Source organism: Durio zibethinus, chromosome 12 (assembly GCF_047325235.1).
Source record: "Durio zibethinus cultivar Kanyao isolate XHJ-2024 chromosome 12, ASM4732523v1, whole genome shotgun sequence".
NCBI classification, from domain to species: Eukaryota; Viridiplantae; Streptophyta; class Magnoliopsida; order Malvales; family Malvaceae; genus Durio; species Durio zibethinus.
In genome coordinates this window covers 2,186,183-2,326,100 of record NC_143173.1, presented here as the reverse complement: position 1 = coordinate 2,326,100, position 139,918 = coordinate 2,186,183, and the positions used below count along the sequence as shown (strand labels likewise).

General features: G+C 32.7%; 17 protein-coding genes and 9 pseudogenes across 27 annotated transcripts; 9 read left to right on the top strand and 17 right to left on the bottom strand.

Annotated features, from left to right (window-relative positions):
* Positions 1–971: 971 nt before the first annotated feature.
* Positions 972–4,142, bottom strand: LOC111297086 (aquaporin SIP1-2-like; annotated as a pseudogene). The gene is made up of 3 exons (XR_016346812.1): positions 3,517–4,142; positions 2,408–2,680; positions 972–1,308 (listed from the first exon to the last, which is right to left on the bottom strand). The product of XR_016346812.1 is annotated as an aquaporin SIP1-2-like (transcript).
* Positions 3,812–9,217, top strand: LOC111297400 (uncharacterized). Its single transcript, XM_022892152.2, has 14 exons — positions 3,812–3,820; positions 3,874–3,941; positions 5,001–5,058; positions 5,153–5,157; positions 5,206–5,313; positions 6,068–6,166; positions 6,420–6,472; positions 6,636–7,232; positions 7,340–7,363; positions 7,508–7,963; positions 8,147–8,262; positions 8,373–8,633; positions 8,713–8,913; positions 9,021–9,217. The coding sequence occupies exons 1-14, from the start codon at positions 3,812–3,814 to the stop codon at positions 9,087–9,089; spliced, it is 2,124 nt and encodes a 707-aa protein (XP_022747887.2). The 3' UTR covers positions 9,090–9,217.
* Positions 9,218–10,161: 944 nt separating this feature from the next.
* Positions 10,162–11,937, bottom strand: LOC111297399 (bidirectional sugar transporter NEC1-like). The gene is made up of 6 exons (XM_022892151.2): positions 11,808–11,937; positions 11,516–11,552; positions 11,215–11,425; positions 10,968–11,129; positions 10,639–10,758; positions 10,162–10,551 (listed from the first exon to the last, which is right to left on the bottom strand). Exons 1-6 carry the CDS (start codon positions 11,857–11,859, stop codon positions 10,363–10,365), a joined length of 771 nt encoding a protein of 256 aa, XP_022747886.1. The 5' UTR covers positions 11,860–11,937; the 3' UTR covers positions 10,162–10,362.
* Positions 11,938–19,498: 7,561 nt separating this feature from the next.
* On the top strand, positions 19,499–21,331 carry LOC111297134 (phenylacetaldehyde synthase-like). The gene has a single exon (XM_022891758.2). It carries the CDS (start codon positions 19,554–19,556, stop codon positions 21,024–21,026), a length of 1,473 nt encoding a protein of 490 aa, XP_022747493.1. The 5' UTR covers positions 19,499–19,553; the 3' UTR covers positions 21,027–21,331.
* Positions 21,332–29,241: 7,910 nt separating this feature from the next.
* LOC111297989 (transcription factor MYB1-like) lies at positions 29,242–30,289 on the bottom strand (annotated as a pseudogene).
* Positions 30,290–37,069: 6,780 nt separating this feature from the next.
* LOC111297182 (uncharacterized) lies at positions 37,070–39,605 on the top strand. Of its 2 annotated transcripts, none has more exons than XM_022891818.2 (4): positions 37,070–37,413; positions 37,513–37,722; positions 38,482–38,745; positions 39,313–39,605. In XM_022891818.2, the coding sequence occupies exons 1-4, from the start codon at positions 37,408–37,410 to the stop codon at positions 39,361–39,363; spliced, it is 531 nt and encodes a 176-aa protein (XP_022747553.2). In that variant the 5' UTR covers positions 37,070–37,407; the 3' UTR covers positions 39,364–39,605. The 2 variants fall into 2 exon arrangements, with proteins under 2 accessions (XP_022747553.2, XP_089597720.1); XM_089741594.1 differs by having other exon boundaries at positions 37,104–37,413; positions 38,479–38,745.
* A 14,567-nt stretch (positions 39,606–54,172) lies between these two features.
* Positions 54,173–56,172, top strand: LOC111296513 (anaphase-promoting complex subunit 13-like). 2 transcript variants are annotated; one of them, XM_022890863.2, is made up of 4 exons: positions 54,173–54,331; positions 54,712–54,814; positions 55,547–55,600; positions 55,855–56,172. In XM_022890863.2, the coding sequence occupies exons 2-4, from the start codon at positions 54,739–54,741 to the stop codon at positions 55,914–55,916; spliced, it is 192 nt and encodes a 63-aa protein (XP_022746598.1). In that variant the 5' UTR covers positions 54,173–54,331; positions 54,712–54,738; the 3' UTR covers positions 55,917–56,172. The 2 variants fall into 2 exon arrangements, with proteins under 2 accessions (XP_022746598.1, XP_089625100.1); XM_089768974.1 differs by having other exon boundaries at positions 54,178–54,415.
* Positions 56,173–58,628: 2,456 nt separating this feature from the next.
* LOC111296443 (U-box domain-containing protein 9-like) lies at positions 58,629–63,595 on the bottom strand. Of its 2 annotated transcripts, none has more exons than XM_089768973.1 (2): positions 63,461–63,595; positions 58,629–59,866 (listed from the first exon to the last, which is right to left on the bottom strand). In XM_089768973.1, exons 1-2 carry the CDS (start codon positions 63,494–63,496, stop codon positions 58,781–58,783), a joined length of 1,122 nt encoding a protein of 373 aa, XP_089625099.1. In that variant the 5' UTR covers positions 63,497–63,595; the 3' UTR covers positions 58,629–58,780. The 2 variants fall into 2 exon arrangements, with proteins under 2 accessions (XP_089625099.1, XP_022746481.2); XM_022890746.2 differs by lacking the exon at positions 63,461–63,595 and adding an exon at positions 60,780–62,064.
* LOC111296559 (U11/U12 small nuclear ribonucleoprotein) lies at positions 62,207–66,949 on the bottom strand. 5 transcript variants are annotated; one of them, XR_002690968.2, is made up of 6 exons: positions 65,567–66,949; positions 65,155–65,269; positions 64,656–64,763; positions 63,461–64,257; positions 62,932–62,998; positions 62,207–62,408 (listed from the first exon to the last, which is right to left on the bottom strand). XR_002690968.2 is itself a non-coding variant. In XM_022890926.2 (4 exons), exons 1-4 carry the CDS (start codon positions 66,874–66,876, stop codon positions 63,547–63,549), a joined length of 2,244 nt encoding a protein of 747 aa, XP_022746661.1. In that variant the 5' UTR covers positions 66,877–66,949; the 3' UTR covers positions 62,803–63,546. The 5 variants fall into 5 exon arrangements, 1 of the variants encoding a protein (XP_022746661.1); XR_002690967.2 differs by lacking the exon at positions 62,932–62,998; XR_002690969.2 differs by lacking the exon at positions 62,207–62,408 and having other exon boundaries at positions 62,803–63,357.
* Positions 66,950–69,828: 2,879 nt separating this feature from the next.
* Positions 69,829–71,216, bottom strand: LOC111296359 (uncharacterized). Its single transcript, XM_089741593.1, has 3 exons — positions 70,595–71,216; positions 70,316–70,414; positions 69,829–70,133 (listed from the first exon to the last, which is right to left on the bottom strand). The coding sequence occupies exons 1-3, from the start codon at positions 71,126–71,128 to the stop codon at positions 69,993–69,995; spliced, it is 774 nt and encodes a 257-aa protein (XP_089597719.1). The 5' UTR covers positions 71,129–71,216; the 3' UTR covers positions 69,829–69,992.
* Positions 71,217–71,422: 206 nt separating this feature from the next.
* Positions 71,423–72,562, bottom strand: LOC111296358 (germin-like protein subfamily 1 member 13). Its single transcript, XM_022890621.2, has 2 exons — positions 72,401–72,562; positions 71,423–72,120 (listed from the first exon to the last, which is right to left on the bottom strand). Exons 1-2 carry the CDS (start codon positions 72,522–72,524, stop codon positions 71,570–71,572), a joined length of 675 nt encoding a protein of 224 aa, XP_022746356.2. The 5' UTR covers positions 72,525–72,562; the 3' UTR covers positions 71,423–71,569.
* A 947-nt stretch (positions 72,563–73,509) lies between these two features.
* LOC111296598 (germin-like protein subfamily 1 member 13) lies at positions 73,510–75,279 on the bottom strand. The gene is made up of 2 exons (XM_022890990.2): positions 75,112–75,279; positions 73,510–74,833 (listed from the first exon to the last, which is right to left on the bottom strand). Exons 1-2 carry the CDS (start codon positions 75,233–75,235, stop codon positions 74,283–74,285), a joined length of 675 nt encoding a protein of 224 aa, XP_022746725.2. The 5' UTR covers positions 75,236–75,279; the 3' UTR covers positions 73,510–74,282.
* Positions 75,280–77,123: 1,844 nt separating this feature from the next.
* On the top strand, positions 77,124–77,681 carry LOC111297974 (germin-like protein subfamily 1 member 13 pseudogene; annotated as a pseudogene).
* Positions 77,682–78,748: 1,067 nt separating this feature from the next.
* On the top strand, positions 78,749–79,774 carry LOC149515557 (uncharacterized). Its single transcript, XM_089741716.1, has 2 exons — positions 78,749–79,338; positions 79,492–79,774. The coding sequence occupies exons 1-2, from the start codon at positions 78,749–78,751 to the stop codon at positions 79,772–79,774; spliced, it is 873 nt and encodes a 290-aa protein (XP_089597842.1).
* Positions 79,775–83,751: 3,977 nt separating this feature from the next.
* LOC149515556 (germin-like protein subfamily 1 member 7) lies at positions 83,752–84,597 on the bottom strand. The gene is made up of 2 exons (XM_089741592.1): positions 84,521–84,597; positions 83,752–84,302 (listed from the first exon to the last, which is right to left on the bottom strand). The coding sequence occupies exons 1-2, from the start codon at positions 84,555–84,557 to the stop codon at positions 83,752–83,754; spliced, it is 588 nt and encodes a 195-aa protein (XP_089597718.1). The 5' UTR covers positions 84,558–84,597.
* Positions 84,598–84,681: 84 nt separating this feature from the next.
* LOC111296423 (germin-like protein subfamily 1 member 13) lies at positions 84,682–86,037 on the bottom strand. The gene is made up of 2 exons (XM_022890718.2): positions 85,694–86,037; positions 84,682–85,415 (listed from the first exon to the last, which is right to left on the bottom strand). Exons 1-2 carry the CDS (start codon positions 85,815–85,817, stop codon positions 84,865–84,867), a joined length of 675 nt encoding a protein of 224 aa, XP_022746453.2. The 5' UTR covers positions 85,818–86,037; the 3' UTR covers positions 84,682–84,864.
* An 8,630-nt stretch (positions 86,038–94,667) lies between these two features.
* Positions 94,668–95,618, bottom strand: LOC111296965 (germin-like protein subfamily 1 member 13 pseudogene; annotated as a pseudogene).
* Positions 95,619–104,920: 9,302 nt separating this feature from the next.
* Positions 104,921–105,700, top strand: LOC149515555 (secreted RxLR effector protein 161-like). The gene is made up of 3 exons (XM_089741714.1): positions 104,921–105,245; positions 105,298–105,539; positions 105,644–105,700. Exons 1-3 carry the CDS (start codon positions 104,921–104,923, stop codon positions 105,698–105,700), a joined length of 624 nt encoding a protein of 207 aa, XP_089597840.1.
* Positions 105,701–106,066: 366 nt separating this feature from the next.
* Positions 106,067–107,653, top strand: LOC149515554 (uncharacterized; annotated as a pseudogene).
* Positions 107,654–107,696: 43 nt separating this feature from the next.
* LOC149515553 (uncharacterized) lies at positions 107,697–118,286 on the bottom strand (annotated as a pseudogene).
* A 1,232-nt stretch (positions 118,287–119,518) lies between these two features.
* On the bottom strand, positions 119,519–120,964 carry LOC149515552 (uncharacterized; annotated as a pseudogene). Its single transcript, XR_016346809.1, has 3 exons — positions 120,292–120,964; positions 120,012–120,110; positions 119,519–119,828 (listed from the first exon to the last, which is right to left on the bottom strand). The product of XR_016346809.1 is annotated as an uncharacterized LOC149515552 (transcript).
* A 121-nt stretch (positions 120,965–121,085) lies between these two features.
* LOC149515551 (germin-like protein subfamily 1 member 13) lies at positions 121,086–122,272 on the bottom strand. The gene is made up of 2 exons (XM_089768972.1): positions 122,098–122,272; positions 121,086–121,819 (listed from the first exon to the last, which is right to left on the bottom strand). The coding sequence occupies exons 1-2, from the start codon at positions 122,219–122,221 to the stop codon at positions 121,269–121,271; spliced, it is 675 nt and encodes a 224-aa protein (XP_089625098.1). The 5' UTR covers positions 122,222–122,272; the 3' UTR covers positions 121,086–121,268.
* Positions 122,273–129,729: 7,457 nt separating this feature from the next.
* LOC149515550 (germin-like protein subfamily 1 member 7 pseudogene) lies at positions 129,730–130,326 on the bottom strand (annotated as a pseudogene).
* A 493-nt stretch (positions 130,327–130,819) lies between these two features.
* On the bottom strand, positions 130,820–132,085 carry LOC149515549 (uncharacterized; annotated as a pseudogene). The gene is made up of 3 exons (XR_016346808.1): positions 131,549–132,085; positions 131,271–131,369; positions 130,820–131,087 (listed from the first exon to the last, which is right to left on the bottom strand). The product of XR_016346808.1 is annotated as an uncharacterized LOC149515549 (transcript).
* Positions 132,086–132,341: 256 nt separating this feature from the next.
* Positions 132,342–133,544, bottom strand: LOC149515548 (germin-like protein subfamily 1 member 13). Its single transcript, XM_089768971.1, has 2 exons — positions 133,357–133,544; positions 132,342–133,076 (listed from the first exon to the last, which is right to left on the bottom strand). Exons 1-2 carry the CDS (start codon positions 133,478–133,480, stop codon positions 132,526–132,528), a joined length of 675 nt encoding a protein of 224 aa, XP_089625097.1. The 5' UTR covers positions 133,481–133,544; the 3' UTR covers positions 132,342–132,525.
* A 3,937-nt stretch (positions 133,545–137,481) lies between these two features.
* On the top strand, positions 137,482–138,390 carry LOC149515547 (uncharacterized). The gene is made up of 3 exons (XM_089741713.1): positions 137,482–137,612; positions 137,696–137,771; positions 137,938–138,390. Exons 1-3 carry the CDS (start codon positions 137,482–137,484, stop codon positions 138,388–138,390), a joined length of 660 nt encoding a protein of 219 aa, XP_089597839.1.
* Positions 138,391–139,918: the final 1,528 nt, after the last annotated feature.

Here is a 139,918-nt window from a genome sequence, read left to right as displayed (position 1 = left end):
TTGAAAAAAATTTAAATATGTATTTAGTTTTTAATGTGTTCAATAATGTTATACGATAATTTTATCTTTTATATATTTTATATTTTTCGTATATCGACGGGATACAAATATGAATCGATAAATTTAATTAAAATTTTATTTTATAATTAATAAACTATATATTTAAATAAATTTTCTTTCAAAATAAAAAAATAAAACCAGAAACAAAACGGAGAGTCTGACTTAATGTACTCTTGCAAATTTGGTTCTATTGAATCATTTGCAGTACTAACTGAAAACACTACAATATATATATATATATATATATATATATTGCTTAGGTCTTGACAAAGTCAGCTGACTTAAATTTAGATTTGTGATTGGGATATTTATATTGAATAAAATATTAAAATTTATGTATTTATATTGTATTTTATATTAAAATTATATATTATTATTAATGATAATATAAAAATATAAAATATATTTTTTTAAAATTTTTTAATTTATATATAATTATTATTAAAATTTTAATTTGTATCATTTTTATATTTTATTTTTATGTTATATTTATATTATATTATTATTTTATGTTTTAAATTGTTGGGTCAACGCTAATTCAACATTCAAAGGCTACACTAATTCAGAAAAAGTCATGCTTTTAACCCTTCAAACTTACGTTTCTTCAAACTTACTTAAAAGATTAAATTTTCCACGAATTCATGCATTCTAATTTGGCAAATTTTGTAAATGCCGTTTTTACCACCTTTTTCTTGTATTTTATGTCACTAAAATGAAAAGTGTCAAATACGAATATGTGTTCCATATGAATATATTTAAATCTTTTCAAAATCTTCCCGATAAATGTCTCTAACATGGGTATATTTAAAAAAAATTAGAGTCAAGCAACATAGGATTATTCATCCTGGAAAAGTTCAACCAGATCACTAAACAAGAAAAGAAAGGAGGATTGGTCAGATTTCGACAATATATGCAGCCAACCAAACAAAAGAATGCATTAAAGGGCATTACACAGCCAGAATGCTTCATTCATATTATCCACAAATGATAAAGAGAAATGGATAGTCGACTAGTAAAATTGAAAAAAGAAGTGCTTATTACATGCACATTCAGCTTATCTATTGTTGTTGATGGCCACCGGAACCTTATCGAGCCACCTTAGGCTTTCTTCACCTTCACCGGTGGTGGGGGGAAGAACAGGCGGAAGACCCACGCTGCCAGTATAGCTCCAATGAACGGACAGATCCAATAAACATAAAAATGATCCCATGTGGTGTGCCAGTTGTTTACATATGCCCAACCAAAGGCCTGAAACAGGATTCTCTGTTAGTAATGCAATTACTTATGCTTTAAATAATGTCTTCCCCAGTAAAAAGTGGGAAAATGACCGGTTATAAACTCCTAAAATTTAAAGAAAGAGTGAAAAGTCGGCAAATACATGCTTAATAGAATATATAATTGAATTACGGAATAACTTTATCGGATAGGAAGTTTAATCAGGAGTCAAGGAAAGATTCAACAAGAAGAAAATGAGTAAAGTCACCAAAATGGATGAACGTGAAAGGAAGCAACAAAAACAGTCTTAAGCTATTTGCTTATTCGTAAATTCACCATACACAATTGCATCCAATAGACCAGCATCCGTTAATCATTATGCTTGAAAAAGCATATCAATGGCAACTGCTTATACTTAAAGCAAATAACAATGACATAAAGACTTTAAATCATTGTGATCGAGAAAATAGCATAAACTAAGTCTACATACAAAACAAGACTAGAAATCATCTCTGATCCTTCACTAATTATCAAAAACATGTTTATAATATGGTGCAGAAGACTAACAGAGACCAGCTTTCCAAAATTGAATTACAAGCACATGTTCGGAAGAGGCACCTTGATATGCAGATCTCAGAAAAAGCAATACAGATAGCTTAGATGGGATCCTTCTTAACCCCACCTACATCAATAACCACCCAAGGAATAACTATTACCATGACTACCTGGATTTACAAAGAATCTCTGGTTCAACCAGGCTGTGCCTAATTACAAAGAAACAAAGGGAACTAATCCCATCTTAGCTCATAAGGCCAAATTTCAGAGACAACCATCTTGACTAATATTATAAAAGCATCACAACAAGATGGAGGGGCAGAGTACAATCATATTCCAACGAATCCAAACCAATGAAGTAGTAACAAGCAAGTAAGAGATATCTCTAGTTGAGACAGTTGTTAAACAACTGCTTATACTCAAGATGCTTCAAAAGGGAATAAACGTATAGCAATTTATAGTACACGAAGGAAACAATGAGACAAAAAAGTGTAAACAGTGGGTATTATCACAGCACTATGTAGGTTAGACACAATTCATAGCAGAACAGCCTAAGGAAATGGAAAAGGCAACTTACATTGGCAGGATTCATGGAAGGTCCAGTATAAGCAGTGCCAGACATGACTAATGCTACAGTAGCAATGGCGACCAACCATGTCTTGAATATTGCATTTTGCGGACCTCTAAGAATGATTAAGAGAACAGCAAAGGTAATTACAAAAGTCAATACCCCCTCAGCAATAGCTCCAGTGTGTGTATCCACTTTCAAAGATGGTCCCCCTATCATGTGCTTGTACTGTTCTGGCATTACCTCCATGATCGCCAGTGCACCTCCCACAGCACCAGCCGCCTGCCAGTGAGACATTCTATTTTCAGTAATGCATCTTAACATTTTATCTAATTGTTTAATATTGTTGTTAAACAGCTTAAGATGCCATTACTCTCACATGCTAAAAAGGAAAAAACATCGCAAATATCTTAACATGATTTGTTCTTCACAATGCATCATTCTGTTCACTAACCACTTTTGGAGCAATCATGCATTGTTCATTTTAAATTTCCATTAGCACACTCAAATTTCCTTTATAAAGGGGAAGAAACCTTTAAGAATAAAGGAAATAAACAGGACAACATCTCAGATTTACAGCTTAGTAGAGTACCTATAAAGTTTAAAAGGAAATTAACAAAGCAAATCAAATATCAAACCCATGTAGGCAAAAAGAACACGGATCAAAAAAGACTGGCAACAGAGTAATAAAAATTATGAATATTTGACAGTAAAACAAAGAAAATAAGTAACTAAAGCTTAAAAAAAGGACATAAACTATTTGACTCCTTGACCAGACAATGGCATATTGTTAAAGGATTTACGGATGAATTTACAAATTTTTATAAATAATTTTTATCATTTGAACCGGTAAATTACTGATGTATAAGGTAAACCAAAAAAAAACTTTTTTAACGCATATTCTTCATGCACAATTAAGAATTTCTAAGGAATTTAATGCTGACCCAAAAAAAATTTACAGTTAAAATATCAATAAGATTAAACCCAAAAATTCATATGATTTGATTAACAAAGATAAAGAAAAAAAGCAGAATCCAGATCAAATCCAAATAAAACTCCATCATAAAATAAAAAACCCATAAAGGAAAACACAAAAAGATAACAAATTTATGTTTTACCTGAGCAGGGAAGCGGAGGGCCATGGATATAAGCGTATCGTCACCGACCCCGGCAGCGTAGAAGGCGGCAGTTCCGGTAGGATTAAAGCTAGCACCGCCAAGAAATTCACAAATAATACTAAAGATGAAAAAGAAAACGAAAACGATGACAGTGATGATAACAATAGGAGCCCATGCTACGGTTTGGACACCAAAGGCGGTGGCTATCAACGAAGATAATAAACCAAACGTTGAAGCACAAAAAACCCACATGAAAGTAATCACCATGTCCCCGATTGCAATCTTTATTGGACCCATGGTCGAGGTTTTTCGTTTGCTTTGCTGGGTTTTTTTCTCTTTTTTCAGAGAATTTCCTAGCAACAAACAGATGAAGCACAGGGGAGCGCTTTGAGAGGAGAGATTTGGCGAAGTGTGGAGGGGAAGAAGTAGAGCTTGAGATAAGAATCAGATAATAATTTTCTTTTGCTAATACCAGCAGATGTTTCAGAATCATACGCAGTTGGCCAGTTGTTGCGGTTTTTTTTCTTCTTTATTTTTTTACTGCTCTTTCTCCATCATTGCTTCACCGGCGAATCAGCTTCAGTGTTTTGTCTTTTTCCTAATCAATTATTCATTTCCTAGATCTCAGCATCTTACCTAATCTTTCAACAATTTTATTAAAAAATTTTCAGTAATGAATTTTTTAAAATAGTAATTCAATTAATTAAATAAACAAAAGCTACCTGTGCATTTACGTCGCGTCAATTATTTATATATTTTTTATTTTTAAAATTTATATAATTTTTATCAAAATTCGTGTATTATGTCTAAAATTATTAGATTTAATTATATATATGTAAAATTTTATTAAGGTTGAGTTTTAAATAAGGTTTAATATTTATTTGATCTTTATATTATATAATTTTTATTAATTTTATATTTAAAAAATAAAATTCTTAATTAGACATTTAAGCATTTGGCTTTTAGAACTATAAGTATTAATTAAGTTAGTGATGAGTTTGAAATTTTCTTTTAATGTTATATTAATAATGACACCTGTTATGATTTTATTAATTATTTATGTCATATTAATAACTTAATTAATGATGTTAATATGAAGCACTAAAGTATTGACTAATTTTATATTTATTCCTTTTAAATAATTTTTTTCAATCTCAGCTCTTCTCTCAAAATTTGTATCTAGAATTAAAAATTCGTATTCTAAAATTTAATAAATATTTTAAATAATAATATGAATATTATTTATACATTTACGAAAGATTTTTTAATTTCGTTAGAAAAATTTATAAAATTATCATGCATTTTTATTAAGGAATTGTATCAAAATTTATAATATGAACAAGTTTGATCAGAAATTTTGTTTGAAAGTATATGTATAAATCATATTAATCTTAAATATTTAAATTAGAAAATTAAAGCAATTGAATGTCTGTATATGAACTCCATTCTTGTTTAATCTTCAATGCTGCATGTTTGCTTCACAGCTTACCGATTAACATTCACTTGGCTGAGGATTTTGAGCTGAAGAATTATCTATGCCTTGTGAAAGAGCTGCTTTGACATCTTAACCCTGCTTTTTTATATTGAACTCTAATATACTTTTATCATACCTCAATGTCTTGACATTGAAATGCAGTTGGAGTATGATTGTTACTATGATCAGTTTGTTTTCTGTTTATGTGCTTGAAGTTTGAGCAATCAATTCATGGAGGACTCAAACATTAATATCATATTTGGGTTCTTTCTGCTGGATTCTCATCATTGGGACATCCATTTGTTGATGTCAAAGAAAGAAAGGTTATAAAGTAGGTGCAGGAAGGAATACATGGTTTGAAGATACTGCAACATATACAAAATAAGACAGAAGCTGGGGTTTATGGAATGTAGGAGGGCTAGTTTTCATTATATATTCTAAGATCGTATGTATGAAAAAAAATTCGGGTTTATAGGCTGGTGTCCATGTATTTTCTGGTTGAATGGCTTCAAAGCTTGTTGGAGAGTTGGCTAGACTTCTGATTTGGCATATCACAGAAAGAAATGTCAGGGGGTGTCGGAGATAGTACTCTGGACACGTTCAGACAAAGTACAGTAAGGAAGGAATTGAAGGGCTAGATTGATTTCAAGTTGTTAACCTGATGGTCAAGGTACAACCACAGACTTGCCGTTTCTTTTTACCAGGAAATTCTTAAATATATATACTTAAATTGGTATATAATCAACAAATGTTTTGAGATGTGCAGGAGCTGAATTTATACATATTCTGAATTGTCCTTATTAAAAGAAAAAAAGATAAAGTGAAAATGTGATCCCTTTAACCAGCTTTGAATTCTAAAAATGCCAACTTTTTGCTGCAACGTTTGAAACATCAGGCTCAATCATTAATGTGGGAGAAAATTACTACACTATGTCATGTTGACTAAGGAACCTTCTTTCTTGGATTTCAACAAGAAGATGGTGATAAAGTACTACCACAACTGTTATGCTTTTTCTTGATCAATGAATGCTGCAATCTGATTCTATGATTGGATTAACTGTGTATTGCATTCATTAGAATCTTCATATGGGAGTTAAGATCAAGAAAAATTTTGTTATCATTTCACCTTAAACCCTATGTATATGTAAAAAACACCAATGTGGTGATGATTTCAAGGTTTGTATAATTTGCTGTAAGAATCTACCTGCCATACAAGAATATCCTGTTTTTTAAACGATAGTCACTAGGAAAACCATGTTCTATAAATAAACTGTTGGGAGTTTCTCCTATTGAAAATGTTGGCTTTTCGCTTTCGCTTTAGTAGTTATCACTTTTTTCTTCATGGCATGATCTTTCTAGGTATAGCATAGCAGGAAAAGGACATGAAAAAACTTCATCCTTGGTTGAACCTTGCCTACTTCTGCATTAGCAGCTTCTTTTTCTATGCCTTTGCTTTTGGTTCACCTTCACCGGATGCTGCAGGTTCCTTTTCTTTTCTGTTTTGTTTAGTCCATGCCCTTTCTTGTTTCAAATGAATTTTCACTGATAACAGATATTTTACTAAGGTGGTTTCGGATCCTGAGGACTAAATTGCTTAGTGTTTTAAATTCTGCATGGTACATGAAAGCCATTTTTTCGATCTAAGCTTTGACAAAGTTCCTATGGTTTGCAGACTGTGTCTTGAATTTCACTTCATATCCTTACCAACCAAGTGGTAACTGCCTCGGTGGAAATGGGAAGGTCAAGTTATGGGGCAGTATCTCCTCAACTCTTTGCTGTCGAAACGCCCTCAACACCTTCTCCCAAGTTCTTGCAGTTCGGGCCAATGACACAAAAGATGGTATCATCTTCATTGAACAAGATTCTTGGAGAAATTGTAATTCTCCTTTTTTAAGCCAAGAATCAGTTTCCATTCAATCTTGTGGATTTGACAATTTCTACTCTGGCAGTAGCAAATGCTCAAGCCTATCTCTACCCCAAATTCAGGGCAATCCATTTTATCCTCAAGCAGTAGAGTTATGTTCTAACTTAAGCTCTTCATTTGAGCATTCCTGCAAAAATTGCATTGAAGCCATGGGACAGGGGGTGGGGAATCTATTGCAACTATTAAATGGGCAAAATGATGATACTGAAAGAACAATATGTAATTTAGCGGTAGTTATTTCAGTTGCAGCTGCATATGCTTCTGATAGCTCATTTGGTGCAGATTTGTTTAGCTGTATGTCTTCTTTAGATGATTATGGTAAGGACCAGAACTTAAGTAGAACCTCCTCTGCCTTATGTTCAAATTCCCTATCCTGACTTTGAGCTTTTGTTTTGTTTTGTTTTTTTTTTTTAATGGCCTAACAGATCCAGGCTACATCAGACTCAAAAGTAAGTTGAATTGCTTGCTTATCTCTATCTGTTGCTGCTGATTTGATTCTGTTTGAGCCATGGTACCATTGAAAATTATAGGTTTTTTTTTTTTTTTCCTCTTTGCCTTTATCACATCAAGTGCTCACAGAAATCCTTTATCAGGGTCCTCGGCAAAAGCACTACTTGCAGTCTTTATAGCGATCATCATACTAATTCTGATCGTCGTGTTTGCAAAATTCGTGACCTTAAGGAAGAACACAAGCAGAAGAAAACTTACTAAACTTGTTCCATCAAAGGACACAACTACATGGTCTGGCCTCTACAGGTTCTCCAAGGCTGAGATTGAGAATGCCATCAGAAATAACAATAAAAGAAAGTGTTTAGGCAGAGGGAGTGCTGGTGAAGTTTATGAAGGCATTCTGCCTAGTGGACAAGTTGTGGCCATCAAGCAGATAAATAAAGAAAACTCCTCTGATTCTTTTACTAGAGAAGTTGCCTGTCTTTCCAGGATTCGACATCCAAACCTTGTTTCTCTTCTTGGTTGCTGTATTGAAGATGATGAGCAGTATTTGGTCTTGGAATATTGTCCTGCTGGGAATCTTGCTCAGCATCTTCTAAGTAATTTTTCCTGAACCATTATATGTTGCTTTTTTTTTTCAGATATGTGCTATTTGTCTTTTCACCCCAAATTGCAGTGGTCAAGCTTGAAAGAATGTGTTCTGGCCATATGGGGCATGAAAATAGCACCCCTCATCTTCTTTTATATTTGCTTTAACCTACATGTAATTGTTTCCTTTTCAGGGAAAGACCACGTCTTGTCATGGGAAAGAAGAGTTAAGATCCTAAGAGACTGTGCACTTGGGCTGAGGTATCTTCACAATTTTATTGATGGATGCATTGTTCATAGGCATATTAAGGTAACATGAAGATATGCTGCAGATCTGTCACTATAAAAGCAACTGATTGTTCATATTCATATAATTAATTCTTGTTTAATTTGTTTCCTATGCTGAATGTTTGTCCATAGCTCACAAATATCCTCTTGACTGAAAACTTGGAACCCAAGCTCTCGGATTTTGGGTTGGCAAAGATGCTGGGGATGGAGGAGAGCAAAGTATTCACAGATGTTAGAGGAACTATAGGCTATTTGGATCCAGAATACATGAGCAATGCAAATCTGACCAGTGCCAGTGATATCTACAGCTTTGGAATTGTGGCCTTGCAGCTTCTGTCTGGACAGAAAGTTATTGAGTTGGATCTTGATGCCAGTGAACAGCTGATACGAAAAGTACTTATTTCCCTCAATCCCTCACATCTGATCAGTAAGAAATGCAAAACATTGTGTAACCAATTTGAATTTCCTGTAGGCAAAGGATGTGAGCATGGGAAAACGTCCATTAACAGATTTTGAAGACCCGAGGCTACATGGGAATCTCAATAGGACAGATTTCGAAGCCATCCTGCAAATTGCAGTCCTCTGTGTTGCCAAATCGAGTCGAGGCAGGCCTCCAATTGATGTTGTTTTTGATGAGCTAGAGAAAGCTTGGAAAAACACAGTGGTTGACATGGTTTGATTGCTTTTATATTTATGCCATCATTTCTTTTGCCGCTTTCATAAATTCTATCTGTTGAAGCATGATGGAAGATAACTTATAACGACATTCTTCATATGCAGAAAATGAGGAAGGAAATTGGTCCATCAGCAACACCACAGTCAAGGTCCATGGAAGTGATTTCAGTTTGACATGTAAAACTTCAGGTCAATGTTGGTTTTGGAAGGGTTGTAAGATACAAAATAAAGAACCCTTATTGATACTTAATCATGATGGATAGGAGGCAAAAAGATGATAGTAGTGAATCTGTTGAGCTTTATCTTTGTTTCTTTCATGTCCATCACTCATAAAACAACAAAATACAGCTTGCATCTCAATTATAATATCTAACAATTATCGACATTAGTTCCACTGCAATTGCAGCTTGTCAAAATTGGGAAAGTATAAGATATTTATCAAGTTGAGATTAGGAAATAAAAATTAGCTGAAATAAACATTGCCCTCAACTTTGTATTAAGTTAGACATCTTTAAAAGGAAGTCTTGGGGATGCATTACAGTAAAACAATCTTTGGCTACACCAGCTAGCACAAAAACCAGCAACAAAACTGGTTTCACATTGGACTGAGGATGATAAAGGTTCAAATCAGATTAAATTTGGTTTAGTTTTTTTGAATAATATACAATATTAAAAAATTTTAAAATTCAATTCAAATTTGAATCAAAATTTTCTTGACATCGATCTGATCTGAATCAAATTCTATTTGTTCGATTTATTAATTTTTAAAATTTAAAATTTAATTTTTTATATTTTATTTTAATAATATTTTTAATATATTTAAATAAGCTTTTATATAAAATAATTATTTTATTTTATAATAATTTAAAATATATATAAAAACTAATCAAAATATATGATTGAATCAATTTTTAAAAATTTTTCACATCTCGATCTAAAATTCAATCCGAACTTAATATATACATTTAATATCTAAATTAGATTTTTAAAAAAATGATCCAAACCAAACCAAATACTATATTTTCAAATTGATTTTCGATTTTTTCAGTTTTTTTCTCACCCCTAATTGGACTAACAGCACAATTCACCAAGCAAAACTGGTCTTTCCGGTTGTTCTCGAGCAAATACTTTCATTTTAATCTGGGACATGATTCATCCTTGTTTTCATTTTTTCATGTTAATCTGGTTATTTATCAGTCTGTATAAATTGTTAAACTCTGGAGTTTTCCAAATTGAATGTCCCTAATTCAAAGAAAAGAGAAGACCATTCATAGACATTCTGCATATTTTCCATCTTTTCATTATTACAAACATTAATTCCACATATCTATGGTGCTGCCTGACAAGGAAGCCTTTAGGTTTATATGAGTTGTTTCCACATCAATGGGACTCAATTTTACAGTACCTTATTTGTACTTAATCTATCTTGCATCGACGCGATCATGCATTATTCTTTTCTGATTTCCAGTTGATTTTCTGACAAACATGGATTTACATCCGCCACTGAGCTCAGCTTTAACTCTATGTCTCCATTCTGCTGCTTTTCTGTTATTTCGACATCCTTACTTGCATTCTTGTATATGACATAAAGGATCATTTGTGCAATTCCAAGCAAAAAACCCAACACATTTGGCAACTGAAACATGCAAAAACCATAATGTTCTTTCAAGTCAGTCTCAAAAAGAAATCCTGCTTGTAAGAACTAAATATATGAATGACTTACAGCGATGTAGAAATCCTTTACGAAAATTCCATAGAAGAACCACATTGTGGCGCATAATGTGAGGAAACAGGAAAGAAAAAATGGCATGTGTTCCACACTTTTAGTCCTTATGACATGCCTCTGTAACAAAATATGATACTTTGTCAACTGCAAAGCTAAAGAAAAGAAATTTCAAGTACTGAGAATTAGATCATCATAGAAATCGACTAACAGACTCATCAACCGCGTATCTTTAGCGCGATTCATGTCAGGATTTAACCAGACAAGTGAGATTCCTTATATTTTAAGTTTCAAAACAAAGAATGAAATTTGTTCTTGCAGCTACAAACCATGATGCCTAAAGGAGAAGCAAATACTGCAACGTTATAAACAGCACAGATCCATCCTACGACAGTTACACGTTTGGACCCTTCGGTAAATAAATTGGCGAGTCCCATGATCAAGCAATAACCTCCAAGGTTGAACAGGATTATCCATTTCACTGTAAGAACCTGCAATTTAAAAAAAAAAAAAAACCATTCATGTCAATTTTTTTTTCTTTAAATGATTCTTTTCATTTAAATAAACAAATGTTACCTTTTCCCTCTTAGGTGCATATATAATGTATAATACTAGATAGATAACTTCTATAGCACATCCTATGCCATTGATGCTGATGATCAGGCTCGCGTTCGTCTTAAGCATACCATAGTACAGTAACATCATTGCACTGGAAAGTCCAACCACATAAGGAATTGGTTGGTATCCCTCAGCAGTTTTTTTCTTGCAAATTATATAAAAGGTTGGCCTGATAGAGAGAGGAGACAGATATTAGCACTGTGCCATTGAATCATAAGCAAATATATACAAGGCTGTTCAGAAACAGAAAGGCTCTTACACTGGTGCCAAGAACACCAAGAATGAAACAATGTTACCTACACAAAACAAGATACAAATGAACATCATATACAATGTATAGGAGCAAACTTAATCATTTAGGTGGTTAGAAGGGATTTTGATGGAGATTTTAGATTCAAGTTGCAATGCCGATACAAGTGAAGTTGGCTTGACAGCCAAGAAACCTAACGAAAGTTGGTAGAGTGCTGCATTCTTAATTTTAATGATCTAAATTCAAACTCTGACAATCTAAACTAATTAAGCATTTGAAAGGACAAGAATAGAGCTAATACCCAAGACACCAAATATGAAAGCCAGCTGAGGATGAGGTGTGAAGAATCCCATTCTAGTATTGAAATTGCTATAAGTTTGAAGCTTTTCACTGTGATTAACTCTCTTTCTCACTAATGAAGAACTTATGTCTTAACACTCCTCAATCTCATTATTTATATATTCATAATAAGAGTTAGGCACTGAATTTTTTTATTTTTATTATTGTAGTTTGGCCTTCCCCTAATCATATCGATTAGTCAAGCTCAAGTACCAGCTGACATTAAGCAAATCATACAATTCATGGCTGTAAACATGCTAGGGAAATAGTTGGCCTACGTTTTCTTCTTGCCCCTGATACCTTGGTGGTGGATTCATGATTTCCTATGAAGTTCATGATGAGATTTGCACTCAACTTTTAAGGTATTGTCTATTTTGATTTGGATATCTTACAATTTTTTTTTAACAAAAGGCATTTCCAAATATGGGTTTAAGTCTCTTATATGTATTATTATAGATTCGTATAATATCCCGGTACAAGATTAGATAGTTAATTCTCAATCTTAGTAAATCTTTACAATTTCAAGATTAGATAGTTAATTCTCAATCTTAGTAAATCTTTACAATTTCCAGCAAGTAGGTAGCTGTTAAATAAAGGAAATTTGATTGGAAATGCAAAGTATATCAGCCACTCATATGTGCATATAAGATCAAGGCTTTTGTCTTCTATACCAAAAAAAGAGCATATCTAAAGCTCACAGCCACTAATTAAATACAACTTTCATGTCATGGTTTACTACTCAATTGTTCATTTCGGTTTGTGATAGAAACAGCTCGAGTTTTATTTGCTCTATCTTATATACAATTTAGACAAAAGCTTCAAGCTGTCGTTTCCCAACTTTTTTTTTTTTTCAATTTGTGCAAACATTTATCTAAATTCAAGTTTTTAATATTAAACTTCGAAATAATTAGCATATCATTGGAGCTGACACATAATAGATTTTGAGTTAAAAAGAGCTTATTCATGTAATGTGTTCTTTTGCAAGTAAGTATAAGGGTAGGAGAGATTAAAAGCAAATTAAAATTAAAAAAATTGACTTGATTAAAATATTAATCCTTAATTAGTGTTAATTTGATGATTAGTACCACTAATTCATAATTCCAAGGTTTACAATTCAAGTCTATTTTCAGCAAATTGATTAGCAATGCAAAGCATTATCAACCACTCAAATGCAGATAATGTCAAGCTTTTTGCCTTGAATACCTAAATAGGAAGAACTAAAGCTCAAATGTCAATTATTCAAATCATATGGCTCGTGATAGAAACAGTTTAACATCTATTTGCTCAATAAGATGGCAGAGTCTATGTTAAATCTTCATCTTATATATCTAATTTAGAATTTAGCTTTTTTAACGTTCCAATCCTACATCCAAATATTAAATATTGTGAGGATTCATTTTACTATTATATTTAAAGATTTAAATTTATTTATGAAATATTTTTTGTGAAAAAATTATGAAAATTTTGAATTGAAATGAATAATGTGTTGATATTTGTAGACATCCCAATTTGTCCGGGGCTCTACTTAATTTGATTTTTGTTAATAAATGAAAAAACAAAAAAAAAATGGTAGTTGAATTGGTTTAAAACTGGGTCGAAGAGTTTGAGTAGGATTAGAAGAAGTTGGGTGGGATTAAAGTTTAAAGGAAATTAGACTTCCTTTCTAATTTAGGGTTCTTGGATCAGAATTATATAAATAGATATACATAGAGGCAGAAAGTACACACAAAAAAAAAAAAAAAAACGGAAGCAAGAAATAAAAAGACAACAAATAGAGAGAAAAAAAAATTTTAGAGTTTTTTTTTTTAATTTTTGAAAATTTTTTGAAAAAATTTCAGATTTCGATTAAATTTTCTAGCGTCGATTGAATTTTTCAATAAGTTTTTCAACTTTGGTTGAACTTTTCGATAGGTTTCCCAAAATCTGGCATAGATTTCAGCATCGATTAAATTTTTTGATAAACTTTTGGCGAACCAACCCAAATTTCAATGACGTTTTTCAAAATCTGACGGAGATTCAATCGGAGTTCATCTAGTTCTAAAGAGAGGGAGAAAAAAGAAAGGGGAAGAGAGAGAAAGGGAAGGAGAGATCTAAAGCAAAGGGCTGAAATTTGGGCTTTTATAACCTCTTTAAAACGATGTCGTTTTGGTGGTTAAAAGAGTTCAGGATTCGCGCGTTTCCACGTGGGTGACCCGACCCGTAGTGCAACCCGCTTCAATCTGCAGACCTTGCTGCTAAGCCGAGCTGAGCCGATTTTTTTCCCTGAGCCATTTCTTTAAGCTGTTTTCTATGTCTAGAGCCAAGCTACGCCAACCTTCCAGCCGAGCTTTTTCGATTCTTTTGGTATTTTTTCATATTTTTTTATTTTTTTATTTATATGTTTGTTTATTTTTAAGAGTATTTTTACATGAATAAATTTTTAAAAAATAAAAAAAATAAAATAATAAATTTTAGGAATAAATATTAATTATCCAATAATGAAATTTATAAAAATTTCAAATGGTAAATTTCTATAAAATTTCTAGGTGAGAAAATTTGTCTAAATTTATCCCAAATAATGTAATAATTTAGATAAAGTTTTAATAACAATGATTAATATTTATTTTCAAAACAAAAAAAAGAAGAAAAAATAAAAAAATAAAAATTTTGATAAAAATTTTCGAATTAAGTACAAATTATCAAAGGATGAGATTCTTAAAAATTTCAAATGGTAAATTTCTAAAAAATTTCTAGGTGAGAAATTTTCTCTAAATTTGTCCCAAATGATAGAATAATTTAGATAAAATTTCAATAAAAGTAATTGTATTCTTTTTCAAATTTGGTTGAAAATATTTGATAATTATCCAATAATAAGATTTTTAGAAATTTCAAATGCTAAATTCTTAAGAAATCTCTAAGTGAGAAATTTCTTTAAATTTATCTCAAATAGTGAAAGAATTTAAAAGAAATTTCAATAAAAAATAATTGTCATATTATTTTTCTTCCGAAGACAAAAAAATAAATAAAGAGAAAATATTTCTAAATGACCCAAATGATGAAAATTTTAAAAATTTTGAAAAAAAATATTTTTAAATTGATCAAATGGTGAAAAATTTAGAAATCTAACAAAAAAAAGAGAATTTCTAAATAAGCCCAAATAATAAAAACTTTAAAAATTCAAAAAAAGAAAATATTTTTAATTTGACCCAAATGATAGAATAATTAGATATATTTTTAATAAAAATAATAATAAATAAATATTTTTTCGATGATAGAGTCTCTTCAATGAAACAAATGAGATCTTTAAATACTCTTGATATAAAAAAATATTTTTAAAAATTTTACTAGATTAATGGATCTTACTCTTGAAAACCAAGCAGGGCAATGCCCTGAATTTGTATTCAATTTATTAATTATAAATAATTTAATTGAGATGTTTCAAAAAAAAATTTAGATATAAAATTTTGATAAAATCTGAACAACTTGTTCAACCCTCAAGCTCGATGGGCTCACTCATAATTGGTAAAAAAAAAAAAATTTACACCCTAAACTTAATTAATCAAATTGTAATGACTTGAAACTTGAAAAATGCTTTGAAATGTAATGACTTGGAATTAAAAAAAAAAAAAAAAAAATCCCTCGAGGAGACTTGAGTCACTCGACACAAAACTTGAAAGTAAGTTAGAAGATAAAGGTCTATTTCTTTTCTTTATCTAAAATTTAATTTGATCAAACAGAAATTATTAACGAAAAACAGATTAAGGTGTTAATTTTTTTTATATAAAATAGGTGCAGTTTGGAATAAAAAAAAGATTACACATATTAGGATTTGAATCATAAATTTGTATATATCACATTTTAAAAATGATTGTATAAATTAATTAAGTTAAATTTAGATTTAAATTAAAGTGTTAATATGTGAGGAATTTCCATTTAGAGGTTGCTAGGCCAAACCTTAATAAATAATCATTCAAGCAACCAAAAGGAAAATCAAAATCGAATACTATATCATTTACATTAAAATAATAATTTAATATAATTTGATACTCAATTTGTTTATGTCAACAAATAAAAGAAATTCATTAATTATAAAGAATCATAATTATATCAACACATTAACATTCCAATCAAACGTTTAATTCGCAATCCAATTTCAAACAAACGTAATCAATTAAACTATAAACTTTTACTAAAATTCGTTTGTTTTAAACTTTAAGGGCTGCAATTAAACGAATGAAAAGTGAAAACTTCTAATTCTAACCTTTGAAGAATTATAGATAATGTTTTTTTTTTTTTTAAATTCAAATCCAAGCCCTTAACCATACAATTAAAACCAAAGAATTAAAAGAAAAGAAATAATATGATATGAAATTAAAATATAAAAACCAATTTTCACAAAATATAATGCCCACTAACTTACTCTTAAAATAAACTTCATCATGGAACTATATTTTAAGTGAATCTAAAAATATAAAACATCAATTTTTTAAAAATTTGAGTCATTATTAAAAAAAAAAAGAAATAATTTAAGGTGCGTTTGAATGAGGGATTTCAAAGAAAGATTTTATTTGTACAAAGATTTTTAAAATTCTAAAATAGAATTATCTTATTTGATAAAATAAAAATAAAAATTATCAAAATTCTTGGAATTTGAATTAACATTTTTAAAAGGCTCAAATTCTCTTTTCAAATTCCACCAAAGTAGAATTGTGAAATTCCAAGTTTTTATGGCGAGAAATCAATATTTATTATGTTGCTTTTTTAGGCAACTTTTGTAATTTTCAATTTTAATTACAAAAATTCATTATAATTTTTTTAAAATTTTTTTTGTTGTTAGTAATATCTATATATTTTTACAAATCTAATGATTAGTTTTTTTAGTATTTTACTTTTTCTATCTTTAATATCATTAATTATCTATGATAATTAGTTTTCTTTAATATCATTATTTATCTATTATAATTACTTTTATCTTATTAAATTCCAAATTTTAAACTTTCTTTCAAAAAAATAATTATCCAAACAATAATTACAAATTATGTTATTTTGAATTGATACATTTTAAAATGTGAATATTTCAAAATTTTTTAAAATTTCAAAATTTCTTATCTAAAGTGACCCTTGGTGAAAATAAGTTATAAACATTTGATAATTAATGATATTAACTAACCAAGGAAAGAATAAAAACACATGACTAAATTAACCTATGCAATTATCAATATGTTTTTTTTTTTTTTTTTTTACTTTTGGTTTAGAATGAGATAGGTCGATAAATAAAGTATAGGAAATGTAGAGCATTCCTCTTTCTCATCTTCAAAATCTTATATTATACTCATCCACGTACTTATATTCATATTCAATGTGTATTTTAATTTTGTCTACATTCCCATTTTTGTAGGTATCTAATGGGTATGGGATTCTCTGTACCCATAGCTTTTAAAAAGAATAAAAATAAAAAAATAATTTTTTAATTTTTTAATTTTTTTTAATTTTTATCTTGTATATTTAGATAATTTTTAATAAATATATATTAATATATTTAACAAAATATATTAATTTTAATTAATCTAAAACAATAATTTATATTATTTAATAAAAAATTTATTTACTAAATATATATAAATATATGTGTAAGGTATGGGTATGGGTATGGGTATGGGGTGAGTATTATATTACTCGTCTTCATCCTTGTATCTAATAAAATTTTTAAAATCATATTTATTTTCATCATTATATTTATAATATAATATTTATTTTCATTACCATTAGAATAAAAAATCAAATTTTTTATTAAATATAAATAAAATTAACATCCCTATGTAAAAAAAAATCGAGTAAATTTTTTGTTTACGTGACTTTGGAGTACGTACAGTATGAAACTATTGTGCACGCGACTCTTTCACATCCCATGAATGTCGCATGTATTTAAATTTCAAAATTTTTATAATTTTTAATATTTTCAAAATGAAATCTCAAATTTTAATTAAGTTAACCTCTCTCTCTCTCTCTCTCTCTCTCTCTCTCTCTCTCTCTCTCTCTCTCTAATCTATACTAAAAGTATAAAAATGTACTAACTTTGTCTTTTCCTCTTTTTGATTTTTTTTTGTTTTAATTTTATTTTTTAAGACCTTTTTATAATTATAAAATATTTCATTTATATAATTATATAATAAAATTATTAATAAATAAATAGATAAAAATAATAAATATACAAACAAATAATCCATTTTTATAATCAAATAAATTCCTAGTAAATATTAAAAAATATTTTTTAAAATTAATTAATTAAAATAAATAACTAAATAAATAATAAAATAAATTAATATTACTAACTTTTATTTTAAGATCTGTAAATGTATTATGATTGTTTTGAATAATAATAATTTCTTCTTTATACTTGAATTTGTTTATTTTGTTATATATTTTTATTTTAATATTATGTTTATAATTGTTATAAGTATTATTTTTTGAAATATTAAATATTTCAAATAATTTTTAATACTTAAAATTTTTTTATTATTTTAATATAATTTAATATTTTTAAATATTTGGTTGAATAAATTTCTAATATTTTAAATGTTATATAATATTAAAATATAAATATAAAACGAATTTTTATTACACTTTTAAATTAATGTCTTTAATAATAATTTTTTTTATTAAAATTCATCTCACTGCCAAAGTTATTCAAACAAATATCTCATCATTTATTTTAATTTTATTGCTATAGTAACTAACATTATAGTAATTACTCTCACTTCTACTGCTCTTTTTAATTTTATCGATATTAATCTCACGTTTCATCTAAATAGATACTTAATCTTTAACTAGGGTATAAGTTGATCACTAAATCAAAAGTTTGCGATCATTTGCTAATCCAAAGGAAAAAATCTAGAAATCTTAGATTTAAATTTCCTTTTCAATTATTTTTTAATGACTTTTTTTATTTTGGATGTAATAATTATGTACAAATTAATATTACAAAATTTTATTATTTATATTTTAAATTCTAATCTTTAAAAATTATTTTTATGTTATACATAATTAGTATTTAAAATTTAAATAAAAAAAATTCATTTGCAATGAACATAACAAGAAACGCTAATATATAAAAAATAAAAATATATTCCTTTTCATTATTTTTCTGTCCACTATTTTTTAAATTTAATCATATTTGACAAGTATAAATTTTTTTTTAATTAATGAGTAAATCCTACGCATATAAATAGTGATTATTAATATATTGAAATGTAAATTTGATAATTTTAAATACAATATTATAATATAATACGAAAATAATATAAAAAATATAAAAATGATATAATTTAAAATTTTAACAAAAATTATATATAAATTTGACAAAAAAATTGTATTTGATATATCCATACAAATTTAACACAATAATTTTTCATATTTTACACATATTTAGCATGAAAAAAAATAATAAAAATACACAAATTATCATATCTTTATCATACCTATTAATCATGTATCTGACAAATAGCCTAACGAACCTACCCTGAGCCAACAGTCCACCACCCTAAGGATTATTGGCCTCGTTTTCCACTTCTTTTCTTGTACGTCTATGATATGATGATTGTCAGGCGATGATATTTTGGCAAGTTGAATGGCTTTAAAGCCCTCTCATTTTGCTATAAATTTGATACCCCCTTGGCCTGCTGGGTCACAATTCCATTGAAAGAAAGAAGCGTTTCTGCATTTTAATAAAATGGCTAGTGAGTCAAGAAAACCATTCCTCCCCCTTGATCCAATGAGCTTCACAAAAGAGTCCAAAGCGGTGATTGATTTCATTGCCGACTACTACAAAAATATTGAGGAATACCCAGTTCAAAGCAGAGTTGAGCCTGGTTATTTGTCAGCCAGCTTGCCTGAATCCGCCCCTTATTGCCCTGAATCACTTGAAGATATACTCAAAGATGTCAATGATTGCATCATACCAGGCCTTACTCATTGGCAAAGTCCCAACTTCTTTGCCTACTTCCATGCAAATGCTAGCACAGCTGGCTTTCTAGGAGAGATGCTATGCTCAGGATTTAATGTGGTTGGTTTCAATTGGATTTCCTCACCAGCTGCAACTGAACTCGAATCCATTGTCCTGGATTGGATGGGCAAAATGCTTAAGCTACCATCTTCATTTTTGTTCTCTGAAACTGGTGGTGGAGTCTTGCATGGTAGTACATGTGAGGCTGCAGTCTGCACTTTGGCTGCTGCAAGAGACAAAGCCTTGAAAGAACTTGATGGTAATTGGGAGAATATAACAAAATTGGTGGTTTATGCATTGGATCAAACCCATTTTACTTTCCAAAAGGCTGCAAAATTAGTAGGCATTCCCCCATCGAATTTTCGAATAGTTGAAACATCTTTTTCAACAGGGTTTTCAATTTCACCTGAAAAAGCCCGTTTTGCTATTGAAGCTGATATCAGATCGGGTTTGGTACCATTGTTCCTATGTGCAACCATTGGGACAACGCCCTCAGGAGCTGTTGATCCTATTGCAGAATTGGGCAAAGTTGCCAGGGAATACAAGCTTTGGCTCCACATTGATGCAGCTTATGCAGGAAGTGCCTGCATTTGCCCTGAGCTCAGGCATTACCTTGATGGAGTTGAACTTGCCAACTCCATCAGCATGAATCCACATAAATGGTTTCTCATTAACATGGATTGTTGTTGCTTGTGGATTAAGGAACCAAAGTTGTTAGTGGACTCATTGTCAACTGATCCTGAAATTTTAAGAAACAATGCAAGTAAGTTCAAAGCTGTGGTGGACTACAAGGATTGGCAGGTTGTACTGAGTAGACGATTCCGGGCTTTGAAGCTTTGGATCGTGATTCGCAGGCATGGCCTGGCTAACCTGATGCATCACATTCGCAGCGATATTGGCATGGCTAAGCGGTTTGAAGCATTCGTGGCTAAAGATGACAGATTTGAGATCGTAGTTCCAAGAAAATTTGCATTGGTTTGCTTCAGGCTGAAGCCCAAGAAAGAGGCTGAAGGCACAGAATTGAACTGTAAACTTTTGGATGCTATAAATTCAAGTGGGAGAGCTTTCATGACTCATGCAATTGTGGGTAGGATTTATGTCATTCGCTGTGCAATTGGAACAACTCTGACTGAAGAGCATCATGTGGATGCCTTGTGGAAACTCATTCAAGAAAAAGCTCAAAATTTATTAATGGAGTAAATGTATTAATTAATAAAGAAAAAATGGTCCTGAATAATCAAGTCTTGAGTTCTTATGAACCTGGCTTTTATTTCTTGTACTAAAGTTGTACATGTTAATTTTAGTTTGTCAGATATTTTCAAAAAATAAAAAATAAAAAAGGATTGGACTAAGTTGAATGATCAGATGTGAGCTTGGATTTCGAAGCTTTGGCTTGTCTTAAATTATTGAATATATATTATTATTTGATGGCACTTGCCCTTGAGATGCATGGCATGTGAAGTGTAATACATTTAATTAAATAATAAATTATTATTTTATTTCAAGATTAATTTTTGAATTAAATAGAAGTTAATTAATTGATATGTCTGGATGATCATATTTGTTCAAAACAAACATTTTGGTTTGGAAAAACAGTTTTACATGTAATCCTTATTTTAAATTTTGCTCGTTTGGATGCTACGTGGCATTAAATGAATTTTTTATTTTTATTTTTTAAAATTTTTTATATATTTAATAAAAATTTTTATTTTTAATTTTTTAAAAGATTTTGAGTGGAGTCTATTTGATATTTTTATTTTAAAAAACTTTTTCAGTTTTTTTTTTTTTAAATGAGATAATTTTGCTTAGATAGAAATGCCAATAGAGGCATTCACGTGACATTCCAAATTTTTTTCCTTTATTAGTCTTTTATTTTTTTAATTTTATTTTTAAAAAATTTATGCATTAAATTTTATACGAAAAGTAAGCCAATAAAGATGTCGCATGACATCTATTTTTTTTTAATTAGATAAATTTTATAATAAAAAAAATATATATATATATTTTAATTCACCTCAATCCAATATGTGCTTTTTGTTTTTAATTCGAAATCGGATGAAATTTTATCCTTTTAAAAATAAGGGTATGTTAATTAGAAGCAGATTTTAGGTGTCCCATTACTTTAATTATATATATTATATTATATTAATAATTATTATTTAATATCTTAATTTAATAAAAATAATATATTTTTATATCATTAAAACATAATTTATATTAAAAATTTTATAAATATTTTTTTAAATTTAAATCACCTAATTAATTTTAAATTAATGCGAGTCGGATGTAAATTACAAATTTATGTGTTACGTTATAATTAATTATAAAAATTAATAGTTCAATGTCAAATTAAAATCAAAGTCGAATTAATTTATTAAAATAAAGTGATCGGAGTTTATATAAGGAGAAATTTGTCAGAACCATACCTCTCACCATCCTTAAATGGATGTGTTCATGTGAACCCTCATTTGATTTTTTTTTCTTTCATTTTTGCGTGGGCACTTTTTTTTTGGGTTTGATTTTTTTAATTTTTTTTATCTATTTTTGGAAAGATAAGTAGGTAATTGAAGTGTCAACATGGTATCTAGCTCTGTTAGCTTTTTTTTTTTTAGTTCTTCTTTTTAATGAGATAATTTTATAAGAAATATGATAAGTGAAAGTAATAATAATAAAATAATCTATATTCAATAAATTTTTATCCGTTGATTCAATATGAATTTTTTAAAAAATTAGAATATAATCGATACAAGAGATTTTTTCACTTTTTGAAAATCTGGAGATAAATTTGTAGTGTTCCGTCTAGTTTTTCCTCATGTATATATAAAATATATATTTTATTATTTATTTAATTTTATATTTATATATGTTATATTTTATTAGTATCTTAATTTAATAAAACACTATATTTATATAATTAGGATGTAATTTATTATTACAAAATAATTTTTTTTAAATATTATACTATTAATTTATTTTATCAAATCAAATCTGATACAATTTATACATTTATACATATCAGGTTGAAATCAAATGTAAAAAATAATAATTTGATGTCGAGTTGGAGTTGAGACGAACATAAATATATACTTGCCTAGTTTGTTGCTATTCTTAAGTGGAAGTGTTCACGTAACACTTTTATTTAATTGTTTTTCTTTTTCCTTGGATTTTTTTTAGTTTTAATTGTCTACTTTTATTTTTTTAACTATGTTTGTAAAAATAAATTTGAAAAAGTAGATTTGAATTTAGTTTGTTATATAAGTTATAAGAATGAAATGTATACATTATGCCTTATGAATCAAGAAGTGCATGTATTATTCAAAAATTAATTGCTAAATTTTCACTAATTTATCAAAAAATATTAATGAAATTATACGTACTGATTTATTAAATTTATCTTAAACATTATTAATTACAAATAAAAAATTTAGACCTATAGCAATGCGTAAATGTCACGGACCTAAAGGGGAGTCCTGAATCCCACATCGAATATAATAGGAAGGTCACTAGGGTATAAAAAGGTTCACACCATCTCCGCCTTGTGAAACGCCTTTTGTAGGACAAAACCGTGAGGCCAGGGGGCCAGAGCGGACAATACCTCACAAGGGTGTGAACCGTGGCAGGAAGGCTGATCTGGGACGCCGGAAGGGTGAATGCCCGGGTCCCGGAGCCGCGCGGGTTCGGAGCTTAAGTCTCGACCCGTGACAAGTGGTATCAGAGCCAGCCCTAAACTGTTCGATCCACGCCAAGCACCTCAAGGAAGGCAGGGTGGTCAGCCTCCGTGACGAGGGTGTCACGAGGTTGGGTGCGACAGAATGTCACGGACCTAAGGGGGAGTCCTGAATCCCACATCGAACATAATAGGAAGGTCACTGGGGTATAAAAGGGTTCATACCATCTCCGCCTTGTGAGACGCCTTTTGTAGGACAAAACCGTGAGGCCAGGGGGCCAGAGCGGACAATACCTCACAAGGGTGTGAACCGTGGCGGAAGGCTGATCTGGGACGTCGGAAGGATGAATGCCCGGGTCCCGGAGCCGCGCGGGTTCGGAGCTTAAGTCTCGACCCGTGACAAGTGGTATCAGAGCAAGTTCGATTCTGCGTGTTTGTGTTGTGCAGGTTAGATCGTGATTAAGGAGATGGCATCCCAAAGCGACGTTGCTAGCCAACAACCAGAGGCCCAGGAGCATGGCCGGGGAAGAGGCAAGAAAGCCAATTCTAGAGATATCTGGTCTACCATGGACGGTAGGTTGGCCAAGGTGGAGGTGACCATTGGCGACATGGGGGAGAAGCTTGAGGAAGTCGAGACTCACATTGTATCGCTAGACTCCATGGGGGAGGAGATCCAAAGTGGGCTGGAAGCTACCCTCAACAGAAGCCTGGATGCGATCACCCAGAAGAGCCAGCCATTGGAGTAGTGTGGGGAGTGGAGTTGCAGCTTGGAGATTGGAAAGGCAAGGAGACCATTGAAGTAATACCCCTTGACGACTATGAGTTTGTGATTGGGTTGGATTTCCTTGTTCGGATTAACGCCCTCTTTGTGCCTTTTGCTGATTGTGTTTGCATCTTGGATGCACGGTGCCAATGCCTAGTGCCATTGAGGAGAGGGTCTGGAGTTAGGTCACGGGTGGTGTCAGCCATCCAATTTGCCAAGGCGGTAAGCAGACAGGAAGACACCTTCTTGGCAGCCCTGAAATATGATGAGCCAAGGGAGAAGGAGACCGAGTCACCCTTGGAGGTGCTAAAGGTGCTGAAGACTTTTAGTGATGTGATGCCCGCAAAGCTGCCTAGCAAGCTGCCACCTAAGAGGGAGGTGGACCACAAGATCGAGCTGGTGTCCGAGGTCAAGCCACCAGCCAGAGCCCCTTACCGAATGTCTCCACCAGAGTTGGAAGAGTTAAGGAAGCAGCTCAAAGAGTTAGTTGATGCTGGCTTCATCAAGCCATCGAAAACACCCTATGGTGCACCGGTTCTATTCCAGCGCAAGCATGATGGGTCGTTGCGACTGTGCATAGACTACCGAACTTTGAACAAGCTGACCATCAAGAACAAGTACCCCATCCTACTCATTGCGGACTTGTTCGATCATCTTGGAAGCGTAAGGTGGTTCACCAAGTTGGATTTGAGGTCGGGCTACTATCAAGTCAGGATCGCGGAGGGAGATGAGCCAAAGACAGCATGTGTCACTCGGTATGGTTCGTATGAGTTCTTGGTGATGCCTTTCGGACTCACGAATGCCCCAGCAACATTCTGCACCCTTATGAACAAGGTACTTCAGTCATTCCTTGATCGATTTATTATGGTTTATTTGGATGACATTGTGATATACAGCCAGACTTTGGGAGAGCATGTAGACCACTCGAGACAGGCATTCGAGGTGTTACGGGCGCACAAGCTATTTGTCAAGAGGGAGAAGTGCTCATTCGCCCAACAGGAGATCCCGTTCCTTGGCCACATAGTGGGAGGTGGCAAGATACGCATGGATGAAGGCAAGATACAAGCCATCATGGAGTGGCAACCGCCAGCCAAGGTCACTGAGTTGAGATCGTTCCTTGGGCTGGTTAACTACTACAGGCGCTTCATCAAGGGTCACTCAGCAATAGCCACGCCATTGACTGACTTGCTCAAGAAAGGGAGAGCATGGAAGTGGAGCGAAGGGTGCCAGGAAGCCTTTGACAGGTTGAAGTGGGCTGTGACAGAGGAGCCAGTCTTGGCCTTGCCAGACCATGCCAAGCCGTATGAGGTGCATACGGATGCATCAGACTTTGCCATAGGGGGCGTGTTGATGCAAGAGGGACGTCCAGTCGCGTTTGAGAGTAGGAAGCTGAATGAGACTGAACGCAAGTACACGGTCCAAGAGAAAGAGATGACTGCAGTGGTGCACTGCTTGCGCACTTGGCGCCATTACCTGTTGGGGTCGAGGTTCGTGGTGAGGACGGATAATGTGGCAACCAGCTACTTCCAGACGCAGAAGAAGCTGTCCCTCAAGCAGGCGAGATGGCAAGATTTTCTTGCGGAATTTGATTTTCAGATGGAGTACAAGCCATGGCGGGCGAACCTAGTGGCAGATGCCCTGAGCAGGAAGGCTAACATTGCTGCCATTAGCCAACCAGAGGGGTCATTGGTGTCGCGCATCAAGGAGGGACTTACGCATGATCCTACAGCCAAGGCTCTGATGGAGTATGCCCAGCAAGGTAAGACTAGGCGGTTTTGGTTGCAGGATGGTTTGCTGTACACCAGGGGTAGTAGGCTATTTGTGTCGCAGCATGGGAAGCTTCGCAAAGAAGTTTTGCAAGAATGTCATGATTCAAGGTGGGCTGGACACCTAGGAGTGAGCCGCACCTTGGCGCTGATCGAGGACTAGTACTACTGGCCGCACACGAGGGACGATGTGGAGGCCTATGTGAAGACTTATCTTGTGTGCCAACAGGACAAGGTGGAGCTCAAGAAACCATGGGGTCTCTTGGAGCCATTGCCAGTGCCAGAGCGACCATGGGAGAGTGTTTCTCTAGACTTTATAGTCGGTCTACCCAAAGCAGACGGGTTTGAAAGCATCATGGTAGTGGTGGACAGGTTTTCCAAGTATGGAATTTTCATTCCAGCAACCAAGGAGTGCCCAGCCGAGGAGGCAGCTCGATTGTTCCTGAAGAACATAGTGAAGTACTGAGGAGTGCCGAGGACCATTGTTAGTGATCGGGACAGGCGTTTCACGGGCAGGTTCTGGACTGAGTTGTTCAAGCTGTTGGGGTCAGATTTGAACTTTTCCACCAGCATGCATCCGCAGACAGAACGCGTGAATGGACTATTGGAGGTCTACCTCAGGCACTATGTGAGTGCCACATAAAAGGACTGGCCAAAGCTGCTAGATATTGCGTAGTTTTCCTACAACTTGCAAAGGAGCGAGGCAACGAACCACAGCCCATTTGAGGTTGTGACAGGGCAACAACCACTAACACCTAGTTCGATTGCTGCAGGTTATACAGGGCCGAATCTAGTAGCATACAAGTTTGCCAAGGCATGGCAGGAGCAAACTGACTTGGCCAGAGTTTGTCTACATAAGGCGGCCAAGAGGTCGAAGAAGTGGGCAGACCAGCATAGGCGGGATGTGCAGTTTCAGGTTGGAGACTTGGTATTGGTGAAGCTGCATCCCATTGTGCGCCATAGGGGGCTACACAAAGGCCTAGTCCGGAGGTATGAGAGACCTTTCCAAGTAGTCAAGAGAGTAGGCAAGGTTGCCTACAAGCTGGATATGCCACCCAAGCCGAAGGTACACTCGGTGTTCTATGTGAGCATGCTCAAGCCGTTCCATAAGGATGAGGGAGATCCAGGACGGGCAGAGTCGAAGCGTGCGCCATTGGGAGCAAAGGCCTCATATGAGAAGGAGGTCCACAGCATCATAGCTGACCGGAAGGTGAGACGGAAGAACTATCAACCAAGACATAAGTACTTAGTGCGCTGGAAGGGACTTCCAGATAGTGAGGCAAGCTGGGAACCAGCAGAGGACTTATGGCAGTTCGGGGACCAGATCAGGCTGTACCATGCAGAAGACGCAACGAGGGTGTTACGCAATCAGGTGGGGGAGAATGTCACTCCCTGGACGGGCGCTCCAGGCACATCAGGCAGACCAGCAGGCGAGCCAGAGGTTCAGGCCCACAGACCAAGCGTGCTGGCGGGTATTTGTGTGCAAAGCCTAGCAAACGAGCTCAGAACGCCCGCCCGACTTGCAGGCCAGCCCATGAGACCAAGGCCTGTCATACAAGCTGCCTGCACCACATCCAGAAGGGCCCAAGGTGCTGGACACGCAAGGGAAGCTTCTGGAACCAGGCAGGATCAGCATCAGTATCCTGGCAGATTTGGTTGACCCTGAAAATCAGGAGCCAGCATCTTGATTGATTGTATTCCCATGATTTTAACCTTTATTCTAGGGATATGCCATTAAGTTGTAGCTGGAGCCTCAACTATAAATAGAGGGCTGCTCCACCCTCATTTGTACACCATCAAACACTTCTGTTTCAGTGAATACAAGAGCATTTCCAGAATTCTGTCTTCTTGTCCTGTTTCTCTTTAACTTGCGTAATCAGCCATTCCCATTGTTCTAGTGCCCGCACACTTGTGTTTTAGGCTGACTTAGGCACAAAGGAGGAGATTCCAAGCCTAAGGCCGCACGGATTCTGAGTCTAAGGTCGGAGCCCGTGACAAGTGGTATCAGAGCCAGCCATAAACCGTTCGATCCACGCCGAGCACCTCGAGGGAGGTAGGCAAGGTGGCCAGCCTCCGTGACGAGGGCGTCACGAGGTTGGGTGCGGAAGAATGTCACGGACTTAAGGGGGAGTCCTAAATCCCACATCGAACATAATAGGAAGGTCATTGGGGTATCAAAGGGTTCACACCATCTCCGCCTTGTGAGGCGCCTTTTGTAGGACAAAACCGTGAGGCCAGGAGGGCCAGAGCGGACAATACCTCACAAGGGTGTGAACCGTGGCGGAAGGCTGATCTGAGACGCCGGAAGGGTGAATGCCCGGGTCCCAGAGCCGTGCAAGTTCGGAGCTTAAGTCTCGACCCGTGACACAAGCCTACTGCTAGTTATTATTTTAAAAACATCTCTAATTTTTTTTATAGAAACAACTTGCATTGAACTCTATCTTCTACTCCAAATAACTTTTAAATTTTTTATAATGTTTTTACTACAAATTTTTTTTTATAAATAAAAATATGATAATCTTGTTATACGCTAATGAATACTCAGTAAATTAATTTTTTAATGTAAAACGCAATCACTATATGATTTTATTATATCCTTGAAGTTTTTTATGCAATAATAATTGAATTTTTTAATAATATAATTAAATAAAATAGACATATATATATATATATATATATATGTATGTATGTATGTTGATGTAGAGTAATCCTCTCATCTAATCCTTTACGATCCAAGTACGGGATAGTAGAGTCCCATGTGGATGCTAGTTGTCATACCAAAGAAAGATGCTAGCACCAGCACCAGCACCAACAATGAGCCTTCTGTTGAGGCCTTACCCACTTGCCTTGAGTTGAAGAAGTTTACTCCATCCCATTAAACAATCAAAAGGAATGATTTTGAAGCATTAGGCTTACCTTTATTCGGAGAATTAGAAATTGTCTGTGAAGAATTTGAACTTGATGGTGAAATGACTTATATCAGATAGATAGTATACATTTGCCACTTCCTTTTCCTTTTTATTTCCTTTGTGTATACCAATTGGGATGAAACTACAAGAACTCTGTTTATGTCTGAAAATGAACTTATTTTTTCATATCTATGCAGCTTTTTTATTTATTTATCTTTTCCTAATATTCATGCAGCTAACTGTTAAACAAGATCCAGTACTACAAACATACATATATATATATATATTGTTGCATTAAACAAGAATTTAAACTTAATCACTGTCACCATTAATCAGTCCATAAATCCATATCTGAGATCAGATCATCCCAATCCCATTTGCTGCAGCCTTCATCAGTACTCAATACATTAACTTCATCAAACTAGCCAAAGTGTGTAGCCAAAACTCCTAGGCTGCTTTCTTCTTCTTTCGCAGGCTCCTGGCCTCGTTGATCAACTTCAACATATTGCAAAGGCATCGACATGCTGCTTTCTTCTATTATTGGCTGCCTACTTGGTGGAATTCGATCCGGGGTTCTTGGTTTTATTGAGCCTGTTGTTGTAATAGCATTTTGATCTCCCTTTGCAGTTTCTTGAGCATTGAGCTTTTTACGCAGGTGGCAATTCCAATAATTCTTTACATCAATTGCTGTTCTACCTGGGAGTCTCCCAGCAATCAGTGACCACCTGATCAGGAACATAAACCACATTTCATTGTACCAGTAAGCTTTGTTTACTTAATCTGAAATCTTACTATCTTCTGTCATAAAAGAAGGAAATTAAAGATTCTTACACAAACTAATCCCCTACATTCCTACATGACTTTATTTCATGAGTTTGTCAATATAGCTCAATCCATTCATTTCTGACAATATATTTTTATATGCTTAATAATGAGGTGACATTATATTAATCACAAACACAGTATCAGTGCATCAAATATAACCAAGAAATAATTAACACACACACATACACACACACACACACACACATATATATATAATTAAGTACTCTATATATTCTGCATGCAAGAAGTAGTTGAAATGATCATTTAAGCAAAGAGAGAGAGACTGAAAGAGATCAGAGAGGGAGGGGAAAGCGATGGATTTAAGCAAAAGGAGTAAATAACTTGCCTGTTTCCCAGGAGCTCGTGAAGTTTAATGATGAGCTGAACGTCCTCTTCTACAAAATAATTCATATAATTACCAGCCAAAAGAGGTACTGGATGCCATTTCCCTTCTCCATATCGCTCTACATATTTCTTGAGCAAGTGATCTTCTTTGTCCAAGCAACGCCACCCATTTTTTTTTCCCTCACCTGTTGATCATACAATCATTGTTCAACTCACCCTGATTGTTGTTGACCTTCAGCTTCCCCTATTTATCCATTTGTGATTGTACTTTCAAGCTCTGTTGTCTAACACCAATCCGATTACTAACCGGCCTAAAACATTTGAAAAACGTTCCCTCCCACTTTCCAGGATTGTCCTATTGTTTCTATGTATCTATTATGAGGAATCTTGGTTATGTCTGTGGGCTCTAAATAACAAATTTTCTCACCTTTATTTTGTTTGTTTCTCGAGACTAAAATTTTCATTTGCTCTAAACCAACACACAGCTTGTGCTTTTGAAATATGGTATAAAATTGATTTTATGTCATATATGCTATAATTTCAGAGTCTTGAACAATATAAGCTGGGGGTTACTTCTGAAACGGATCACAAAGGTGGACCCAAGGTTTTTCTGAAGAAAATGTTTCATTGCATGGACCGCAACATCTATTACCACATTCAGAGTTTTCAAGACTTTATAATATGAGACGATCCTAAACAAGATGATGGCATCGTTTGATTGATTGCTTGGGCAGATTGGAACCTTGCGGTCCTGATGATGAATAGACAACACAATCATCCGAAGAACAATGGACCTTAATTTTGAATCTAGTTTTTGGTCTACAGTATTTTAAATTAAATGAAAATTTTGGTGATCATCTTTATCAGTTGGCTTACATTGATTCCATGACAGAATCATAACAGTGAATTCAATTCCATTTGATTGTTCTTTCTATGCTGTTATTGATCCCCATACCAATCTGTTACAGTCACTGCTACATTGTTTTCATTTGGTTCATTCTGAGGCAAACAGATTTTAAATCTGGTTGATGATCAACTTTCATTTACTTAAAATGCCTTTAGTCTGAGATTTGTCTAGAGTCTATATACAATTAAAAGGTGATCTGAAAGCTGACAAATGATTCCCGTAAGAAACAGCTTGGTGTGCTATTTACTTCTGGACAGCTACCATTCACATGCATACCAGACTGATAAAGATCAAACCCTTTTTTTGGCTTTAACATTGCAGCAGATTATGAGCAGCCAAACTAATTGCTTAAGCAATCACTATGATGTTTTTTTGCTTTTTTTTCTTCTTTTAGGTAAACGAGAGATAACTGTTAGTGTGTTTAATTAGGTTTGAACCATGTTATTTTAACAGCAGAATCAATGTTCTAAAAATATTCTGTGGCTTTGCATATTGTTCACATCTGATAAAATTTGATGATTATGATGTTGATACACCTAATAACATAGCAGCTACGGTGACGAAAGTATAAACCTGAACCAGGAGTTTAGCTCAATTGATTTATATAATTATTTTAAGAAATAGTGATATATATATATATATATATATATATAAATATTAGCTATGGTAACGGAAGTATAAATTTGAAGCTGAAATTTGTTTTAATTGATTTATTTAATCACCCTTAAAAAAATAACATTTAATAAATTTAAAATTTAAATTTTAATATCTATAATTTCCTTTTTTAGCCCAAGTAGCTTAATTAAAAAGCTATGCACTCCATAAGAACCTGTATAGAGAAACTAAAGCATTTCATGCTGAGGTCAAGAAGATGACGCAAATTCTAGAAATCAACCAGTACCTAACTAGAAACTTGATAACTCTACAAAATAAAATTATTTAAATTTGTTTTTTTATACTTAAATAAGTTAATTTTCCTTATTTTTTGATTAAATAAGTTTTTTTTTATTCTTAATATACTTAATTTGCTGTTTGTAAAAAATTTTGAAAAAAAAATTAAATCTCGGTGAATCTTGAAGAACTTTGGGAGTTTTTTGAATCTTGATAAAATTTTGATACATTTGAAATAATCTTGGAATATTCTTATTTAATTTTAAAAATTTTGGAGTGGGAGTATTGAATTTATCCAAGATTTATTAAGTCGACCTATGCAAATTAAAAATTGTTCAATTTTAATGAAAAATTGAAAAAATTCATTCAAAAATGGTAGAATAGATATTCGGTTATTATAAAAAATAATTACTCATAAGTAACAGAAAAAAAAAAAAAAAAAAAAAAAACTTGGCTTTGTTATTAGTTGTACCAAGATTAAAAAGGCTTTTAAAGGCTCACCTCAGTTCATCCAATTATGCTTCAGAGCAAGGCCTAATTAACAAGTTGGGTTAAGCTGGTTTCTTCTATTCTAGGCCTTGGATATGGTTTAAGCTCAACTCAAGCAATGAGCCAATAACCCAAGATGTGGGCCTGATCATGTGCATTATTATTATTATTATTATTATTTTGGATAACATATTTTTTTCGTTTTATGCGGATAAGATAATTTTTTAATTTTATAAGGGAGATTAAAAAATTAATGTTTATTTTATTTTTTAATCTCCATCGTAGAATCACTAATAGTGAATAAAATATTTTTTCTATATATAATTCATAAATAAAAAAAATACAAATAATTGATTAAAACCGAATTAACTATACTAATTTAAATATAAAAATTATAAAATATTTACCTATTTAAGCAACAAGTCATAACTTTTATTGTTAATTTTTAATTTTTTAATTTTTATTTTTAATCCAAACATTGCTTTTTTACTTTTAAAAATAAAAGATAATTTTTTTAAAAAAATATTTTTATAAAAAAGTTCCTGCTTTTAACTTCTTAGACAGTCACTTTATTTTCTTTCACTTGGTTTAATCATTGGACTATAATTCCATATTAAAGTCTCTTTTAAATCTCTTTTTTATTGACTTTTAACTTTTTTTTTATCATAAAAAAATTTAAATTTTATCAGTTTGAGTTAAATTGAAAATTCTTTCTAATTTTAACCATTAAAGTCTTTGACATGTAATTAAGTGTTTAGCACAATAATAACTACATATTTTATTTGAATTGAAAGCATTGGATTCATAGTATGTCTATCACTCTATTCCTCAAAATTCATGTTTGGAAAAAAGTTTTTAACATCTCAAGTGAGAGTTGAATTCACTACAAACCCAACTCACATTCCTAAAAGAATGTTTTATGACTAAAGATTTGTTGATTCCATCATTAGGATGGAAGAAATTTGAAACAAAAAATTTTTGTTCTGTGAGAAAATTTACATAAAATTTGTGAATTTTTTTTAAATAATATAATAAAAACTTTAATAAAAAATTCAAACTGATAAATTAATAAAATTTAATGTAAAAATTAATATTATATAAAAAATTATTAAAAATATTATTTATAATTTAAATTTAATTGACACTTATTTAATGATAAAATTTTTGTCAATATTTTTATTAAAAAAGTTTATCTAAAAATATATATATATTTATTAATTTTTTTTAAAAATTTTACACACTTAATTTATATAATAAAATTTTTTAATTTATTGATTTTAATTTTTATTTAATTATTTTTAATTAAAAACTTTACAAATTTTATCTAAATCTCGCAATGAATTTATAATGAATTCTAGCAGATTGTGTGCGGGTTGCCCTCTTCATTGATAGATTTGAAGAACATGTTTTTCTTTTTCTATCTTCTCCTTCCTTTGAGGTTCACGTGAACAAATTTTCCATTCCCAACCCGTGTTCTGATTTCCATGGTCGGTCCCCCACCGCCATTTTTCTTCAAGCTAAACAACAAGATAGGTTAGCTACACGTCTGATTTTATACCATATTTTTCCACCAAGTTTTTTGACTTCATGAAGCCCTGTCAAAGTTTGCCTTTGTTTTTTCACTAGGTAGTTTTCAGTTGTCACGCCATGCTGCGGCAGATTTGGTGGCACTTTCAGACCCTTCGTGGCACGTGGCATTTGGTCCTTGCTCAAGCCCCAAAGTGGGTTTTCTTTTGCTTCTCCAAGTCAAATAGTAGTAGGTAACCTTGTGTCACTCCACGCAGCTAGGCTGCTGCAGCTTGAGTCAAGAAAAAGACTCGCCTTTTCTTTGTCTTCCCATTTTTCCATGAAAAAAAAATGAAGTCCTCATCTCTCATGTCAAGACCCTGAGAAAGAAAAAAAAGTGAGAAGAAAATCTCATGTCCAAGAAAATTTTCTTGTTCTTGGGAGTTAGAACTTTGGGTTGTGAGTTTAAAAGGGTTATTTTCAGTTACTTATATAGAACAAAAATGAAATGAGAGAACAATTTTAGAAATGAATGACAAGAGCTGATCGGCAAATGCTTATATTCACTTTAGATTTAGGCATTGTCATCTTCTAACATTGTGTATTGGATGAAAAGAAAGTTGGTGAATAGGAAAAATTAATCCAAATTTTTTTTTGAAATTACAATAGATGTCTGTTGGCTGTGAGTTGTGGTTGGATATTGAGTAATTACAATAAATGTAGTGCTTAGATAATTAGGAAAGATATTAAAAAAAATTTAAGATGTCTAAAAATTTTTTTTTAATGTTTAAAGGAAAATTTTTCTTTAAATTTTTTGTTTTCTCAAATCTTACTATTACAGAGGGATAATACCAGTTCATATTATATTGGAATCGATTTGATTTTTTTAGGTAATATATATTATATAAAATTTTAAAATATAATCCGAACTCAAGTTGATTTTTTATTGAAATTGATTCGATTTAAATCGAATTTGATTTAATTTATCAATTTTTAAAATTTTAAATTTTAATATATTATTTTAATAAAAATTTTAATATATTTAAATTGATTTATATATAAAATAATTATTTTATTTTATAAAAGTTTAAAATATATATAAATTAATAAAAATATATAATTCAATTAAGTTCAATTTTTTTAATTTTTTACATCTTGATTCAAAATTTATTCTAAATTTAATATGCATATTTAATACCCAAACTTGATTCTTATCAAATTAAATATTATAATTTTAAAATTTTAAATTTTTTTTCTCATCCCTACTTTTTACATTGTAATGTCACAGGCTGAAAGCCATTTTGTTCTTCTTTTTGGATTGTTTTAAATGCAAACTATGTACTAATCACCTTATCTCTGATCACCCAATAAATTATGTACCTTTCGAGATGCCTTTATGAATTGGGCTTTTCTATAACTTTGTAAACATACGTTTTTTACCCCTATGATTTTACCACAAGACATGATTGAGACTTGAGAGTTGCAGAAACACTTTCTGGCAAAACGTTATTTTAAGCAGATATCCCACTTATCACAGTTTTAAATTCTAAACCCTAAAATTTTATGAACTTTCAAATGACGCTTACTTTAGCCGAGGAAGGGTGGAAATATCAGTTTCTTATGTCATGATCTGGCCAGTTGGGTGAGTAGCTTTGGCATTTATCATGAGTAGAGATGTAATCGAGTTGAGTTGAGTCGATATAGTAAAAAATTTAAGTTTGAGTTCGACTCTCAATTCGCAATTTGATATTCGGCTCGAACTTAATCGAATTTTATTTTTTTAATTCGAGCTCGATTCGTGATCGAATCAAACTCTTTGAACTCACTCAATTAAGCTCTAAAATATGTAAAAATAAGTTCGATTCTTATACTCAATAAAAGTTCGATTATTTGTGTTTGAGTTCGAGCTCGAATTCGAAATATTTTATTAATTACAATAATAAAAAAAAATTAAATATAAAAGTTCGATTAGACTCATGAGCTACTCGAACTGAGTATAAAAATATTCGAACTTAACTCGATCGATGAGTCGAACTACTCGAGCTCGACTCGATAATAATCGAACCGAATTCGAATTTTATTTGAATTGAACCCGAGTAACTTGCGAGTATTAATGTATCATTTACACCCCTAATCATTAGTAGAGAGGGCAATAAATCGAGTTAAGGCAAATTTTTAGTCGTTCGATTTTGATTCAATTTTATAAAATAATTATTTAATTTTGATATTAAAATATTATTTTTTATTTAATTTGATTTTATATATGTAAAATCATAATTGATTTGATTTGATTCAAAATTAATTTAATAATTTTAATTTAATATAATATTTATAAAATATTATTTTTTAATATAAATTATATTTTAATTATATATAAATATAATTTTATATTATATAAAATATTAATAATTTATGTATACATATAATATTTCATAAAAAGTTATATGTAATAATTTACATCAATATAAAAATACAAAATAATTTATATTTTTTTCGCATAGTTTTAAATCAAGTCATGTATCATATTTTAAATTTACATGTCTAAATTAAATAAACCACTGAATCCTTTTCTATTCCGTTGGTGACTGAAGGGTAACCGAGGCCAATCGCATCACGGGGTGCTCCCCAAATACACGCCCGTGCGATTGGCCTATAAAAAATGACCTTGGATCTCACGTCACCGAAGGTAGCCAGGCCAAAATTTTCCAATAGAAGTTCCATATCCTTCAATCAGAAGACACAACATCAGAATTAGGTTGGATATAACTTTGACCATCTGACATAGCAGAACAGAACTTGTCCGGATAGCACTTTCTTTTCTCATTCTAGATTAGCTATTTACCGCAGGCACCAAAGGGTAACTGTTGCTCATTGCTCACTGGCTACAGCCATTACTATGCAATATCCAAGCCTTTTCAGATCATTGATAGCCCCTTTTGTCCAAAATAAAAACAAAACTTTGATAATCCAAAAAAACTGGCTTTTCAGTACACTGCGACCTCAACCACTTTCTGTAATAGTTAACCACTCTCAAATCCAAGTGAAATTTGAACACAGTCTGCATTCTTAAGGGTCCCATTTCCTGACTTTGCCTTGTGATACCATTAAAGAAACAAACAAAAAAACGCCAAAAATCAAATTTAAAAAACAGAAACATAGTAAAAAAATGTATTAAAACAAAAAAAATCCAAATCATGGGATAAGGGTTAGATAAAAAAGTTGACAAAGCAAGCACCTAATGGTAGAGTTCTGTCTTTTTTTTTTTTATTTTGCTGCTTTTCTGATAACTGTGTTTCCACAAGAGAAAATGAGGTGAACTCTATCTTGTATCTGTAGATTCTCTTCTTCTGTGTAATTCTGAACTAGAATTTATATCTTCTGTAGCTTTGTTGAGAATCCCTGTATCTTTCTTTTTTTTGCCTTTTTGCTTTCATTCTCTTTAAAAGAAATCTCTCTTTCTTCTGGCTTCTTCATCAATTCCTAGTAGCAACTGTCACAAGTAACAACCCCACAATGGGTGTAAGTTCTTTTTTCTTTTTCAACTTCTTCGAATCTTGAATCTCTTCCTTAAGGCTGATTCTGTGGTGGGGTTTTGTTCTTTTCTTTGTATTCCTGTAGGATTATTGCAAGAGAAGCGGTCAGATACCAGCATTTGGAGACTGGGACTACGCAAATGAACTGCCTATAACTCAGTACTTTGAATGTGCTAGACAAGCTGGTTTGATTCGATTCAGCTCTTCATCTGGCGAATCCAATCCTTATATTCCTGCTGACTTATATACTGTTGATTTAAGGAAACATTCTCGTTATCTTGTTCCTCCTAGAAAGGTTAGTTCTTTTTTTACTGTCCATATTTAAATCTGATTACTTAAACTAAGAGTTCGACATTCGATCAACATCTCTTCTTCTTTCTCATATTTGTACTGTTAATTTTGTTGCTTAGCTTATTAGTTACTGATGCAAAGTAGAAAATCCAAATTTTGAATGAAAGAAAAGTATGAGTCATTTCTGATGTTTCTGCAGAACTATGTAACTGTCTTTGTACAGTGGGGACATAGAGAATTAAAGCACTAATCTGTCTTCAAGCCCTTTTGTTTTTGGGATTTTTTTTTTCATAATTAAACATCGCAGCAATATTGCCATGCTGAAATGATTTCTTCAGCGCATTTTTCCTGGAAACTATTTTCCAGAAATCCAGACAGTAATCCTGGAAGTTTTTTTTTTTTGCCCTTTTTATTCTAGATTTACTTTCATCTTCGAGAGTGGTAACCAAAAAACATAAGCATTCATTTAACAAATTTCTTCCAAATATACAAGTTATTGAAAAAATTATATAAATATAACTGTAACCATTCTTATGCAAATGATCTGACAATTCCTGTATGATCTGAATTATATTTATTTCATATAAATGTGTAAAATATATATATTATTTTAATTAGTAATTAGTTAACAAATTAATTTGTACATTATAATTTATAATAATGTAGTGATATTTTTTGAGTCATGTAAATACAACACAAGTGATTTTGAGGTAAATTGAGATGATAGAGTGTGTGGGAAATGAATGGTGGTGGCATATAGCAGGTGAGTAGGGTAAGAGAAAAGCATGGTAAGGAGACAAAGAAGGCAGGGAGAGTTTGTGACGTGGCGGCGCCGCCAAGGAAATACCAGCATCAACATCCCCACCACCGTGTGCCCATTTCAAATAACAATAATGATAACATTACTAGCAGTAAGCTACTAAAAAACGATGTCGTTCCTCCCAAGAGATTGCCTGTTAGACCTCCCAACCCTGTTGATGAAGATCTCTATAAAATTCCCCCTGAGCTCCTCCACTCTTCCAAGCGAGTAAGTCCCCTCTCAATCTCCTTGTTTATTGTTTTTCCTTGTTCTAGATCTTGAGGGTTGTCAATGGAAGTGATAATGACATAGAAACAACCAATTTCATTTAGCATCACATGATCAACAAATATTTTTGAATATTTTGCATATTGATTTCTTTGTCAACACGAGTCATTAATTTCAATGGAAGGGTCTTTTTCATCCCTTGGAAGTTTGAAAATACTCACCAAATCCCTCTACGAATAAAATAATAATTTAAAGAAATATTTCAGGTTTTATTTTATAATTTTTAAAATGAGGTCTAAATGCCATCAAATACTTCACTTATAAAGTTTAAATTTGATTTTCGTTATCACCAATCACCTTTAGTGAAATATCTGTAAATCGAACACAAATTTTCGATGAGACTTGTGATATGCCTAACCTTAAAATGGGAGTCTTTTATTCATCTAAATTTTTCTGTAAAAAAAAAATGGTGGTTTGAATTTGGCTGGAAATCTGTTTAGTATTTTGGTGGTTTGATGGTTTATGTTAAGCTGTTTCTGACATGTTTTATTTTGTTGATGAATGCAGAAGAAAATGCCAGGGTTCTTTTCATGCTTGGTACCAGCTTGTGCAACATGAATTTCTGACTTTGATATTGGAGGAAGAGATTTGGTCTCTCAGGAGTTTAGTGTTTTTATTGGTAAAAGATGTAGTTATAGTCTAGTGATTTATTCCCTTTTTTTTGTTTCATGAAAAAAAAAATGTTTGACTAAACAAAAGCACGTAGGGAGAAATGACTGTCAAATGGTTGTCCTTTGTCTAATGATGAATTTATACTAAGATAAATTATGCATTGAAAACCCATGCGATATTTTTGTGAATGAGAAAAAAATGACTTGAGGGTCAATGAAATATTAATGAGTATATTAAAAAGGGTATTTTTTTGTTGAAAAAAAAATCAAATTATTTATTACATTTACAAATAAAAATTTTAATAACTTATGAAATTTAACGTACCATTACAATTATTTTTAAAAGAAAGGCTAAATTATTAATTGTGGAGAGATAAAATATGATTTTATCATTTTTTAGATGAAAATATATTTATCTTAAAATAATTTTGAAGAGCTAAGGTGTGGTTAGGGTGTAATACCCAAATCCAAGTTATTATAGCTTAATCAGTGACCTAGACCATAAGTATCATTAGTAAAAAAGTAAATAAAAAAAAAGAAGAAAATAAAAAAAAAAAACCTTATCACAGCTTTTGTTGATAGTTTTCTCTGACCAAAAAAAAAAAAACTTAAAAAAAATGCTTGAGAAGAGGAATAGAGGAAGAGAGGAAGAGATAGGGCAAATCAATCCTAGAAATCATTGATTAAGATAAGATTTTGCTTAAAACCCTTGAAATTTTTATGTTTTATGCAATTTTCTACAAACCCTAACTTATATTTTTATATCTTTTCAATTTCAAAAATATTTTGGTTTTTCGATGACAATTCGACAAAATTGTGAGTACTAATAAAAATGTCTTTTTAAAATCTTTTTAATAGTATATGTGACACTTCATTTAGTTGAGTAATTTAAAAGAATTTAATGTTTCAAGTTGATTTTTGGGTTTCTTGTAATTACATACACCAAACTTTGAGCCATTAGAACTCCTTATTCTAGTAGCTGATTTGGTCAAACTTTAGGTGCTTTTGATAATACAAAATATAAACTTTCTAGTGATACAATTAGTTTGTTCAAATGCTTTATAGCTAAGAGAATCAAAGCCTCAAAGTATGTTTTATGAATCAAAAACCCAAAAAATTTAGGTTGTTTGTAATAATTTATCAAGTTTTAGCTTTTGAAACTTAGGCTTATTGAAATCACTTTTGCCGAAACACAATTCTAAGTTGTAATAGTACATTCGTACTTTAAATTTATGCTTTCTTTTGTCACTAAAAATCATATGATGTTTGGGATTTTGTGGCTCAAAATAAGCTAAATGATCATAGAATGTAAAATTTTTAGAATTTAAAAAATTTTTTTTAATTATTTTAAAAATGATTTCCAACCAATATTTGATGTATTTAGTTATAAATTACTTGAATTTAAGTTAAATTATTTTTAATGAATTTTTACTTATTTTAATATATTTTTATTATATTAATTTTATGTTATTAATATTGTTAAAGGGCTATTAAATTATATTCAGATTTACAAAAAAAGATTACTATTAAATGTTAAAAGTTAAATATTTGTAAAAATTTAAACTGCTACTATTTTTTATGCTTTAATCCTTAATTTCATATTTATACTCAATTCTAGGTATTTTGCTATATTAAAAGAAAATTTGTTTTATATGCTAAAAGAAAATATTTTCAAATAATTTGAAATTATTGAAAATATTGCCGCACAACCCAATTTGCTTAAGATAACCCACGGAAGGTTTGCCTTGTTAAATTTATGTCTTTGGGTTAAATTTTGATTTTTGAATATTTCTTGAATTATTAGTATATTAAGATAATTGAGTAATTTGTTGCTTAAGTTTCGGTTTAACGCATTAGGTAAGTGATTTAATATCCTTTCAGTTTTTAAATCCCTAAAAATCAGCCTCAATATATTTAGAGTTAAAATATATAATATATATTGTTTTGTCCATTTGTTTTATAAATCGGATTGAGCACGTAAAATGTATATATGATTTCTTTGTCATGAGTTTGGAATATAGCTTGATATTGTTTTGATTTTCAAATATAATTTCATAATAATATATTTATATATCCATCGTTTGTCGGAATATGAAATTTTTCTTTGAAATGATTATAGAATTTACTTTGTATGGATTTTGTTTAAGAAAATTTATAAATATTGAATTTGTATATGTTGGATAATCTAAAAATATATTGTGGTTTTTGTTTCCTAGTATGACTATATTCTAACCCTACCAATGGGGGTTAATTGTTGGTCATGTCGACATATACTTTGTGATAGCAATATTAATTTTGAACTATGTTACTGGTTGAGAATAATAGTTTTTGTTCACCATGCTACTGGTGATATACTTCTATTACATTACACTAAAGTGGTTATTATGATTTTTATCCCTTCTCATTGCACTAACGAGTTAATTATGATTGTCAGTGCACTGATATAGTTACTTCTTATATACTTCTATTTCATTGCACTAAAGGAAAAATTCTAATTCTAACCTATACCACAAGGGTTAAATGTGGTTTTAATATGTTACAGAAGATTAAATAAATTTATACTTTTGTGATATTTGATTCCATTTTGTGATATGAGAATTTGGTTTTGAGAATATGTTTGTGAATATAATATTACCCAAAATATTTTTGAATCATTTAGTTAGTATTTTGACCTAAATATTTTTGAGATACTTAATCTAATTGAGGAGATGTCGGTTACTTATTGAGTTATCATACTCATTCCTTTGATTTTCTTTACTTTTTTATATTTTGATGTTTGTATCTTGGGAGACTTAATATCGACAACCACTTGAGTTAACAAGATTAGCATTTGTCTTTAACTTGATATAGTTTTCAAGTAATAAATATTTTATTATTGATTATAAAAGATTTGCTAGTAAGAATTTTAGTATATTCGACTAACTGATAAATGATATAATTTTGTAAATTGAAGATTTTGTAAAGTATTATTTTGGAGATTATTGGAGAAGTAACTGTCAAATGGTGATTTTGTCCTTTGTCTAATGATGAATTAATACTAAGATAAATTATGCATTGAAAACCCATGCAATATTTTTGTGAATGAGAAAAAAAACTGACTTGAGGGTGAAGAAAGTTACTCGAATTTGAAAATTATTTACTATTAGCTTTAATATAATGTTTGATGTGTATGATGGAAAAATAAAGGGAAGAAAATTTATGCAATTATTTAAAAAAAAATCAATTTAATAGTAAATTTGATAATTTAAAATAAGGTACGATACAATATTATAACACAAAAACAATATAAAAGAATATATGAAAGTATCAGAATTTAATAAAATAAAAATATATTTTATATTTTTATATCGATATAAATTATAATACGTAATTCTTATGTAAAATATAATAAAAATAAAAAAATTAACAGATTTTGAATTTAAATTTTAGTAATTATAATTTTTTAATTTCCAAGCTATAAGGGGTAATTCATTTTAGATTTAATGATTGGGGACCACCTTTTATGATGCATTGAATGTGATAATTTCACATGATATGATATATGTAACTAATTGATAAATCATTTTCAAGATTAAATAAAGTTCTCGAAAAGTAAACCAAATTATTCCTAAGAATCTTATTAGACCATGCGACCTGGAAATTACAAGAATTTTATCCCTATATTTTTTTTTCGTAAATGTTAACGTAAGGCTTAGGTTGAAATTTTATAGATTCTCTTCGCTTTGCATTGTTTATAATTCTACCTTGACATTGTTCACGGAAGGCCGAGGGGAAGCCATGTTTTTTATTTTAGAGGGGTTGATATAAAAATAATGTGAATTGATAAAATTTTAACAAAAAAATTAATGTTAAATAAAATAATAATATAATTAAATAAAAAGATATAAATTTATTTTTACAATTAAAAGAAATTTGTTGGATATTTAAAGAACAATTAAAATCTAATCAGTAAAATTTTTAAAAAATAAAGAATAAAAGTAATATATTAAAAAATTGAATTTTAGAAATGAAAATTTTGGTAAAAATAAAAAATTATAATGTTCAATTAAATTTGTAATTTTATGTGAATAATGTATCTAAATAGTTGAATTTTTCTAATTGCATTTTTTCTGCCTATATAAAAAGAAATATTTTGACATAATAATTAATGTCAAATGCTTGTTTAATTAATTGAAAAGAGAATTTTATTTTAAGAAATTAAAACATTCAATGAAATATTAATGATTATATTAAAAACGGGTTTTTTTATTGAAAATAATCAAATTATTTATTACATATACAAATAAAAAATTTAATAACTTATGAAATTTACTATATCATTACAATTATTCTTAAAAGAAAGGCTAAATTATTAATTTTGGAGAGACAAAATATGATTTTATCATTTTTTAGATGAAAATATATTTATCTTAAAATAATTTTAAAGAATGAAGGGGTGATCAGGATGTAATACCTAAGTCCAAGTTATTATAGCCTAATCAGTGACCTAGCCCATAAGTATCATTAGTTAAAGAAAAAAACCAAAGAATAAGAAAATAAAAAGAAAATTTATCGACAATTTTTGTCGATAGTTTTCTCTGACCAAAAAAAAAAGGAAAACTTTAATAAACGCTCGAAAAGAGAAAGAGAGGAAGAGATATGATAAATCAATCATAGAAATCATTGATTAAGGTAAGATTTTGCTTAAAACCCTTAGAATTTTCATGTTTTATGTAATTTTTTATATATCTCAACTTATATTTTTATATCTTTTCTATTTTAAAAATATTTCGGTGACTTTTGGGTGACAATCTAGTGAAATTGTAGGTACCAATGAAAAAGTCTCTTCAAGATCTTTCTAATGGTATTTGTGATACTTCATTTAGTTGACTAATTTAAGAGAATTTAGTGTTTCAAGTTTCTAATTTTTGGGTTTCTCGTAATTACAGACATCAAACTTTGAGCCGTCGGAACTCCCTACTTCTATGACCGATTTGGTCGAACTTTAGGTGCTTTTGATAGTATAAAATGTGAATTTTCTAGTGATACTACTAGTTTGTTTAAATGATTTATAACTAAGAGAATCGAAGTCCCAAAGTAGGTTTCATGAATCAGAAACTCAAAAAATCTGGCTTGTTTGTCATAATTTTTCAAGTTTTGGCCTTTGAAACTTAGATTTCTGAAAATCATTTTTGTTGAAACAAAATTCTAAGTTGTAGTATTACATTCTTACTTTAAATTTATGCTTTCTTTTGTCACTAGGAACTGTAAGATGTTCGAGATTTGATGGCTCAAAATAAGTCAAATGATCATAGATTGTGAAAATTTCAAAATTTAAAAAATTTCATTTTTAATTATTTTAAAAATCATTTCCAATCAATATTTGATTTATTTAGTTATAAATTACTTGAATTTTAGTTATATTATTTTTAATGAATTTTTACTTATTTTAATATATTTTTATTATGTTAACTTCTTGTTAATAGTATTGTTAAAGGACTATTAAATTATATTCAGATTTACAAATAAATGATTACTATTAAATGTTAAAAATTAAAAATTTGTAAAAATTTAAATTGTTACTGATTTTTTATGTTTTAATCCTTAATTTCATATTTATACTCAATTCTAGGCATTTTTCTATATTTAAAGAAAATTTATTTTATATGTTAAAAAAATTTTCAAATAGTTTCAAATTGTCAATAAGATTATCTCACAACTCAATTTGCTTAGAATGACCCACAGAAGGTTTGCCTTGTTAAATTTATGTTTTTGGGTTAAATTTTGATTTTTGAATATTTCTTGAATTATTAGGATATTAAGAAAATTAAGTGATTTACTGTTTAAGTTTTAATTTAGCGCATCAGGTAAAAGACTTGATATCTTTTCGGTTTTATGTTCCTAAAAATCAATTTCAATATATTTAGAGTTGAAATATATAATATATATTGTTTTGTCCATTTGTTTTATAAATCGGATTGAGCACGCAAAATGTATATATGATTTCTTTGTCATGAGTTTAGAATATAGTTTGATATTGTTTTGATTTTTGAATATGATTCCGTAATAATATATTTATATATTCATCGTATGTTAGAATATGAAATTTTTCTTTGGAATGATTATGGAATTTACTTTGTATAGATTATGTTTAGAGAAAATTTATAAATATTGAATTTATATATGTTGGGTAATCTGAAAATATATTGTGGGTTTTGTTTTCTAATATGACTATGTTCTGACCCTGCCAATGAGCGTTAATTGTTGGCCATGTCGACATATACTTTGTGATAGCGATACCAGTTTCAAACTGTGCCATCAATTAAGAATAATAATTTTTGTTCACTATGCTATCGGTGATATACTTCTATCCCATTACACTAAAGAGGATACTATGATTTTTGTTTGTTTCATTGCACTAACGAGTTAATTATGATTGTCAGTGTAACAATCTAGTTGCTTATGATATACTTTTGTCCCATTGAGAGAAAATTTTGATTTTGACCTATGCCACAGGAGTTAAGTGTGGTCGTAATATATTATGGGAGACTAAATAAATTTAAAATTTTATGATATTTGATTCTGTTTTATAATATGAGAATATGGTTTTGAGAATTTATTTGTGAATATAATATTACCTAAAATATTTTTGAATCATTTAGTTACTGTTTTGGCTTAAATGTTTTATAGCATACTTAATCCAACTAAGGGGATGTTGGTTGCTTACTGAGTCATCGTACTCATTTTTTTAATTTTCTTTACTTTTTCAGATTTCGATGTTTGTATATTGGGAGGCTTAATCTCGACAATTACTTGAATTAACAAGATTAGCATTTGTCTTTAGCTTGGTGGAGCTTTCAAGTGAGTATTTTATTATTGATGATAAAAGATTTGCTAGTAAGAATTTAGTATATTCGACCATTTTGTAAATGGTATAATTTTGTAAACTTGAGATTTTGTAAAATATTATTTTGAAGATTATTGGAGAAATGACTATCAAACGGAGATTTTGTCCTTTGTCTAATGATGAATTTATACTAAGATAAATTATGCATTGAAAACCCATGCAATATTTTTGTGAATGAGAAAAAAATGACTTAGAGGGTGAAGAAAGTTACTCAAATTCGAAAATTATTTATTATTAGCTTTAACATGATGCTTAATGTGTGTGATGGGAAAATAAAGAGAAGAAAATTTATGTATTTATTTTAAAAAAAATTAATTTATCCGTAAATTTAATAATCTAAAATAAAGTACAATATAGTAATATAACACAAAAATGATATAAAAAAAATATAAAAGTGTCAGACCTCCCAACCCTGTTGATGAAGATCTCTATAAAATTCCCCCTGAGCTCCTCCACTCTTCCAAGCGAGTAAGTCCCCTCTCAATATCTTTGTTTATTTATTTTTTCTTGTTATAGATCTTGTGGGTTGTCAATGGAAGTGATAATGACATAGAAACAACCAATTTCATTTGGCATCACATGATCAACAAATATTTTTGAATCTGTTGTATATTGATTTCTTTGTCAACACAAGTCATTAATTTCAATGGAAGGGTCTTTTTCATCCCTTGGAAGTTTGAAAATACTCCCCAAATCCCTCTACGAATAAAATAATAATTTAAAGAAATATTTCAGGTTTTATTTTATAATTTCTAAATTGAAGTCTAAATGCCATCAAATACTTCACTTATAAAGTTTAAATTTGATTTTCGCTATCACCAATCACCTTTAGTGAAATATCTGTAAATTGAATCCAAGTTTTTGATGAGACTTGTGATAAGCCTAACCTTAAAATGGGATAGTCTTTTATTCATCTAAAATTTTCTGTACAAAAAAAAAAATGGAGGTTTGAATTTGGTTGGAAATTTGTTTAGTATTTTGGGGGTTTGATGGTTTAAGTTAGGCTGTTTCTGACATGTCTTATTTTGTTGTTGAATGCAAAAGAAAATGCCAGGGTTCTTGTCATGCTTGGTACCAGCTTGTGCAACATGAATTTCTTCTGACTTGGATATTGGAAGTAGAGATTTGGTGTCTCACGCGTTTAATGTTTATATTGGCAAAAGATGTAGTTATAGTCTAGTGATTTATTCCTTTTTTTGTTTCATAAAAAAAAAAAAGTTTGACTAAACAAAAGCATGTAAGGAGAAATGACTCTCAAATGGTGATTTTGTCCTTTATCTAATGATGAATTTATACTAAGATAAATTATGCACTCAAAACCCATGCAATATTTTTGTGAATGAGAAAAAAATGACTTAGAGGGTGAAGAAAGTTACTCAAATTTGAAAATTATTTATTATTAGCTTTAATATGATGTTTGATGTGTATGATGGAAAAATAAAGGGAAGAAAATTTATATAGTTATTTTTAAAAAGTTTAATTTAACAATAAATTTGACAATTTAAAATAAAGTACAATACAATATTACAATATGAAAATGATATAAAAAAATATGAAAATATCATAATTTAATAAAATAAAAAATAAAATTTATATTTTTATATTGATATAAATTATAATATGTAATTTTTGTATAAAATATAATAAAAATACATGAATTAATAGATTTTGAATTTAAATTTTAGTAATATAGTTTTTTTTATTTTCAAGCTATAAAGGGAAATTCATTTTAGATTTAATGATTGGGGGACCACCCTTTATGATGCATTGAATGTGATAATTTCACATGATATGATATATGTAACTAATTGATAAATCATTTTCAAGATTAAATAAAGTTCTCGAAAAATAAACCAAATTATTTCTAAGAATATTATTAGACCATGTGACCAGGAAATTACAAGAATTTTGTCCCTATATTTTTTTTCTTAAATGTTAACCTACGGCTTACGTTGAAATTTTATAGATTCTCTTCGCTTTACTTTGTTTATAATTCTACCTTTACATTATTCACGTAAGGCCGGGGGGAAGCCATGTTTTTTTATTTTAGAGGGGTTCATATAAAAATAATGTGAATTGATAAAATTTTAATAAAAAATTAATGTTAAATATAATAATAATAATAATAATAATAATATAATTAAATAAAAATAAAATTTTATTTTTACGATTAAAAAAATTTTGTTGGATATTTAAAGAATAATTAAAATCTAATTAATAAAATTTTTAAAAAATAAAGAATAAAAGTAATATATTAAAAGATTGAATTATAGAAATGAAAATTTTGGTAAAAATAAAAAAAAATTATAATGTTCAATTAAATTTGTAACTTTATGTGCATAATATATCTAAGTAGTTGAATTTTTTTAATTGCATTTTTTCTGCCTATATAAAAAGAAATATTTTGACATAATAATTAATGTCAAATGCTTGTTTAATTAATTGAAAAGAAAATTTTATTTTAAGAAATTAAAATATTCAATGAAATATTAATGATTATATTAAAAAGGGGTTTTTTTATTGAAAATAATCAAATTATTTATTACATCTACAAATAAAAATTTTAATAACTTATCAAATTTACTATATCATTACAATTATTCTTAAAAGAAAGGCTAAATTATTAATTTTGGAGAGAAAATATGATTTTATCATTTTTTTTAGATAAAAATATATTTATCTTAAAATAATTTTGAAGAACTAAGGGGTCGTCAGGGTGTAATATCCAAGTCCAAGTTATCATAGCCTAATCAATGACCATAAGTATCGTTGGTAAAAAATTAAATAAAAAGACCAAAGGAGAGGAAAATAAAAAGAAAACTTATCGATAGTTTTTGTCGATAGTTTTCTCTAACCAAAAAAAAAAAAAAAGGAAAAACTTTAAGAAACACTCGAGAAGAGGAAGAGAGGAAGAGATAGAACCAACCAATTCTAAAAATCATTGACTAAGGTAAGATTTTACGTAAAACTCTTTGAATTTTCATATTTTATGTAATTTTTTACAAATCACAACTTATATTTTTATATATTTTCAATTTCAAAAATATTCTGACGATTTTCCAATGACAATTCGACGAAATAATGGGTACCAATGGAAATGTCTCTTCAAGATCTTTCTAATGGTATGTGTGACACTTCATTTAGTTAAGTAATTTAGGAGAATTTAGTGTTTCAAGTTTCTAATTTTTGGGTTTCTCGTAATTACAGACATCCAACTTTAAGCCACTGGAACTCCCTGCTTTAGTGGCCAATTTGTGGTTTAAAATAAGCCAAATGATCACAGAATGTGAAAATTTCAGAATTTAAAAATTTTTGTTTTTAATTATTTTAAAAATTATTTCCAACCAATATTTGATGTATTTTGTTATAAATTACTTAAATTTTAGTTATATTATATTTAATGAATTTTTACTTATTTTAATATATTTTTGTTATGTTAATTTCATGTAATTAGTATTATTAAAGGGTTATTAAATTGTATTTAGATTTACAAAAAAATGATTGCTATTAAATGTTAAAAAATTAAATATTTGTAAAAATTTAAATTGCTACTACGTTTTTATGTTTTAATCATTAATTTCATATTTATACTCAACTCTATGCATTTTGCTATATTAAAATAAAATTTATTTTATATGCTAAAAGAAAATATTTTCAAATAGTTTCAAATTGTCAAAAAGGTTGCCATACAACCTAATTTGCTTAGGATGACTTACGGAAGGTTTGCCTTATTAAAATTTTGTTTATGGGTTAAATTTTGATTTTTGAATATTTCTTGAATTATTAGGATATTAAGAGAATTGAGTGATTTGTTGCTTAAGTTTAAGTTTAACGTATCAGGTAAGTGATTTGATATCCTTTCAATTTTTATGTCCCTAAAAATCACCCTCAATATATTTAGAGTTGAAATATATAATATATATTGTTTTGTTCATTTGTTTTATATGTCGAATTGAGCGTGCAAAATGTATATATGATTTTTTTTTCATGAATTTGAAATATGGTTTGATATTATTTTGATTTTTGAATATGATTTCGCAATAATATATTTATATATCTATCATTTGTCGGAATATAAAATTTTGCTTTGGAATGATTATGGAATTTACTTTGTATGGATTATGTTTTGAAAAAATTTATAAATATTGAATTTGTATATGTTGGGTAATTTGAAAATATATTATGGTTTTAGTCTCTTAGTATGATTATTTTGTGACATTGCCAATGAGAATTAATTGTTGGTCATGTCAACATGTACTTAGTGATAGCTATACCAATTTCAAATTGTGCCATTGATTGAGAATAATGGTTTTTGTTTAAGTTGTTTTTAATATACTTCTGTCCAATTGCACTAGAGGAAAAATTCTAATTTTGACCTATGTCATAGGGGTTAAATGTAGTCATAATATGTTATGAGAGACTAAATAAATTTATAATTTTGTGATATTTGAATCCGTTTTTATGATATAAGAATCTAGTTTTGAGAATATATTTATGAATACAATATTACCCAAAATATTTTTAAATCATTTAGTTAGTGTTTTGGCCTAAATATTTTATGACATGATTAATCCAACTGAGGGGATGTTGGTTATTTATTGAGTCATCGTACTCATTTCTTTATTTTTCTTTATTTTGTCAGATTTCAATATTTGTATTTTACGAGACTTAATCTCAAAAATTTTTTGAATTAGCAAGATTAGCATTTGTCTTTAGTTTGATATAGCTTTCAAGTGAGTACTTTATTATTGATTCTAAAAGATTTGCTACTAAAAATTTTAGTATATTTGATCAACTTGTAAACGGTATAATTTTGTAAAGTTGAGATTTTGTAAATTATTATTTTGGAGATTATTGAAGAAATGACTATCAAATGGTGATTTTGTCCTTTGTCTAATGATGAATTTATACTAAGATAATTTATGCATTGAAAACCCATGCAATATTTTTGTGGATGAGAAAAAAATGACTTAGAGGGTGAAGAAAGTTACTCAAATTTGAAAATTATTTATTATTAGCTTTAATATGATGTTCGGTGTGTATGATGGAAAAATAAAGGGAAGAAAATTTATGCATTTACTTTTTAAAAAATTAATTTAATAGTAAATTTAATAATTTAAATAAAATACGATATACTCATACAACATAAAAATAATATAAAAAAAATATAAAAGTGTTAGACCTCCCAAACCTTTTGATGAAGATCTCAACAAAATTCCCCCTGAGCTCCTCCACTCTTCCAAGCGAGTAAGTCCCCTCTCAATCTCTTTGTATTTTGTTTTTTTTTTTTTTCATGTTCTAGATCTTGTGGTTGTCAATGGAAGTGATAATGATATAGAAACAACCAACTTCATTTGGCATCACATGATCAACAAATATTTTTTAATTTGTTGTATATTGATTTCTTTGTCAACACAAGTCATTAATTTCAATGGAAGGGTCTTTTTCATCCCTTGGAAGTTTGAAAATACTCCCCAAATCCCTCTACCAATAAAATAATAATTTAAAGAAATATTTCAGTTTTTATTTTATAATTTCTAAATTGAGATCTAAATAGAGATGATAAAAATCAAATACTTTACTTATGAAGTTTAAATTTGATTTTCGTTATTAACAGTCACCTTCAGTTAAATATCTGTAAGTTGAATACAAGTTTTTGATGAGACCTGTGATATGCCTAACCCTAAAATGGGATAGTCTTTTATTCATCTAAATTTTTCTGTAAAAAAAATGGAGGTTTGAATTTGGCTGGAAATTTGTTTAGTATTTTGGAGGTTTGATGCTTTATGTTAAGCTGTTTCTCACATGTTTTATTTTGTTGTTGAATGCAGAAGAAAATACCAGGGTTCTTTTCATCCTTTGTACCAGCTTGTGCAACATGAATTTCTGACTTAGATATTGAAGGAAGAGATTTGGTCTCTCAGGCGTTTGGTGTTTATATTGGAAAAAGATGTAGTCAAGTGAATTATTCCTTTTTTCTATTTCATGAAAATAAAAAATGTTTGACTAAACAAAGCATGTAGGGAGAAATGGCTCTCAAATGTTGATTTTTTCCTTTGTCTAATGATGATTTTATAGTAATGGAAAATTATGCATTGAAAATCCATGGAATACTTTTATAAAACAGAAAAAAAAAAAATTATGTGAGAGTGAAGAAAGTTTACTCAAATTTGAAAATTATTTACTCTTAGCTTTAATATGATGTTTGATGTGTATGATGGATAAACAAAAGGAAAAAAATATAAAATTTAGTGTTGTTGGTTAGAGTTATTCATGGATCTGAGTTTAAATTTATATTTGATATTAATAATTTATATATGTATTTAAGTTTGATTCGGCTTAAAATTTTGGATCTTATAATTTTTTTTAAGCTCAATTCAAATTTAAAATTTAAATCTCATATTAATTTATTAACTTTATTTATATAATAAAAATTTTAAAAAATATAATTAAATTAAATTTAATATGATTATATTCAATTCACATATATATAAATTAAAAATAAAAATTAAGTTTAATAAAATATATATAATTTTTATTTTGAATTTTTGTACAAATGTGAATTAATTTATATATAATTCATGTATATATAAAAATAATAAATTTATATATATGTGAATTCAGGTAAGCTTGGATCGAGTTTTAGCTCGAGTTTGGACTTTAAATATTTTATCTAAAGTTTCATTCGAAATTTAAATGAAAATAAATATTGTGCATAAACTTGGATTTTAGGTGTTTTTTTTAAAGTCACTCAAAACTTGAGCGGACTTTCAAAATTAGGCAGATAACTCGATCTTTGAACAAGTCTAATTATTTAAAAAAAATTACATTTAGCAATAAATATGATAATTTAAAATATAATATGATACGATAATATAATATGATAATAATATAAAAAAAATATGAAGGTATCAGTTTAAATTTTTAGTAAAAGTTATATATGAATTTAATAAAATAAAAAAATATTTTATATTTTTATATCGATATAAATTATGATATATAATTTTCATATAAAATATAATAAAAAATATAACTTATCGAATCTATTTAATAAATTTCAAATTTAAATTTTAATAATTACATTTTTTTTAAAAATTTTCAAGCCACAAATGGAAATTCTATTTTAGATGTAAGGAGTGGGGATACCACATTTTATGATAATTGAATGTAATAATTTCACATTATATGAGATATGAAAATAATTGATAAAATCATTTTCAAGATTAAATAAAAGTTCTTGAAAAGTAAACCAAATTATTCCTAAGAATATTATTAGATAATGTGACCTTGAAACCCTATATTTTTTTCTTAAATGTTAATGTAAGCTTAGGTTGAAATTTTTTAGATTTTCTTGACTTTACATTGTTTATAATTCTACCTTGACATCATTCACTTGCCATGACTGATCTCCAGCTTCGTGCATACATTTTTTAAAAAGAGATTTTAATTGTGCTCTAAGAATTTTTGTTCCTATCCCATTATTAATTATATTTCAAATTTAAAAATTAAAAATTAATTTTTATTCATTATATTCATAATCTTTAAATCTCATTTTCTCTGAACATCCTTACACTATTCTCCAATTTTTCCTTTTTAAAACCGATTCATTCTAATATCTCGAACCATATATTTTAAAAATTAATTTAAAATCATTAAAATTTAAAGTTAATTAAGTCGCTAAACTTCAATTTTTAAATTTTATTTTGATTTTGTTTGATTTTGGCTAAAAATACTTTTAATTTTGTAAAATTTTGTGATTAATTCTTATCTCGTATTTAATTAATAAATATATGTTTAAATTAAATTAATAAATATATAAAATTTGGGCTGCGTTCAAGTCTAACTCTAGTCTAAACCAAAGTTTTCTCCGGTTCTGATTTTGAATATTAAAAAAAAAAAAAAAGCGAACAAAAAATGGTCTGCCCGCTTAATAAGGGAATCGGTTCTAACTTTTTTAAGTTCAAACCGCAACCATCCGGTGAAAAAGCCAAAATTACTAAAGTTTCATCATCGTTCGCTAGTTGACCAGGTGCCTTTTCCTGCCGTTTACCTTCAATTTCAGTTTCAATTTCAATTTCAATTTCAATTGCCTTGGATTTCAGGCTTCTCGCTTGTAAGTGCCCCTCGCTTGTCTTTGATGTGCTCGATAAAATGTCTTTAACCAAATTCAGTGCTAAATGAACAAGTCCAAATCGGCCGAATTTTTTTCCCTTTTTGTTAAAGGAAAAAAAGGAAAAAAATTTGTTGAATAAGGCTTTGTTTCCAATCTGGGTTTGATAATTCAAAGCAAATGAATCCTGCATATGTGACTTGTTGTTTTTTATTCTTTTGGAAAAGTGTTTAGTATTAATACTTTAAAATGCCAATCTTTTTAACTTCTGGGTTGTTATATTCTTGCATTTTTTGAAGGCTAATTACTGAATTGAAGAGCAAAAGATGGCAGAACTGAGCCTTGGTATACTTATAGATATTGTTGATGAGGAATGGATGAGAGATACTCTGCCTGATGATGGTATTGATTATGTCAAAACCCGCATATGAATTCATGTATAAATGTTTAACATCACTTATTGAACCGGAACATAGGTATAGGTCATATGTTGTTTTAGTATTCATTATGTTAAAAAAAATGGGGTTTTGAATTTGCATAATATCATAGTTTAACATTGCTTACAAAAGCTGGTAAATTTGTATCATGTGAAGTTTTGGTGTTGGTATGTTAAAATTGGGCTGCAAATTTTTATGCAAATGTTTTACATGGGGAGATTATATTGTACGGTGATGCTGTCATTAGGAAGCTTCGTGAAGATTGGAGACTTAATGTAGAAGTGCTTGAATAGGCTGTAAACTAGTTGTATGCGGATCTTGTAAAGTGAGGTTGTATCATAGCAGAATTCTGCTAGCTTGTATAATAAAATTCAGAGATTATATTGTATGGTAATTCAACATTGGTTATAGAATTACCATGCTCGCCCATGCTTTCCCCTGTGTAAAAAGGTTTTTGCTTGTTGCACCACAATGGTTCCATTGTAGTGGAGTATTTGGACGAGGTGAATCACAATTGGGCCTATCATTGAGCAACTTTCTGCTTCTCTCTTTTACTTTCTGTGGAAAGCATGAATACCTGTCAATTGCATGTTGCTTGATTCTGTTTGGGGGCTTGGAAAGATGATCCTATTTGATTTTCATTCCTTCTATAGTTCCTTTGTAGCTGATTTGTTTGCCTTGTTGCTAACTAATGCAGATATTTCACTGCCACCTGTAATGGTTGCTCGAACTGATGATACTGAAGACTCAAGTATGTTTATCAATATTGGATTATGCATTTTCTTTTTGAGCAATAGCATTATGAAAATGCATGTATCATTCACTGTGTTGATACTCATGTCTCTTTCCTGTTTATGGCTGTGAACATACCGGAATATATGTGTCAATATATGTCAAACTTGTAGTTAAATATAGCATGTTTCTGTTGTCAATGCATATATTGTTTTGTAACGGATTTCATTTATTTACTCTGTCTTTTTCTTTTCAAATTTGCTAAATTTTCAGATCAGGAGACTCAACAAGTGGATGGAAACACCTGGCATGATCTTGAATTAAATACTCAATGAGGGTCTTGGATGCTGGCAGTGCTTGGTACCTTCATATGAAAATTTTACTTCAAGACTTAATGCTCTGTGTGTGTGTGTGTGTGTGTGTGTTAATATGTTGTAGAACCGAGATACCATTGGATTGTGTAAGAAGTTTGCACATTGTAGATTTCAATAATTGGTTTAGGCTTTTGGATGTTAACCAATGTTGATTATAGATTTCAACATACCTCAAAATGACAAGGTTTCCTTAAATTGGTGGAGGTTGCAGACTCAACCTAGCTTCTGCATAAATCAGTTGAAGTGAGTTCATGCTGTGGTATAAAGCAATAATAATTAAGGCATAAATCCATACGGCAGTTTGACATTCAAGGCTCTTAGAGCTTCCTTGATCCATCTTTGGTTGGAGTGAAAATTTTGGTTTTTGTCAGGAAATGGAGATAGCTCCAGAGAATTATTTGAGTTATCATATGAGGAATCTGCTATTGTTTCCGTCATGAGCTAATGATTTAGCTACTACCATTCAGAGCCATGATTATCAATCTTTCTGGATTGGCTTGATATTGGAAGTAGAAAAAATTGAGTTTTGCAGTTGCTGCTGCAACAAACTCTGTTTACAAGGGTGAAAGCAAGGCAGCCTTTTCTCATGTTTGACTGTATTTCTAGCCATTTTGGTAAATGTCTCAAGTCACAACTTTGCTGGCTTCCTAGACATAAGAGAGAAATAAATAGGGAGAAAGAACCCATTTCAGGGCTTCTGCTTTTTAGAGAAAGTGTTGGAAACAAATCCCAAATGATGCTTTATGCAAGTCCATTTAGGGGGCATAACTGCATACATTTTGGGCTTTCATTATCACATGAAAAGCAACCTTTAAGCGGGGAATAAAGGTCTAAACCATTTTCATAATCTTGGAAACTTGGATCAATCTTTATATATATATATATATAAAGTCGTGGTTGAAGAATAGGAGAAGAGGTTGTAGGTGTTGAGATTTGAATCTTAAATTGATTGGATGTTACATTTTAAGAATGATTGCATGAATTAATTAAATTATATTCGGATTCAACTTAGAACATCCTTTTAGTATTGCTTGTCAAATTCAAAGAATAGCTCCCATGCTTTTCAAGGATCACTCAACAAAGCAAAACACAAAAATATTCTTAGACAATGTCTGGACAACACTCCAACTACATCCCATGCACATGAAATTGACATCCTTTGCTATCTGCTCGCCTTGTCTTAAATCACAACAACAATTTGATTCCTTACTAAACATCCATGCTTCAACCTAACAACCCGACTAGTGATCGACACATTCATATTTAGTTTATAAATTGCTTCTTTATTGTTTATAAACTGAACATGTCTTCTAGCAAGCAGTGGTTGTCATTTTATAGTCTATCACATTCGTGTAATTTCATTACAGTCCAGCCTAAGAATGTCTTTATCCCTCTCTAGAACAAATTAGCTTTCCTATTGGATTCTTTGGATGTTCGCCTGCAGTCATTTTCTATGGAAACTTACAAAGTTAATGTAAGATACATGCAGAAAGCATGTTACCTGGCATTAGAAGTGAGTGTTGGATACGAATACACGTATAGCATGGTGAGTTGATTTTTATTTTTTGAGTTCTTCCATATTTATATCCATCATATTCAAGAAAAATGAAGAATTAGAGCAAGATAGACCAGAAATACAAAGTTGCTTGCTGGCAAGTCATCACAGAAACTATCGAAAAAGACAGTTTCTTTAAAATTATACCCAAGAAAGAACAAAAAAAAACCATTATCACTAGGTCAGATATCTGATTTTCCTATTAAGAAGTCAGGGTCAATTTGAGTTGGACAAATGAACATGGAAGGCTGCTGAAGGAAGCTAGTAGTTTACAACCAGGAATGATACTGATAGAATGAATGCAAGAATGAATTGAATTTTTAAGGAACTAGAATAGCTTGTCAAATGTACTAAAGACAGTCATTCACAGCTGTGAAAAACTAACTAATTATCACCGACAAACAATTTATAATAAAGGAAGAACTTTTTGATCTGAGTGACATTTACACGTACCTAACACCACAAGCAAGAAATTCTTGCTCATGTAAAAGCTCTGATTAAAAACAATAATATAAAAATTAGTAACCTGTGCCTGTAAAAGCTAATTCCATAGCTGGAGGTGGAATAGTAAAATTAGAGGGAAAAAAATTCAGATGATGGAATTGCAAGCCTGCACATTATGTATACTGTGGATTCAACATCAATTGGAACATTTTCATTTTCTTTATCATTTCTGAAGATATATAAATTTATAGCCGACATCTGAAATTAATTTTGTTAATATCTTATAGAGATTATGGTAAAGGTAAGCCACTTCCAAGAACAGTGTACTAAAACATTTAGTAATAAGGTGCCGACACTCAAAATGGTTGGTGTTGACAGGAATAATGAAGACCCTACAATTCCATCAACTAACCCGAATTAGACTCTTTCACAAGGGCCAACCTTCTCCTTTTCTTCCATTGGTGATGATACTGGATATTATAATGCTAATTGGATAACCAAAGCAAGTATGAAGTCAGTATTAGAACTCAAAGCATGCTATATTGTTGGTATAGATTGGATTATGTCAGGAAATGTGAGGGGGAAAAGAATTTGTAGCGAAGCAGATATGCCAAAATGTACAACTTCCACTGATGATAAATTTTTCAATATCGTTTGTTCATCTATGAGCCTCATTTGGACCAAAACTTGCCTGATACGAGTATATTATGAAAATTTGTATAGACATGTCTAGTTTTTACATGGGTAACTGAGCTTGCATTTGTGTGTGTAATGTCAGAAGAAAAAAGAGCATGTACAAAAATGACTTCCCTTTGGGTTTATTTCCTCAATCTGTATTTGTAGTTGGAAAAGCTTTATGTATTTTCCCAATGATGCCACTGGCCTTCCTTCTGGCCCTTGTTGTTCCTGTATCCGCAAGTTCAGCTAGTGCATGCTTTTCAATTTCTTCTCTCCTGATCACCATCAGCAAAGTCAGATTGTTTGAACACACATTGTACAGGATTGCGACACAATTCTCCTTGGTACGTTCAGAACTGCTATCTCTTATGTTCTGAAGCAAGAAGTGCAGAGTGTCTAGATCCCCGAGTTCATCAATAGCATTATGATGTGTAGATAGCAGTGCAAGAATTCCCAACAGCTCATCAACAAGTATACCATCCTTGATCTTCTGCAGGATCACCTTCACTGCCCCTATTTCAGTAAACTTTGCTTTATTCTCAGATACAATACATAGGTTGAATATTGCTGAGGCAGCATCCTTCACTGCCAATGGATGCCCTATTCGTAAGAGTTCGAGTAGTGGCAGAAGAGCACCAGAATTTCCAATGATGAACTTGTTTGAATCAAGTGCTGATAATGTGAAGAGAGCAGCTGCAGCATTTCTTCTTGTTTCAATGGTTCCAAAGTTCATGGATTCAATAAGCAGAGGGATGACAACAGGATTTTCGGCAACTAGTTTCTTATTGTCGCCATGAATTGAAAGGTTTAAAACTGTTGTGATCAAATCCTCCTGGAGATCAGGATCTGACTCAATCTTGCTTTCTGATTCCGATAGTGGACTGAGCAATCTAGAGATGGCATTAGTAAACTCGCAAAAAACTTCCCGATATGATGGACTTGTCTTTGTTAGTCTCCGAAGCTCTTTTGCAGCTTCCTTCTGATCAGAAAGGGAAGAAGACATCTTTTCCAGCAACGAGTTTAAGTAACTTCGGTCTACCTCAGTAATCATATCTCCATCGATATCCTGATAAACCTTTGGTAGTGCAACGCCACGTTCTTTGCACCAGTGTGAAATCAGTTCTCGCACCAAGCAGTTAGGAGTAAGGATGGTGTGGGAGAGAACTTGTTTGGACAAAGGGCATGTTTGGTTACCTTCATTCAACCACTTCAGAATGCGTGGCCTATCATAAGTCTGAAAATCAATAAGAGACCGTCAATGCAGATGATTAAGAAGAAAAAAAAAAATCCCCAGAAAGAAGGTAAAAATATGTAATCATAAAGAACTTGCAAATATTTAGGCTCAGATCACTATTTACTAAAATGAGAGCCGGAAATTTATGCCAAAGAGGTAAAAAATGTTGAAGATCTGGGCTCTTGGAACACACTGTGCCATTAGCAGATCAAGTAACGTTACAATATGACTGAGAGTAATCTCCGTCTACCTATTGATATCTAACCAGCTTAGAAACAGCTTCTTTTTGAGTTGTTCTACCTATTGCCACTCACCAGATTGATTTTCAACTTAATTTGAAAATCTTGGATTTTGAACCTGTCAGGTTGGCAAATTTGTTTTGGGATATCTTTCAAATAAATCAAGTCCAAAAAAGAGAAACAAATCACATGTACAGACACAAAAGATATTGGCATGAACAAGATCAAACAATGTACTTCCATTGTAATAAAATAACTCTATTTTAAAGGTCAATCTTAATCAACTGGAACCTTTGCCAGTTGTTTCCCCATGCATGGAATCAAAACAAGGACCAACTACAAGGATAAATCACATCAAAAACAAAAATTGAATTTGGCTTTATATGCAACTTGTAATCTATAAATAATTCCTCAATGAAGAACAGATTTTTAAAATTTTCATAGTAACTGATACCCCAAACTGGAATTGTTTCTATAAAGCAACAATTCTTTTGAATCTTCCATAGCACTCCCCCCCCCCCCCCCCCCCCCCAGCAAAAAAAAGAGACTATTGCAAAAGCATTCAATGAAAGAATCAATAAATGATAAAAGAAAATAAAAAAGCATAAAAAGAATGGATTACTAATAGACAAGAAAACTAGAAAGTAAAAAAAATTGAAGCTTTAAAGTCTAACCTGGCCTGAACCCAAGACAACGGGATCACCCATGATTTCGCCTGAAAGAGGACACTTGAATTTCTCAGGCAAACCAGTATCATCCATTCCAAGACCAACATGTTTCTTCAGCTTCACTTCTGCTAAACGAGACAAGATTCTTATAGCTTCAATTGTTATCTCAATTCCATAATCATCTTCTTCAAGAATCATCTTCACCACCCTTTGCAGTTCTTTCTTTAACTCTGTTTCTCCCTCTGCTACTGCTGACTCCTCTTTTTCAGCCATTGAAGAAAAAAAAAAGATGTTCTTTGGGAGTAAAAAGGAACAAGATTTACTACCCAATGATGAGAAAAGAGTTTGAATTGTGTTGATTCAATGGATTTTCTTATTTATTCTTTCTAATTTGCTCTGCATTTCCCCCTGTTTTGGCTATTGAAGAAAACAGGGTCTTGTTTCTTGGAAAGAAAAAAGGAACAATATTGCTAACACCCAATAAAGAAAATAAAAGAGGGATTCTGATTGGGCGGACAGAAAAGAAAAAGATTGAAAATTGGAAAAAAAAAAAAAGAGAATTTTATGAGAAAAGGCAAAGTTTTGTGCTGTAAATACACTTTTCAACAATTCATCTGCTGATGATGTCAACCAAAGAGAGATGATTCAATTACCAGGTTAAGTACGGAATATAGGTCACAGTGAAAGTTGATTGGCTGACAAATTATCTGTTGCAATGCAACTATCTGTCATCTGTCAAGAGAAACCTATGTTTCTATATTATGCTTGTATCACTAATATTGCATGTCATAAGTTCTTGTTGGAAAGGGAGAGGTGTTGAATTTTGGAGGAAATGTAATCATTACGTTTAAATCATTTTAGAAAAAAGGTTTGATTTGATTGATGTAGATAACTATATTTTTCACAATCAATGTTTTTTTTTTAGAACAAAAAAAACATACGGTTACTACTTGGGTAATCATACAAAGTTAAATTCAAGACAAACCCAAAGAATGCATTAAGAAAATGGAAATATTTAAGAATATTGATTATTGGTTAAAAAAGGATTAGAAAAAAAAAAATTGTTAGATAAAAAATTTGATCTTGCATCATTCATTGAGCTCAAACACAAAAAAAATAAATGGAGTTGTTAGATTTCTGGAATTTAGCCCTCATGATTTGACGCAAGCTCAAATTGATTTGACAACTTTGGTCAAAGATTGTGAGTCTTTGGTTTGGAAATTGTTGATAATGACACCAACCCATAGTATCCACAATGGAAGAAAAATGTAGAGATATATATATCTTGTTGCATTTTAAAGATGATCAATTCTTTCTACTATAATCATCAACTTTGACATTGGATGGCATTCCTTCTTCCTTCCAATCTAAGTTTGTTTTTAAAGGATTCATTTGAAAGCTGGACTAAAAAATTCCTACCACATCGAAAGATATCACTGCATCGAAAGATACGTTTTATAATTAATTTTTTTAAAAATTTAATCCAAATAATGATACAGATAGTTTTTCATCTGTTTGAGGGAAAAAGGGTTGTAACTCTATTCAATTTCCCTATCAAATTCCATACCCTTTTCCCTAGCTAAACCTGCATTATGGGGCTGATCAAACTTGTTGACAAAAGTCATCCCTTGCCATCTACAAGTAAGAACATGAGTTGTAAGTAAATTGAAATCAACAATGCATCCCTAACAAAACAAATACACTCCAAAGACAGCAAGAACATTCATGAACATCAACATTAATGTGGCAATGGCAACGAGGACAGCAGCGACAACACGACAATGACGACAACAATGAAGATGACATGGGAGTGCTTGCCTGAATTTTGGCAAGGGTAGTTTTGAGGCTATAAGATACCATATCAAACCTGTAAAATCTTCAATTAATGTACAAGATAGAGACTTCATGTATTTCTCCATTAGCCAAAGGATTTGCCATCTTATCCTTTTGGTAATATTTCACATATGCACGCTTTCTATTTGACATTTTAGCAAGTTTCAACCATAAAACAACAGAAAATAAAGATTTCTGACATTTTAATAAGTTTCAACCATAAAACAACAGAAAATAATGATCTCAATCGCATAAAGTGCATAAAATAAATTCATAGCATAGCAACATCGCTTGCAACCTGAAGTGGCTACGTATAATATGTTACCTGCAACATCCTGAAAGTACAAAAAGCAAATTTGACAAGAATATAGAATATATTAAGTTTCATTAACCTGCTAATAAACACAGATGAGAGCTAGAAGAAAGATCTAATTCATATCAGTATCTTCACCTTAAAACTAGGTACGCATACAGTCAGCAGATTGACACAACTTAATACTTAAAAAAAATTCTTCTCAGTATTTTTTTTCCCCATATTGATGTCTCACCATAGTAAGATTTTTTTACAAAAATTGATACACAATCTTTAGTTAAAAACATAGCAACCTATAAAAATTAGTCAAAATCAAAAAGTACCAGCAGCTAAAACAGAATATATATATATATATATGTATGTATGTATGTATAGATACAATAAAGGATACAAAGGAGGATACAGATTGAGATAACGCAGAAGCCTGATGACTTCTTACTGCAAAGTGCAAAGTTATTAAAGTAAACCATGTCAAAAACAAAACTTCATACTTAAATAAAACCACCAAATTTAAATCTAAGGATGATAGCTGATAACTCACCCCAAAAAAATGGAACCTACTTGTGATTTTCCACATTAATAAGGATATAGTTCATTTGCAGAATATCTACTGGCACATCCATGATGTCATTCTGGTCTGACATACTTCCCAACATCATCTTCAAACATGTCATCAGATTCTGAAGGATTATATCTATCATCAAATCCATTTTGTGCCCTGGAGCCTGACGTCTGATTCTCATAAGAGCTCCTCCGATTTCTGTCTCTAATGTCCAACTTCTGGTCATCCCTTCTTAAACGAAAGTCATCTGAAGAATTAGAAACAGAATAAGATGATTTGTGATCCTTATATTTAGAAATGTTAGATCGTCTTCCACTCTCATAGCGCATGGCTCTAGTGGATTCAGCATCATCTCGTTCTCTTCTACGACTTCTTCTGTCATCTGACAGCCCATGACTTCTGTGTCTTTTTGAGATTCCAGAATGATACTCTTCTCTGTGTTTCTCTTTATTAATGCTTCTCCTTGCATCTTCAAGATCATGGTGTTCAAACCATCTCGACTGCTCAAAATCATTTTGTGAGGAATCCTCAAAATTTGTAGATCTAGTATGCTGGTCATAGTGTGATCTTCTCTTTTGATGGTTTGGGCTACCTCTGGCTGATTCAGAAATGTTGCTAGTACCTTTTCTATGCTCATCAGCATCCACAGCATGGTCATAAGTAACTGGTGAATCAGATAGTAGGAACCCTTCCTCTTCTGTTCCTTTGACAAAGCAACCAATGCCCCCAGCTTTTTTTATTTCCTCAGTGTATTCCTCTATAATATCCCTCATAACCTATGAAAAAATATATTAAAATAACTTAAAGCACCATTTAAAAAGTGAAAAAACTTGCAAATTAACTAAATCTATTTTTACCTAATTTAAATTCCTTGTTAGTATTGACTCCTAAAAAATAGCCTTCTTTACCAAGGTATATAATTTGGGGAAACATTTTGGAATTTCATAACAGGAAGAATGACTAAGATATAATAAAATGGAAATTTCTCCAGTCTATTAGCAGGCATTGAGGCTTCTCATGGTCTAACCTGGGTGAAAGTTTCTTTCTTTGAAAAAAGTAAGAAATAAAAAGAAATCAGCATTTACAGAGGAAATATCAGTTAGCAGATATAATATAACAAACAAGAGAGCACAATCCAATAAGGCAATCACACTTTAAAAGAAGACATTCACACCTGTAATGTTGTCCGCTTCAATTTCTTCCCACGATATGACATTCTTCGTCTTTTGTAGTCTCTTTCTTCAGCCAATATCTCCTCTCTTGTTTTAGTCCTACTTGTGCCCTTGTATAAACAGAGAAAGAATTGTGAGGAATAAAGTAGTATCAAGAGAAAGATAGCAAATAACACACTAGTGAAAAATATGATGCAGTATATGCTCCAAGTCAAACTACTTCAGCTCTTTATGGTCATAACTTCCAAAAATTTATCCATCTCGAGAGAAAATTTTTTATGTCAATGCAAGTTTAACAAAACACTTTGTGACAATAGGTTGACATAACATTTCGATTCCAAGGACCAAAATCCTGGTAGCCGGCCAGGTAATCTAAACTTGTATTGCAGCTCTCAGTCTTGTGTATCACAGGTAATCTAAATAACCAGTTTTATAGAGCATAGCTTCAAATTCTAAAGAAAAATGCAGCTTAAAACATTTGGCATACAAATGAAGTTGTACCTCATTAGATGATGCCTGCCGAGGAAGCCCATCATGGTCAATTATAGGTCTATAGTTAGGAAGTTTCTTCCTCTCTGCATCAGCTCTCTCTGAAACATAAGCATGCTCAAGCATCCTACAAATTAAAGAGACCTCTATTAGTCATGTCAGTATCTATTATGCCAAATTAATGTAGCAACTCTCAGGCAATGACGCGTTTGTTATTAACTGAATATATATTTTAGTTTAATGGAAATATCAAATTCACAGATTTCATTGCCGTAAAAAAAATAATAATAAAGAAAAATAAACCACAAATAAAACAGGAAAATGAAAAAGTGAAGAAAAGAGAATAGCAGGGGTTATAAGAAACTTTTTAAAATCAATATTTGGCAGACTATTCGAAGTCAAGGAACTGAAAATGGTAACTAACCGCTCATATCTTGAAAGTGGTTGGGAAAACCGTAAACGCTTTATTTTTTCTTCAAGGAAACACCGTTCATGCAATGCCGCAACTGCTGCCGCCACCTGGGATACAAATATCACCCCAACACCAATAGTTTCATCGACAGTTTCAACTGGTTCATTACTTTGCTCAATTGGCTCCTCATGTTTAATTTCCTTAACACCATTAGCATCCAAACTCTGTGATTCTTGTCCCAACTTGAGTGAAACAGTCACCTTTTCTTCAGATGGAAACAACAACAACCGTGACGCACCCTCTAATATACATTGTTTGATCATATTAATCACAAAGAACTTCCCATTAACTTCACCATACAAAACAGAAAGCTGAGAACCTAACCATATTAAAACTTGAAGCAAAACAGGACATTCAAACATTCTCATCTCCAAATTCACATCCGAACCTTTCTCCTCAGCTTCTCCATATTCCATCCCTACTTCCACCAAGCCAATCGCTTCCCTCACAACAGCTTTCAAACACAACCTAACCAGCAAAACTATATGATCTCCCATATACTCATCAATCACAATACCATACCACGGCGAATTAGAAACCACCCATTTCCTGAAATCACTTCTTTTCACCATTTTCCACCCCAAAATCCCGCAAACAACATTAAACGAATACGACGCAGGGTAATCAACCCACCTCTCAACTTCCCTCCTAGTTTCCCATAAGCCCGAAGCTAAAACCCCTAAACCCTTCTTTTCACTAGCCTTACTCTCTCCCTCCTTAAAGCCCTCAAAATTAACGCATTCAACGGATAAAAAACCCGGTAAAGTAAACGTTTTTTTGTAGTTATCAACATCAAGCAAATTAACAACACCAGGACAATCCTTGTAAAAGAAATTAGACCCAAAATCAGAAAAGTAATCATCTAAAGAAAGGCAAAGTTCAGAGCATTGTTTATCCTCGAAAAGGGTGTCCTGGGAATGTAAATTTGAAGGGGTTTTGAGGGTATTTCGGTAATTTGGGAGGTCAAGATTGAGACTTTGAGTGGAAGGGCAGTGGAGGGAATGGGAGAAGAGGGATTCTGGGGGGAGGAGATGATTGGGGTTGAAAGGACAAGAGACAAGGTTGGAATTTAGGGATTCGGTGAGGGTAGAATGGGAATTTAGGGTTTGGCGGGAGAGAGAGAGGAGGGAGGTGAGAGACGATAGAGTTGTGGAGAGAGAGCAAGGGCAATTAGGGTTAGTGTTTTGTGGGAGGGAGGGAATTGGGAAATTAGGGTTAGGGTTTTGGGAAGGGAAAGAGGGTTGATTTGAACAAGGATTCATGGCGTTTGGATTTGCAGGAACAGTGGAGCACTGACAGAAAGTGCAGGCCCCTTGGCCCTTTAAGCTTAGCTCTCTTTCTTTTTCCGTCTTTTGAATATAAAATAATTTTTTTCTTGCTTTTTTTTTTTTAAATTAAAATTACTTACTTTGCAAAATTAATTTTACTTTCATTTAGAGGGTTATTTATTTTATACATCAAGATAAATTTTTTAAAAATGTAATTTTTGAACACAAAAGCACTGCTAAACATATTATAATTTATGTTAAAAATTCTTTTTAGTTAAAAGTAAACCAATTGTAAAAATTAATTGAGAGGTACATTTGCACTTTAAAATTTATGATTTAAAGGATTAAATAATTATATATTCACTCAATTATTTATTTTAACAAAAATAATTTATTTTTTATTTTTCAATCTCATTTTTTTTTAGATATTTTAATTTTTCACAATAAATTTTAATAGCAATACCAAATACTCAAAAATCTTAAATCTAAATTTTCTAAAATAAATTTTTATTATACTTTTCAAATGTCCTTTTTTTGTAAACTTTACCTTTTTTATCCACGATAATAATGTTAAATTAGACTTTATTTACGTTATTTTATTTGCTTTTTACTTTTCAAATTAAAAATTGTAAAGAGTGTGCTAGCAAAACTTATTAGTTTGGTTACTTTTGAAATACATGTAAATTTGCTTGTTTTATTATTTTTTAGGTACAAAAAATATTATAATTTAAAAATAATCAAATAAATTATAAACATTAAAATTTAAATTTTAAACTTATTTCATAAAACTTTTAAAAATAACTGTATATTAGAATGCTTGTAATATACTAGAATGAATGATCTTTTTAGTTAAGTAAAAAGTTGAATAATGGTTTGAGTGAATAAGTTTTGATGTTTAAGTAATAGGTAAGGGTGTAAATGATACATTAGTACCCGCAAGCTACTCAGATTCGATTCGAAGAAAATTTGAATTCGATTATTATCGAGTCAAGCTTGAGCTCGAGTAATTCGACTTATCGATTGAGCCGAATTCGAGTATTCTTATATCCGATTTGAGTAGCTCGCGAGCCTAATCGAGCTTTTATATTTAAATATATTTTTATTATTTTAATTAATAAAATATTTCGAATCTAAGTTCGAGTTCGAGTATAAATAATCGAATTCTTATCGAGTATACAAATCGAGCTTATTTTTACATATTAATCGAGCTTAATTGAGTGAGTTCGAGTAGCTCGAATTCGATCACGAATCGAATTCGAGCTTGAAAAATAAAATTCGATCGAGTTCGAGCTGAGTATCGAATTCCGAGTTGTGAATCGAGCTCAAGCTCGAACTTCTCACTGTATCGGCTTGACTCGGCTCAATTACACCCCTAGTAATAGGAACAAAGAACTATAATGGATAGATATTATTGACGACTGTTGGTCCGAGTAATTAAGAAATTTAATTCCTTGAATAAAGTTTCAATTTTGATTTTGATTTTTGTGAATAAAAAAGATAGATATTGAGAGAACTTGTCCTCTTATGAGATTCGATTCAATTAAATTTTAAATTAATCAGATTCAATGTAATTATCAGATATCGAAAAGCTTCGGATAAAAATAAAGTATAAATATTTTTTATTTTAGATGAAAAAAATTGTTACTACTTGAAATTGAAGTCTTTAACATAACAACCAAGGCCACCTTATGAAATCCAAATTTTAACCAATTAACTAATAGTAACATGACTGTTAAGTGTTAGTTAAGTATGTATTTATTCTATAAAAAATAAAATGTGTAATTATTATTAATGATAATATTGACTAATGTTATATTTTTCATCATTTTTTTAATTTAATGATGATTATTCTAATTAAAAATTCAATAGTCTAACAATATAACATTTCATGCTTTTTATTAAATTTCATTTTTCTCAATTAAAAATGACAATTGCATTGGGTTTTAAATTATAAGGAAACTCAACTCCAGTCAAGGCCAAACCTACTATACCTTAATTGACTCCTGCCATGTGATCGCATTAGCCTATTTAGGTATCAATAGATTACGTAATGTTTGATTTCAGAAAATAAAATTATTTTTTATTTTTATTTTTCAAGAAAATAAAAATATGAATAAAAATATGTTTGGTAATTGAAAATAAAAATAAATTTTTAGAAAACAAAAATAAAAATGAGTTGAAATATGAAAGCAAAAAAAAATGTTTTCAATTATGAAAACAAGAGAAATATATTACTTTTTTCTTTATGTTTTATAAGTTATCATATTTAAACACTTTTTAATGTCATTAATTAATAAATATATATTATATTTATAATTAAATGATATTAATAATAATATTATTGAATATTTTATTTATTTTCTTATTTTTATATTTTAGAAAATAAATTTTATTTTGATTTACTAAGTACATTTTTTGAAAAACAAGATATAGAAAATAAAAGCTATTTTCTAAAAAATAAAAAATAAAAACAAAAAACATTTTATCAAAAACCAAATGGAACCTAAATTTCTATTGAACAAGTTGAGTTAAAGAATTGCAAGGTGGGTTGTCCTGCAAAACTGTTCAATTCATAAGGAATGAAACATATAGAAACCAACTAAAGGTTGGTTTAATTGGTAGGAATCATTTTTCTTAATGTAAAGATTTTGAGTTCAAATTCGAATGATAATTTTTTATTAGAATCATTTTAAATGTACGATCTAAAATTATTGATTTTAAATTGTCAAGTATGATATACAAATTTTTTTCTTATAAAAAAAAATAAAGAATAAAATTTAAAAAAAGAAAAAAAGGAAAAGTTTGTGAACCATTCCAGTGTTGATGTTCATATATTGACTTAAATCCCAAAATTATTGCTTAGGATTCGCTAAAATATTCCTTTTTGTTCTCAGATGAATGAAAATTCACCAAAACTAACTTTTGCAGGATTGATGCCCAGGTATGTATCACTTCATCTCAATGAATGCCATCTAAAAGCTACTATTACTCTAACTAGGGCAGGTGCCGGAAGAAAAATCCTAACAGAAGAATTGAAGTGGAAATATGGTGATTGATGAGTACTCAATCATTGATGGTAAGAACTTTTTGAAGCCAATGGTAAACCAAATTTAGATGAGCTTGTAATAGCAGTTCTTTCCAGACAGAAGAATTTTATAGCCTTTCCCACAAGGGCACTTGAAATGAAGGTCCAAACATTCCCCAATTTTCTCCACTCTCACTGCTTCTTCACAGTCCATCTCTCCATTACTCTGTAGCAACAAATTTGACATGTCAACACCACTCACCAAATGCAAACTAAATTGATAAAAACCAATATCTCAATTTGTTTCAGAATAAATACAAGAATCAAAAGTTCTATTTCTTTGGACCATTTTCTTGGCAATCAAACAGCAATTGGTATGCATGATCCTAAGAAATTAGGAAAGCAAACCTTTATTGCCTCAGTGGTGCACACATCTTCAACTTCTCGCATAGCCTCATCCCACCATTGTCCCATCTCTTTCATCCGCTGCCTCATTCTCATCAATCTCTGCTATTAACATACATGACAAATCCTTAAGATTCTTTTCCTTTCGGAGGGTAAGTTCAAGCAGTGTTAAAATTACACTAGACTCAACAGTTCCAAGAATCAATCATGGACGAAGAAAATAAATAAACCCATTAAAAGAGAAAACAGAAGAAGCAGTTTCAAATGAAAGAAAAAACCAACCTTGGCACTGGGACTCTCTTCCTTGATCAATTCCATCCCCATCTCGTTGGAGCTTGAAGACTTTGAGGAGTTAACAGGAGATAAAATAATGGGATCAGATCTTGAACTGCTTAAAGCAGGGGCCTTTGGAGGCAATGCAAAACAAGAAGCACTTCCTTTTGACAATGGGGTATCTTCCAACGCCTTTGCATTCTCTGAAAGGTTAGCTTTTGGAGGGCTATAAGGGTCATAAGCAGAGCGGTCAAGCTGTGGAAGAGGGAGCTTCGAAAAGCCAGAGAGAGAGTTGTGGTGGTTGTCAAGTAAAGGCTTTTTGGACTTGGGTTCCGAGATTGGTTCAGGAGAACGACGTTTCATTGGGTTGGAAGCGGTGACATTGCGGGCACAAGTGGTGCACCGATGGCGGTTTTGGTGGTTGTTCTTCAAGCTGTCAAGGTGGAGAAGGGAGAAGTTTATAGATTCCTGGAGTTGAAGATCATCTTCTTCTTGGTTTGGAACTTCGAAGTCTGATTCTTGGTTCATTTCATTTTCACCCATTGATTCTGCCTTTTCGATGCTTCCAGTTTTTCAATCTATATCCGAGAGGTCGTGTTTCTTGCTAGAAATGCAGGAGAACCTGTTAAGGGTTTATATAGAGACTTTGAGGTGTACGGATGATTCTTGAATCTTGATTGTGTGATGGTTGTTGTAACTGACAAGCCAATGGGGGAATGCCATGTCAAATTCCAATAACCTCAAGAAGGATAAAAAAAACGATTTCATTTTCCTACGTGAAGAAGTGGTGGGTCCAAAATACAAAAAAATTTCAATACTCCATATTATTCTATGATCAAATTAAAATACAGATAGGTTTACATGAGCAACCTCTTTATTTTATATTCCAATCCAAGAATTATAATAAATTTCAATGAAAGAAACAAATCAAACAATATCCATAAAAATTTACTACATAAATTTCATGGGTGTAGAAATAGTCCTCTAGTTGTTTAACGGCCACAACCGGGACTGAAGTTGGTTAACGATGTTTTTGTCCAGCCGGAAGGCCTTAACGAGAACATCAGGATTGATGGCAGGTTCTGAGCCAAAGACTGCTTTTCCAATGGTGATAATCCCCGGGTTTTGGCTGCTCAGACCAGAAAAGGCAACAGCATTGGTGTTCCCTATGTTGAACTGGAAGTGAATGAGACCGACTGGGAAAACGAAGACATCGCCGGGGTATAGGACTTTGGTGATGAAACGGTTATCCGGGTTGGATGTAACGAAGCCAACGTAGAGTGTGCCCTCCACAACAGTTAAGATTTCCGTGGCACGAGGGTGAGTGTGAGGTGGGTTTAGGCCATAGGGTGCATAGTCTACTCGGGCAAGAGATATGCCAAGTGTGTTGAGTCCTGGTATTTTGTCAACATTGATTAGAGTGACTTTTGATCCTAGTTGATTTGATGTGTTTCCTGGAACGTTGAGCCCCGAAATGAAGAAGTCTTCTGGTTTGGCAAGCTTTGGGTCCTTGCAGAACTTGCCATTAACAAAAACTGCACAAAAGGAAAGAAAAATATTACAACTTTTTTTGTACTAGCAGGCCACAGGGAAATAGGTTGTGAGTTTTGAAATTCAAACTTCAGGTAATGTTAGATGCATAAACCAACCGAACTTAGCTCGGGTTTAATAAAAAAATTACTACTTTGATACCTACCTTCCGATGCAAAAAATGAGACAACGTTTCTCAAATAATTTTTTGTGCTAAATGTCTTCAATTTAGGTGTTGAGATGAATACATTCCAAATAAAAAAGAAGAAGAATTATAGAACATACCACCAGTTCTGGTATCATTAATTGCTACACAGAAGTCCTGAAGAGGGCCTGGGTCAGAGGCAGAGGCAAGTGTGGAAGCCAGAGCCAACAGGGCAACTGCTAAAAGGAAATGAAAACCTTTCATTGTTGTAAAGAGGCTGTCTTGATATAAATTCTTGGAAGTTTTGTTGCTTGGTGAGGGGTGAGAATATCTGGCTTGAAGGCATGCCTATTTATAGATAGCAGTCACCGAACAGGTCTATTCATTTCATTCTTTAATTCTTCCTTTTTTTGAAAGAATTATTAACAGATGAAAGATTTTACCAAGTCTGCAGTGATTACTGTTTAAAAAAACATGGACGAATCATCCTTCAGCTTCTTTGAATTCAATCTTCCCATGCTTACATCAGTACATTTTGCAATGGAATTGGTCAATTTGTACATACCAAATGTTTCTTTTTTTTGTTTATTTAACTACTCTATTGGCCTTCACCTCCCAATCACATAGTTCATAAGGGAATCTGAGAAGTACCTGGAATTTTTATTTATGCATGAATCTGTATTTACATGAATCTGGTGATCTGTTCAAAGGAATTTATTATTTGTCTAATTAATTAGTCAATCTCCGAACACTTCTTAATCAGACATGGATAAATTCACAAAAGATGTGTTTTGAGTGTTCACGTTGAACTGTGTCAAATAAGATAATATAATCTATCCAAAGATACAAAACCACAAGTCTTGATTCGTTCTAAGGCTTTTCTTGCACGACTACTTCTTAATTAGGCATGCTATCCATCTGAAATTAATGAATTATTTCAAGGAATGGTCAATTAACCGGCCTGCAGCAACAAATCCTTGCAATGGTTCTTACAATTAAAAAAGTGAACAAGAATAATAAAATGAAAAAAAAAACATATTAAAGGTTTCAGTGGACCGCATGACCTGTTAGTAGATTATTGAACTCTTAATTCCAGATATATAATTTAAATTCTGACAATTTCAAGTGTAAAAAAGTATTAATTACTACAAAATGAAAATGAAAGATAAACCCAAAAGTCTCTTTAACATTTTAACTAAGAAACTTGTTAGCCATGATCAGATTATAATCACAAACAAATTTCAAGCACCAATACTGTCATTATTATTGGCAGCAAGAATCAGAAAGATAATAGAGCCTGTACACTAAAGTTTAGCTGTGTATATGTTCATACTCTTAATTGCATGTCTGAAAAATGTTAACTTGATCAAGTCAAACATGAAGGCCATGATTCTTGGTTTTGGTGCACCGATGGCGGTGACATTGCGGGCACAGGGGGTGCACCGATGGCGGTTTTGGTGCTTGTTCTTGAAGCTGTCAAGGTACAGAAGGGAGTGGTTTATAGATTCCTGGAGTTGAAGATCATCTTCTTCTTGGTTTGGAACTTCGAAGTCTGATTCTTGGTTCATTTCATTTTCACCCATTGATTCTGCCTTTTCGATGCTTCAAGTTGTTCAATCTATATCCGAGAGGTTGTGTTTCTTGTTCGAAATGAAGGAGAACCTGTTAAGGGTTTATATAGAGACTTTGAGGTGTACGGATGATTCTTGAATCTTGATTGTGTGACGGTTGTTGTAACTGACAAGCCAATGAGGGAATGCCATGTCAAATTCCAATAACCTCAAGAAGGAAAAAAAACCAATTTCATTTTCCTAAGTGAAGAAGGGGTGGGTCCAAAATACAAAAAAATTTCAATACTCCATATTATTCTATGATCAAATTAAAATACAGATAGGTTTGCATGAGCAACCTCTTTATTTTATATTCCAATCCAAGAATTATAATAAATTCAATGAGAGAAACAAATCAAACAATATCCATAACAATTTACTACATAAATTTCATGGGTGTAGAAATAGTCCTCTAGTTGTTTAACGGCCACAACCGGGACTGAAGTTGGTTAACGATATTTTTGTCCAGCCGGAAGGCCTTAACGAGAACATCAGGATTGATGGCAGGTTCTGAGCCAAAGACTGCTTTTCCAATGGTGATAATCCCTGGGTTTTGGCTGCTCAGACCAGAAAAGGCAACAGCATTGGTGTTCCCTATGTTGAACTGGAAGTGAATGAGACCTACTGGGAAAACGAAGACATCTCCAGGGTATAGGACTTTGGTGATGAAACGGTTATCCGGGTTGGATGTAATGAAGCCAACGTAGAGTATGCCCTCCACAACAGTTAGGATTTCCGTCGCACGAGGGTGAGTGTGAGGTGGATTTAGGCCATAGGGTGCATAGTCTACTCGGGCAAGAGATATGCCAAGTGTGTTGAGTCCTGGTATTTTGTCAACATTGATTAGAGTGACTTTTGATCCTAGTTGATTTGATGTGTTTCCTGGAACGTTGAGCCCCGAAATGAAGAAGTCTTCTGGTTTGGCAAGTTTTGGGTCCTTGCAGAACTTGCCATTAACAAAAACTGCACAAAAGGAAAGAAAAATATTGCAACTTTTTTTGTACTAGGAGGCCACAGGGAAATAGGTTGTGAGTTTTGAAATTCAAACTTCAGTTATGTTAGATGCATAAACCAACCGAGCTTAGCACGGGTTTAATAAAAAATTACTACTTTGATACCAACCATCCCATACAAAAAATGAGACAACGTTTCTCAAATAATTTTTTGTGCTAAACGTCTTCAGTTTAGGTGTTGACATGAATACATTCCAAAGAAAACAGAAGCAGAATTAAAGAACATACCACCAGTTCTGGTATCATTAATTGCTACACAGAAGTCCTGAAGAGGGCCTGGGTCAGAGGCAGAGGCAAGTGTGGAAGCCAGAGCCAACAGGGCAAATGCTACAAGGAAATGAAAACCCTTCATTGTTGTAAAGAGGCTGTCTTGATATAAATTCTTGTAAGTTTTGTTGCTTGGTGAGGGGTGAGAATATCTGGCTTGAAGGCATGCCTATTTATAGATAGCAGTCACCGAACAGGTCTATTCATTTCATTCTTTAATTCTTCCTTTTTTTGAAAAATTATTAACAGATGAAAGATATTACCAAGTCTGCAGTGATTACTGTTTAAAAAAAACATGGACGAATCATCCTTCAGCTTCTTTGAATTCAATCTTCCCATGCTTACATCAGTACATTTTGCAATGGAATTGGTCAATTTGTACATACCAAATGTTTATTTTTTTTGTTTATTTAACTACTCTATTGGCCTTCACCTCCCAATCACATAGTTCATATGGGAATCTGAGAAGAACCTGGAATTTTTATTTATACATGAATCTGTATTTACATGAATCTGGTGATCTGTTCAAAGGAATTTATTATTTGCCTAATTAATTAGTCAATCTCTGAACACTTCCTAATCAGGCATGGATAAATTCACAAAAGTTGTGTTTTGAGTGTTCACGTTGAACTGTGTCAAATAAGATAATATAATCTATCCAAAGATAAGTGTTGCTTCGTTCTAAGGCTTTTCTTGTACGACTACTTCTTAATTAGGCATGCTATCCATCTGAAATTAATGAATTTATTTCAAGGAATGGTCAATTAGCCGGCCTGCAGCAACAATTCCTTGCAATGGTTCTTATAATTAAAAAAATGAACAAGAATAATAAAATGAAGAAAAAAAACATATTAAAGGTTTCAGTGAACCGCATGACCTGTTAGTAGATTATTGAACTCTTAATTCCAGATATATAATTTAAATTCTGACAATTTCAAGTGTAAAAAAGTATTAATTACTACAAAATGAAAATGAAAGATAAACCCAAAAGTCTCTTTAACATTTAACTAAGAAACTTGTTAGCCCTGATCAGATTATAATCACAAACAAATTTCAAGCACCAATACTGTCATTATTATTGGCAGCAAGAATCAGAAAGATAATAGAGCCTGTACACTAAAGTTTAGCTGTGTATATGTTCATACTCTTAATTGCATGTCTGAAAAATGTTAACTTGATCAAGTCAAACATGAAGGCCATGATTTCCAACTTGATTATAAAGCCATTCCAGCAAGCTAACGAAAGAACGACTGTAAAATATGCAAAATTTTATATTTGAATGAGAAGCGGCACTCGGAACCTGCCCAGTTGCTAGCATCTTATGTTTAAACACTGCCAAATGCCAAACATATTTTATTTGTATGGAGTGCCCGCAGCCATAGAAACCTTGGATTTGTGCTAAAGTCAACGAATGGCCCAAGTTGTCTTAAGTACTATAAAAGACATAATTTATAACGGAAATGACTACATTATAAATGGGCATGCTATCTCCAGCAAAAATTTCTCATTCTCTCCCGAAGCAATCAAACTTGGAAGAATTTAAGCTAGAAATTACATTATCACAATGAAAGGTGCTCATTTCCTCCTAGAATTTTCTCTCTTGGCTCTGGCTTCCTCATTTGCCTATGCATCTGATCCTGGCCCTCTCCAGGACTTCTGTGTAACTATCAATGACATGGGATAGAGGTATGTTCTATTTTTCTCTGTTATTCTTAAACTTGTGCTTCAAATATATGCCTAAAATAAAGCAACTCTTTACCAACGGATGGTTGGCTAAAGTGGCAAAGAAAGTGTATTTCTTTCTTTGTTGCATGGGTTTGATCCTGGGAGATTTTTCCCATGAATTCGTTAAAATGGACATAGAGAAACCGACTTGGACCATTTCAAGAAGATGATGTATTGGCAAGTCCAGAAATCCTTTGCCGCTTAAAAAAATAATAATAAAGCAACTCTGCAAGAAAGAAAATTTTCAGGCTGCAAAACTATCTGAAACAATCTATAAGTGAAAATAACACATTGTTTTCCCTTCATGTATGCAGTGTTTGTTAACCCAAAGCTGGCCAAAGCAGAAGACTTCCTTCTTTTCAGGGCTATAACATCCCTAGAAACACAATGTGGCCCAAATATTAGGACTCAACACTCTTGGCAACTCGTTGGCTCGAATTGACTACGTACCTAATGGTTTCCTCTCACTCAAGAACATCAGGATTAATGGAGGGCACACTCTACGTTGGCTTTGTTACATCAAACCCGGATAATCGTCTCATCACCAAAATCCTATACCCTGGAGATGTGTTTGTTTTCCTTGTTGGTCTCATTCACTTCCAGTTCAATGTGGGGAAAACCAATGCTGTTGCTTTTGCTGCTTTGAGCAGCCAAAGCCCTGGTGTCATTACAATAGCAAATGCTGTGTTTGGATCAAACCCACCCATTAATCCTGATGTTCTTGTCAAGGCCTTCTTCCAATTGGACAAGAATGTGGTGAGAAATCTTCAGTGAAAATTCTGGTGGGCTAACAATTAAGGAGACCATTTTTCATCGTACTTGAATTGATGCTATAATTTGTTATGGTTTAATGCTAAAATTCTGGTGGTTTTGCGATTTGTTTTTTATCATAGTCGTTCTTGTTGATTACCCTTTTCTTTAATTTACCTTGACTTCTCTTAGTTTTGCACCCTCAGAATAAATTGAGGAAATATTTGATTATATTATATTTGTTATGAATTGAAAAGATAATGAATGAATGATAATATTCATAAAATATTCTTGCAATCCTTTAAAGAGAAACCTAGGATGACAATGATAAAAAAGAAATGAAAGAAAGATAAAAGAAGTTTGAGAAAGATGATTTGAAAAGGCAAATATAGTAACTAAGTGATGAATATGGTGATAGATTAGCCAATATAATCTGAATTATAACTAGATGATGAAAATAACGTTGACCCGTTAATGAAATTTATGAATTAATTTTAAAATTGTTAATTTTAAAAAGCCAAAAGAGAAATATGAGATAGTGGAGTATTGAGAACGTTGTTAGCACAATTGGAATTCTACAACATCCACTAGACCAACAGTTCCAAGAATCAATCATGTATCAAGAAAATAAATAAACCCATTTAAAGAAGAAAACAGTAGAAACAGTTTCTGTTAGTGTGTTAGTGGTTGAAGAAACTAGGTATGGCATTTCTACTGGCACTTTTGTAACAGGTTCTGCCATCTGATCAGTTTAGGTAACATGATGGATCTGTGCATGGTGATCCATACTATTAGGCAAACAACTTTTGTAGTAATTAAATAAACTTTTATATTTTTGAAGCTTATAAATTAATGAAATGAAGCTCATGATCTAATAAGCCAATTTACTTCAAGTGACAGATTAGTTTCTTCTGTTTTTTGTTCTTCCTCTGCTCTAAATCCTTCAATTGGTATCAGAGCATTCTTTAAGGTCTTAGAGGACCTGTGAGTTTCAAAAATTGAGTGAAAAGCCATCAAACACTTACCAGCTAGCTTTTGTCAACCTTAAATTGACTCAAGCAATTGCTCCTTACCTCCACCTCCTATTTTTTCTGGTGAAAACTACCAGATATGGGCTGTCAAAATGAAGACTTATTTAAGTGCTTTTGATTTGTGGGAAGTGATGGAAAATGAGAAGGAACCATCACAACTTCCTGCAAATCCAACAGTAACTCAAATGAAAAATTATAGTGAAGAAAAATCAAAGAGGTACAAGGCTAAAAGCTGTATTGAGTCTTCAGTTTTTGATAACATATTCATTAGAATCATGACTTGTGAAACTACAAAACAAGCTTGGGATGTGCTCAAGAAAGAGTTTCAAGGCAGTGACAAGACAAAACAAATGCAAGTGTTGAATCTTAGAAGAGAGTTTGAAGTCTTAAAGATGAAAGAGTCTAAAAATTTAAAGGAGTATAATGACAGACTCATAAATATAGTAAACAAGATTAGATTACTTGGTGAGGAGCTATCAGACAAAAGAATTGTGGAGAAGGTTCTTGTCAACTTACCAGAGAGGTTTGAGTCAAAAATCTCATCCTTTGAAGACGCCAAAGACCTAACCAAGATAACTCTAGCAGAATTGTTTAATGCTTTACAAGCTCAAGAGCAAAAAAGGGCTATCAGACAAGAGGATTCAACAGAAGGTGCTTTTATAGCCAAAGAGAAAAGCAAGATGTAAATAGAAAGCAAAGGCAGAAAACAAAGAGATCGAAAAAATAAAGGTTCTAGAAACAATGAAAAGAAAAGAAAATTCTTACCTTGCTCTCACTACAAAAAGACCACTCACTTGGAGAAATATTGCTGGTACATACCTGACATACAATGTAGGTACTGTAAGCAGCTTGGTCACATGGAAAAGGTATGTAAAAACAACAAACAGCAGCAGCCAGATCAACAAGCCAGAGTTGCTGACAATCAACAACAGCTAGAAGAGCAAGTTTTTGTTGCAACTTGCTATGGAACCAAAACCTCTTCAAGTGCATGGCCCATTGATAGTGGTTGCACACACCATATGGCATCTGATATCAACATGTTCAAAGAACTAGACAAGACCTGTACCTCTAAAGTCAGAATAAGTAATGGTGATTTCATAGAAGTCAAAGAAAAATGAGTAGTGGCAGTTGAGACACCAACAGGTACCAAACTCATTTCAGATGTGTTATTTGTGCCTAAAATAGATCAAAACCTATTAAGTATAGGACAGTTGCTAGAAAATAACTACTCTTTAGTTTTCAAAGACAAGGCATGCATAATTCATGATCCCACTGGCCATGAACTTTTTACTGTTATATGAAAGAAAAATATTTTTCCTTGAATTGGCATGAAGCAAATTCCTCTACATATGCTACTTCACATGATGAATCTTCTTTATGGCATAAAAAGATGAGACATTTCAACTACAATACATTAAATTTCATGCATAAAAATGATCTTGTATTAAACATGCCTACTGTTGAAGTCAGTGCTAGAGTGTATGAAGTCTGTTAGCTAGGAAAATAAAGTAAGTTGCCATTTGCAATTAACAAAACATGGAGGGCAAGTGAATGCGTTGGATTTACTTCATGAAACAAAAGTCTGAAGTTACAAATGTATTTTGAAAGTTCAAGGCTTGGATTGAGAATCAAAGTGGCTACAAAATCAAGATCATAAGGTCAAACAATGGTACTGAATACACATCTAACAGATTTAATGAGTTTTATGAAGTTGCAAGAATTGAACACCAACTGACAGCAACTTACACTCCACAACAAAATGGAGTTAGTGAAAGGAAGAATAGAACAATCATGGAGATGGCAAGATGTATGCTGTTTGAGAAAAATCTTTTTAAAAAATTTTAGGCAGAGGCAGTCAATATCTCTGTCTACTTGCTCAATAGGCTGCCCACAAAAGCTTTGAAGGGAAAAACTCTTTTCGAAGCCTGGTATGGAAGCAAACCATCAGTGCACCACCTTAGAGTTTTTGGTAGCATCTGTTATGTGTTCGTTCCTGATATCGAAAGGGACAAACTTGATTGAAAAGCAAAAATATGTATTTTTCTAGGCTATAGCAACATCACCAAAGGCCATAGGACTTACAATCCACTTACAGACAAGATGATTGTAAGTAGGAATATGAGATTTAATAAGCAAGCTGTCTGAAATTGAGAAAAATCAAAAGAAGAATCAGTCAAGCAAACTGCTATAGACATGATAAGCTTCCAAGATCAAGAAGATTATATGTTTGAAAATGAAATCATTGATCATGAACCAGTGAGAGGAATCAGACCACTCACAAATATTTATCAAAGATCAAATGTTGTAATTCTTGAACCTACAAGCTTTGAAAAAGCTGTCAAATTTTCAGAGTGGATGAATGCCATAAAGGAGGAGATTCATATGATTGAGAAAAATCAAACATGGATACTGGCTGACAGACCAAGCAACAAAAACATCATTGGTGTTAAATGGATTTTCAGAACAAAGTTGAATGCTGATGGTTCCATCAACAAACTTAAAGCTAGATTGGTAGCTAAAGGCTACTCCCAACAGCTTGGTGTTGATTTTTCAAAGACATTTACTCCAGTTGCAAGGTTGGACACCATAAGGCTGCTATTAGCCTTAGCAACTTAACAAAATTGAAAAATATATCAACTTGATGTCAAATCTGCCTTCTTGAATGGTTATCTTGAGGAGAAGATTTACATTGAACAATCTGATGCTTTTGTTGCCAAGGGACATGAAGGTAAAGTCTATCTACTCAAGAAAGCTTTGTATGGATTAAAACAAGCTTCAAGAGTGTGAAATTCTAGAATTGATGATCATTTACTGAAGTTAGGATTCAAGAAAAGCCTCAGTGAAGCAACATTGTATATTAAAGTTTTTAACAGTAATGATCTATTGATTGTTTCTTTGTATGTTGATGATCTTTTGGTGACAGGTAGCAAATCAGCTCTTGTGGAAGATTTTAAGCTCCAAATGTAGGAAATTTTTGAGATGACAGATATGAGAGAAATATCTTATTTTCTTGGAATGGAGATTTATCAAGACCAGCAAAGAATTTTCATTTGTCAAAGAAAATATGCAAATGAAATCTTGAATAATTTTGGGATGAAAAATTACAAACCAGTCAACACTTCTTTGGCTCAAAATGAGAAACTTATTAAAGAAGATGGAGCTAACAAAGTTGATGGTTCTATTTATAGAAGCTTGGTTGATTGCTTATTGTATTTGACAGCAACAAGGCCAGACATTATGTATGCTGCAAATTTACTCTCTAAGTTCATGCGAAATCCTAGTGAATTGGTTTTAAGGCTGCAAAAAGAGTGTTGAGATATGTCAAAGGAACCAATGAACTTGGAATTTGGTTCAAGAAGAATGAAAGTTCAAGATTGGTTGGATTCACAGACAGTGACTGGGCTGGCTCTCATGAAGACATGGAAAGCACTTCAGGCTATGTGTTTTTCATTGGATTAAATGTGTTCAGTTGGAATTCAAAGAAACAAGAAACTGTGGCTTAATCAACAGCAGAAGTAGAGTATATAGCTGCTGCAGCTGCTATTAATCAAGCAATTTGGCTAAGGAAAATTTTGCTGGATTTGAGTCAAAAGCAAGATGATCCAACAGAAATTTTTATGATAATCAGTCAACAGTTGCAATGGTCAAGAACCCTGTGTTTCATGGAAGAACTAAGCATATTAAGATCAAGTATCATTTTATTAGAGAAGTTGAAGCTAAGAGTGAAGTAAAACTGGTGCATTGCAAGTCAGAAGATCAAATTGCAAATATTTTGACCAAGGCCTTACCAAAGGCAAGGTTTGAAACATTAAGGAAAAGTCTTGGTGTTTCCAACAGAAATGCCAAGGAGGAGTGTTAGTATGTTAGTAGTTAAAGCAACTAGGTATGGTATTTCTACTGGCACTTTTGTAACAGATTCTGTCATCTGATCAGTTTAGGTAACATGATAGATCTGTGCATGGTGATCCATACTGTTAGGCAAACAACTTTTGTAGTAGTTAAACAAACTTTTGTATTTTTGAAGCCTATAAATGAAGCTCATGATCTGATGAGCCAATTTACTTCAAGTGACAGATTAGTTTCTTATGTTTTTTGTTCTTTCTCTGCTCTAAATCCTTCAGTTTCAAATGAAAGGAAAAACCAACCTTGGCATGGAACTCTCTTCCTTGATCAATTCCATCCCATCTCATTGGAGCTTGAAGACCTTGGGAAGGACTTAAACAGGAGATAAAATGGGATCAGATCTTGAACTGCTTAAAGCAGGGGCCTTTGGCGGCAATGCAGAACAAGAAGCACTTCCTTTTCACAATGGGTTATATTCCAAGGCCTTTGCATTCTCTGAAAGCTTAGCTTTTGGTGGGCTATAAGGGTCAGAAGCAGAGCGGTGAAGCTGTGGAAGAGGGAGCTTGGCGAAGCCAGCGAGAGAGTTGTTGTGGTTGTCAAGTAAAGGCTTTTTGGACTTGGGTTCAGAGATTGGTTCAGGAAAAGGACGTTTCATTGGGTTGGAAGCGGTGACAATGCGGGCACAGGTGGTGCACCGATGGCGATTTTGGTGGGTGCTCTTTAAGCTGTCAAGGTGGAGAAGGGATAGGTTTATGGATTCCTGGAGTTAGAAGATCATCTTCTTCTTGGTTTGGAACTTCGAAGTCTGATTCTTAGTTCCTTTCATTTTCACCCATTGATTCTGCCTTTGTCTTTGTCGATGCTTCAAGTTTTTCAACCTATAGTGGAGAGATCGTGTTTCGTGTGTGACATGCAGGAGAACCTGACGAGGGTTTATATAGAGCATTTTAGGGGTGTACGGATTATTCTTGAATCTTGATTGTGTGACAGTTTTTGTAACTGACAAGCCAATGAGGGAATGCAATGTCAAATTCCAATAACCCCAAGAAGGAAAAAAAAAAAAAAAAAACAATTTCATTTTCCTAGGTGAAGTAGGGGTGGGTCCAAAACACAGAAAAATTTCTCTACTCCAGATTATTACATGATCAAATTAAAATAGTTTACATAAGCAACCTCTTTCAACGATGTAAACAAATCAAACATTATCCACAACAATTTACTACATAAATTTCATGGGTATAGATATAGTCCTCTAGTTGTTTAACGGCCAGAACAGGGACTGAAGTTGGTTAACGATATTCTTATCCAGCTGGATGGCCTTAACAAGAACATCAGGATTGATGGCAGGTTCTGAGCCAAAGACTGCTTTTCCAATGGTGATAATCCCTGGGTTTTGGCTGCTAAGACTAGAAAATGCAACAGCATTGGTGTTCCCTATGTTGAACTGGAAGTGAATGAGACCGATTGGAAAAACGAAGACATCTCCAGGGTATAGGACTTTGGTGATGAAACGGTTATCCGGGTTGGATGTAACGAAGCCAACGTAGAGTGTGCCCTCCACAACAGTTAGGATTTCCGTGGCACGAGGGTGAGTGTGAGGTGGGTTTAGGCCATGGGGTGCATAGTCTACTCGGACAAGAGATATGCCAAGTGTGTTAAGTCCTGATATTTTGTCCGCATTGATTAGAGTGACTTTTGATCCTAGTTGATTTGATGTGTTCCCTGGAATGTTAAGCCCCGAAAAGAAGAAGTCTTCTGGGTTGGCAAGCTTTGGGTCCTTGCAGAACTTGCCATTAACAAAAACTGCACAAAGGAAAGAAAAATATTATTATAATAGGCAAAAGAATTACAATTTTTGAGATTTAAATTTTAGATATATTAAATGCATAAATCAACTTAATTAAGCTTCTGAGTTCAAAAAATGTTATTACTTTGATAGCTACCATCCCATACAAAAAATGAGAATATTTCTCAAATAATTTTCTGTGCTAAATGTCTTCAGTTTAGATGTTGACATGAACGCATTCCCAAGAAAACAGAAGAAGAATTGAAGAACATACCACCATTTGTGGTATCATTAATTGCTATACAGAAGTCCTGAAGATGGCTGGGGTCAGAGGCAGAGGCTAGTGTGGAAAAAACGATTTCATTTCCTACGTGAAGAAGTGGTGGGTCCAAAATACAAAAAAAATTTCAATACTCCATATTATTCTATGATCAAATTAAAATACAGATAGGTTTACATGAGCAACCTCTTTATTTTATATTCCAATCCAAGAATTATAATAAATTCAATGAAAGAAACAAATCAAACAATATCCATAACAATTTACTACATAAATTTCATGGGTGTAGAAATAGTCCTCTAGTTGTTTAACGGCCACAACCGGGACTGAAGTTGGTTAACGATGTTTTTGTCCAGCTGGAAGGCCTTAACGAGAACATCAGGATTGACGACAGGTTCTGAGCCAAAGACTGCTTTTCCAATGGTGATAATCCCTGGGTTTTGGCTGCTCAGACCAGAAAAGGCAACAGCATTGGTGTTCCCTATGTTGAACTGGAAGTGAATGAGACCTACTGGGAAAACGAAGACATCTCCAGGGTATAGGACTTTGGTGATGAAACGGTTATCCGGGTTGGATGTAACGAAGCCAACGTAGAGTATGCCCTCCACAACAGTTAGGATTTCCGTGGCACGAGGGTGAGTGTGAGGTGGGTTTAGGCCATAGGGTGCATAGTCTACTCGGGCAAGAGATATGCCAAGTGTGTTGAGTCCTGGTATTTTGTCAACATTGATTAGAGTGACTTTTGATCCTAGTTGATTTGATGTGTCTCCTGGAACGTTGAGCCCCGAAATGAAGAAGTCTTCTGGTTTGGCAAGCTTTGGGTCCTTGCAGAACTTGCCATTAACAAAAACTGCACAAAAGGAAAGAAAAATATTGCAACTTTTTTTGTACTAGGAAGCCACAGGGAAATATGTTGTGAGTTTTGAAATTCAAACTTCAGTTATGTTAGATGCATAAACCAACCGAGCTTAGCACGGGTTTAATAAAAAATTACTACTTTGATACCTACCATCCCTTACAAAAAATGAGACAACGTTTCTCAAATTATTTTTTGTGCTAAACGTCTTCAGTTTAGGTGTTGACATGAATACATTCCAAAGAAAATAGAAGAAGAATTAAAGAACATACCACCAGTTCTGGTATCATTAATTGCTACACAGAAGTCCTGAAGAGGGCCTGGGTCAGAGGCAGAGGCAAGTGTGGAAGCCAGAGCCAACAGGGCAAATGCTACAAGGAAATGAAAACCCTTCATTGTTGTAAAGAGGCTGTCTTGATATAAATTCTTGTAAGTTTTGTTGCTTGGTGAGGGGTGAGAATTTCTGGCTTGAAGGCATGCCTATTTATAGATAGTAGTCACCGAACAGGTCTATTCATTTCATTCTTTAATTCTTCCTTTTTTTGAAAAATTATTAACAGATGAAAGATATTACCAAGTCTGCAGTGATTACTGTTTAAAAAAAACATGGACGAATCATCCTTCAGCTTCTTTGAATTCAATGTTCCCATGCTTACAACAGTACATTTTGCAATGGAATTGGTCAATTTGTACATACCAAATGTTTATTTTTTTTGTTTATTTAACTACTCTATTGGCCTTCACCTCCCAATCAAATAGTTCATATCTGAGAAGAACCTGGAATTTTTATTTATACATGAATCTGTATTTACATGAATCTGGTGATCTGTTCAAAGGAATTTATTATTTGTCTAATTAATTAGTCAATCTCTGAACACTTCCTAATCAGGCATGGATAAATTCACAAAAGATGTGTTTGAGTGTTCACGTTGAACTGTGTCAAATAAGATAATATAATCTATCCAAAGATACAAAACCACAAGTCTTGATTCGTTCTAAGGCTTTTCTTGCACGACTACTTCTTAATTCAGGCATGCTATCCATCTGAAATTAATGAATTTATTTCAAAGAATGGTCAATTAGCCGGCCTGCAGCAACAATTCCTTGCAATGGTTCTTACAATTTAAAAAGTGAACAAGAATAATAAAATGAAGAGAAAAAACATATTAAAGGTTTTAGTGAACCGCATGACCTCTTAGTAGATTATTGAACTCTTAATTCCAGATATATAATTCAAATTCTGACAATTTCAAGTGTAAAAAAGTATTAATTACCACAAAATAAAAATGAAAGATAAACCCAAAAGTCTCTTTAACATTTTAACTAAGAAACTTGTTAGCCACGATCAGATTATAATCACAAACAAATTTCAAGCACCAATACTGTCATTATTATTGGCAGCAAGAATCAGAAAGATAATAGAGCCTGTACACTAAAGTTTAGCTGTGTATATGTTCATACTCTTAATTGCATGTCTGAAAAATGTTAACTTGATCAAGTCAAACATGAAGGCCATGATTTCCAACTTGATTATAAAGCCATTCCAGCAAGCTAACGAAAGAACGACTGTAAAATATGCAAAATTTTATATTTGAATGAGAAGCGGCACTCGGAACCTGCCCAGTTGCTAGCATCTTATGTTTAAACACTGCCAAATGCCAAACATATTTTATTTGTATGGAGTGCCCGCAGCCATAGAAACCTTGGATTTGTGCTAAAGTCAACGAATGGCTCAAGTTGTCTTAAGTACTATAAAAGACATAATTTAATGACGGAAATGACTACTTCCATGGCAAAACTACTTATGTAATTGAGCATAGGAAGTGGGAATTCGATGAAGAGAAATGGGTAGTAGTGGAAGTAACAATTCATCAGAAATCTGGAAGGAATAAAAAAAAATTGCTGCAGACTTGGAATGTTTTCATTTGAAAAATGAAAAAACATACACTAGTTCAAAGGCTCCAAACCTATAAATGGGTATGCTATCTCCAGCAAAAATTTCTCATTCTCTCCCGAAGCAATCAAACTTGGAAGAATTTAAGCTAGAAATTACATTATCACAATGAAAGGTGCTCATTTCCTCCTAGAATTTTCTCTCTTGGCTCTGGCTTCCTCATTTGCCTATGCATCTGATCCTGGCCCTCTCCAGGACTTCTGTGTAACTATCAATGACATGGGATAGAGGTATGTTCTATTTTTCTCTGTTATTCTTAAACTTGTGCTTCAAATATATGCCTAAAATAAAGCAACTCTTTACCAACGGATGGTTGGCTAAAGTGGCAAAGAAAGTGTATTTCTTTCTTTGTTGCATGGGTTTGATCCTGGGAGATTTTTCCCATGAATTCGTTAAAATGGACATAGAGAAACCGACTTGGACCATTTCAAGAAGATGATGTATTGGCAAGTCCAGAAATCCTTTGCCGCTTAAAAAAATAATAATAAAGCAACTCTGCAAGAAAGAAAATTTTCAGGCTGCAAAACTATCTGAAACAATCTACAAGTGAAAATAACACATTGTTTTCCCTTCATGTATGCAGTGTTTGTTAACCCAAAGCTGGCCAAAGCAGAAGACTTCCTTCTTTTCAGGGCTCTAACATCCCTAGAAACACAATGTGGCCCAAATATTAGGACTCAACACTCTTGGCAACTCGTTGGCTCGAATTGACTACGTACCTAATGGTTTCCTCTCACTCAAAAACATCAGGATTAATGGAGGGCACACTCTACGTTGGCTTTGTTACATCAAACCCGGATAATCGTCTCATCACCAAAATCCTATACCCTGGAGATGTGTTTGTTTTCCTTGTTGGTCTCATTCACTTCCAGTTCAATGTGGGGAAAACCAATGCTGTTGCTTTTGCTGCTTTGAGCAGCCAAAGCCCTGGTGTCATTACAATAGTAAATGCTGTGTTTGGATCAAACCCACCCATTAATCCTGATGTTCTTGTCAAGGCCTTCCAATTGGACAAGAATGTGGTGAAAAATCTTCAGTGAAAATTCTGGTGGGCTAACAATTAAGTAGACCATTTTTTATCGTACTTGAATTGATGCTGTAATTTGTTATGGTTTAATGCTTGACTTGTGTTTCCGCTTAATATACTAACGATTCATTTTGGGGGAAAAAAAAAAAGAACTGAAGTGTTTGCTTTATGTACCGATCCAGCACTATTGCTTTGTAAGCTTTTTTGTTAAGTATAGACTTTTCAATGCCAGCATGTTTATTGCTGTCAAGAATGCACATACACTGCTGATTTGAACGTACACTTGACAAGCACATTATATATATACTCTCTGGAAAGGTAATTGAATTTACTATATGATAAAAGAAATGCTTGTGTTGCCCTCAATTCCCACTAGTCTATACGAAACGAATTTGTAAAAAATAAATGTTTTGCTTTATCTCATTTTTGGTTATGGCATGTATATTATATCATGAGAGAACAAGTGTCACGAGTCGAAACTCAAGCTTCAAGCTCGCAAGACTCTAGGATACGAGGATGGACTCTTTCACGTCCTAGATCAACCTAAATGACATGGTCCACACTAACTTATGAGGTATTATCCACTTCAACCCATTAGATCTCACAGTTTTGTCCCATAAAAGGCGTCTAATAAGTTGAAGGTGGTATGCACACTAATATCCCAAGACCAACTCTAGTACACAGTCGATGTGAGATTCATGGCTCTTCACTAGGGCCGTGACACAAGCATATTTATACATAACTAAATGTATAACTATTGACAACATATTCTAATACACCCCTTCAAGCGATTAGGGAGAACTCCACAAGAGCTTGTTTTTAAATGGATGAAAAATTGAGGAAGACAGTCCCTTGGTAAATATATCAACTAGTTGTGATTAAAAACGAACATAACTAACTTGAAGAAAATGCTTGCAAACAAAGTCTCGAATAAAGTGATAAGAGATCTTTATATGGTTTGTGCAAGCATGAAAGATTGGATTGGAAACAAGTTGAGTAGCACCCATATTGTCAGAATATTCAAAATAAGATAGTGCAAAAGGAAATCCAATCTCATTCAATATATAAGAAATCCAAAGTATATCTCGAGAAGCTATAGAAAGAGCCATATACTTTACTCCGGTACTAGATTAAGCAACAAAAACTTATTTTTTAGTACACTAAAAAACAGGATTGGAATATAAGAAAACACAGTGACCAATTGTAGAACATCTAACGCTTGGACAACTAGGCCAATAGCATCAACATAGAATACCAGATTTGGTGTAGTGCAAGGAAATAATCAAATACCACAATTGATAGTTCTTTTAAGATATCTCAAGATTCGTTTCACTACCAGAAAGTGAATATCACAAGGCGCATGCATCAATTGATAGACTTGCTGCACATCATAGATATTATCAGGTCTAGTAAAGGTAAGATATTGTAAAGCTCCAACAATGGTGTGATATTGTGATGACAACGTGAAAAGTTCCTATTATCTTGGTTATTTGATTGAAAGTCTTATTTAGACATATGATTTCTGTGAGAAAAAGATTGAGAATCACGATGATCATATATTTGATTAATCTATCTAGTGTACTTAAAATCAAGATGAGGATTATTGAAGCACTGACTTCGACTATTTGGGTGAGTTACTATGGCTATCTCATGGGAACTAATAATGGCATTCATAGGTTATGATGATAATACTTACATTCTTTTCAATTACTGCTCATGAACTAATAGCTATGCTTTCAAATCATTAAAGAAAATGGAATTCTCTCTAGTTTCAATAGTAAAGACAACTAGTTGATATTCAATGGTATTTGATAGTTCATTCAAAGTAAGAGTGACCAATTCTAAATTAGAGATAGGATGATTTATGGTTGCTAAATTATCATAAATAGATTTGATTTTGGCTAGATATTCTTTAATAGACATAGTTTCTTTACTCAAACTCTGCAACTTATCATGTAATAGATTTAACTTTGCTTGACATTTGTTGATGAAAAAAAATTTCTAAAGTTATCCAAACTTGGCGAAAAGATGACAAACCCATAGATAGAACAATCACGGAAAAAGGACAAACTAGATTTTTGTGGGTTTTGATTTTTCATGGGATTCTAGTTTGAGTTTGTTGAAATTGTTTGTAAATTTTTTAAAATTCTAAATTGCTAGATTAGAGTTGTTTCTGGATTTTTTTCTAGGATTTTTTTTTTTAAGTTTCTTTGTAATTCTAAGTTTTGATTTGGCTTTATTTTGTTTTTATTTGATTTAAATTTCTGGAGATAATTTCGTTTTTCTAATTTGTTGGAGTTTTTCTAGTTTTTTTTTTGTTTGAATTTATGGATTTGATTTGAATTTCTAGGAAAAACTGGGTTTTCTGGGTTGGATACGAACTTTTCGATGAATACTTGAATTTTTTGGTGAAGCTTATGACGGCTAGAAGGGTTTCACGGTGGTCGGGTTTTGAGGTCATTCAATTTTTTGGGATAGGATGGTTTGTCTGGCAACCGGTTAAAATTTTCAATGTCGAATTCTTCATATTTGGCTGGAAACTAAGGGGATTTTGAATTTTTTGATGAATCTCTAGAGAGAAGTTAAAGGAAACAATTCTATAGAGAGAGAGAGAACCAAGGGTTTTTGAAAAAAAATGAAAAATTTTTATTTATTTAGGAAAGCCAAACGACATCGTTTTGTAGAAGGCATGATCCACATCCCAACTCACGGTGACCCATGCATTAACTTGTCTTTAGATCTGACTCGATAGTAGGTTTTTTCTTTTTTATTTTTATTTTTTTATTTTTATTTTTATTTTTTGATTTTATGTTTTTGATTTTATTTCCATTTCTTGATTTTTTATATGTTTTATTATTTTTTTCATTATTAATTAAATGAAAAATGAATGAAGAAAAGAAAAAAAATGGTAATATTATTTATGATTTTTTTTATATTTTTGCATAATTATTAATTAATTGCATGATATTTTATATTAATTACATGATAATTTATATATTATATTATTGCATAATTATATTATAATTGCATGATATATTATTATTGCATAATATTATTTGCATGATAATTTTTATTTATTTTAATTGATTTTTTTTAAATTAAAAAAAAATTTTTAAAAATTTTTTAATCATACTAAACTATTGGAGTATTTAAATCTTAAATTAAGTCTTAACAAACTATTAGAGGACTTAATGAATTTTTTAAAAAAATTATTTTTTTAAAAATCCTACCAACATATTAGAAGATAATTTTCGACGAAAATCTTATCAACATATTAGAAGATATTTATATAAAAAAATTATTTTCACATATAAAATAAAATTTCAATCTTACAAATATATTGGAGGATAATCGTTCATAGAAAATCTTACAAACATATTAGAAGATATTTTTGAAAACAAATCATTTTGACAAATGAAAGTTTTTTTTACAACAAAAAAAACTAATTGAATCTAATGATGGAGCTTTTTCAAAGTAGGACATAAGTTTCTATGAATACTCCCGATATAAGAAAATTATCTTAAATTACTACCAAATTATTAGACTAATTTTAGGATCAATTTTTTATAATTAAATTATTTGATAAAATTAGAAAGAGACTTTATGGCTTGGATACTTTGAAATCGAACTAATATCATTTTTTAAATAGACACTGTGAGAGTCATATAATCTTTCTCACGTGTAAATGCATTCTCAAATCTAAAATTTGATTTCCTATACTAGAATTTAGCTTTTAAAGATACTCGAATTAAGTTTGGTACTCCATTTTAAATTGGGATATGTTCAGTTAGGTAACTAATTGCACATAAATTAAAAAGATTGGTAACGACTTCTAAAATCTATGTCTAGTGATAAGTCCACAGATCTATAAGTTGTGACACCTTCCACACCAAGGACAAATTTTAAAAAGATAGTTATTTAAAAAAAAAAAACAAAAAGTCTCAAAGATGGAAAGTAAAAAAGGAAAAACAAGAACCATTTACAAAAGAAAACAAATGCCATAAATGACCTAAGGGGCAAGATAAAAAGAATCATTTGTGAATGGATTTCTCTTAGAAAGAAATAGTGACAAATGAAAAGTAAGAATAAAAAAAAGAAACCACGAAGAATGGAGCAAAATGTCAAGTCGCTTTACGTGATGAGAAATAATCATTTGATTTGAACCTTTTAAACACATGTTTGAGCCTATTCTATCCATTTCTTCTTGACTTTTCACTGTAGCCTACATCATGTGCCTGAAAGGTCTATTTTGATATAAAGTAAATGCTTGAATTGAAAAATCATATATAGAATTAAGACATGCTTAAGATAGAGTAATGAGATCATGATTTATTCTTGTGTTTAGAGATTGATTCGAAATGTGTGGGATATGTTAATAATAGATGAAATGAAAAAAAATAAAAAAAATGATAAAAGATGTGAAAAAAGGAAAAAAAAAGAAAAGAAAAACGAGAAAAAAAGAAGACTTAAATTGAAAACCCAAAAGAACGATTTGAGTAGAAAAAATCTGAGTTGAAAGCAGAAAACGTAGTTAGATAGAAGACCATACTAAATTAGGGCAAGATTCGAAAGCTCAAAATTATTTAGGAATTCAATTGAATGAGTTTTTAAACAGATTTTGGATTAATATTAAATATTGTCTAATATTTATTATTTGGACATGGTTATACCATACAAACACTTATCTTAGTGGTATGCTTTTAAATTTGTTCTTTTGCTATTTGTTTTTTTATCATAGTCGTTTTTGTTGATTACCCTTTTCTTTAATTTACCTTGACTTCTCTTAGTTTTGCATCCTCAGAATAAATTGAGGAAATATTTGATTATATTATATTTGTTATGAATTGAAAAGATCATGAATGAATGATAATATTCATAAAATATTCTTGCAATCCTTTGACGAGAAACTTGGGATGACAACAATAAAAAAGAAATGAAAGAAAGATAAAAGAAGTTTGAGAAAGATGATTTGAAAAGGCAAATATAGTAACTAAGTGATGAATATGGTGATAGATTAGCTAATATAATTTGAATTATAACTAGATGATGAAAATAACAATATAATCCGAATTATAACTAGATGATGAAAATAACGTGGACCTGTTGATGAAATTTATGAATTAATTTTAAATTGTTAATTTTCAAAAGCCAAAAGAGAAATATGAGGTAGTGGAGTATTGAGAACGTTGTTAGCACAATTGGAATTCTACAGCATCCACTAGACCAACAGTTCCAAGAATCAATCATGTATCAAGAAAATAAATAAACCCATTTAAAGAAGAAAACAGTAGAAACAGTTTCAAATGAAAGGAAAAACCAACCTTGGCATGGAACTCTCTTCCTTGATCAATTCCATCCCATCTCATTGGAGCTTGAAGACCTTGAGAAGGACTTAAACAGGAGATAAAATGGGATCAGATCTTGAACTGCTTAAAGCAGGGGCCTTTGGCGGCAATGCAGAACAAGAAGCACTTCCTTTTCACAATGGGTTATATTCCAAGGCCTTTGCATTCTCTGAAAGATTAGCTTTTGGTGGGCTATAAGGGTCAGAAACAGAGCGGTGAAGCTGTGGAAGAGGGAGCTTGGCGAAGCCAGCGAGAGAGTTGTTGTGGTTGTCAAGTAAAGGCTTTTTGGACTTGGGTTCAGAGATTGGTTCAGGAGAAGGACGTTTCATTGGGTTGGAAGCGGTGACAATGCGGGCACAGGTGGTGCACCGATGGCGATTTTGGTGGGTGCTCTTTAAGCTGTCAAGGTGGAGAAGGGATAGGTTTATGGATTCCTGGAGTTAGAAGATCATCTTCTTCTTAGTTTGGAACTTCGAAGTCTGATTCTTAGTTCCTTTCATTTTCACCCATTGATTCTGCCTTTGTCTTTGTCGATGCTTCAAGTTTTTCAACCTATATTGGAGAGATCATGTTTCGTTTGTGACATGCAGGAGAACCTGATGAGGGTTTAGATAGAGCATTTTAGGGATGTACGGATGATTCTTGAATCTTGATTGTGTGACAGTTTTTGTAACTGACAAGCCAATGAGGGAATGCAATGTCAAATTCCAATAACCCCAAGAAGGAAAAAAAAAAAACAATTTCATTTTCCTAGGTGAAGTAGGGGTGGGTCCAAAACACAAAAAAATTTCTGTACTCCAGATTATTACATGATCAAATTAAAATAGTTTACAAAAGCAACCTCTTTCAACGATGTAAACAAATCAAACATTATCCACAACAATTTACTACATAAATTTCATGGGTATAGATATAGTCCTCTAGTTGTTTAACGGCCAGAACAGGGACTGAAGTTGGTTAACGATATTCTTATCCAGCTGGATGGCCTTAACAAGAACATCAGGATTGATGGCAGGTTTTGAGCCAAAGACTGCTTTTCCAATGGTGATAATCCCTGGGTTTTGGCTGCTAAGACTAGAAAATGCAACAGCATTGGTGTTCCCTATGTTGAACTGGAAGTGAATGAGACCGATTGGAAAAACGAAGACATCTCCAGGGTATAGGACTTTGGTGATGAAACGGTTATCCGGGTTGGATGTAACGAAGCCAACGTAGAGTGTGCCCTCCACAACTGTTAGGATTTCCGTGGCACGAGGGTGAGTGTGAGGTGGGTTTAGGCCATGGGGTGCATAGTCTACTCGGACAAGAGATATGCCAAGTGTGTTAAGTCCTGGTATTTTGTCCGCATTGATTAGAGTGACTTTTGATCCTAGTTGATTTGATGTGTTCCCTGGAATGTTAAGCCCCGAAGAGAAGAAGTCTTCTGGGTTGGCAAGCTTTGGGTCCTCTCAGAACTTGCCATTAACAAAAACTGCACAATGGAAAGAAAAATATTATTATTTTTTGTACCAGGTGGTCACAGTATGATAATAGGCAAAAGAATTACAATTTTTGAGATTTAAATTTTAGATATGTTAAATGCATAAATCAACTTAATTAAGCTTCTGAGTTCAAAAAATGTTATTACTTTGATAGCTACCATCCCATACAAAAAATGAGAATATTTCTCAAATAATTTTCTGTGCTAAATATCTTCAGTTTAGATGTTGACATGAACGCATTCCAAAGAAAACAGAAGAAGAATTGAAGAACATACCACCATTTGTGGTATCATTAATTGCTATACAGAAGTCCTGAAGATGGCTGGGGTCAGAGGCAGAGGCTAGTGTGGAAGCCAGAACCAACAGGGCAAATAAATGAACACCTTTCATTGTTGTAAAGTGGCTGTCTTGATGTAAATTCTTTTGAGTTTTGTTGCTTGGTGAGGGGTGAGAATATCTGGCTTGAAGGCATGCCTATTTATAGATAGCAGTCAATGAACAGTTCTATTTTTCATTCTTCTTTTTTTTTTTTTTTTTGAAAAAATTAATAACAGATGAAAGATTTTACCAAGTCTGCAGTGATTAGTGTTTAAAGAAATATGGACGAATCATCCTTCTGCTACTTACATTTTGCAATGGAAGTGGTCAATTTTTCATACCAAATGTTTCTTTTTTTGTTTATTTAACTACTCTATTGCCTTCACCTCCCAATCACATAGTTCATAGTGAAACTGAGAAGAGTCTGGAATTGTTATTTATACATGAATCTGTATTTACATGAATCTGGTGATCTGTTCAAAGGAATTCATTATTTGCATAATTAATTGGTCAATATCTGAACATGTCCTTATCGGGCATAGATATTATCACAAGATTTGTATTTGAGTGTCCATGCATATCCCTGATTGAACTGTGTCAAATAAGATAATGTAATCTATCCAAATATATAAAACAACAGCATTGAATCTTTCTACAGCTTTTCTTGCATGACAGCTTCTCAAGCATGCTATCCATTTGAAATTAATGAATTTATTTCAACGGATGGTCAATTAGCCGGCCTGCAGCAACAATTCCTTGAAATGGTTCTCATAATTAAAATAGTGAACAAGAATAATAAAATGATGAAAAAAAATCATACAAAAAGTTTCAAACAATCGCTTGGTCTGTAATAGGTTATTGCACTCTTAATTTTAATGATACGATTCATATACACTTTCAAATATAAAAAAAAAAATTAATGTTAGGAAAATAGGGTCCAGTCCCATGTAAGTAGTTTTGGACCAAGTAAAGGCCATGGGCCTTGATCTTTTATTTTATACAGAGCCCTAGCTACTTAATAAAAAAGAGGTGGGATTGTTTTAAGTGTGTGTCGAAAACCAAGCAGAGAAAGAAGAAAAGCCAAGAAAAGCAGAGAGAGAAAAAGAAGAAGGGAGAGTTGGTTGAACGAAAGTCGATCCGTGGTCCGATTGAGTTAGAACCTTGTCAGGAGGTTTATGATTCAGAGTTCTACATTCTGAACGGTGAAGATCGGGTTTGAAGCTCTCTAGGAACAAATTCAGGGTGTATTTGTTGAGTCACTTATTTGGTAAGATTTCTCCAATTGTTTCTCTAGTTGTTGATTAACTCTAGTTTTAGCTAGAGAAGAACTTTGTATAACTATTATTTGATAGTGAAGATTTTTCTGGTGGCCCGTGATTTTTTCCCTCTACACTGAAGGGTTTTCCACGTAAATCTTGGTGTGCTTTATTTTTCCTGCGTATTTGATTATTGATTGTTGTCTATTGCTTCTGTATTGTTGTGATTATTGCTTCAGGCGCAACAAGTGGTATCAGAGCGAGGGTTATTTTGAGACATCGATACAGAAGCAACCCAGGATAGAAGTAAATTCTGTTTGAGATCATGGAGGGTGATACAGGTTCCATGATAAAATTGAAAGCATCGAATTATTCAATTTGGAAGCCTATGATGAAGGATCATCTATACTGCAAAGATTTGTATGAGCCAGTATTGGGTGATTCGGCTAAACTAGCAGATATGAAAGATGAAAGCTGGAAGAAGCTAGGTAGAAAGACGCTGGCTACAATCAAAAAATAGGTTGATATCAGCGTGTTCCATCATGTAGCGCAGGAGTCAGATGCTCACATTGTTTGAAAAAAATTAGCAGCATTGTATGAGAGAAAAACATGTATGAATAAAGTTATGCTTGTTAAAAAGATTGCAACTTTACAGTACAAGGATGGACGATCTGTTACAGAGTACTTGAGTGATTTTCAAGATATATTTAATCGGATGACTACTATAGAGCTTAAGATGGATGACGAAATGAAGGCATTATTTCTTTTGGGTTCATTGCCAGACAGCTGGAATACTCTAGTTGTGACTGTTCTTAATCAGCTCCTGATTATAAGGTGACATTTGAGATGGTAAAGGACAATGTGCTTAATGAAGAAGCAAGGCGAAAAGATGTAGACCCTGGGAATCAAGCTCTAGTCACAGAGAGTAGGGGTAGAAACATCGACAGAGGTCAGAACTCAAAAGGCCATGGTAAGTCTAAACATAGATCCAAGTCTAGAGGTAAAGTGAAGTGTTTCCATTATGGTAAGGCGAGTCATATAAAATGAAACTATAGAATCTTAAAGCAAGAGCGAAAAGATGAGAAAGGCAAGAGTTTAGATGATGGCAATATTACAGCAGTGAATTTAGATAGTGATTCAGTTACTTTGATTTGTACACATGGTGATTGTAATCATGTTAGTGATTCCGACATTGAGTGGATAGTTGACATAGGAGTGGCATATCATTGTGTTCCTAAGAGAGAGTTGTTTACAACTTACAAAGCAGGAGACTATGGTTGTACCAAGATGAGAAACAAGAATGTGTCACAAATTGTTGGGATTGGTGATATTGTTGTACAAACTAATACAGGCTGCAAGTTGACTTTGAGGGATGTCAGACACATTTCAGATATGAGAATGAACTTGCTTGCTACTAATATCCTTGATAAGGAGGGATATGAAAACCGATAAAAGAATGGACAATGAAAGCTTCTCAAAGGATCTATGGTAGTTGCAAGGAGAAAACTATGCTGCACAATGTATAAAACATGGATGCAATTGAATGGTAACCAGGTAAATACCGTTGAAAATGATGCTTCAGCAAACTTGTGGCACAGGAGGCTGGCACACATGAGTGAAAAAGGATTACAGGTTTTGGCAAGGCACTCTCTCATTCCCTTGACCAAAGGTATGTCTCTCAATTCATGTGATTATTGTTTGTTTGGTAAGCATCATAGAGTTTCTTTTCGTAAAAGTTCTCAGAGAAAAGAAAATAGATTGGAATTAATTTATTCTGACGTATGTGGTCCTATTGAGGTTGAGTTATTAGGTGGTAGCAGATATTTTGTTACTTTTATTGATGATGCTTCACGTAAGACTTGGGTGTATATGTTGAAATACAAAAGTCATGTACTGCAGTATTTTCAAAAATTTCATGCCATGGTTGAAAGGATGACAGGGTTACCCTTGAAGTGTATTCGAATTGATAGTGGTGAGGAATACACATCTAAAAGCTTTGAAGAGTATTGCTCAAAGCATGGGATCAGGCATGAGAGGACAGAACCTGGAACACCGCAGCATAATGGTATAGCTGAAAGAATGAATCGCACAATTATGGAAAAAGTCAAATGTATATTAAGGATGGTAAAATTACTAAAGTCATTCTGGGGTGAAGCAGTCAACATAGCTTGTTATTTACTTAACAGGTCACCATCAGTTCCTTTGGGCTTTGACATTCTAGAAAGAGTGTGGACAGAAAAAGATACTTCATACTCTCACTTGAAAGTTTTTGGGTGTAAAGCATTCATGCATGTGCCGAAAAAGTAGAGATCAAAGTTTGACAGTAAAACTATACAATGTGTGTTTGTAGGATATGGTGATGAGAAATTTGGCTACAGGGTATGGGATCTAGTAAAGAGAAAGACGGTCAGAAGCAGGGATGTGGTCTTTCATAAAAAAGAAACCATAGCAGACTTTGAGAAAAATGAGAAGACTACACAGGTTACTGTTGAGTGTGATATTTCAACACCGATAGAGATTCCACAAGAAAGAGCCACAGATGGTGAAAATGAGCAAGAAACAGAACTTGGGGATATGAATGAGCCAACCACAATTGGTGATGAGTCAAATGTTATTAGTTTTGAGCAGGGGGAGCAATCCTTTCTACCTGAGAGTGTTGAGCAGGGAGAACTACCTTCAACATCAAGTGATGTAGAGCCTCAGCTCAGGAGATCTACTAGAGAGCGCAGGCCATCTACTAGGTATCCAAGTTTAAATTTTATTTTAATTACCAGTGAAGGAGAGTCAGAAAGCTTTCAAGATGTGCAGGCTACTCCGGATAAAGAGTACTGGTTAAAAGCAATAAAAGAAGAGATAGAGTCATTGCGAAAGAATGATACTTATGATCTTGTTAAACTTCTCAGGGAAAAGCTTGAGCTTTGCAGTAACTTGGCCGAAATGAGTTCCCTGGCCAAGGTAAGTTTCAAATGAAACTACTATGGTGATGAATCTCCTCCTAATGGGGCTAGAAGGGGAGATTGTTAGGAAAATGGGGTTCAGTCCCATGTAAGTGGTTTTGGACCAAGTAAAGGTCATGAGCCTTGATCTTTTATTTTACACAGAGCCCTAGCTACTTAATAAAAAAGAGGTGGGATTGTTTTAAGTTTGTGTCGAAAACCAAGCGGAGAAAGAAGAAAAGCCAAAAAAAGTAGAGAGAGAAAAAAAAGAAGGGAAGTTGGTTGAACAGAAATCGATCCGTGGTCCGATTGAGTTAGAACCTTGTCAGGAGGTTTATGATTCAGAGTTCTACATTCTGAACGGTGAAGATCGGGTTTGAAGCTCTCTAGGAACAAATCTAGGGTGTATTTGTTGAGTCACTTATTTGGTGAGATTTCTCCAATTGTTTCTCTAGTTATTGATTAGCTCTAGTTTTAGCTAGAGAAGAACTTTGTATAACTATTATTTGATAGTGAAGATTTTTCTGGTGGCCTGTAGTTTTTTCCCTCTACACTGAAGGGTTTTCCACGTAAATCTTAGTGTGCTTTATTTTTCATGCGTATTTGATTATTGATTGTTGTTTATTGCTTCTGTATTGTTGTGATTATTGCTTCAGGCGCAACAATTAATTACTCTAAAGTGAAAGTGAAAGATAAACCCACAATGAAAGTCTCTTTTAACATTTTAACTAAGAAACTTGTTAGCCCTGATTAGATTAAAATCATAAACAATTTTTAAGCCCCTATACTGTCATTATTATATTTGAACAGCATGAATCAGAAAGATGATAGAGCCTGCACTGCAAAGTTTAACGGTGTGTAAGTTTATACTCTTAATTGCATGCCTAAAAAATGTTGATCAAGTAAAACATGAAGGCTATGATTTCCAACTTAATTATAAAGCCATTCCGGCATGTTAATGAAAGAATAACTGTAAAACATGCAAAATTTTATATTTGAATGAAAAGCGACACTTGGAACCTTCCCAGTTGCTAGAAGCCAACAAGGTTGTGTGTGGATATTTTCATATATTTCCATTCATTCCTTGCCTTTTCCTTTTTTCCTATCTTATATGCTAATTTCCTAGCTTGTAAATATTTAATGGGTTTATTCAAAGTCCCTCCCTTAAAGCCTCTATTCATTTTCTTTAGATTTTCAGTCTCTTCTTTGATATTGAAAATTACATTTATGGGTTAAGACTTAAAGGTGATGAATTTAATCATGGGTATTAGCTTTTAATGGATAAAATTAAGTGTTTTTCCTGGAAACCATCATATCAATTAGCAAGTATTGAACTTTGCTTTCCCAAACTGGATTATGTTATTTTCAACTGCATCCAGTTCTTAAACTATGTATGCATGTTATGACACTCTTTGTTTTATGTTTTTTGGTTTCTTTTCTTTTTTTGTTATTCTTTTTCAATGGGTTACCTATTATGCCTTGTTGCTGAAAGCTTGGAAATATGTTCCATTTCAACGAACATAAGAGTGGAATAAGAAATTTTTAGATTGGATACACCATAAAATATTGGATATAAAAGAAGTTTTTCATGTAAAATGCTATTAAGTATTACCATTTTCTGAAGCTAAGTGCACTTTTTTATGTCTTTTACGTTTGGTGTAGGGGACAATGGTCCCTCCACTGTTCTTATCTATGTGTTAGAATATGTGTTTAGGACTGCTAATGTGGATTCATGAATGTTGCTTAGTTTAATGTTTCATGTTGTTCATATTTTTTTGGTGTTGGTTATTTTTTTTGTTATTCATGCTGGTGGTTATGGCTTAATCTTAGGACTATGATTTTAGTGGGTAGTTATTAATTAGACTTTAAATTGTAATGTTTCTGATGTTAAGAAATGCAACAGTGAGTAAAGTTTTCTTTACTTCAAAAATAACAACATTTGGTATTAGAGCTATCTTCTTAAGGGATTTGTGTGTGAAATTGACGCGTCATGGAAGCTGAAGCCAGTTTCTCCGTAATTGCTCTGGCGATGTTTGACGGAGACAACTACCAGATTTGGGCAGTACGTATGGAGACGTACTTGAAAGCTTTAGATCTTTGAGAAGCAGTGAAAGAAGACTATGAAATTCTTGCAGTTCCAAACAATCCCACCATGGCACAAATTAAAGCACAAAAAGAAAAGAAGACAAAGAAATCAAAGGCAAAGGCCTGCTTGTTTGCTTCAGTCTCATCCATCATCTTCACTCGTATCATGTCTCTGAAGTCAGCAAAAGAGATATGGGATTATCTCAAGAATGAATATGAACGAGATGCAAGAATTAAAGGGATGCAAGTCCTTAACTTGATTAGGAAATTTGAACTTCAAAGAATGAAGGACTCCGAGACGATTAAAGATTACTCTGATATGCTTCTGAGTATCGCAAACAAAGTAAAGCTTCTTGGATCTGAATTTACTGACTCAAGAATTGTGAAAAAATTCTTGTTACAGTACCTGAAAAAAATGAAGCAATCATCACTGCCTTGGAGAATACAAAGGATCTGTCAAAATTTCCTTAGCAAAATTGCTTAACGCTTTGCAAGCATAAGAACAAAGAAGATTGATGAGGGAAGATACAACAATTGAAAGAGCTTTGGCAGTTAAGCATCAAAATGTGGCTAAAAGCAAAAGAAAGAAGAAAAATGATTTTGAAGAAAATAGGGCAAGTACTGCATTAGCCAATGCAAAAGGAAAGAATGAAAATTAGAAGAAATCCTATTCACTTTGCCAACATTGTGGAAAGAAGGGTCATCCTCCATTTAGATGCTGGAGAAGACCTGATGCTAAATGCACTAAATGTAATCAGATGGGGCATGGAGCTGTTATCTGCAAAAACAAAAATCTGCAACATGGTGAAGATGCAAAGATTATTGATCAAGAGGAGGAGGATCACCTGTTCGTAGCTACATGTTTCTCTGGCATCGAATCAAGTGAGAGTTGGCTTATAGATAGTGGTTGTACTAACCATATGACACATGATAAGGATCTATTCAGGGAACTAAGCAACGCAAACTTATCGAAAGTTCGAGTTGGTAATGGCAAGTACATAACTGTGAAGGGAAAAGGAACAATTACAATTTCAACTTGTTCAGGTACAAAGTTCATTTTTGATGTATTATATGTCCCTGAAATTGATCAAAACTTGTTAAGTGTTGGACAACTAATTAAAAAGGGTTATAAAGTTATGTTCGAAGATAAAAGTTGCTTGATTAAAGATGCAGTTGGCTAAGATATTTTCAAAGTAAAAATGAAAGGGAAAAGCTTTGCTCTAAATCTATTAGAGGAAGAGCAAACTGCTTTCCCAATCAAAGAAAATATCACTGAAGTATGACACAAGAGGCTCGAGCACTATCATCATCAGGGGCTGTTATAGATGAAATCCAAGAAGATGGTAAATGATTTTTTAGAACTTGATGATCATATTCCAAACTGTAAAGCATGTCAGTTTGGAAAGCAAAGTAGGAAATCATTTCCCAAAGCAACATGGAGAGCATAAAAAAAGTTACAATTAATTTATCCTGACATTGTAGGTCCACAAAGAATGCCTTCTCTGAAAGGTAGTCTTTATTATGTTGCATTCATTGATGATTTCACCCGTACGTGTTGGAACTTCTTTTTAAAGTATAAGTCTGAGGTGCTCAAGTCTTCTGAAACTTTAAAGCCAGAGTTGAGAACGAGAGTGACTGTAGAATTCAAACTCTCAGATCAGACAATGACAAAGAGTACACTTCTGAAGCATTCACTCGTTTTTGTGAAGAGGCAGGCATCCAACATCAATTAACCGCTCCATACACTCCACAACAAAATGGAGTAAATGAGAGATGGAATAGATTCATATTGGAGATGACATGATGTATGCTACATAAGAAGAACCTGCCAAAGCAATTTTGGGCTGAAGTAGCAAATACTACTTTTTTTTGCAAAACAGGCTTCTCACAAGAGCAGTGAAGGATCAAATACCTTTTGAGGCATGGTATGGTTATAAACCATCTCTAAATTTCTTTAAAATATTTGAATGTTTGTGCTTCACTTATGTTCCATAGACCAAGAAAGATAAATTAGATAAAAGAGCACTTCCAGGCATCTTCATTGGCTACAACTTAGTTGTAAAAGCTTATAAAGTTTTCCAGCCACAAATTGAAAAAATTATTATAAGCAGGGATATGCACTTTATGAAAGATGAAGAGTGAAACTGGGATGATGTAAAAAAGATGGATCCAACCTTAAAAGAGCACAAGCTTAAGTTTTCTAGCATTGGAGATTGAGAGAATGAAATGGTGGATGACAGTCCTATCAGAGGTATAAGACTACTTTCAGATGTTTATCAAAGATGCAATATTACTGTGTGTGAACCTACAAATTATAAAAAGGCCAAGACGGATCAAAATTGGATTGCTACAATGAATGAGGAGCTATTCATGATTGAAAGGAATGAAACATGGGAGTTGGTTGATCGACCCCAAAACAAAAAAGTAATTGGAGTCAAATGGGTGTACAGAGCCAAGCTTAATGCTGATGGCTCAATCAACAAGTATAAAGCTAGACTCGTGGTCAAAGGATATGCTTATTTACTCAGTGTAGACTATTCAGATACCTTCATACCAGTCGCTAGACTCGACACCATCAGGCTTTTACTCGCCATTGCAGCACAAAAGAATTGGAAAGTGCAACAATTAGATGTCAAGTCAGCATTCTTGAATGGTTTTTTTACAAGAGGAGATTTATGTAGAAAACCATAAGGCTATGTTAAGGAAGGAGAAGAAGACAAAGTTTATCTTCTTAAAAAGGCACTTTACGGATTGAAACAAGCTCAAAGAACTTGGTACAACAGGATTGATGAACATTTACAGAACTTGAGATTTGTCAAAAGCTTATATGAATCAACATTATATGTCCAGCATAATGGAGCTGACATTCTTATCATCTCACTATATATGGATGGCTTACTTGTGACAGGAAACAACATAAGTATTGTGAAGAAGTTTAAACAAAAGATGATGGAGTTTTTTAAAATGACAGATCTTGGATTGATGACCTTTTTTCTTGGAATGGAAATCAAACAGAATGAACATGAAGTCTTCATCTGTCAGAAAAAAATATGCCAAAGAGATTCTGAAGAACTTTAAACTCGAAGAATGTAAAGAAATGAGGACACCAATGAACTCAAAGGAAAAGCTCTGTAAAGAAGATAGAACAGAGAAGATTGATCAGGCATATTTCAAAAGTCTGATTGGTTGCTTAATGTTTCTCACAGCAACTCGGCCTGACATTTTGAATGCTGTAAGCATTTTGTCTTGGTTTATGCATTGTGCAAGTGAATGGCATCTCAAGGCTGCAAAGAGGGTGCTTAGATATGTGAAAGGCACAAGTGATTTTGGCATTAAATACACAAAGAGCAAAGAGTTCAAGCTGGTTGGTTTCTCAGACAGTGATTGGGGAGGTTCCATTGATGATATGAAGAGCACTTCAGGCTATTGTTTCACACTTAGTTCTGGTGTTTTCTCATGGAGCTTGAAAACAAGAAATTGTAGCTCAATCCACAGCTGAAGTAGAGTTTATTGCTGCAACAACTGCTGTTAATCAAGCTTTGTGGATAAGGAAGATTTTAATCGATCTTAACTTAGAGCAGGAGGAAAGCACGAAGATTCTTGTTGACAACCAAGCTGCCATTGCTATCTCTCAAAATCCTGTGTTTCACGGGAAAACTAAATATTTTAATATTAAATTATTCTTCTTAAGGAAAGTACAGAAAGATGGAGTTGTTGTTCTTGTCTACTGCAAAACAGAAGATTAGGTTGCAGATATTTTCACCAAGCCACTGCCAGTTAGCAAGTTTGAATTTCTAAGGACAAAACTTGGTGTTTGCAGCTCCTAAAGCGAGGAGTGTTAGAAGATGTGTTTAGGACTGCTAATGTGGATTTATGAATGTTGCTTAGTTGAATGTTTCATGTTGTTCCTATTTTTCTAGTGTTGGTTATTTTTTTTGTTATTCATGCTGGTGGTCATGGCTTAATCTTAGGATTATGATTTTAGTGGGTAGTTATTAATTAGACTTTAAATTGTAATGTTTCTGATGTTAAGAAATACAACAGTGAGTAAAGTTTTCTTTGCTTCAAAAATAACAACACTATGTCAAAAATCCTGATTCTATGGTAGTCTACACCTGGCAGTACCTGTAGCATGGATTCTTTTCTTAGATTTCTCTTATCCTAGAGGGCTATGTCTAAAGCAGAAGAAATTGTAAAACCAAGGATTCATATAAGTGAACTTAAAATGGTTATATTTTGCTTTACTCTTTTATGTTACTGTATTATATATGACAGTGATCTGCTTTGCCATTGATTTGAATCATCTTGACTTGCTTCCTTTTCTTTCCTGTACACGTTTTAGGTATTTTCTATATCTTCTTTCTTATATAGCAAATAGATTCTCTTCTTTCCTGTTCCAACTCCCCTACATAATCTCTTCGCTTCTTCTCCTGGGCCCGTTCCCACTACATCCCCACGTCTGCTGAATTTAAGGAGCTAGTCAAGATCCTCATTCTACATAGAAAGTATGAATCCATGTAGAAAACCATTCAACAAATGCAAAAACAGAAGCCTAGCCTTTCTTGTGATTCCCTTTCTTTTTTCATTGAGGAGTATGGGAAGAACAGCCTCATAGATCACGCTGTGGAGGTTTTCCATAAAAGCACTTGTTTAGGTTGCAAACAATTCATTGCTCTTTGCACTTTGTGAGGTGAAGTTGTTCCATGGAGCATATGCATTAATCAAGAGGATGATCAGGAAAGACGAGGTACCGGATAAGAGGATATATGCGATTCTGGTGAATGGGTTGTGTTCTGCTGGGAAGATGAGGGAGGCACAAAACGTCTTGGAGGACATGAGCAAGAAGGGGTTTAATCCTCCAGTTATAGGTGGAGATTTGTTAATCGAAGGTTTGTTGAATGCAGGTTATCTTGAATCAGCCAAGAAAATGGTAAGGAGAATGACAAAGGATGGCTTTGTGCCTGACATTGGAACATTTAATTCTTTGGTGGCAACAATTTGTAAAACTGGGGAGGTTGATTTTTGTATTGATATGTATCATAGTGTTTGTAAATTGGGGCTTTGTCCAGATATAGATGCATAAAATTTTGATACCTGCAGCTTCAAAGGAAGGTAGGATTGATTAGGCTTTTAGACTTTTAAATAATTCAATTGAACAAGGCTATAGGCCATTCCCTAGTCTGTATGCATCTATAATCAAAGGATTGTGTAGGAAAGGGCAGTCTGATGATGCATTTAGCACTTTCAGTGAGATGAAGATCTAGGGTCATTCTCCAAACAGGCCATCTACACAATGTGTGGGCATGGAGGCAGGTTTATAGAGGCAGAGAATTAGTAGGTGGAGATGACTGAGCTGGGACTAGCACCAATTTCGAGGTGCTTTGATATGGTCACCGATGGTTTAAAGAATTGGGGGAAGCATGATTTGGCTAAGAGGATAGAGCGGTTGGAGCTTTCCCTTCGAGATGTTTAATGCTGCAATGGAGAATTGAAGATTATACCATATCATGCTATGCTGCCACTAACCTCTGAAAGGTAAGTTCCTTTTTCAAGATTCATTTTAAGTATTTCCACACAAAAGTCTCACTGAGAATTAGTTCCTTAACTGAATTTCTCGCACTTCACTCATGTAAGCTTCAATCATGTTTACTTTGAAGAAAAAATATGTCAAGACATTCTTGCCTAGCAATTCATAGGAGTTTAGAGCAATATCTAGCAGCGCTATTGCCATTATTAATTGTGTGATTACCTGTTTGACGAATGTTAATGCCAGTGCAGTATCGAAGTATTTTCATGGAATATGTTTTAGTGGAACTATTATTTCGCTTTTTACCAGTTGTGATGCTCCTAATTAATATTTTGGCTGTCTCGAGTGTGAATTTTCTGGTAGACTTTGGGAAAGTGGTTTCTCATGAATTCACAAGGTTCTGCATAGATAAGCCTGCTTTGACTAATCCGAAGAAAAAATATACTGGATGAAGAGTAGGAATCTCTTAGTGCTAAAAAAAAGATTCTTCCCAAACTTTGCATTGAATTTGAATGCAAAAGGACCTATGAATTTAACCAATACTTTGTAAATCCCTGGTTTTGAAACCAAATCTAAAGCCAAGGCAAGTGCACTGCCTCTAGAATATTGCAAGGTCACCATTTATCACATTCCCATGCATCTGTTACTATTTGCTTGTAAAATTAAGTCACGTTACTGCTGAAATGGCGTGAAAGTTGACAAAATTTTATAGGCAAAATAAGATAAGTAAGACTGTTATAAGAGTGATGATGATCCATGAGGGAATATACAAGGCAGTCTGCTATATTTTCTACAAGTAAAACTGTAAAAAAAAATATCATGGTTAATCAAAATTATTATAGCTACAATATCAGGTTCATCCAAATCAATCAGTGTCATGACCAGGGGAGGTATCGAAGTGGCATTCGCGCCTATTGGACTCGATAAGCATCAAAACAACTTCCCGCATTGTTGGTCTATCAGAAGGAGACATGCTTGTGCATATCAAAGCAATTTTCAAGACTGTTAACATGTGAGAGACAGTACTCTCATCTTGTTGATTCAATCGAGCATCAAGTATTCCGGCTGACAATGACTGATCTCTAATGAAATTTCTCACCCATGTTACAAGGTCACCACCTTGGTCTAGAGGTTGAACTGGTGTTCTTCCAGTCAGCAACTCCAATAGGACAACTCCATAGCTATAGGTGTCACTTTTTTCTGTGACTTTCAAGGTGTATGCATATCCTGCATTTAAATTATCATACTCGTCAGCTAAAACCAATTTGATGTATGCTAAAGTTTGATAGAAGTCTAAATGATAGCAACATTCTAATGGAGTAAAACTTGGTGGCAGAGTATGGAAGTGATGAATGTCAATATTTTGAACAAAAATTTTCAGCATTGTTGATTCAAACAAGAGACGACTTACCTAGAGCAATGTAGCCATAAGAACCTGCAATTGCAGACATTGACTTGGATTGTGGCATGTCAATGACTTTGGTTAATCCAAAGTCTCCGACATGAGCTTCAAACTTGTCATCAAGCAATATGTTATTGGACTTTATATCACGGTGAAAGATTCTAGGCTTGCAATCGTGATGCAAATAAGCAAGACCTTGAGCAGCCCCCAAGGCAATCAGGAATCTTGTCCTCCAATCAACATTGCAAGATGCTCCAGGAAGCAGCTCTCCTAAACTGTCCCTTGACATGTATTCATAAAGAAGAAGATTGGAACCTTGGTGGTAGCAGAAACCATAAAGCTTCACAATATTCCAGTGCCTAATATTCCCTAAGGTTAGAATTTCAGCACAGAAGCTGTTGTTGACGTTATTATTGCCTTCCCTGTTGGATGCAAGCTTCTTTACAGCAATGACATGACCACTTGGTAAGACAGCTTTATTGTTAGTGTGTTAGTGGTTGAAGCAACTAGGTATGGCATTTCTACTGGCACTTTGTAACAGTTTTTGCCATCTGATCAGTTTAGGTAATATGATGGATCTGTGCATGGTGATCCATACTGTTAGGCAAACAACTTTTGTAGTAGTTAAACAAACTTTTGTATTTTTGAAGCCTATAAATTAATGAAATGAAGCTCACGATTTGTAGAGCCAATTTACTTCAAGTGACAGATTGGTTTCTTCTGTTTTTTTGTTCTTCCTCTGCTCTAAATCCTTCAATTGGTATCAGAGCATTCTTTAAGGTCTTAGAGGATCTGTGAGTTCCAAAAATTGAGTGAAAAGCCATCAAACACTTACTAGCCAGCTTTTGTCAACCTTAAATGGCCTCAAGCAATTGCTCCTTACCTACACCTCCTATTTTTTCTGGTGAGGGCTGTCAAAATGAAGACCTATTTGAGTGCTTTTGATTTGTGGGAAGTAATGGAAAATGAGAAGGAACCACCATAACTTCCTGCAAATCCAACAGTAACTTAAATGAAAAATTATAGTGAAAAAAAAGCAAAGAGGTACAAGGCTAAAAGCTATATTGAGTCTTCAATTTCTGATGACATATTCATTAGAATCATGACTTGTGAAACTATAAAACAAGCTTGGGATGTGCTCAAGGAAGAGTTTCAAGGCAGTGACAAGACAAGACAAGACAAATGCAAGTGTTGAATCTTAGAAGAGAGTTTAAAGTCTTAAAGATGAAGGAGACTGAAAATTTAAAGAAGTACAATGACAGACTCATGAAGATAGTAAACAAGATTAGATTACTTGGTGAGGAGCTGTCAGACAAAAGAATTGTAGAGAAGGTTCTTGTCAGCTTACCAGAGAGGTTTAAGTAAAAAATCTCATCCCTTGAAGACTCTAAAGACCTGACCAAGATAACTCCAACAGAATTGTTCAATGCTTTACAAGCTCAAGAGCAAAGAAGGGTTATCAGACAAGAGGATTCAATAGAAGGTGCTTTTACAGCCAAGAAGAAAGGTAAGATGCAAACAAAAAGCAAAGGCAGAAAACAAGGAGATCAAAGAAACAAAGGTTCTAGAAATAATGAAAAGAAAGGAAAATTCCCACCTTGCTCTCACTGTAAAAAGACCACTCACTTGGAGAAATATTGCTGGTACAGACCTGACATACAATGTAGGTACTGTAAGCAGCTTGGTCACATGAAAAAGGTAGGTAAAAATAAAAAACAATAGTAGCCATATCAACAAGCCAGAGTTGCTGACAATCAACAACAGCTAGAAGAGCAAGTTTTTGTTGCAACTTGCTTTGGAATCAGAACCTCTTCAAGTGCATGGCTCATTGACAGTGGTTGCACACACCATATGGCATCTGATATCAACATGTTCAAAGAACTAGACAAGACCTGCACCTCTAAAGTCAGAATAGGTAGTGGTGATTTCATAGAAGTCAAAGGAAAATGAATCATGGCAGTTGAGACACCAACAGGTACCAAACTTATTTCAAATGTGTTATTTGTGCCTAAAATAGATCAAAACCTGTTAAGTGTAGGACAGTTGCTAGAAAATAACTACTCTTTAGTTTTCAAAGACAAGGCATGCATAATTCATGATCCCATTGGTCATGAACTCTTTACTGTTAATATGAAAGAAAAATGTTTTTCCTTGAATTGGCATGAAGCAAACTCCTTTGCATATGCTACTTCACATGATGAATCTTCTTTATGGCATAAAAAGATGGGACATTTCAACTACAATGCATTGAATTTCATGCATAAAAATGATCTTGTATTAAACATGCCTACTGTTGAAGTCAGTGCTAGAGTGTGTAAAGTCTGTCAGCTAAAAAAATAAAGTAAGTTGCCATTTGCAATTAACAAAGCATGGAGGGTAACTGAAAAACTATAACTTGTTCATATTGATGTTTATGGTCCTATGAGAACCTTGTCCTTGAATGACATTAGATATTTCATTGCTTTTATAGATGATTTTATCAGAATATGTTGGATTTACTTCATGAAACAAAAGTCTGAAGTTGCAAATGTATTTTGGAAGTTTAAGGCTTGGATTGAGAATCAAAGTGGCTATAAAATCAAGATCATAAGGTCAGACAATAGCACTGAATACACATATGACAGATTTAATGAGTTTTGTAAAGTTATAGGAATTGAACACCAACTTACAACAATTTACACTCCACAACAAAATAGAGTCAGTGAAAGAAATAATAGAACAATCATGGAGATGACAAGATGCATGCTGTTTGAGAAGAATCTTCCTAAGAAATTTTAGGCAGAGGCAGTCAATACCTCTGTCTACTTGCTCAACAGGCTGCCCACAAAAGCGTTGAAGAAAAAAACTCCTTTCGAAGCCTGGTATGGAAGCAAACCATCAGTGCACCACCTCAGAGTTTTTGGCAGCATTTGTTATGTGTTCGTTCCTGATATCAAAAGGGACAAGCTCGATCAAAAAGCAAAAGTATGTATTTTTTTAGGCTATAACAACATCACCAAAGGCTATAGGACTTACAATCCACTTACAGGTAAGATGATTATAAGTAGGAATATGAGATTTAATGAGCAAGCTGCCTGGAATTGGAAAAAATCAAAGGAAAAATTAGTCAAGCAAGCTGCCTGGAATTGGAAAAAATCAAAGGAAAAATTAGTCAAGCAAACTGCTGTAGACATGATAAGCTTCCAAGATCAAAAAGATTATATGTTTAAAAATGAAATCATTGATCATGAATCGGTGAGAGGAATCAGACCATTCATAGATATTTATCAAAGATCAAATATTACCATTCTTGAACCTGCAAGCTTTGAAGAAGATATCAAATTTTCAAAATAGAGGAATGCCGTGAAGGAGGAGATTCATATGATTGAGAAAAATCAAACATGGATGCTGGTTGACAGACCAAGCAATAAAAACATCATTGGTGTTAAATGGATTTTCAGAACAAAATTGAATGCTGATGGATCCATCAATAAACTTAAAGCTAGATTGGTAGCTAAAGGTTACTCCCAACAGCTTGGTGTTGATTTTTTAGAGACATTTGCTCTAGTTGCAAGGTTGGACATCATAAGGCTGCTATTAGCCTTAGCAACTCAGCAAAGTTGAAAAATATACCAACTTGATATCAAATCTGCCTTCTTGAATGGTTATCTTGAGGAAGAGATTTACATTGAACAACCTGATGGTTTTGTTACTAAGGGACATAAAGGCAAAGTCTATCTACTCAAGAAGGCTTTGTATGGATTAAAACAAGCTCCAAGAGTGTGAAATTCCAGAATTGATGATCATTTATTGAAGTTAGGATTCAAGAAAAGCCTCAGTGAAGTAACATTGTATATTAAAGTTTTTAACAGTAATGATCTATTGATTGTTTCTTTGTATGTTGATGATCTTTTGGTGACAGGTAGCAAATCAGCTCTTGTGGAAGATTTTAAGCTCCAAATGCAAAATTTTTTTAAGATGATAGATATGGGAGAAATGTCTTATTTTCTTAGAATGGAGATTCATCAAACCAACAAGGAATCTTCATTTATCAAAGAAAATATGCAAATGAAATCCTGAATAAGTTTAGGATGGAAAATTGCAAACCAGTCAACACTCCTTTGGCTCAAAATGATAAACTTATTAAGGAAGATGGAGCTAACAAAGTTGATGGTTCTATTTATAGAAGCTTGGTTGGTTGTTTATTGTATTTGACAGTAACAAGGCCAGATATCATGTATGCTACAAATTTACTCTCTAGGTTCATACAAAATCCTAGTGAGTTGCATTTTAAAGCTACAAAAAGAGTGTTGAGATATGTCAAAGGAACCAATGAACTTGGAATTTGGTTCAAGAAGAATGAAAGTTCAAGATTGGTTGGATTCACAGACAGTGACTGGGCTGGCTCTCATGAAGAAATGAAAAGCACTTCAGGCTATGTGTTTTTCATTGGATTAAATGTGTTCAGCTGAAATTCAAAAAAACAAGGAACTGTGGCTCAACCAACAGCAGAAGCAGAGTATATAGCTACTGCAGCTACTGTTAATCAAGCAATTTGGCTAAGAAAAATTCTGTTGGATTTGAGTCAAAAGCAAGATGATCCAACAAAAATTTTTTATGATAATCAGTCACCAGTTGCAATGGTCAAGAACCTTATGTTTCATGAAAGAACTAAGCATATTAAGATCAAGTATCACTTTATTAGAGAAGTTGAAGCTGAGAATGAAGTGAAACTGGTGCATTGCAAGTCAGAAGATCAAATTACAGATATTCTAACCAAAGCCTTACCAAAGGCAAGGTTTGAAACATTAAGGAAAAGTCTTGGTGTTTCTGACAGAAATGCCAAGGATGAGTGTTAGTGTGTTAGAGGTTGAAGCAACTAGGTATGGCATTTTTACTGGCACTTTGTAACAGGTTCTACCATCTGATCAGTTTAGGTAATATGATGGATCTGTGCATAGTGATCCATACTGTTAGGCAAATAACTTTTGTAGTAGTTAAACAAACTTTTATATTTTTGAAGCCTATAAATTAATAAAATGAAGCTTATGATCTGTAGAGCCAATTTACTTCAAGTGATAGATTAGTTTTTTCTGTTTTTTTATTCTTCCTCTACTCTAAATCCTTCATTTATATATGGTTCCACAAGCTCCCTTACCAACAACAAAGCTCTCATCAAATTTGTCAGTGGCTGTAACTAAGTCTTGGAAAGTGAATCCTTCTTTAAGGGAAAAGTAAATGTTTGAAACTCGAGCAGCAGAAGGTTTTTCTTACAAAGGAGCAATTGTTTCGACAGGGCGTCTCATGAAATATATAATAACTACTATTAAAATAAGGGAGACTCCACCAATGGCTACTGCAACTATAGCCATAACTTTACCTAACCTGGAACCTTTATCTTTTGTATCTGGCAGAAGGAAGAATAAAGATGGTGCTGGATTACAACCACCAAGAGGTCCACCATAGAGACCTTTGTTCTCAATAAAGCTATTGATGGCCATGTTGTTGAGGGGTGTTAAGTCATTATAGGAAAAGTTGCACCTAAATAAGCTAGATAGATTCGTAAAAGAACCTGGGATTTCACCAGTCAAATGGTTGTTATTAAGCATAAGGTATTCCAGTAAAACAAGATTCCCAAGCTCATGAGGGATCACTCCAGAGAGATTGTTATAGCTGAGATTCAATGCAATTTGTAAGCTGGAGAGGGCACCTAATTCAGCCAGTATATTGCCATAGAATGAGTTGCCCCCCATTTGTAACTCAGTTAAACACAATAGATTTCCTAGTGCTGGATGTATTATCCCAGACATATTATTGTTTGAAAGCTTGAGAAGCTCCAATTGAGAAAGTGTTCCCACCTCACCAGGTAAATTCCTCGTCAATCTATTCCGGCTGAGATCAAGTCGTTGAAGCATTTTGCAATTAAAAATTTTTAGTGGTATCCTTCCAGTGAAAGAGTTTGATGAGATGTTAAAGTTGGCCAACCGGGAAAGATTACCTATCTCTCTTGGCAACTCTGATGTAAAGTAGTTATATAAAAGGTGTAGCCTTTGCAGAGTTTTGTAGTTTCCAACCCCTGGAGGAATTGGCCCACTGAACTTGTTCTGACCTAGTTCAACTGCAGAAAAGTTTACCAATTTGCACAGATTGGATGGAAGACTTCCTGTGAGGCTGTTTCTGTAATACCCCAGCCCAAATAATAATTAGGCTAGACTAATACTAAAGCCCATCAGTTTATTAAGATATTATTTAGTAAAAGAAAAAAGGCTGAAGTATTAAATAAAAGAAAACCTACCTATCGTGAAACAGAAAGGAAATAGAGTTCTTCTTTTTCATCCTCTTTAGGGTTAGAGAATATGAAAAATGAAGTTAGAGATTCACAATCAGAGGTTACAATCAAGTTAATCCCTTAGAGGTGAGTACATGCCCTCTTTTTATTTAAAAAGAAATATCAAGTTGATTGCTATTATTTGGAGTTAAAGTTTTAAGAGCAAAACCAAGAAAAATCATGAAATCTTTCATTAATCTTCATGATCTATTTGGGTAAATTATTGGGCTTTGTTTATTTCATGTTTTTAAGATTTATTGATGATTATTGAATGGAGTTGAAGGCTGAAAGTAAGGATTTGAATTTTTAAAGATTGAAGGAGAAATTCTATTTTTGGATGAGATGTTGTGATATGTAATAATGAATTAAAATAGAATTTTGTATTAATGGATAGATTATTGCTATGATTATTATATATCATTGGAAAGCATGTTGAATCTAGTTTGTAATTAAACAAATGAAAGTCAAATCTGAGTTTTATATGAAGAGTTGTCTAATTTGAACTTAAAGATATGTAGGCTGTAAGATAACAGCATCAGGGTTGAATTACGAAATTCTTCTTAATTTGTATACAAGGATTTACAGATTAAGCCATATATGTTTGGAAAGCTTATTGAGTCTACTTTCCAATGAAATAAGCGGAATTGAATTTGGAGTTTCCTGTGAATAAATATATAGTTTTTATTAGAAGGTATACAGGCTGTTTGGCAGCAGTATATGACGTGGATTTCAAAAATTGTTATAATTAATCTATAAGGAATTGTGAGGTATGCCATATATGGTTAGAAAGCTTATCAAGTCTAGTTTCTAACGCATGAAAGAGATCATAATTCTGATTTGGATATGTTGAGATATGACTGTTTTAATGAAAAGAGGTCAGGCTGCCAGCATTAATTAGTTAAGTTAACCCGTTGTGTAACTTAGTTGATTTTTGTATAAATGGTCTCAAAAAGGGTTGATTAAATTCTGATATGTTGAAATGATCTTGGATAGGCCATTAATTATTTTGAGGGAAAAACTAAGTGGTGAAATCGAATGAAGGTAAGTAGAATCTCACACACTTTGCTTGTTTTCAAATCTATGTATATATATGTTTCTAAATGAATGAATGTTTTATTTCTTTATTTTCAATATATGAAAATGGGATCAAGCATATGATTATTTTGTGTTTTCGCTATGTAAATGATGGATCATGCTTATGAATAAAATGAGAAAATGGTTTATGTTTAAAGAATAATTTTATGATAGCTACGTTTTTACATCTCTGGGAAGTGGGATCATCGACAACAAAACTAGTTCTACGATCCTGGTTAATGAGTAATAGTAGTTAGCAAAGACATGATCATACGATCCTAGCTAACAGGTAATAGTAGTTAGTATAAGGCCTTGACTAGCGGGTTATAATAGTTAACAATGATCATGAGGATGAAATTGTCAATACGACCAATGTCACGGGTTATAGCAGTGACCGTAGCTAATGATAAACCAATGATGATGATGATTTATGATGATGATGATTTGCAATGATTTTTAATGATTGATCCATGATTTGGTTTGATTATGATATTTGAATGATAGCATATTACAATAATTTATGAAGTGACATATTTTGACATCGATTTATGAATTTATGAAATATTTGACAAAACGATGATCTTGAAATGTTTTGATATTATGATTTGATGAATGTTTTGAATGATCTATATGATGTGTAAGAAAACGATGCTTGATCTGGTAAGATGTGTGAGCTTATATTTACTGAGCTGTGGTTTGCTCATTCTCCTTTTACTTTTTCTTTACAAATGACTAAGTGATAAGTTTGGTTAGTCTTGTGTGAAGCTAGAAGATAAAATGTGTAAGATTACTTAATTGTCAGAGAATATGTTAGCCAATGAAATTTTAAGAGGCAGTTTTGTATTTTATATGGTTTGTATTTGGATATATAAAGATGTATCATCAATTAGATTAAATATATGAATTTTACTTGGTAGATTGTTTTATTAAAGAATTTTAGAATGTTTAAGAAAGAATGCTGCGTATTACTTTAAGATTTTTTTCAAGATAATATGACCGTGTTACATCTTGATCTCGGGACATGATAGTTTCCAACTAAAAGAAGTTGAACTAGTGATTTGCAGTTTGTAACACCAGATGGGATGTTTCCAGTGAGCCTGTTCAACCCAAGGTTCAGAAAGATCAGGTTAGAGTTTCTACAAAGTCGAGGAGGGATCCTTCCTTCTAGTTGATTGTCTGATAAATCAACTACCCAAAGGGCGCTAAAAGCCCCAAGTTTTTGAGGAATGCTTCCACTCAGTGAATTGTCGAAGAGCTGAAACATAAGCAATTCTGTCAAATACTGGAATCCCATAGGAATAGGACCAGTGAGAGAATTTATGGAGAGATCAAGCTTTGACAAATTATTCAAAGTGGTAAACTCAACAGGAATAACACCACTAAGGTGGTTCTCAAAAAGATAAAGCAAACGCAACCCTTTTATCTTACTTAACTCAACTGGTTTCTCTCCGGTCAACGAATTCTCCGAAAAATCAATTTGTTCTGCCAAAGAAAGATTCCCAATCTCCCTTGGAATTGTTTCATTCAATTGGTTTCTGTAAAGGTACAACGCCTTGAGATTTATAAGGTTCCCAAGCTCCTTGGGCACCCTTCCGACAAGCTTGTTGTCATAGAGAGCAAGAGTACTCAAATTTGTACAATTGCCAAGTTCCTCTGGAATCAACCCTGAGAGCTGATTATCCCAAAGGATTAACTCTTTCAAGTTCTTTAGCATTCCAATCTCTTTTGGTATCTCGCCTGTCAATTTATTTTGTGCCAGACCAAGATACTGCAAGCTTTCACATGAACCTATATGTGAAGGTAAACTTCCTGTCAACAAATTCTGCCCCGCTCGAAACCATTTTAGAATCTTGAGGTTCCCTAGAGAACTCGGCAATGATCCACTGATATTGTTGCTATATGCAAACAATTGTGACAAAGATGAAAGATTTCCAATCTCATCAGGGAAAGGTCCTGATAACCTATTGTTTTGTATATTTAGAGTGGTCAAATTAGAAAGGCTGCCTAGTTCTTTGGGAATTTGAGCTTCAAATTCATTGTCATTGAGATTGAGAACCTCCAAACTTGAACAATTTCCAATCTCTTTTGGAATGTTCCGAGACAACCCATTGAAAGAAAGATCAAGGGAAGTCCCAATTCACCAATGCTTTCATTCCTGCAGCCAAGCTGCGATTCCAGCCTAGCTAAGCCAAGCCGTCCTTATTAGATATTTTATCTGCTTTGTTATTTATTTATTTAACTTCTATTTTTTATAATTGATTATATTGTTATTTTTTTAATATATTTATTTATTTTTGTTACGCAAATTTTACTTGTTTTAATTGATATTTAAATTTTTTATTAAATAAACACACGAATTTTATCAAATTATTAGAAGATTCAAGCCTTGAATTAAGTATTGCTAAACGATTAGGGCACTTGATGAATTTTTTTTAACAAAATAAAATTTTTAATCATATCAAACGATTAGAGGATTTAAATTTCTTAATTAAATCTTATCAAACTATTGAAAAATTTAATGACCTTTTAAAAAAAAAAAATTTCATAAAGAGATTTTTAAATAAAACATATCACCAAACGATTGGGGAATATGTATCAAAATAAAATCCTATCAAACGATTGGAATATTTTATTATTTGTTTTCAAGATTGAAAAAATGTTAATGAATTTAACGACGAAACTTTTTTAAAGTGGGACACAAGTTTTCATTAATACTCTTGAGATTAAAAAATTGTTTTAAATTATCACGAAACAATTGGAGCAATTTTAAAACCAATTTTCAATATTAAATTTACTTGAAAAAATTATAAACACATTTTAAGGTTTGGATAACACAAAATCAAACTGATATTATTCTTTAAATAAGCGTTATGAAAGTGTTATAACATTCCTTACACGTAATTGTACTTCCAAACCTAAATATGATTTCGTGAACTAGAATTTACCTTTTAAAAATACTTAAGTCAAGCTTAAGACTGTTCTTTAAAATGCAACAGATTCAATTTGATAACCAATCACACTTAAATAAAAAAGATTGATTACGACTTCTTAAATTTTTGTTAAGTTATAAATCCATAGATATATACTTTATAATAATTATCTTTAAAAAATAATATCCAACAAATTTAACATTTAAATCTCGGCACCTATAATTTTATTTTCATTCTCAAATTGTAATATCCTTTGTAAAAAAAAAACAAAGTCATAATACTCTTCTTTAATTAAATGCATGAATAGGTTTCTATGGTAAGCAAATTAATTTAGTGAAACGGAAATTAACATATACATGTAACATTACGTGAGGTAATTAAATTTTACAAATTTGCATGGCAATTTAATGTTGGAAATATTTTTAAACTACGAAAATAATATGATTAAGTAAATACGTAATAACAAATTATATTAAATTATTTAATAGTTTAAAATAATGTTTCATAAATAATATAATTAATTCTAAACTTAAAAAACCAATACAAGAAGGTTTACTATAAGATCAATCAATTGCTTAAATAAGAGTAATCGACTGCCATGTACTAACTAAAAAGGAGTCGACTACTTATACTAAAGGAGTCGATTGTTATGCATTTCAGAAAGATACAAGGGTCTTTCCCACAAGGGCACTTGAAATGAAGGTCCAAACATTCCCCAATTTTCTCCACTCTCACTGCTTCTTCACAGTCCATCTCTCCATTATTCTGTAGCAACAAATTTGACATGTCAACACCACTCACCAAATGCAACCTAAATTGATAAAAACCAAACATCTCAATTTGTTTCAGAATATATACAAGAATCAAAAGTTCTTTTTCTTTGTACCATTTTCTTGGCAATCAAACAGCAATTAGTATGCTTGATCCTAAGAAATTAGGAAGGCAAACCTTTATTGCCTCAGTGGTGCACACATCTTCAACTTCTCGCATAGCCTCATCCCACCATTGTCTCTTCTCTTTCATCCGTTCCCTCATTCTCATCAATCTCTGCTATTAACATACATGACAAATCCTTAAGATTCTTTTCTTTTTGGGGGGTAAGTTCAAGCAGTGTTAAAATTACACTAGACCCAACAGTTCCAAGAATCAATCATGGATGAAGAAAAAAAAATAAACCCATTAAAAAAGAAAACAGAATAAGCAGTTTCAAATGAAAGAAAAAACCAACCTTGGCACTGGGACTCTCTTCCTTGATCAATTCCATCCCCATCTCGTTGGAGCTTGAAGACTTTGAGAAGGAGTTAACAGGAGATAAAATAATGGGATCAGATCTTGAACTGCTTAAAGCAGGGGCCTTTGGGGGCAATGCAGAACAAGAAGCACTTCCTTTGACAATGGGGTATCTTCCAACGCCTTTACATTCTCTGAAAGGTTAGCTTTTGGAAGGCTATAAGGGTCGGAAGCAGAGCGGTGAAGCTGTGGAAGAGGGAGCTTGGAAAAGCCTGAGAGAGAGTTGTGGTGGTTGTCAAGTAAAGGCTTTTTGGACTTGGGTTCAGAGATTGGTTCAGGAGAAGGACGTTTCATTGGGTTGGAAGCGGTGACATTGCGGGCACAGGGGGTGCACCGATGGCGGTTTTGGTGCTTGTTCTTGAAGCTGTCAAGGTGGAGAAGGGAGTGGTTTATAGATTCCTGGAGTTGAAGATCATCTTCTTCTTGGTTTGGAACTTCGAAGTCTGATTCTTGGTTCATTTCATTTTCACCCATTGATTCTGCCTTTTCGATGCTTCAAGTTTTTCAATCTATATCCGAGAGGTTGTGTTTCTTGTTAGAAATGCAGGAGAACCTGTTAAGGGTTTATATAGAGACTTTGAGGTGTACGGATGATTCTTGAATCTTGATTGTGTGATGGTTGTTGTAACTTACAAGCCAATGGGGGAATGCCGTCTCAAATTCCAATAACCTCAAGAAGGATAAAAAAAGCGATTTCATTTTCCTACGTGAAGAAGTGGTGGGTCCAAAATACAAAAAAAATTTCAATACTCCATATTATTCTATGATCAAATTAAAATACAGATAGGTTTACATGAGCAACCTCTTTATTTTATATTCCAATCCAAGAATTATAATAAATTCAATGAAAGAAACAAATCAAACAATATCCATAACAATTTACTACATAAATTTCATGGGTGTAGAAATAGTCCTCTAGTTGTTTAACGGCCACAACCGGGACTGAAGTTGGTTAACGATGTTTTTGTCCAGCTGGAAGGCCTTAACGAGAACATCAGGATTGATGGCAGGTTCTGAGCCAAAGACTGCTTTTCCAATGGTGATAATCCCTGGGTTTTGGCTGCTCAGACCAGAAAAGGCAACAGCATTGGTGTTCCCTATGTTGAACTGGAAGTGCATGAGACCTACTGGGAAAACGAAGACATCTCCAGGGTATAGGACTTTGGTGATGAAACGGTTATCCGGGTTGGATGTAACGAAGCCAACGTAGAGTATGCCCTCCACAACAGTTAGGATTTCCGTGGCACGAGGGTGAGTGTGAGGTGGGTTTAGGCCATAGGGTGCATAGTCTACTCGGGCAAGAGATATGCCAAGTGTGTTGAGTCCTGGTATTTTGTCAACATTGATTAGAGTGACTTTTGATCCTAGTTGATTTGATGTGTTTCCTGGAACGTTGAGCCCCGAAATGAAGAAGTCTTCTGGTTTGGCAAGCTTTGGGTCCTTGCAAAACTTGCCATTAACAAAAACTGCACAAAAGGAAAGAAAAATATTGCAACTTTTTTTGTACTGGGAAGCCACAGGGAAATATGTTGTGAGTTTTGAAATTCAAACTTCAGTTATGTTAGATGCATAAACCAACCGAGCTTAGCACGGGTTTAATAAAAAATTACTACTTTGATACCTACCATCCCATACAAAAAATGAGACAACGTTTCTCAAATAATTTTTTGTGCTAAACGTCTTCGGTTTAGGTGTTGACATGAATACATTCCAAAGAAAACAGAAGAAGAATTAAAGAACATACCACCAGTTCTGGTATCATTAATTGCTACACAGAAGTCCTGAAGAGGGCCTGGGTCAGAGGCAGAGGCAAGTGTGGAAGCCAGAGCCAACAGGGCAAATGCTACAAGGAAATGAAAACCCTTCATTGTTGTAAAGAGGCTGTCTTGATATAAATTCTTGTAAGTTTTGTTGCTTGGTGAAGGGTGAGAATTTCTGGCTCGAAAGCATGCCTATTTATAGATAGCAGTCACCGAACAGGTCTATTCATTTCATTCTTTAATTCTTCCTTTTTTTGAAAAATTATTAACAGATGAAAGATATTACCAAGTCTGCAGTGATTACTGTTTAAAAAAAACATGGACGAATCATCCTTCAGCTTCTTTGAATTCAATCTTCCCATGCTTACATCAGTACATTTTGCAATGGAATTGGTCAATTTGTTCATACCAAATGTTTCTTTTTTTTGTTTATTTAACTACTCTATTGGCCTTCACCTCCCAATCACATAGTTCATATGGGAATCTGAGAAGAACCTGGAATTTTTATTTATACATGAATCTGTATTTACATGAATCTGGTGATCTGTTCAAAGGAATTTATTATTTGCCTAATTAATTAGTCAATCTCTGAACACTTCCTAATCAGGCATGGATAAATTCACAAAAGTTGTGTTTTGAGTGTTCACGTTGAACTGTGTCAAATAAGATAATATAATCTATCCAAAGATACAAAACCACAAGTGTTGATTCGTTCTAAGGCTTTTCTTGCACGACTACTTCTTAATTAGGCATGCTATCCATCTGAAATTAATGAATTTATTTCAAGGAATGGTCAATTAGCCGGCCTGCAGCAACAATTCCTTGCAATGGTTCTTATAATTAAAAAAGTGAACAAGAATAATAAAATGAAGAAAAAAAACATATTAAAGGTTTCAGTGAACCGCATGACCTGTTAGTAGATTATTGAACTCTTAATTCCAGATATATAATTCAAATTCTGACAATTTCAAGTGTAAAAATGTATTAATTACGACAAAATGAAAATGAAAGATAAACCCAAAAGTCTCTTTAACATTTTAACTAAGAAACTTGTTAGCCACGATCAGATTATAATCACAAACAAATTTCAAGCACCAATACTGTCATTATTATTGGCAGCAAGAATCAGAAAGATAATAGAGCCTGTACACTAAAGTTTAGCTGTGTATATGTTCATACTCTTAATTGCATGTCTGAAAAATGTTAACTTGATCAAGTCAAACATGAAGGCCATGATTTCCAACTTGATTATAAAGCCATTCCAGCAAGCTAACGAAAGAACGACTGTAAAATATGCAAAATTTTATATTTGAATGAGAAGCGGCACTCGGAACCTGCCCAGTTGCTAGCATCTTATGTTTAAACACTGCCAAATGCCAAACATATTTTATTTGTATGGAGTGCCCGCAGCCATAGAAACCTTGGATTTGTGCTAAAGTCAACGAATGGCGCAAGTTGTCTTAAGTACTATAAAAGACATAATTTAATAACGGAAATGACTACTTCCATGGCAAAACTACTTATGTAATTGAGCATAGGAAGTGGGAATTCGATGAAGAGAAATGGGTAGTAGTGGAAGTAAAAATTCATCAGAAATCTGGAAGGAAGAAAAAAAAATTGCTGCAGACTTGGAATGATTTCATTTGAAAAATGAAAAAACATACACTAGTTCAAAGGCTCCAAACCTATAAATGCCAGCATGTTTATTGCTGTCAAGAATGCACATACACTGCTCATTTGAACGTACACTTGACAAGCACATTATATATATACTCTCTGGAAGGTAATTGAATTTACTATATGATAAAAGAAATGCTTGTGTTGCCCTCAATTCCCACTAGTCTATACGAAACGAATTTGTAAAAAATAAATGTTTTGCTTTATCTCATTTTGGGTTATGGCATATATATTATATCATGAGAGAGTACAAGTGTCACGAGTCGAAACTCAAGCTACAAGCTCGCAAGACTCTAGGACACGAGGATGGACTCTTTTGCGTCTTAGATCAACCTAAATGACACGGTCCACACTAACTTATGAGATATTTTCCACTTCAGCCCATTAGATCTCACAGTTTTGTCCCATAAAAAACGTCTAATAAGTTGAAAGTGGTATGAACACTAATATCCCAAGACCAACTCTAGTACACAGTCGATGTGGGATTCATGGCTTTTCACTAGGGCCATGACACAAGCATATTTATACATAATTAAATGTATAACTATTGACAACATATTCTAATACACCCCTTCAAGCGATTAGGGAAAACTCCACGGGAGCTTGTTTTTAAATGGATGAAAAATTGAGGAAAAAAGTCCCTTGGTAAATATATCAACTAGTTGTGATTAAAAACGAACAAAACTAACTTGAAGAAAATGCTTGCAAACAAAGTCTCGAATAAAGTGATAAGAGATCTTTATATGTTTTGTGCTAGCATGAAAGATTGCCCATATTGTCAAAATATTCAAAATAAGGTAATGCAAAAGGAAATCCAATCTCATTCAATACATAAGAAATTCAAAGTATATCTCGAGAAGCTATAGAAAGAGCCATATAGTCTACTTCGGTACTAGATTAAGCAAGAAAAACTTATTTTTTAGTACACTAAAAAACAGGATTGGAATATAAGAAAACATAGTGACCCATTGTAGAACATCTAGCGCTTGGACAACTAGGCCAATAGCATTAACATAGAATACCAAATTTGGTGTGGTGCAAGGAAATAATCAAATACCATATTTGATAGTTCTTTTAAGATATCTCAAGATTCGTTTCACTGCCTGAAAGTGAATATCACAAGGCGCATTCATAAATTGATAGACTTGCTGCACAGCATAGATATTATCAGGTCTAGTAAAGGTAAGATATTGTAAAGCTCCAACCATGGTGTGATATTGTGATGAGAATGTGAAAAGTTCCTATTATCTTGGTTATTTGATTGAAAGTCTTGTTGAAACATGTGATTTGTGTGAGAGAAAGATTGAGAATCATGATGATCATACCTTTGATAATCTATCTAGTGTACTTAAAATCACGATGAGGATTTTTGAAGCACTGACTTCAACTATTTGGGTGAGTTACTATGGCTGTCTCATGGGAACTAATAATGGCATTCATAAGTTATGATGATAATACATGCATTCTTTTAATAGCTGTGCTTTCAAATCATTAAAGAAAATGGAATTCTCTCTAGTTTCAATAGTAAAGACAACTAGTTGATATTCAATGGTATTTGATAGTTCATTCAAAGTAAGAGTGACCAATTTTAAATTAAAGATAGGATGATTTATGGCTGCTAAATTATCAGAAATAGATTTGATCTTGGCAAGATATTCTTTAATAGACATAGTTTTTTTACTCAAACTCTACAACTTATCATGTAATAGATCTAACTTTGTTTGACATTTGTTGATGAAAAAAATTTTCTAAAGTTATCCAAACTTGGTGAAAAGATGATAAACCCATAGACAGAACAATCATGGAAAAAAGACAAACTAGATTTTTGTGGGTTTTGATTTTTCATGAGATTCTAGTTTGAGTTTGTTGAAATTGTTTGTAAATTTTTAAAAATTTTAAATTTCTAGATTATAGTTGTTTCTGGATTTTTTTTTGGATTTTTTTTAAAGTTTGTTTGTAATTCTAAGTTTTGATTTGGCTCTGTATTTTGTTTTTATTTGATTTAAACTTCTGGGGATAATTTTGTTTTTTTAATTTGTTGGAGTTTTTCTAGTTTTTTTTGTTTGAATTTATGGATTTGATTTGAATTTTTAAGAAAAACTGGGTTTTCTGGGTTGGATACGAACTTTTCGATAAATACCTGAATCTTTTGGTGAAGCTTATGACGGCCAAAGGGGTTTCACGGTGGTCGGGTTTTGAGGTCATTCAATTTTTTGGGAAAGGATGGTTTGTCTGGCAACCGGTTAAAATTTTCAATGTTGGATTCTACATATTTGGCCGGAAACTAAGGGGATGTTGAATTTTTTGGTGAATCTTTAGAGAGAAGTTAGAGGAAACAATTCTATAGAGAGAGAGAACCAAAGGATTTTGAAAAAAATTGAAAATTTTTTATTTATTTAAGAAAGCCAAACGACATCATTTTGTCAAGGGCATGATCCATATCCCAACTCACGGTGACCCATGCATCAACCTGTCTTTAGACCTGACTCGATCGTAGGTTTTTTTTTTCTATTTTTTTATTTTTATTTTTTGATTTTATGTTTTTTATTTTATTTCCATTTCTTGATTTTTTTATATGTTTTTTTTAATTATTAATTAAATGAAAAAGGAATGAAGAAAAGAAAAAAATGGTAATATTATTTATGATTTTTTTTATATTTTTGCATAATTATTAATTAATTACATGATATTTTATATTAATTGCATGATAATTTATATATTATATTATTGCTTAATTATATTATAATTGCATGATATATTATTATTGCATAATATTATTTGCATGATAATTTTTATTTATTTTAATTGATTTTTTTAATTAAAAAAATTTTAAAAAATGCTGTTTAATCTTACTAAACTATTGGAGTATTTAAATATTAAATTAAGTCTTACCAAACTATTAGAAGACTTAATGAATTTTTTTTAAAAAATATTTTTTTAAAAATCCTACCAACATATTAGAGGACAATTTTCGACAAAAATCTTATCAACATATTAGAATATATTTATAAAAATAAATTGTTTTCACATATAAATAAACTTTCAATCCTACCAATATATTGGAGAATAATCTTTGATAGAAAACCTTACCAACATATTAGAAGATATTTCTAAAAACAAATCATTTTGACAAATGAAAGTTTTTTTTACAAACAAAAAAAATTAAATGAATCTGATGATGAAGCTTTTTCAAAGTAGGACATAAGTTTCCATGAATACTCTCGATATGAGAAAATTATCTTAAATTACTATCAAATTATTAGACTAATTTTAGGATCAATTTTTTATAATTAAATTATTTGATAAAATTAGAAAGAGACTTTATGCCTTGGATACTTTGGAATTAAACTAATATCATTTTTTAAATGGATATTGTGAGGGTGCTATAATCTTTCTCACGTGTAAATGCACTCTCAAATCTAAAATCTGGTTTCATATATTAGAATTTATCATTTAAAGATACTCGAATTAAGTTTAGTACTCCGTTTAAAATTGGGACATGTTCAGTTAGATAATCAATTGTATATAAATAAAAAAGATTAGTAACGACTCCTAAAATCTATGTCTAGTGATAAGTTCACGGATCTATAAGTTATGACACCTTCCACACTAAGGGCAAATTTTAAAAAGATACTTATTTAAAAAAAAAAAAACAAAAAGTCTCAAAGATGGAAAGTAAAAAAGGGAAGACATGAACCAGTTACAAAAGAAAACGAATGCCATAAATGACCTAAGGGGCAGGATAAAAAGAATCATTTACGAATGGATTTCTCTTAGAAAAAAATAGTGAAAAATGAAAAGTGAGAAAAAAAAAAGAATAATGGAGCAAAATGTCAAGTTGCTTTATATGATGAGAAATATTCATTTGATTTGAACCTTTTAAATACATGTTTGGGCCTATTCTATCCATTTCTTCATGACTCTTCACTGTAGCCTACATCATGTGCCTGAAAGGTCTATTTTGATATAATGTAAATGCTTGAATTGAAAGATCATATATAGAACTAAGACATGCCTGAGATAGAGTAATGAGATCATGATTTATTCTTGTGTTTAAAGATTGATTCGAAATGTGTGAGATATGTTAATAATAGATGAAATGAAAAAAAATGATAAAATATGTGAGAAAAGGAAAAAAGAAAAATGAAAAATGAGAAAAAAATAAGACTTAAATTAAAAACCTAAAAGAACGAATTGAGTAGAAAAAATCTGAGTTGAAAGCAAAAAACACAGTTAGATAGAAGGCCATACTAAATTAGGGCAAGATTTGAAGAGCTCAAAATTATTTAGGAATTCAATTGAATGAGTTTTTAAACAAATTTTTGATTAATATTAAATATTGTCTAATTTTTATTATTTGGACATGGTTATACCATACAAGCACTTATCTTAGTGGTATGCTTTAAATTTGTTCCTTTGCTATTTGTTTTTTATCAGAGTCGTTCTTGTTGATTACCTTTTCCTTAATTTACCTTGACTTCTCTTAGTTTTACATTCTCAGAATAAATTGAGAAAATATTTAATTATATTATATTTGTTATGAATTGAAAAGATAATGAATGAATGATAATATTCATAAAATATTCTTGCAATCCTTTGAAGAGAAACTTGGGATGACAACGATAAAAAAAAAAATGAAAGAAAGATAAAAGAAGTTTGAGAAAGATGATTTGAAAAGGCAAATATAGTAACTAAGTGATGAATATAATGATAAATTAGCCAATATAATCTGAATTATAACTAGATGATGAAAATAACGTGGACCCGTTAATGAAATTTGTGAATTAATTTTAAAATTATTAATTTTAAAAAGCCAAAAGAGAAATACGAGATAGATAGTGGAGTATTGAGAATCTTGTTAGCACAATTAGAATTCTACAGCATCCGCTAGACCCAACAGTTCCAAGAATCAATCATATATCAAGTAAATAAATAAACCCATTTAAAGAAGAAAACAGTAGAAACAGTTTCAAATGAAAGGAAAAACCAACCTTGGCATGGAACTCTCTTCCTTGATCTATTCCATCCCATCCCATTGGAGCTTGAAGACCTTGAGAAGGACTTAAACAGGAGATAAAATGGGATCAGATCTTGAACTGCTTAAAGCAGGGGCCTTTGGCGGCAATGCAGAACAAGAAGCACTTCCTTTTCACAATGGGTTATATTCCAAGGCCTTTGCATTCTCTGAAAGATTAGCTTTTGGTGGGCTATAAGGTTCAGAAGCAGAGCGGTGAAGCTGTGGAAGAGGGAGCTTGGCGAAGCCAGCGAGAGAGTTGTTGTGGTTGTCAAGTGAAGGCTTTTTGGACTTGGGTTCGGAGATTGGTTCAGGAGAAGGACGTTTCATTGGGTTGGAAGCGGTGACAATGCGGGCACAGGTGGTGCACCGATGGCGATTTTGGTGGGTGTTCTTTAAGCTGTCAAGGTGGAGAAGGGATAGGTTTATGGATTCCTGGAGTTAGAAGATCATCTTCTTCTTGGTTTGGAACTTCGAAGTCTGATTCTTAGTTCCTTTCATTTTCACCCATTGATTCTGCCTTTGTCTTTGTCGATGCTTTAAGTTTTTCAACCTATATTGGAGAGATCGTGTTTCGTGTGTGACATGCAGGAGAACCTGATGAGGGTTTATATAGAGCATTTTAGGGGTGTACGGATTATTCTTGAATCTTGATTGTGTGACAGTTTTTGTAACTGACAAGCCAATGAGGGAATGCAATGTCAAATTCCCATAACCCCAAGAAGGAAAAAAAAAAAAAAACAATTTCATTTTCCTAGGTGAAGTAGGGGTGGGTCCAAAACACAAAAAAAATTTCTCTACTCCAGATTATTATATGATCAAATTAAAATAGTTTACATAAGCAACCTCTTTCAATGATGTAAACAAATCAAACATTATCCACAACAATTCACTACATAAATTTCATGGGTATAGATATAGTCCTCTAGTTGTTTAACGGCAAGAACAGGGACTGAAGTTGGTTAACGATATTCTTATCCAGCTGGAAGGCCTTAACAAGAACATCAGGATTGATGGCAGGTTTTGAGCCAAAGACTGCTTTTCCAATGGTGATAATCCCTGGGTTTTGGCTGCTAAGACTAGAAAATGCAACAGCATTGGTGTTCCCTATGTTGAACTGGAAGTGAATGAGACCGATTGGAAAAACGGAGACATCTCCAGGGTATAGGACTTTGGTGATGAAACGGTTATCCGGGTTGGATGTAACGAAGCCAACGTAGAGTGTGCCCTCCACAACAGTTAGGATTTCCGTGGCACGAGGGTGAGTGTGAGGTGGGTTTAGGCCATGGGGTGCATAGTCTACTCGGACAAGAGATATGCCAAGTGTGTTAAGTCCTGGTATTTTGTCCGCATTGATTAGAGTGACTTTTGATCCTAGTTGATTTGATGTGTTCCCTGGAATGTTAAGCCCCGAAAAGAAGAACTCTTCTGGGTTGGCAAGTTTTGGGTCCTTGCAGAACTTGCCATTAATGAAAACCTTTCTTATATGTGATTGTACTTCCGAACTTAAATCTGATTTCATGAATTAAAATTTACCTTTTAAAGATACTCAAATCAAGCTTAAGATTTTTCTTTAAAATGTAACAGATTCAATTTGATAACTAATCGCAATTAAATAAAAAAGATTGATAATGACTTCTTAAATTTTTGTTGAGTTATAAGTTTATAGATATATACTTTATAATAATTATTTTTAAAAAATAATATCTAATAAATTTAATATTCAAATCTCGGCACCTATAATTTTATTTTCATTCTCAATTTGTAATATCCTTTATAAAAAAAGAAAAAGTCAATACTTTTCTTCAATTAAATGCATGAATAGGTTTCTATGGTAAGCAAATTAATTTAGTGAAATGGAAATTAACATATACATGTAACATTACGTGAGGTAACTAAATTTTACAAATTTGCACCATAATTTAATGTTGGAAATATTTTTAAACTACGAAAATAATATGATTAAGTAAATACGTAATAAAAAAATATATTAAATTATTTAATAGTTTAAAATAATGTTTCATGAATAATATAATTGATTCTAAACTTAAAAAATTAATACAACAAGGTTTACTATAAGATCAATCAATTGCTTAAATAAGAGTAATCGACTGCCATGTACTAACTAAAAAGGAGTCGACTACTTATACTAAAGGAGTCGATTGTTATGCATTTCAGAAAGATACAAGGGTCTTTCCCACAAGGGCACTTGAAATGAAGGTCCAAACATTCCCCAATTTTCTCCACTCTCACTGCTTCTTCACAGTCCATCTCTCCATTATTCTGTAGCAACAAATTTGACATGTCAACACCACTCACCAAATGCAACCTAAATTGATAAAAACCAAACATCTCAATTTGTTTCAGAATATATACAAGAATCAAAAGTTCTTTTTCTTTGTACCATTTTCTTGGCAATCAAACAGCAATTAGTATGCTTGATCCTAAGAAATTAGGAAAGCAAACCTTTATCGCCTCAGTGGTGCACACATCTTCAACTTCTCGCATAGCCTCATCCCACCATTGACTCATCTCTTTCATCCGCTCCCTCATTCTCATCAATCTCTGCTATTAACATACATGACAATTCCTTAAGATTCTTTTCTTTTTGGGGGGTAAGTTCAAGCAGTGTTAAAATTACACTAGACCCAACAGTTCCAAGAATCAATCATGGACGAAGAAAATAAATAAACCCATTAAAAAAGAAAACAGAATAAGTAGTTTCAAATGAAAGAAAAACTAACCTTGGCACTGGGACTCTCTTCCTTGATCAATTCCATCCCCATCTCGTTGGAGCTTGAAGACTTTGAGAAGGAGTTAACAGGAGATAAAATAATGGGATCAGATCTTGAACTGCTTAAAGCAGGGGCCTTTGGGGGCAATGCAGAACAAGAAGCACTTTCTTTTGACAATGGGGTATCTTCCAACGCCTTTGCATTCTCTGGAAGGTTAGCTTTTGGAAGGCTATAAGGGTCGGAAGCAGAGCGGTGAAGCTGTGAAAGAGGGAGCTTGGAAAAGCCAGAGAGAGACTTGTGGTGGTTGTCAAGTAAAGGCTTTTTGGACTTGGGTTCAGAGATTGGTTCAGGAGAAGGACGTTTCATTGGATTGGAAGCGGTGACATTGGGGGCACAGCGGGTGCACCGATGGCGGTTTTGGTGGTTGTTCTTGAAGCTGTCAAGGTGGAGAAGGGAGTGGTTTATAGATTCCTGGAGTTGAAGATCATCTTCTTCTTGGTTTGGAACTTCGAAGTCTTATTCTTGGTTCATTTCATTTTCACCCATTGATTCTGCCTTTTCGATGCTTCAAGTTTTTCAATCTATATCCGAGAGGTTGTGTTTCTTGTTAGAAATGCAGGAGAACCTGTTAAGGGTTTATATAGTGACTTTGAGGTGTACGGATGATTCTTGAATCTTGATTGTGTGATGGTTGTTGTAACTGACAAGCCAATGGGGGAATGCCGTGTCAAATTCTAATAACCTCAAGAAGGATAAAAAAAACGATTTCATTTTCCTACGTGAAGAAGTGGTGGGTCCAAAATACAAAAAAATTTCAATACTCCATATTATTCTATGATCAAATTAAAATACAGATAGGTTTACATGAGCAACCTCTTTATTTTATATTCCAATCCAAGAATTATAATAAATTCAATGAAAGAAACAAATCAAACAATATCCATAACAATTTACTACATAAATTTCATGGGTGTAGAAATAGTCCTCTAGTTGTTTAACGGCCACAACCGGGACTGAAGTTGGTTAACGATGTTTTTGTCCAGCTGGAAGGCCTTAACGAGAACATCAGGATTGATGGCAGGTTCTGAGCCAAAGACTGCTTTTCCAATGGTGATAATCCCTGGGTTTTGGCTGCTCAGACCAGAAAAGGCAACAGCATTGGTGTTCCCTATGTTGAACTGGAAGTGAATGAGACCTACTGGGAAAACGAAGACATCTCCAGGGTATAGGACTTTGGTGATGAAACGGTTATCCGGGTTGGATGTAACGAAGCCAACGTAGAGTATGCCCTCCACAACAGTTAGGATTTCCGTGGCACGAGGGTGAGTGTGAGGTGGGTTTAGGCCATAGGGTGCATAGTCTACTCGGGCAAGAGATATGCCAAGTGTGTTGAGTCCTGGTATTTTGTCAACATTGATTAGAGTGACTTTTGATCCTAGTTGATTTGATGTGTTTCCTGGAACGTTGAGCCCCGAAATGAAGAAGTCTTCTGGTTTGGCAAGCTTTGGGTCCTTGCAGAACTTGCCATTAACAAAAACTGCACAAAAGGAAAGAAAAATATATTGCAACTTTTTTTGTACTGGGAAGCCACAGGGAAATATGTTGTGAGTTTTGAAATTCAAACTTCAGTTATGTTAGATGCATAAACCAACCGAGCTTAGCACGGGTTTAATAAAAAATTACTACTTTGATACCTACCGTCCCATACAAAAAATGAGACAAAGTTTCTCAAATAATTTTTTGTGCTAAACGTCTTCAGTTTAGGTGTTGACATGAATACATTCCAAAGAAAACAGAAGAAGAATTAAAGAACATACCACCAGTTCTGGTATCATTAATTGCTACACAGAAGTCCTGAAGAGGGCCTGGGTCAGAGGCAGAGGCAAGTGTGGAAGCCAGAGCCAACAGGGCAAATGCTACAAGGAAATGAAAACCCTTCATTGTTGTAAAGAGGCTGTCTTGATATAAATTCTTGTAAGTTTTGTTGCTTGGTGAGGGGTGAGAATTTCTGGCTTGAAGGCATGCCTATTTATAGATAGCAGTCACCGAACAGGTCTATTCATTTCATTCTTTAATTCTTCCTTTTTTTGAAAAATTATTAACAGATGAAAAATATTACCAAGTCTGCAGTGATTACTGTTTAAAAAAAACATGGACGAATCATCCTTCAGCTTCTTTGAATTCAATCTTCCCATGCTTACATCAGTACATTTTGCAATGGAATTGGTCAATTTGTACATACCAAATGTTTATTTTTTTTGTTTATTTAACTACTCTATTGCCTTCACCTCCCAATCACATAGTTCATATGGGAATCTGAGAAGAACCTGGAATTTTTATTTATACATGAATCTGTATTTACATGAATCTGGTGATCTGTTCAAAGGAATTTATTATTTGCCTAATTAATTAGTCAATCTCTGAACACTTCCTAATCAGGCATGGATAAATTCACAAAAGTTGTGTTTTTAGTGTTCACGTTGAACTGTGTCAAATAAGATAATATAATCTATCCAAAGATACAAAACCACAAGTGTTGATTCGTTCTAAGGCTTTTCTTGCACGACTACTTCTTAATTAGGCATGCTATCCATCTGAAATTAATGAATTTATTTCAAGGAATGGTCAATTAGCCGGCCTGCAGCAACAATTCCTTGCAATGGTTCTTATAATTAAAAAAGTGAACAAGAATAATAAAATGAAGAAAAAAAAACATATTAAAGGTTTCAGTGAACCGCATGACTTGTTAGTAGATTATTGAACTCTTAATTCCAGATATATAATTCAAATTCTGACAATTTCAAGTGTAAAAATGTATTAATTACGACAAAATGAAAATGAAAGATAAACCCAAAAGTCTCTTTAACATTTTAACTAAGAAACTTGTTAGCCACGATCAGATTATAATCACAAACAAATTTCAAGCACCAATACTGTCATTATTATTGGCAGCAAGAATCAGAAAGATAATAGAGCCTGTACACTAAAGTTTAGCTGTGTATATGTTCATACTCTTAATTGCATGTCTGAAAAATGTTAACTTGATCAAGTCAAACATGAAGGCCATGATTTCCAACTTGATTATAAAGCCATTCCAGCAAGCTAACGAAAGAACGACTGTAAAATATGCAAAATTTTATATTTGAATGAGAAGCGGCACTCGGAACCTGCCCAGTTGCTAGCATCTTATGTTTAAACACTGCCAAATGCCAAACATATTTTATTTGTATGGAGTGCCCGCAGCCATAGAAACCTTGGATTTGTGCTAAAGTAAACGAATGGCTCAAGTTGTCTTAAGTACTATAAAAGACATAATTTAATGACGGAAATGACTACTTCAATGGCAAAACTACTTATGTAATTGAGCATAGGAAGTGGGAATTCGATGAAGAGAAATGGGTTGTAGTGGAAGTAACAATTCATCAGAAATCTGGAAGGAAGAAAAAAAAATTGCTGCAGACTTGGAATGTTTTCATTTGAAAAATGAAAAAACATACACTAGTTCAAAGGCTCCAAACCTATAAATGGGCATGCTATCTCCAGCAAAAATTTCTCATTCTCTCCCGAAGCAATCAAACTTGGAAGAATTTAAGCTAGAAATTACATTATCACAATGAAAGGTGCTCATTTCCTCCTAGAATTTTCTCTCTTGGCCCTGGCTTCCTCATTTGCCTATGCATCTGATCCTGGCCCTCTCCAGGACTTCTGTGTAACTATCAATGACATGGGATATAGGTATGTTCTATTTTTCTCTGTTATTCTTAAACTTGTGCTTCAAATATATGCCTAAAATAAAGCAACTCTTTACCAACGGATGGTTGGCTAAAGTGGCAAAGAAAGTGTATTTCTTTCTTTGTTGCATGGGTTTGATCCTGGGAGAATTTTCCCATGAATTCGTTAAAATGGACATAGAGAAACCGACTTGGACCATTTCAAGAAGATGATGTATTGGCAAGTCCAGAAATCCTTTGCCGCTTAAAAAAATAATAATAAAGCAACTCTGCAAGAAAGAAAATTTTCAGGCTGCAAAACTATCTGAAACAATCTACAAGTGAAAATAACACATTGTTTTCCCTTCATGTATGCAGTGTTTGTTAACCCAAAGCTGGCCAAAGCAGAAGACTTCCTTCTTTTCAGGGCTCTAACATCCCTAGAAACACAATGTGGCCCAAATATTAGGACTCAACACTCTTGGCAACTCATTGGCTCGAATTGACTACGTACCTAATGGTTTCCTCTCACTGAAGAACATCAGGATTAATGGAGGGCACACTCTACGTTGGCTTTGTTACATCAAACCCGGATAATCGTCTCATCACCAAAATCCTATACCCTGGAGATGTGTTTGTTTTCCTTGTTGGTCTCATTCACTTCCAGTTCAATGTGGGGAAAACCAATGCTGTTGCTTTTGCTGCTTTGAGCAGCCAAAGCCCTGGTGTCATTACAATAGCAAATGCTGTGTTTGGATCAAACCCACCCATTAATCCTGATGTTCTTGTCAAGGCCTTCCAATTGGACAAGAATGTGGTGAAAAATCTTCAGTGAAAATTCTGGTGGGCTAACAATTAAGGGGACCATTTTTCATCGTACTTGAATTGATGCTGTAATTTGTTATGGTTTAATGCTAAAATTCTGGTGGTTTTGCTATTTGTTTTTTATCAGAGTCGTTCTTGTTGATTACCCTTTTCTTTAATTTACCTCGACTTCTCTTAGTTTTGCATCCTCATAATAAATTGAGGAAATATTTGATTATATTATATTTGTTATGAATTGAAAAGATAATGAATAAATGATAATATTCATAAAATATTCTTGCAATCCTTTAAAGAGAAACCTGGATGACAATGATAAAAAAGAAATGAAAGAAAGATAAAAGAAGTTTGAGAAAGATGATTTGAAAAGGCAAATATAGTAACTAAGTGATGAATATGGTGATAGATTAGCCAATATAATCTGAATTATAACTAGATGATGAAAATAATGTTGACCCGTTAATGAAATTTATGAATTAATTTTAAAATTGTTAATTTTAAAAAGCCAAAAGAGAAATATGAGATAGTGGAGTATTGAGAACGTTGTTAGCACAATTGGAATTCTATAGCATCCACTAGACCAACAGTTCCAAGAATCAATCATGTATCAAGAAAATAAATAAACCCATTTAAAGAAGAAAATAGTAGAAACAGTTTCTATTAGTGTGTTAGTGGTTGAAGCAACTAGGTATGGCATTTCTACTGGCACTTTTGTAACAGGTTCTGCCATCTGATCAGTTTAGGTAACATGATGGATCTGTGCATGGTGATCCATACTATTAGGCAAACAACTTTTGTAGTAATTAAATAAACTTTTGTATTTTTGAAGCCTATAAATTAATGAAATGAAGCTCATGATCTGATGAGCCAATTTACTTCAAATGACAGATTAGTTTCTTCTGTTTTTTGTTCTTCCTCTGCTTTAAATCCTTCAATTGGTATCAGAGCATTCTTTAAGGTCTTAGAGGACCTGTGAGTTTCAAAAATTGAGTGAAAAGCCATCAAACACTTACCAGCCAGCTTTTGTCAACCTTAAATTGACTCAAGCAATTACTTCTTACCTCCACCTCCTATTTTTTTTGCTGAGAACTACCAGATATGGGCTGTCAAAATGAAAACTTATTTGAGTGCTTTTGATTTGTGGGAAGTGGTGGAAAATGAGAAGGAACCACCACAACTTCTTGCAAATCCAATAGTAACTCAAATGAAAAATTATAGTGAAGAAAAATCAAAGAGATACAAGGCTAAAAGCTGTATTGAGTCTTCAGTTTCTGATTACATATTCATTAGAATCATGACTTGTGAAACTACAAAACAAGCTTGGATGTGCTCAAGGAAGAGTTTCAAGGCAGTGACAAGACAAAACAAATGCAAGTGTTGAATCTTAGAAGAGAGTTTGAAGTCTTAAAGATGAATGAGTCTAAAAATTTAAAAGAGTATAATGACAGACTCATAAATATAGTAAACAAGATTAGATTCCTTGGTGAGGAGCTATCAGACAAAAGAATTGTGGAGAAGGTTCTTGTCAACTTACCAGAGAGGTTTGAGTAAAAAATTCCATCCCTTGAAGGCGCCAAGGACCTAACCAAGATAACTCCAACAGAATTGTTCAATGTTTTACAAGCTCAAGAACAAAGAAGGGCTATCAGACAAGAGGATTTAACAGAAGGTGCTTTTATAGCCAAAGAGAAAAGCAAGATGTAAATAGAAAGCAAAAGCAGAAAACAAAGAGATCAAAAAAATAAAGGTTCTAGAAACAATGAAAAGAAAAGAAAATTTTTACCTTGCTCTCACTACAAAAAGATCACTCACTTGGAGAAATATTACTGGTACATACCTGACATACAATGTAGGTACTGTAAATAGCTTGGTCACATGAAAAAGGTATTTAAAAACAACAAACAACAGCAGCCAGATCAACAAGCCAGAGTTGCTGACAATCAACAACAGCTAGAAGAGCAAGTTTTTGTTGTAACTTGCTATGGAACCAGAACCTCTTCAAGTGCAAGGCCCATTAATAGTGGTTGCACACACCATATGGCATCTGATATCAACATGTTCAAAGAACTAGACAAGACCTGTACCTCTAAAATCAGAATAAGTAATGGTGATTTCATAGAAGTCAAAGAAAAAGGAGTAGTGGCAGTTGAGACACCAACAGGTACCAAACTCATTTCAGATGTGTTATTTGTGCCTAAAATAGATCAAAACCTATTAAGTATAGGACAGTTGCTAGAAAATAACTACTCTTTAGTTTTCAAAGACAAAGCATGCATAATTCATGATCCCACTGGCCATAAACTTTTTACTATTATATGAAAGAAAAATATTTTTCCTTGAATTGGCATGAAGCAAACTCCTCTACATATGCTACTTCACATGATGAATCTTCTTTATGGCATAAAAAGATGAGACATTTCAACTACAATGCATTAAATTTCATGTATAAAAATGATCTTGTATTAAACATGCCTACTGTTGAAGTCAGTGCTGAAGTGTGTGAAGTCTGTCAGCTAGAAAAATAAAGTAAGTTGCCATTTGCAATTAACAAAGCATGGAGGGCAACTGAATGCGTTGGATTTACTTCATGAAACAAAAGTCTGAAGTTGCAAATGTATTTTGAAAGTTCAAGGCTTGGATTGAGAATCAAAGTGGCTACAAAATCAAGATCATAAGGTCAGACAATGGTACTGAATACACATCTGACAGATTTAATGAGTTTTATGAAGTTGCAAGAATTGAACACCAACTTACACTCCACAACAAAATGGAGTTAGTGAAAGGAAGAATAGAACAATCATGGAGATGGCAAGATGTATGCTATTTGAGAAGAATCTTTCTAATAAATTTTAGGCAGAGGCAGTCAATATCTCTGTCTACTTGCTCAATAGGCTGCCCACAAAAGCTTTGAAGGGAAAAACTCATTTCGAAGCCTGGTATGGAAGCAAACCATCAGTGCACCACCTTAGAGTTTTTGGCAGCATCTGTTATGTGTTCGTTCCTGATATCGAAAGGGACAAACTTGATCGAAAAGCAAAAATATGTATTTTTTTTTTGCTATAGCAACATCACCAAAGGCCATAGGACTTACAATCCACTTACAGACAAGATGATTGTAAGTAGAAATATGAGATTTAATGAGCAAGCTATTTGAAATTGAGAAAAATCAAAGGGAGAATCAGTCAAGCAAACTGCTGCAGACATGATAAGCTTTCAAGATCAAGAAGATTATATGTTTGAAAATGAAATCATTGATCATGAATCAGTGAGAGGAATTAGACCACTCACAGATATTTATCAAAAATCAAATGTTGTAATTTTTGAACCTACAAGCTTTGAAGAAGCTGTCAAATTTTCAGAGTAAATGAATGCCATAAAGGAAGAGATTCATATGATTGAAAAAAATCAAACATGGATACTGGCTGACAGACTAAGCAACAAAAATATCATTGGTGTTAAATGGATTTTCAGAACAAAGTTGAATGCTGATGGTTCTATCAATAAACTTAAAGCTACATTGGTAGCTAAAGGCTACTCCCAACAGCTTGGTGTTGATTTTTCAAAGACATTTGCTCCAGTTGCAAGGTTGGACACCATAAGGCTGCTATTAGCCTTAGCAACTGAGCAAAGTTGAAAAATATATCAACTTGATGTCAAATCTGCCTTCTTGAATGGTTATCTTGAGGAGGAGATTTACATTGAACAATCTGATGCTTTTGTTGCCAAGGGACATGAAGGTAAAGTTTATCTACTCAAGAAAGCTTTGTATGGATTAAAACAAGCTTCAAGAGTGTGAAATTCTAGAATTGATGATCATTTACTGAAGTTAGGATTCAAAAAAAGCCTC

Bases quoted from the DNA above. Each gene is read 5' to 3' on its own strand.
- LOC111296359 (XM_089741593.1), bottom strand. From the start codon at position 71,128: ATGGGTGAAAATGAAATGAACCAAGAATCAGACTTCGAAGTTCCAAAC. The intron at 70,415-70,594 runs GTTGGTTTTTTC...TGTTAATAGCAG, and splicing joins AAGAGAGTCCCAGTGCCAAG to AGATTGATGAGAATGAGGCA. The intron at 70,134-70,315 runs GTTTGCTTTCCT...TTGTTGCTACAG, and splicing joins GCACCACTGAGGCAATAAAG to AGTAATGGAGAGATGGACTG.
- LOC149515555 (XM_089741714.1), top strand. From the start codon at position 104,921: ATGAGGACACCAATGAACTCAAAGGAAAAGCTCTGTAAAGAAGATAGA. The intron at 105,246-105,297 runs GCTATTGTTTCA...CTTGAAAACAAG, and splicing joins TGATATGAAGAGCACTTCAG to AAATTGTAGCTCAATCCACA. The intron at 105,540-105,643 runs GTTCTTGTCTAC...TGGTGTTTGCAG, and splicing joins TACAGAAAGATGGAGTTGTT to CTCCTAAAGCGAGGAGTGTT.
- LOC111297400 (XM_022892152.2), top strand. The intron at 7,233-7,339 runs GTAAGGACCAGA...ATGGCCTAACAG, and splicing joins GTCTTCTTTAGATGATTATG to ATCCAGGCTACATCAGACTC. The intron at 8,914-9,020 runs GTTTGATTGCTT...CTTCATATGCAG, and splicing joins AAAACACAGTGGTTGACATG to AAAATGAGGAAGGAAATTGG.
- LOC149515547 (XM_089741713.1), top strand. From the start codon at position 137,482: ATGAATGAGTCTAAAAATTTAAAAGAGTATAATGACAGACTCATAAAT. The intron at 137,613-137,695 runs GTTTGAGTAAAA...ATGTTTTACAAG, and splicing joins CTTGTCAACTTACCAGAGAG to CTCAAGAACAAAGAAGGGCT. The intron at 137,772-137,937 runs GTAAATAGAAAG...TACTGTAAATAG, and splicing joins GCCAAAGAGAAAAGCAAGAT to CTTGGTCACATGAAAAAGGT.
- LOC111296358 (XM_022890621.2), bottom strand. From the start codon at position 72,524: ATGAAAGGTTTTCATTTCCTTTTAGCAGTTGCCCTGTTGGCTCTGGCT. The intron at 72,121-72,400 runs GTATGTTCTATA...CCTTTTGTGCAG, and splicing joins TAATGATACCAGAACTGGTG to TTTTTGTTAATGGCAAGTTC.
- LOC111297399 (XM_022892151.2), bottom strand. From the start codon at position 11,859: ATGGGATTCTTCACACCTCATCCTCAGCTGGCTTTCATATTTGGTGTC. The intron at 10,759-10,967 runs GTTTGTAGCTGC...ATTTTGTTACAG, and splicing joins CTTCTCCTTTAGGCATCATG to AGGCATGTCATAAGGACTAA. The intron at 10,552-10,638 runs GTAAGTCATTCA...TGCATGTTTCAG, and splicing joins TAAAGGATTTCTACATCGCT to TTGCCAAATGTGTTGGGTTT.
- LOC149515551 (XM_089768972.1), bottom strand. From the start codon at position 122,221: ATGAAGGGTTTTCATTTCCTTGTAGCATTTGCCCTGTTGGCTCTGGCT. The intron at 121,820-122,097 runs GTATGTTCTTTA...CCTTTTGTGCAG, and splicing joins TAATGATACCAGAACTGGTG to TTTTTGTTAATGGCAAGTTT.
- LOC111296513 (XM_022890863.2), top strand. From the start codon at position 54,739: ATGGCAGAACTGAGCCTTGGTATACTTATAGATATTGTTGATGAGGAA. The intron at 54,815-55,546 runs GTATTGATTATG...TAACTAATGCAG, and splicing joins AGATACTCTGCCTGATGATG to ATATTTCACTGCCACCTGTA. The intron at 55,601-55,854 runs GTATGTTTATCA...CTAAATTTTCAG, and splicing joins TGATGATACTGAAGACTCAA to ATCAGGAGACTCAACAAGTG.
- LOC111296423 (XM_022890718.2), bottom strand. From the start codon at position 85,817: ATGAAGGGTTTTCATTTCCTTGTAGCATTTGCCCTGTTGGCTCTGGCT. The intron at 85,416-85,693 runs GTATGTTCTTTA...CCTTTTGTGCAG, and splicing joins TAATGATACCAGAACTGGTG to TTTTTGTTAATGGCAAGTTC.
- LOC111297134 (XM_022891758.2), top strand. From the start codon at position 19,554: ATGGCTAGTGAGTCAAGAAAACCATTCCTCCCCCTTGATCCAATGAGC.
- LOC111297182 (XM_089741594.1), top strand. The intron at 37,723-38,478 runs GTTAGTTCTTTT...GGTGGCATATAG, and splicing joins ATCTTGTTCCTCCTAGAAAG to CAGGTGAGTAGGGTAAGAGA. The intron at 38,746-39,312 runs GTAAGTCCCCTC...TGATGAATGCAG, and splicing joins TCCTCCACTCTTCCAAGCGA to AAGAAAATGCCAGGGTTCTT.
- LOC111296598 (XM_022890990.2), bottom strand. From the start codon at position 75,235: ATGAAGGGTTTTCATTTCCTTGTAGCATTTGCCCTGTTGGCTCTGGCT. The intron at 74,834-75,111 runs GTATGTTCTTTA...CCTTTTGTGCAG, and splicing joins TAATGATACCAGAACTGGTG to TTTTTGTTAATGGCAAGTTC.
- LOC149515557 (XM_089741716.1), top strand. From the start codon at position 78,749: ATGAAGACTTATTTAAGTGCTTTTGATTTGTGGGAAGTGATGGAAAAT. The intron at 79,339-79,491 runs GTAAATAGAAAG...CATACAATGTAG, and splicing joins GCCAAAGAGAAAAGCAAGAT to GTACTGTAAGCAGCTTGGTC.
- LOC111296443 (XM_022890746.2), bottom strand. From the start codon at position 61,046: ATGGCTGAAAAAGAGGAGTCAGCAGTAGCAGAGGGAGAAACAGAGTTA. The intron at 59,867-60,779 runs GTTAGACTTTAA...ATTGATTTTCAG, and splicing joins TTGTCTTGGGTTCAGGCCAG to ACTTATGATAGGCCACGCAT.
- LOC111296559 (XM_022890926.2), bottom strand. From the start codon at position 66,876: ATGAATCCTTGTTCAAATCAACCCTCTTTCCCTTCCCAAAACCCTAAC. The intron at 65,270-65,566 runs GTTAGTTACCAT...TTTAATTTGTAG, and splicing joins CCACTTTCAAGATATGAGCG to GATGCTTGAGCATGCTTATG. The intron at 64,258-64,655 runs GTGTGAATGTCT...ATTTTTTCATAG, and splicing joins TGAAGCGGACAACATTACAG to GTTATGAGGGATATTATAGA.
- LOC149515548 (XM_089768971.1), bottom strand. From the start codon at position 133,480: ATGAAGGGTTTTCATTTCCTTGTAGCATTTGCCCTGTTGGCTCTGGCT. The intron at 133,077-133,356 runs GTATGTTCTTTA...CCTTTTGTGCAG, and splicing joins TAATGATACCAGAACTGGTG to TTTTTGTTAATGGCAAGTTC.
- LOC149515556 (XM_089741592.1), bottom strand. From the start codon at position 84,557: ATGTTCTTCAATTCTTCTTCTGTTTTCTTGGGAATGC. The intron at 84,303-84,520 runs GTTCATGTCAAC...TCCTTTGTGCAG, and splicing joins TTCTGTTTTCTTGGGAATGC to TTTTTGTTAATGGCAAGTTC.